Source organism: Coregonus clupeaformis, chromosome 1 (genome assembly GCF_020615455.1).
Source record: "Coregonus clupeaformis isolate EN_2021a chromosome 1, ASM2061545v1, whole genome shotgun sequence".
NCBI lineage: Eukaryota > Metazoa > Chordata > Actinopteri > Salmoniformes > Salmonidae > Coregonus > Coregonus clupeaformis.
The window spans coordinates 40,277,964-40,400,908 of NC_059192.1; the positions used below are offsets into that span (position 1 = coordinate 40,277,964).

The window sequence follows — 122,945 nt, forward strand, 5'->3', positions numbered from 1 at the left end:
GGCTATGTGAGACACAAAGGCTAACTTAAACACTAAAGACTTTATGCATCCCTGCCCATTTTAAGTGGAACTGAAGTATTTGTACTATACATGGATACATTGCATATACCTGTGCATCACATAGACAACAATACTGTACAAAGCCAACAAACACATTGGTCTGTTTGCCTTCAGGGACTCCTCTCAACAGCAGCTGCAAGAAGCAACAGGAGCCAAAAGACCCAGAACAGCTTTGAGAGAAGAGGAGAAGCAGAGGCTGTCTGAAGAGGTCTGCAACACCATCCTGGATCACACCAAAGAAAGGTTCTCTTTCTCTGGCCACCTTGTGAGTGCTACCTTACTGCAAGCAGACATGTTTGAAAGGTACTGCCATTCATTTCCTGATGAGGCTCTGAATGCCACTGTGAATGCATACCCCATGCTGAGCAAGGCAAAGCTCAAGACAGAACTATCTCTGATCTATGAGAATCCTGAATTCAAGGGCTGCTGTGGTGCACTGGCACTGTACCAGGTTCTCATGAGCTACAACCTCCAGGAGACGTTCTCTGAGACTGTGACTCTGTTGAACATCCTCATAACTACTCCCATGACAACAGCTGAAGCTGAGAGATGTTTCTCAACTTTGACACGAGTTAAGACATTCCTGCGAAATTCAATGGGCCAGGAACGTCTGAATGCACTGGCCATGCTTTCCATGGAGAGGGAACTAGTCCTCAGCATGCCTGATTTCAATGAGAAAGTCATTGACCGCTTTGCTGCATTGAAAGAGAGAAGAGAACAGTTTCAGTACAAGTAATGTAGCCTCTCTCTCTCTTTGTCCCTCCCTGTCTGTCTCTTTAACACACACACGCCCAAATCAGTTCACAGTTGATGTTGTTTAAAATAGTTATTTTCATTTTAAAAAGAAAAAAAAAAATAAAAAAAAAAAAAAATCGGTTCATGTTCATTTTTACAAATCTATACAATTGGCCAGAATATGGTTGTTCATATTTACAAATCTATACAATTGGCCAGAATATGGTTGTTCATTTTTACAAAGCCATACAGATAGCTGTGTTTACCTTTTCTAGAAATTATTTTCAAATTCTGTTTTCAGGCAAAATGTCTATCACTGTTCATTTTCACAAATCTATACAAGAGGGCAGAATATGGAAGTCTATAAAAATTTCTTATTACCAATAACTTGCATCAATGTTTTCAGTAGCCTCTATCAAAAGCTCCTGCTTGCTTGTTGTGAATTATGCTCAGGTGCACATATTTCCAATTCAACCATGAGGCCTTTTTGAAGCAAGTAATGTGTATATCAGTATTGACTTATATGCTGCCCCTGTCTTCATGTTGTTGCTGGACATATCTTTTTTAAAATGTGTGTAGGTCACCTAAATCATCAGAAAAATTGCCCCCCCTGAGAATTTTTTCAGGAGCCGCCACTGGTCACTACTTCTACTACTAGCCCCAATTTTTCTATGCAAGCAATTTACATTTATACACTTGACTACCATAAAAACAGTTTCTGACACAATTTGTCATGAAAAATTACAATTTTGACATTACTCAGGGGACGATTCAGACTTAGGAAATGTATGATCTTTTACGCGTTTTGATTTAAGCACTCGTATTTGGTATTCAGACTTACCTTATGAAGACGTTTAGTAGATTTGAAAATACCTAATCTTGTAGATTATTTAGAGATAGGAAGGTATTTATGAATCTACCTACTTTATTAAAAAAACAGGTTTGGAGAGCCTTTATGCACAAAAATCTTAATCAAATATACAGAGGTTTGATTCATTTAGAATGTTTATTCATAAATTCATTCACAAATATTCACCTTTTAGTGCACTTTGGAGCATACAAAACTACAGCATGTTATCCATACTTGGTTGGAAAAATCGATGAAAATCAAACCAGCTATTTTCACCTTATAAACCAGGATATTCACTTGCTCCTCAAATTGTTGACTTTTCATGAACATTTTCACTTAAAAAGACATTTCTGCTTATTAAATATATAAATATTCACAATCAAACAAGCATTGAAACAGTATGTAAACTTTCTTTCATAAATCTGTCATTATTATTTTTTACCATTATGTAAAGATCAGACAATAGAAATAGTACAAATAGAATGGCTTTCAGTATAAATAGAGATCCAATAGAATATTTGTATCGTCAGGCAGGATACTTTCCACTGTCCAACCCTATTCACAGTTCAAAGTTCCACATGAACACACTCACAAGGAAAATAATGAATATACTGTAGGGGACAGAGGTGTAATGGTAGTGGATAAACTGTAGACAGACAGACACACTGTAGTAAGTGTTCTTCTCCTTATGCCATGATTCTCTTCCAGTTCAGTCTACAGTTTGTCAGTGCTTTGCCAGGCTACACATCATTTGTGTATTTTCACTCAGTAACAATGTGGGATCATTAGGAAAATACAAAAAGAGGATAAGAAATACAAAAGCAAAGAAATTATGAAATATTAGAGCCACAATTCCTTTGCAGTAACCAACAGTCCAGGGTCGTGTCCACTAGGCATGAAATGTAAGAAAGTGGTCCGGAATTTGGAGGAACTATCTGAACATGTCCAATAAAAATAAGTTATCTCTCTCTCTCTCTCTCTCTCTCTCTCGCTCTCTCTCTCAAATAAGTTATCTCTCTCTCTCTCTCTCTCAGTTTGGTATGAGTTTGGTTACGGGTGAGTAGTTGTTCACGATGACCTGGACCACAAAGTCTTTTTGTATCTTGGTGTCCTGGAGCCGTGTCTTGTCTGTTAGCAGTTTCCCTGCAAAGAACCAGCGTTGGTGGGCGGCTTCAATGTCCTCCTGCCCCTCCAGGGCTCTCTTCAGCTGGGAAATGGAGTCTGACATGGAGGCGCTTATACGTAGGTCCTTGCCTGTGGAGAAGAGAGACATTGGTCAAGTTACTTCTACAATCAGGGGTCTGTTCAGGAATGTAGAATGGGGAATGGTGTCTTTCAATTAAGGACTCTAGCTTCAAGCTTTAAAACTGCAACAATTCCTCTCATATGCCAAGAGGAGAGCCTTTAAAATGTTCCTTCCCAGGGCCCGAGACTTGGTTCACCTGGCCATGCACTGCCGAAGTCATAGTAAAACTCTTTGTATGCTATTTTTATCTCACTCAAGTTATGAGGGGGTCCCTGATGAATTTGCTATCACAAAAGGGGTCCCCGGACCCAAAAGGTTTCAGAACCCCTGGCCTAGGCAACTTCAAGACCCAAGACCTGGTTAGACGGTTTCAAGTTATCTAAAAGGGTGAGTGACTGTAACTGTGTACTGTTTTGGCAGAGTCAATGTACAAAGACTTGCCACGTGCGAACACATCCTCAGGCCCCCTTTAAACACGCTGTCAAACAAGGTGATAAAAACTAGGCCTGAGGGGCTGACATTCACACTCCAGATGATTAGTATTGGAATGAACCTGGGGATTGGGGCATGGACTTATCCTGAGTGGTGTACTATGAATCTAGATAGAGAAGTAAGCGAGCTAACTTTGGTAAACTGAGTTCAACTCTGGATAACCGGTAACACAAAAGTGTTTGAGCCATGTTTAGGCGTTTAAGCTGTGAGTTGAGGACCAATCAAAATAGATTCCCTACCTCTCGCAAAGAGTGCGTCATCATCCCTTCATTCTCGGGACCATATTTGAGGAATATGTTTTTTTCCAAATACATATCACACAACACATTTAGTAATGACAGGATGTATTTGAAACTTCACGCTCAGTAAAACTTTCGTATTACTTTATACAATTATTTTATCGATAGGAGTGGGGAAAAAGGGACTCAAGCATTGATATTGATAAGCACACCAAAGAAACGATATGCATAAGAAAAGAGGGCATTTCTAATAGCACATTTCACACCACAGTCTGCTGAATTTGCTGGTTCAATTTTCTTTCATTTTGATTTGGGCAAAAATGAACATGTGGCATTGACTCACCCATGGATTGACTTGCGACTAGCCATGTGCGACATGAACGCGCAGTTACAAGCCCGGCTCGAGCAGGCTTGAGTAAGCGGTAGGTGTTTGATCAATATCTACCTTTGTAACATGAATGAAGCCTGAGCTGGAATGTGAAGCTAACTGAAACTAGCTAATTTCAGAAAAGCCTAAGTACATCTATCTAGATTCATAGTATACCCCTCTGATCTCAATGAAGAACCGCAGAGAGAAATTGAGCAGATGAAAAAAGAGAAAAGGAATAGGGTGTTTCTCTTACCGCACGAGAGGCGTACTCGTAGCTGGAACTCCTCTTTGGGAGGAGGGGGAGGCTTTTTCTGCTCCTTTTGATCGGGAGCTTGGCTCTCATTGGTGCATTCAGTGATGAGGTTGGCAGGAGGGGCTAGAGTGTAGGCAGGAAGCTGGTAGCGGTTCCCCAGCTCGTCATAACTCTCTGTCAGCGTACCTGGACGGGACAGATAGACACAAAACAAACCTCAGTAACACTCAGTGACAAGTTCTATCTGAAATCAACCCCTAGCCCCTAGGGACCCCTAGCTCCTCCCGAAGCTACAGTGCAGGCTTTTGCTCCAGCCCTGCTGAAACACAGCCGATTCTGCAATGTTCTGTTTAGCAAATAATTATAGAATGATGCAATTCCACATGTCAAACATGCACACACATTAGAGGAGCTTTCCCCCCCTGCTGTGTCCATAATGTCTATGTAGCTAAATCCCTGAGGTCCTGTCATGCTGCCCAGGACTATTATATAACCACACAGCAGTAATCTGATAACCACAGAGACACACAGATCACGAATCAGCTAACTGGTCATGAATTATGTCACCCATAGCCTGGTGGAACCAGCCTGATCGCAGTGTTAAGTGAAACATAATGGTAAGCCATCTGTCATGTGATCAGGCTGGTTCCGTCAGGATACATCACCCAGGCTATAAAAATACATGGTGGAGCTATTACTATATTGATACCAGTCCAATCCATTCAGATCTCCACAAGTGCATTTAGGAAGTTACACTCTTAGAAAAAAAGGTGCTATCTAGAACCTAATAGGGTTCTTCGGATGTTGCCATAGGAGAACCCTTTGAAGAACCCTTGTTGGTTCCAAGCAGAACCGTTTTGGGTTCCATGTAGAACACTTTCCACAGAGGGGTTCTACATGAAACCAAAAACGGTTCTACCTGGAACCAAAAAGGATTTTACCTGGAAACGAAAAGGGTTCTCCTATGGGGACAGCCGAAGAACCCTTTTGGAACCCTTTTTTCTAAGAGTGTAGGAGTCGATTTGGGCTTAGGCATAGGTTTGATATAGCATTATAATGGCCTTCAGGTTGGTGCCAAATGTTATAAATACTAATGTTAGATTAGTTAGTTATTGAGATGGAACATGCGTGTGAGTCTGTGTGTGTGCGTGTATGCATGTGCGTGTGTCTCACCGTGTGGTAGTGTGATGCAGGCTCCGTCCACTATGGCCTGAGCCAGTTCCAGGTCGTTAACCTCTGCGGCCACTGCTGCCGCTCGGAGCGCATCCCAAATCTCCTTCCTGCCGTCGAAGGCTGGAGCCGTGTCCCAAAACTCATCCCTCTTACTCCTCAGCTGGCCCTCCGTCATAGGGTACTCACTCTTCCATTTAGTGCACTCCTTCTTCAGGGGCTCATTGCGTCCTGAAGGGACATAAAGTAAAAATAAATACATCAGGTTGTTTCCCGAAGGTGAGGATATTTAATTCAGCATTTCGATCTGAATGTACACTACCATTCCTCTGAATGTCATGTAATAGAACACTCATTACAGAGTGTAGCTTGCTAGCTCTCATTCAGTCTATGACATTGCTAATCGCAAAGATGAAGTATTCAATTTTCAAATGCAAATCATAATGTGTGGCCAGAACTAGCCATTGTATAAAGGATTATTAGGTGGCTTGTCTATATGCAGAAGTAGGGACATCCACAGACTATTCTCAAGTCTGTCTTTGACTCATGGCATCAATTGATGAACAGAGAGTGAGAAAACATGTAGGGAGAACAGAAGCAACCAAAGCAGAATCATACAATTTGACAAAATAGTACAGAAGTGAATAGTCCTGGACCTCAACATGCAAGCACACCACATTCTAGAAAAACAAAACTTTGCATGAAACATGAAGATCAGATGCATTCATCTTCCAGGTGGATAACAATCAGCTTACAGGATGGACAGAACTACAGAATAACAATACACACCAATCATTATATAAAAAGGGGACAGGTAAATGTGAGGAGGCAGGACAGTAACCCTCACCAGGAATACTTCTCTAGGCACTCTGTCAATGTCTGCCTCTGAGAAAACCAGAAACCTCTGAGTGAATCTCCACTGTGGTTTCCAGGTTGGCCTAGGTCCTGTCTCACAAGGTTTCCATATCTAAGGTTTAGGGATATCTGGGGCTTAACTTTATACTGCTGAAGCACATCTCAAGGAGAGGTGTGTGTACCCCTCTGTAAGCATCTTCAGCAGAGATACTCTCAGTATAATAGTGGTAATCATAGTGGAGTATACAGTACTGGAAACTAAGGTCACTTTGATTCAGAGAGAGAGGGGGGAAAATCTAAGTGATTATTTATAGTGCAGTGGATTACCCAGAGTCACACACATACACACACACACACACACACTTACTTTAGTGGACAACAGTCCAGTGGATTACCGCAGTAATCGGGCACCACATAACGGGATTTAGCGCCTGCTATCCCACAATGCATTGCTCTGAGAGATGAGTGTTGAGTGGAGACTGACAGGTGACTGCTATAGACTCAATGGACTTCAAAATTATGATAACAACTGCATTCTGAAACAACTCCCTAATTTTGGAAACAAATCCATATTTCTTAGATCATGAACAAACATAAACCTGAAATGACAACCAGGGGCGCAACTCACTGGGAACGGGGGGAAATGACCCCTCCACATTCTAAAATTGCATTTTTGTCCCCCAGTTTTATCATTGCACTGTGACACTAAAACTGGCATCGGTGTGCTTAGGGACCAGGTGGATGCTTTTTAGAGCAGTCGGGTAGACTGTTTGGCAGTTTCAGATGGCTGGATTTAGGGCTGCGCGGACACCACAGAGCGTGCGGACAGGCAGTGTGAAGGCAAAGCTTCTGAAAGGCATGGTGCTGCTGTCTGCAGCTGCTGTCTCTATGTGTGTTGTGCTTTTTCTCCGAGTTGTAAAAGCAAGCAGAGCAGAAACTGGCTGCTCTTTATTTGACTGATGTAGCTTGCAAGGTACAGTTGAAGTCGGAAGTTTACATACACATTAGCCAAATACATTTAAACTCAGTTTTTCACAATTCCTGACATTTAATCCTAGTAAAAATTCCCTGTCTTAGGTCAGTTAGGATCACCACTTTATTTTAAGAATTTTAAATGTCAGAATAATAGTAGAGAGAATTATTTATTTCAGCTTTTATTTCTTTCATCACATTCCCAGTGGGTCAGAAGTTTACATACACTCAATTAGTATTTGGTAGCATTGCCTTTAAATTGTTTAACTTGGGTCAAACGTTTCGGGTAGCCTTCCACAAGCTTCCCACAATAAGTTGGGTGAATTTTGGCCCATTCCTCCTGACAGAGCTGGTGTAACTGAGTCAGGTTTGTAGGCCTCCTTGCTCGCACACGCCTTTTCAGTTCTGCCCACAAATTCTCTATAGGATTGAGGTCAGGGCTTTGTGATGGCCACTCCAATACCTTGACTTTGTTATCCTTAAGCCATTTTGCCACAACTTTGGAAGTATGCTTGGGGCCATTGTCCATTTGGAAGACCCATTTGCGACCAAGCTTTAACTTCCTGACTGATGTCTTGAGATGTTGCTTCAATATATCCACATCATTTTCCTTCCTCATGATGCCATCTATTTTGTGAATTGCACCAGTCCCTCCTGCAGCAAAGCACCCCCACAGCATGATGCTGCCACCCCCGTGCTTCACGGTTGGGATGCTGTTCTTCGGCTTGCCAGCGACCCCCTTTTTCCTCCAAACATAACGATTGTCATTATGGCCAAACAGCTCTATTTTTGTTTCATCAGACCAGAGGACATTTCTCCAAAAGTACGATCTTTGTCCCCATATGCAGTTGCAAACCGTAGTCTGGCTTTTTTATGGCGGTTTTGGAGCAGTGGCTTCTTCCTTGCTGAGCGGCCTTTCAGGTTATGTCAATATAGTACTCGTTTTATTGTGGATATAGATACTTTTGTACCCGTTTCCTCCAGCATCTTCACAAGGTCCTTTGCTGTTGTTCTGGAATTGATTTGCACTTTTCGCACCAAAGTACGTTCATCTCTAGGAGACAGAACGCGTCTCCTTCCTGAGTGGTATGACGGCTGCGTGGTCCCATGGTGTTTATACTTGCGTACTATTGTTTGTACAGATTAACGTGGTACCTTCAGGCGTTTGGAAATTGCTCCCAAGGATGAACCAGACTTGTGGAGGTCTACAAAAAAAAATTCTGAGGTCTTGGCTGATTTCTTTTGATTTTCCCATGATGTCAAGCAAAGAGGCACTGAGTTTGAAGGTAGGCCTTGAAATACATCCACAGGTACACCTCCAATTGACTCAAATGATGTCAATTAGCCTATCAGAAGCTTCTAAAGCCATGATATCATTTTCTGGAATTTTCCAAGCTGTTTAAAGGCACAGTCAACTTAGTGTATGTAAACTTCTGACCCACTGGAATTGTGATACAGTGAATTATAAGTGAAATAATCTGTCTGTAAACAGCTGTTGGAAAAAGTACTTGTGTCATGCACAAAGTAGATGTCCTAACCGACTTGCCAAAACTATAGTTTGTTAGCAAGACATTTGTGGAGTGGTTGAAAAACGAGTTTTAATGACTCCAACCTAAGTGTATGTAAAACTTCCAACTTCAACTGTAACTGCTGTTTGACTTAATTATTCCCAGTGCTTAACTAGTAGTGTAACTGAAATGTAACGTTACCTACAGTAATGTTACATCCACTCTTGACTGAAGTTGTGTCTATAGAGAATGAACTAGCTAGCTAGTAGATACCACAGCCAGTTCAGCTCTAGTCTCTGTCAGGTAGCTGTATCTAACAGCTGTTGTGTGTATGGAAATGTTTTCTACCCTTTTTGTCCCATTTCAACAGAAGTAAATTCCTTTGGCTTGTTTTCAACAGTTGGTGTACCATTAGAGCTAGCCAAAAGTTGGCAAACGTTAGCTAGCTAACCTACTGACTTTAGCTATTATTTTTGCTTCAATGAACTAGACGTTATTGAATGTAACGTTATTGAGCTGTCAGTTTCCCGAGCTAATTCCCTACATTTCATACTGACATGGTATCAACAGCTCTACAGGCTACACTGTCATGGTGCACAGTCAGTACACAATACTATGCTCATCATGTCTTAGCAGGATCAGATGGTGGCCGGTGTCCCAGCAGGGTCAGACAGCCAGGGAAGACCAGTCTACGGAGCTCAGGTGAATTTTGCAGTATATTATAACAATCAGTGAATGGATACAAAGTTCCATCATGAGTTGATGGGTAGGCTACAGTCTGGGATCTGGGGATAATGGTAATTTCAATGATTGAACCATTGATTCTATTCTAATGTATAAATGTACATCAAGATAATTCTTTGTCATGCCTCATCTGAGCAGGATCAGATGGTGACAGGGTCTCAGCAGGGTCAGGTAGCCAGGGAAGTCCAATCTGTGACGGCGCTGAGGTGAACTTTTGCAGAGGTGAACTTTTGCAGATACAACACTTTATTCTCTAAGTGCAGCAAACACATTTTTTTTATTTTAAGGCAGTCTGACAAACCTCTAAAGTTGATTTTGAAACTGTATCAAGGGTTGATATTGTTTTTTCCCGATGACACAAAACATGTAAAACAAAAAATGTGAGGAAGACCTGGGATGATGATGAATGGATACAGATATGTTTGAATGCCCAGTCATGTTCATATAATCTCAGAAATAAATTACTGCAGTTTAAGACCATCCATATAATATACTATATACCAGTGAAACTGAATATCATGCACTCAGAAATGTAATTCCTCTGCTGAAGGTCTAAAACACAAAAGGGGACATATTTGCATGTTATGATCTTGTGAAGGCTGGCTGAATTCTGTCAAAGAGTATGTTCTTTTCTCTCAGCATGTCTACAGATACTCCCTTCTCCCTGTTTTTGTTTGCTTGGAACTGTTGATACTGGAGAATGTTATCAGAAGAAACTATGTAACCTAGCATTTCTAGTGGATAAGAAATGCATTGCCAATAATTGGAAGGTTGGTTATCCTCCCACAATGTTACAATGGATGGAAGAAATGTCAGGTTATGTATCACTAGATTTGATTTATTACAAGATTAAGGGTATACTGTGCAACTTTCATCAGGTCTGGTTGCCTTATATGGAATACTGTATGACAAAAGGGGTCTGTATTGAAAACATGACATTTGATTAGTCCAGCAGTCGCAAATATATATTTTTTTGTTATGGCACACGAGACACCGGTCTAATTTGCACCTCTCAGTGGACTAATCCATTGAGGAGGCTACAGGGATGACATGGTCCAAGATTATGGGGATTGTGGCTCAGATGCACAAGGCACGTCTTGCTCCAGAATGCGTTCTCTCCTGCCATTTCGTGGGTATTCATTGTTTCATAACTTTGTGTGCATTGTTTGCTGTGTCTATTAATTCCCCATTACATACAGTGCATTCAGAAAGTATTCAGACCCCTTGTCTTTTTCCACATTTTGTTAAATTACAGCCTTATTCTAAAATTGATTAAATTATTTATTTATTCTCATCAACCTACACACAATACCCCATAATGACAAAGAGAAAACTGGTTTTTAGAGATTTTTACAAATGTATAAAAAAGAAATATACCTTATTTACATAAGTATTCAGACCCTTTGCTATGAGACTCGAAATTGAGCTCAGGTGCATCCTGTTTCCATTGATCATCCTTGAAATGTTTCTACAACTTGATTGGAGTCCACCTGTGGTAAATTCCATTGATTGGACATGATTTGGAAAGGCACACACCTGTCTATATAAGGTCCCACAGTTGACAGTGCATGTCAGAGCAAGAACCAAGCCATGAGATCGAAGGAATTGTCCGTAGAGCTCCGAGACAGGATTGTGTTGAGGCACAGATCTGGGGAAGGGTACCAAAAAATGACTGCAGCATTGAAGATCCTTTTCTGAAATATTATATTTAAGTATGCAAAAGAGGCAATATACTGTAGATGTACATATACCACCAATCCACTTTTCTGGACACTGAATGAAGTCAGCATATTTTGGGGGGTTTCATTTGAATAAGACACTCCAGGACGGTCCACAGATTACGGATAAACACTATTTTCATCTTTCCATCAAAAAAAAACACTACTGCCATGTACGAGAAATGCATTTCTGCATATACTGTATTCTCTAAGATATCACATAATTTTCAAGATATCAACAATTGCTTAAAAGTCTAAAGAAGCTGACACAATGTGGTGAATGCACATGCTTCTGAAGCCAAGATTTGATACATCCATATCCATCACATCCACCACTGTTATGGATGTAATGGATACAGTGGGGAGAACAAGTATTTGATACACTGCCGATTTTGCAGGTTTTCCTACTTACAAAGCATGTAGAGGTCTGTAATTTTTTATCATAGGTACACTTCAACCGTGAGAGACTGAATCTAAAACAAAAATCCAGAAAATCACATTGTATGATTTTTAAGTAATTAATTTGCATTTTATTGCATGACATAAGTATTTGATCACCTACCAACCAGTAAGAATTCCGTCTCTCACAGACCTGTTAGTTTTTCTTTAAGAAGCCCTCCTGTTCTCCACTCATTACCTGTATTAACTGCACCTGTTTGAACTCGTTACCTGTATAAAAGACACCTGTCCACACACTCAATCAAACAGACTCCAACCTCTCCACAATGGCCAAGACCAGAGAGCTGTGTAAGGACATCAGGGATAAAATTATAGACCTGCACAAGGCTGGGATGGGCTACAGCACAATAGGCAAGCAGCTTGGTGAGAAGGCAACAACTGTTGGCGCAATTATTAGAAAATGGAAGAAGTGCAAGATGACGGTCAATCACCCTCGGTCTGGGGCTCCATGCAAGATCTCACCTTGTGGGGCATCAATGATCATGAGGAAGGTGAGGGATCAGCCCAGAACTACACGGCAGGACCTGGTCAATGACCTGAAGGGGGCTGGGACCACAGTCTCAAAGAAAACCATTAGTAACACACTACGCCGTCATGGATTAAAATCCTGCAGCGCACGCAAGGTCCCCCTGCTCAAGCCAGCGCATGTCCAGGCCCGTCTGAAGTTTGCCAATGACCATCTGGATGATCCAGAGGAGGAATGGGAGAAGGTCAATAGAGCTTTTTGGTCTAAACTCCACTCGCCGTGTTTGGAGGAAGAAGAAGGATGAGTACAACCCCAAGAACACCATCCCAACTGTGAAGCATGGAGGTGGAAACATCATTCTTTGGGGATGCTTTTCTGCAAAGGGGACAGGACGACTGCACCGTATTGAGGGGAGGATGGATGGGGCCATGTATCGCGAGATCTTGGCCAACAACCTCCTTCCCTCAGTAAGAGCATTGAAGATGGTTCGTGGCTGGGTCTTCCAGCATGACAACGACCCGAAACACACAGCTAGGCCACTCAAGGTCCTGGAGTGGCCTAGCCAGTCTCCAGACCTGAACCCAATAGAAAATCTTTGGAGGGAGCTGAAAGTCCGTATTGCCCAGCGACAGCCCCGAAACCTGAAGGATCTGGAGAAGGTCTGTATGGAGGAGTGGGCCAAAATCCCTGCTGCAGTGTGTGCAAACCTGGTCAAGACCTACAGGAAACGTATGATCTCTGTAATTGCAAACAAAGGTTTCTGTACCAAATATTAAGTTCTGCTTTTCTGATGTATCAAATACTTATGTCATGCAATAAAATGCAAATGAATTACTTAAAAATCATACAATGTGATTTTCTGGATTTTTGTTTTAGATTCCGTCTCTCACAGTTGAAGTGTACCTATGATAAAAATTACAGACCTCTACATGCTTTGTAAGTAGGAAAAACTGCAAAATCGGCAGTGTATCAAATACTTGTTCTCCCCACTGTATCATAACGCTGAAAAAGGATACCAACAATATTTTTTTTATAAAGAGACCAATTATAGACCATATAAAACCTTGATGAAAGATAGCTTTGCAGAGACATTTGCAAGATGATCTGATGTAAGAGGCATATTTTACAAAAACATGGATGTAACATTTCCTGTCCCAATCACCCCCCTATCTTCACAAGACTGAAGAACTAGCAAATAAAAATCAAGACACTGTATTACTTCATCAAAATCTCAACTTCATAACAAACACTGGCGGACAACTGTGAGTGGGAAACAAGCTCTGTGAGAACTTTCTAAAAGCCGTGAAATATGATTGTCTGAAAAGCCATATTTGAGACATGGCCTTCTATTCTGTAATGGCCATATTGAAACGTAACGATTTCATAAAGAGACGTAGTGAATGCTATGGAGTGTCCATCAGGGTCCGCAAAACATTGAACAAAGTGCTGATTTGCCCCTAGAATCACATAATAGGCATTACAATGCCTATGGTTCTGATGAATGGGATAGTACTTACTGTACAGCCAAAAGCACAATGACCCATAACGTGCAATACTGTGGCTCCCTTGAATACCAGTCAACAAAAATCCTTGCATCAATGCATTCATATTTCATGCAAATCTAAAGAATTGATGTTTCCTTCATACAGGCAGTGACTATAATGTAGGTTTGAAGCTGGTCTCCAGCCCTGACAGATAGTGCACAACACATCAACAGTCAAACATCACTGGGAAACATACAAATCCTTTGTGTGCTGCAGGTTAGGCTATATTAGAGTTTAACGGCGAATCCGCCACTTTTCAACCTCATATTCATTATCTCCAGCACCAAACCAGTGCCTACATATGTGAAAACAGAGCATTTCTATGATCTGTGTTTAAAGAAAAGGTCCTAAAAAATGCTTCTCTGTGACACCACAGGGTAGAATTTGCGAGAGGGATGGTATTTTGTTGCTCCCCACGTCATCGTGAATCTCATAGTGTTTTAAAATCACAGTTTTTAAAATGTTTTAACTTTTGATGATGTCATTGGGTAGAACTTTTTTACTTTATATTTATTTCTACAAAACGTAGAAATGTGCCGTTTTCACAAATTTTGACACTAGTACTGTGTTTGAGATAATGAAAATTAGGTTGAATAGTGGTGGAATTGCCCTTTAAGAGTCACTATTATATAATTATTACACAAGTTTGACTCCTGATACTACTACAGCATATTCCCATAATAATTAGTCTAAGTCCCCTTATTCACATTACACACTTCCTTCTCCTCATATCCCTTCATAAACGTCCCCTGTCCCCTTACCTATTCCCTGTTAACTGAATTCATGAAAAGAGGTAGGTTATATTAACAGGTCACAATATAGCTTAAGACAGATGTATTACAACCTAATAACAAGTTGTTTCTAATATCTAATGACCACATCTTACACTACTTCAACATGTTGGAAAACAAACTAGACACAGACTTAACACTGTTATGTTATTGGCAATTGCAGCTCTAGAAAGATGACGCTCACTAACACAGTCATCCAGCAATCAAACGATCCATAGTTCATCTGCACCCATACTCACTTTTCAGCACCACCTTGATGGGAGACTGTGAGGGGTGGTACGGATGGTAGTCCCTAGAGTTAGCGACTCCCATGTTCTTCTCTTTCTGTCTCCCAGAGATTTGATGTATGTGTTCCAGAGACTGATGTTTAAATCAAACACGACACTGACTCAACATCAGAAAAAACAGCCTTTCAGAGACTCCAACCAGCAACTGGAGCTTACGTCTCTCTGTCTAAGAAGGTTGCAGTGGTCAAGGGTATGATCCCACCACCACGCTTTGGCTATCCGTGACGACTACAGTTATCCGTGTGGTGTCAGAGCTAGGTTAGCTAGCTGTTGTGACACTTCCCCAGTTCTTTACTAATGAATGCCTTAATAACACACACCCAGCCAACCAAAATACCACCACAGGATCTATATATGACGATCGAATATCTGGCTGCATATGCCATAAACAACATCTATCAATAGTGTCCTATCCAGATTGGTAGGTAGGCAGCTAATGCTTTACACAACAGCACTAATCCAATCAGCTATTTAGGGGAAGAGGTCTTGAATAACCCAAGTCAACACCACAACCCCATTATAGACTTTAAACTCGGGGGGGGGGGGGGCTACTTCTTGGTATAGTCCGTTGTATAGGTTACCTGTTTGTTAAGAGACAAACTTGGCCTTGGAAAGTTCCAGGTATTGTAGACCTGCCTAGACCAGAGACTATAGCTTCAGTAGAACAATGCTTAGAACAAGCGTCTTACATTATGTTAACCATCATATACTGTATACTTACAGTCATGCGTGCATCCATTTTACGTACGGGTGGTCCCCGGAATCGAACCCACTATCCTGGCATTGCAAGCTCCATGCTCTACCAATTGAGCTACAGAGGACCACATATGATCATATGACAATCATAACAAAAAAGGACCATATGTTTTTGTTGTCATAGGCGACATCGTAAACAAATAATGTAGTCTATGGGTAAATCCATTTGAATTCAATCACTTTTTGACCGCACCCGTTTTCATTTAAACAAAACTTTCAATACATGTTTGCCCATAGAAGAAGGTCAGAAAGTGACTTTTTGGACCTGAATGCCAAAACATTTAGGAGATAAAGGTGCTCAAAGTTTAAACCCTGTTTGAAAGCTGATGGGATCCTCCTCTTTTTAATAGAGGCCATCAAAACTCTATTTTGTCACACAATTGCATAGCATAGCCTATAGAAATGTTGCGCAACAGGAACACATTTCATTCTATGCATCAACCAGCTATGAGGAACTGGCTCTCGCTGCACAACAGGTGATTATATTCTGCTCAAACTCTGAATAACAGGGCTCTAATGAAGTGTTTGATTTGATTTTTGATTGCATTTGCATTGGAGTCAGAGTGATTAGAGGGACATTAGCGACTGGCCGTTAGCAAGTTTGGTAGGATACTACTAATGATCATCGGAGGCATCAGAGAACAGTTTTGGAGAAGCCTAGTTACAGTGACTCAATGGTCACGTGGAATTTCACTGCGGTTATGACTCCTGACTGCCGGTGTGGCGGTAATATGGTCACCATAACAGCCCTAGTTACCGGTGTTTCTGTAGCGCACATGAGATGGAGTTTGCAATACAAATGGCCACTGGATTGATGCAAATAATTCTGATATCATTCTGCCAGGTAGGCATAGGCTACTTTGAGAAGGTTTTGGTGGATTAAGAAGTGAGTATACACAATGCCCACTGAAAAAAAGTGGGTATATGGCGTATACCATACACTACACCACTGTCTGCAGAGCATTATGCAATCAAATCTTCTTACCTCCTCGTTTTTTGCCCCATGTAGAGTTCCTGGCAGGTCCGTCCAGCCGATCCCTCCCTACACACCCGCCCATGACTGTCTCTGCAGAGCCATACAATGACATAACATCAGTAGCTACATAACACCAGGAAAACACGCACACACACACACACACACACACACACATGCTACTCAAATATAGAAACAAAACAAATCATAGACATTAGAGTTTTTTTAATTTATCCAAAGACAATACTTGTCAGTATGATATATGCCTGCAAAACACATCCCATATTTGGATGGTCAATGACATTGGCTCATTGTTTATTTGGCCTGCTGTAATGGCAATGTTTACATGTCACGTGTACCAAGAGCTGTCAACGTGTCTGACAGCTCGAGCTCACAAACTGCAATTAAGATAGCTAGTTAGCTAGGCTAGGAAGATGGATGTTTCCACTAGCCTGAAGACCCGACGTTGAATTGCATTGGATTGGATTCAACGTTGCGCATAAATGTGCGTTTGGATCAGGAAAGTTTCCTCTCACAACCTCTGCAAACCCAGAATGTTTAATACAATTATTTTTACTGGTTGTCCATGCGGTTGGTCCTTTTGCAGTTAAGAATGTGAGACAATATATCCACAGGAAAGTATGATTACATGAACTTTTCAAAAGCACCGGTAGTGCCTTCAGATTTCTATCACCTGAAGCATGCACAGAACCATGTAAACACATGCACAAGCTCCTGCTGATGCTTCAGGTGATAGAAACCTGAACGCATAGTGCTTTGAAAAGTTCATGTAATTATACTGTCCTATGGATATATTGTCTCACATTCCTACCTGCAAAAGGACCAACCACACAGACAACCAGTAATGTAAGTTACAATATCATTTTATTCTAGCCTGGGCAGCCACTAATGCCTAGGAATGCTAGTCCCAGATGTTGCGTTTTGCATTCAGCCAATCAGGTTGCATCAGTCTGGCTGAAGGGGAAGAAAATAAGCATATTTCCCGCTTTCTTTCTCACCATTAAATCTAGTTAAGGAGGAAATTGAAGCCTTTGCATGAATGGAGAATGTTTTATGTATGAACCGGTCGCTGGGTGTCACAAGTGTATTACCAGCTGTACACATCAAGCCAAGATGATAGTGGCGCTCCATAAAGACCACTAGTGGCTGCCCAGGCAAATTGTATTCAACATTCTGGATTGTGGTGGTGAGAGGAAACTTTCCTGATCCAAATGCTAATTTATGCCCAACGTAGAATTGAATGCAATTCAACGTCGGGTCTTCAGGCTGTTTCCACATGTCTTGATTTTGTATCTATCAAATCAATGCAACAGTGGATTAAAAACTACACACATCAACAAATTCTGTCAGCGCTGCTAGTTGCAATTATTGCATTGGTAAACAATCAATTCAACAAAACAGGACTTTATTTACCAGATATCCAGTTCGTTAAATTGAGCATTCGTCTGCAGTTGGCTTGCCACATCCGAAGACTTAAGCTCCAAAGTTATTTCTGGATTCAGCTGCAGCGATACGTGAGAGGAGACACGGTGGAGTCAACAGCCTTCCAGTGTCTGTCCTGTCACCTTTGCAACAACAGGTGCCTATTCTCACAGCCGCTGTGTCAAGCCTGATCTGTGTGAAGCTAGCCATAATAAGGATTAGCCACAAAAGTGGAATTTGCGGTTCGCCTTAAAAATAAAAGTCCCCCATTGAACGTGATTCAAACGGATACAGATAGTGGAATCATGCCATATTTGAACTAGATCATGTTAAACAAGGTTGGAATGCTGTATACAAATTCAACAAAATACAAGAATTAGTTAATTTGACACAAAAAAATTAAAAAATCATTTGAATTCACACTCTGGATGTATTAGACTTTAGAATTGCATTGGTGACTTACAGTGCATTCGGAAAGTATTCAGACCCCTTTTATTTATTTCACCTTTATTTAACCAGGTAAGCCAGCTGAGAACAAGTTCTCATTTACAACTGCGACCTGGCCAAGATAAAGCAAAGCAGTGCGATAAAAACAACAACACAGAGTTACATATGGGGTAAAACAAGACATAAAGTCAAAAATACAACAGAAAATATATATACTGTGTGTGCAAATATAGCAAGTTATGGAGGTAAGGCAATAAACAGGCCACAGTGCAAAACAATTACAATTATTATTAACACTGGAATGATAGATGTGCAAGAGATGATGTGCAAATAGAGATACTGGGGTGCAAATGAGCAAAATAAATAACAAATTGGGATGAGGTTGTTGGGTGGGCTAATTTCAGATGGGCAGGTGAGGTGATCGGTAAGGTGCTCTGACAACTGATGCTTAAAGTTAGTGAGGGAGATAAGAGTCTCCAGCTTCAGAGATTTTTGCAGTTCGTTCCAGTCATTGGCAGAAGAGAACTGGAAGGAATGGCGGCCAAAGGAGGTGTTGACTTTGGGGATGACCAGTGAGATATACCTGCTGGAGCGCATACTACGGGTGGGTGTTGCTATGGTGACCAATGAGCTAAGATAAGAAGGGAATTTGCCTAGCAGTGATTTATAGATGGCCTGGAGCCAGTGGGTTTGGCGACGAATATGTAGTGAGGACCAGCCAACAAGAGTGTGCAGGTCACAGTGGTGGGTAGTATATGGGGCTTTGGTGACAAAACAGATAGCACTGTGATAGACTACATCCTATTTGCTGAGTAGAGTGTTGGATGCTATTTTGTAAATGACATTGCCGAAGTCAAGGATCGGTAGGATAGTCAGTTTTACGAGGGCATGTTTGGCAGCATGAGTGAAGGAGGCTTGACTTTTTCCACATTTTGTTAGTTACAGCCTTATTCTAAAATGGATTGAATTGTTTTTTTCGCTCATCAATATACACAAATTAAGTAATTATTGTCTTTTGTTTAATTTATATATCAACATTCTGACCTTGTTAAGCATTATCTAGTCAAAATATGGAACAATTCCAATATTTGTTGTTTCCGTTTGAATCACTTTCAATGGGGGGACTTTTATTTTGAAGGCAAACAGCAAATTCCACTAGTGTGGCTAATCCTTATTGTGGCTAGCTTTACACAGGTCCAAACCTGTGCCTGCTCTGCCCGCTGCGTTCAAAACTAGATTCTCTTTTCGTTCGAATAAAAAAGACTGCTGTAGAAAAGCTAGAGTTGATGTACTTGCAATAGATTGAAAACGTCTTCCTCTCAAACTGATAAAGTAAACATATGGATTCATCCATGCAATCAGTCTGAAGCTTATTTATAAATGTAATCGCCTTTCACTCCGCGTTCACTGTCCCGACGACAAATTATTCGGAAACGCATGCGCAGTAGAAACAACAACGGTCAACAAATAGAATTTCCAGCTAAATCAACAATTTCTCATAAAAGAGCCAGCCATAAAATGGGATACATTCATGTCTGTAAATGTAGTTAATTAAGTACCCTACATCTAATAGAAAATTGTCAAGACAATATCATATTTCCCGATTTTTATTTTGATTAAGAATATTTTAGATAAAGAATGTATTTTTATTTATTTTTACTAATTGACCCAGTGTAGCATGGGGGTTGGTATTTTTTCAATGTCTGTGGGATGTAGACGTTTCTGACAACACTAGTCCGACACTGTCCTCTGGTGGTGTGTGGTTCCTTGTAGCTCAGTTGGTAGAGCATGGCGCTTGCAACGCCAGGATTGTGGGTTCGTTTCCCACGGAGAGCCAGTATGAAAATGTATGCACTCACTAACTGTAAGTCGCTCTGGATAAGCTAAATGACTAAAATGTAAGAACTGCGTGTGTGAAAGAGGGAGATTCTCAATTTTACGGAATATACAGGTAGGCCTAACTGCCAAAATCATTTTAACACTTCAGTAAATTAGGGATACAAAGTATATTGAAAGCAGGTGCTTCCACACAGGTGTGGTTCCTGAGTTAATTAAGCAATTAACATCCCATCATGCTAAGGGTCATGTATAAAAATGCTAGGCAGGCCATTATTTTGGCTACCATGGCTATGCCCCATAGGATGACAATGCCCCCATCCACAGGGCACGAGTGGTCACTGAATGGTTTGATGAGCATGAAAACGATGTAAACCATATGCCATGGTCATCTCAGTCACCAGATCTCAACCCAATTGAACATTTATGGGAGATTCTGGAGCAGTGCCTGAGACAGCGTTTTCCACCACCATCAACAAAACACAAAATTATGGAATTTCTCGTGAAAGAATGGTGTCACGTCCCTCCGAAAGAGTTACAGACACTTGTAAAATCTATGCCAAGGTGCATTGAAGTTGTTCTGGCTCGTGGTGGCCCAACGTCCTATTAAGACACTTTATGTTAGTGTTTCCTTTATTTTGGCAGTTACCTGTATATTAGGAACATTGTCATTCCTCCTACTCAGATCTCACCCCTCACTTAGTAAAGTCTCAACAACCCTGCACTAGTTAAGCATCACCCCACCTCTTCAACCTTTAAAACTCCTAGTAACGGGACCCCCTCAGGGGGTGTACTTAGTCCCCTCCTGTACTCCCTGTTCACCCACGACTGCATGGCCACACACGACTCCAACACCATCATCAAGTTTTCTGACGACACGATGGTGGTAGGCCTGATCACCGACGGCGATGGAACAGCCTACAGGGAGGTCAGAGGCTCTTAGCAGTGTGGTGCCAGGACAACAACCTCTCCCTCAATGTCAGCAAGACCAAGGAGCTGATTGTGGACTATAGGAGAAAGAGGGGAGAGCACGCTCCCATCCACATCAACAGGGCTGTTGTAGAGCGGGTCGAGAGCTTCAAGTTCCTTGGCATCCATATCACTAAAGATTTAACATGGTCCACACACACACCCGCACAGTCGTGAAGAGGGCACGGCAGCGTCTCTGCCGCCTCAGGAGGCTGAAAAGATTTGGCATGGGTTCTCGGATTCTCAAAATGTTCTACAGCTGCACCATCGAGAGCATCTTGAATGGCTGCATCACCGCTTGGTATGGCAAATGCACTTTCCTTGACCGCAAAACGCTACAGAGGGTGGTGCAGCCATACATCACTGGGGCCGAGCTCCCTGCCATCCAGGACCTCTATATCAGGTGGTGTCAGCAGAAGTCCCGAAAAATGGCCAAAGACTCTAGCCACCCAAGCCATGGACTGTTCACTATGCTACTATATACAGTACCAGTCAAACGTTTGGACACACCTACTCATTCAACTTACCTCAACTACCTCAACTAGCCGGTGCCCCCGCACATTGACTCTGCAACGGTACCCCCCTGTATATATAGCCTCCCTACTGTCACTTTATTTTACTCCTGCTCTTTTTTCTCTCAACACTTTTTTTGTTGTTGTTTTATTTGTACTTTTTTTGTAAAAAATAAATGCACTGTTGGTTAAGGGCTGTAAGTAAGCATTTCACTGTAATGTCTGCACCTGTTGTATTCGGCGCATGTGACCAATACAATTTGATTTGATTTGATTTGATTCAAGGGTTTTTCTTTATTTTAACTATTTTCTACATTGTAGAATAATAGTGAAGACATCAAAACTATAAAATAACACATATGGAATCATATACTAACCAAAAAAGTGTTAAACTAATCAAAATATATTTTAGATTTTAGATTCTGCAAAGTAGCCACCCTTTGCTTTGATGACAGCTTTGCACACTCTTGGCATAGGGTGTTCGTAATAGATTGTGGGACGTAAAAGTCTCCATCTTCTCCTAAAGTGTACCTGGGTCATACCACAGACATTATGTGTACATTTTGATAAAACACTCAATTTAACAGTTAAATCACATCTATTTTCTCCCTCTCTCACCTGTCCATCTCCTCATTTGAATTCAGTGCTGTCACTATCACTTGTCCACTCAAGCTTAACATTGTTGTCATCTATCGCCCACCAGGTGCCCTTGGAGAGTTCATCAATGAGCTTGACACCTTTGATAAGCTCATTTCCTGACGATGGCGCACCGCTCTTCGTACTTGGTGTCTTCAACCTCCCAACGTCTGCCTTCGATTCATTTCTTTCCAACTCTCTCTTGCCCAGTCCCCTCCCACTCATAAGGCAGGCAATATGCTTGACCTCATCTTTACTAGAGGCTGTTCGCCTACTAATCTCACTGCAACCCCGCTCCAGGTCTCTGATCACTACTTTGTTTCCTTTTCTGTCTCCCTTTCCTCCAACCCCAGCCACTCAGCCCCTACCCAGATGGCCATGCGCTCTCTCTCTCTCCCACTAATCTCTTCCTTCTGCTAAATCCTTCTCCCTCCTGATTCTGCCCCTCAACCCTACTCTTCTCCCTATCCTCATCCTATGACTCGCACTGTCCCCTTTCCTCCTGGCCGGGCCCTCCCCTCCTGCTGAGTGACTCATTGCGAGCTTACAGAACAGGTCTGCGGGCAGCTGAGCAAAAATGGAGGAAAACTAAACTTCTGGAGGACCTATTAGCCTTCCACTCCCTCCTCTCTACCTTCTCTTCCTCTGTATCCGCTGCTAAAGCCACTTTCTATCACTCTACATTTCAAGCTACTGCCTCTAACCCAATAAACTATTTTCCACCTGCCCCTCCCTCCTCCCTCTCTGCAGACGACTTTGTCAACCACTTTGAAAAAAAGGTTGTGAACATCCGCTCCTCATTCACTCAGCCTATTGAGTCCACTGGTCCCACTCACACAGAACTACCCTACACCTTGACCTCTTTCTCCCCAGATGAAATCCTGACTAGTGAGGTCCGGACGCCCAACAACCTGCCCGCTTGACCCCATCCCCTCCGCCCTTCTCCAGACCATCTCTGGAGACCTTCTCCCATTCCTCACTTCCTCACCACTGGCTGCGTCCCCTCTGATTTAAAAATGGCCCGAGTTGCTCCCCTTCTCAAGAAACCAACACTAGACTCCTCTGACTTCAAAAACTACAGACCGGTATCCCTTCTTTATTTTGACCCGAACCAGTCAGGTTTCAAGACGGTTCACTCAACCGAGACTGCTCTTCTCTGTGTCACAGAAGATCTCTGAACTGCCAAAGCAAAATCTCTATCTATCCGCTGCCTTTGACACTGTGAACCATCAGATCCTCCCCTCCACCCTCTCAGGGCTGGGAGTCTCAGGCTCCGCACCCTCTTGGATTGCATCCTACCTGGCAGGCCGCTCCTACCAGGTGACGTGGAGAGGATCTGAGTCTGCACCACATTCTCTCATGACTGGTGTCCCCCAGGGCTCGGTTCTAGGCCTTCTCCTCTTCTCTCTATACACCAAGTCACTCGGTTCCATCATATCCTCACATGGTCTATCATTGCTATGCGGATGACACAACTACTTTTCTCCTTCCCCCCCTTCTGACACCCAGGTGGCAACACGCATCTCTGCGTGCCTGGCAGATATCTCAGCTTGGCCCACCACCTCAACCTCGAGAAGATGGAACTGCTCTTCCTCCCAGGGAAGGCCTGCCCGCTCAAAGACCTCTTCCGCTCAAAGACCCCCCCCCCAGAACGCCGAAGCCCGCCTGGTGTTCAACCTTCCCAAGTTCCCCCAAGTCACCCTGCTCCTCCGCACACTCCACTGGCTTCCAGTCTAAGCTCGCATCCACTACAAGACCACAGAGCAGCAAGAGGAACTGCCCCTCCCTACCTTCAGCCTATGCTCAAACCCTACACCCCAACTCGAGCACTCCGTTCTGCCACCTCTGGTCTTTTGGCCCTCCCACCCCTACTGGAGGGCAGCTCCCGCTCAGCCCAGTCCAAGCTCTTCTCTGCTCTGGCACCCCAATGTTGGAACCAGCTTCCCCCTGAAGCTAGGTCAGCAGAGTCCCTGCCCATCTTCCCAAAAAATGTAGAACCCTACCTTTTTAAAGAGTATCTTTAATAATCGCACAGCACCCCCCTTCCATCCCCTTCTCACCTGACCCTCCCCACATAGAAAAACAACAAAAACAAGTACCGGAGTGTGGTAGGCCTTTATTACGCAAGCCCAAAACCAAGTGCCAGGACCAGGGTTGAAACATTTTGTAGGGGGGCAATTCCACGGTAACAGAATTGCGCTGAGACTCAGATTTTACACTGGATTCCAAAGTTTAACAAACCATACACATCTATGCACAAGGACTACTTTTAACAATTTACACTGAACATTTTACAAAAACACACTTACTGGAAGAACTGTGCAGGTGCAAAGTTTGGTAACAGAATTTCATTAAAATCGCCCTCAGTTCTTTATATGACCACAATTAAGATTCAAAGATGTCTGCAGAAAGAATAGGGTGTCAGCTATGACATAACAGCTTGAGTTTGAAAAAAATCTATTTATAAGTTAAATGGATTTACACCTGTTAACGGAATTTCATCATGGGTCCCTGATCTGTACTACACAGAAATGCATAATTATGGATATGAATGTCATTCTGTTGATGGTGATGTATCCTAAATAGGTAGACCAAAGGTAGAAATATGCAATATCCTTCTTTGCATACTTGGGTATTATTCTACACACTGGCTATTATTTTAATGAGCTACACCACCAAATCTGGTTGGTCCGGACCAAATCTGAACCAATCATAGAATACAGTAGAGTACAGTACAGAACGGTACAGTACAGTATGAAAATGTATGCACTCACTAACTGTAAGTCGCTCTGGATAAGAGCGTCTGCTAAATGACTAAAATGTAAAAAAATTTAGAACAGTAGAGTTCAGTACAGTACAGTCAAGTAGAGTATAGTATAGTTCAGTACATTATAGTTCAGTACATTAGTGTAATCAACTCGTGTGCTCTACTGTGTACTGTACTGAACTCTACTTTTCTTCACTGTACTGAACTATACTGTACTCTATCTACTGTGCAGTAATGTACTGAACTATACTTTTCTTTAATGGATTCTACTGTACTGTCCAAACTTGTGAAAAACTATGTTTGGGTCAAATGAAGGCCTGTCCAGACGTCTGTGGACGTTGAAATCAAGGCTGGTCTGGACCGGACCAAAAAACATCTGTGGGCAATGAAATCAAGGCCAGGGCGCAATGAACCAAATTTTAACTACTTTTTACGTCCATGGACGTCCGATGCTCAGTGGGTGAGGAGGCTGGTTACAGTAAATGGAAAGAGAGGGTACTCATGGGTAGGTGTCAGTAAAAGCAGGAAGAGGTTACGAGAGAGAGGAAAGAGGAGCGAGCGAGAGAGAGATGTCCAGACTTTTCACTCTTGCTTTGGCCACTAGACAGAAAGAAACCAGTTATCAGCTGAACATAACAGTATGCCAGTGGAAGGGAGGACTGTAGCAGGTAACCCAACTGTGGTTTGTGACTACTATGATTTCCAATTGTAGCCAATTCAATTGCAGAAATTCTGTTACCGATTTGGTAACAGAATTTCGAGTTTTAATCCCTTAATAATTCATAACAAAATTGATATAAGTAAAAACTATCACTAATTGATAGTTCTACCTTTACTTGTTACTTCTGGAAGGAGTAACAAGTAAAGGAGAGAAATTTGAAAATATCTTAAAGATATGTAGGTTTTTGGTAACGGAATTTCAAGGCAAAAGGCAATGTTTCTTAAACTTACAGAAGGCAGACATTTTTTTCCTAAACTCAATTGTTGCTATTACTTGGCAGGGGTCTTTACTTCAACATCATTATCTTTTGATGCATTTCTAATACATTTTAAGACTTTTTCTGGTAGATGTTTTCTAAGACCCCTTTTCCATCTGACAAGAAATCAAAGCGTTTGTTATTCCTAATTTTTAGGATGGGAAATGGTTTAAACATTTCTATATGCATTCATTTCTCAAAAATATAGACTCTTAGCTTTTATTTGACACCCAATTTGACATGCTCCTATGAACATCACATGTTGGTGCTCATGGGTCCTTTTACATGGAAATGACCAGGTTTGTTTAACTTGGGAGCAGCAAACATTCCCCATCTCTTCCCTGTTGGCCATCCCTGTAGTCCTCTGAGTATTCACTCTCCAGCTCAGACCTCAACTTCTCGTCTATAGAACCTGGTCAATGGACTTCAGCACCTGTAGGGAGCAGGGGCCGCTGGGAGATGTAGTTTTCTCTGTGGACAGAGTCTGTGGGGTCAGGGGTCAGATAGCCATCAGGTGTTTCTTCATTGGGTAGATGTCTCAAGTCAGTTCTTTTCTATTTGTCTCAGACGGGAATCATGTCTTTTCTGATTGGATAGATGTCCCAGGTCAGGCCGTTCCCATAGGGGGCATGTCCAGAGGGCAGGAGGACTCGCGTCAGCCAATGACTGGAGAGAGAAGAGAGGCAGAGGTTACCACAACTAAATACAATATAATATTTATTAATAGTGTTTTATTTCTGACCACAACAGTCACAAAAATATCTGCGCGTTAAATATCTGCACAGATCAACAGATCTTCACACTGCTTGGTGACAAGCATCTAACTAACCTTCTCTTCTCCACACCAAAGAAGACTTTCCAGTTGTTCAGTCTGCCATAGTTAAAGGGGTTCTTGTACACCTGGGAGAAAGAGGAGAATACAGTTTGAATAGCTTGTGTCCACCAACTGTAAGAGTAGTTGTGTGTGTGTGTCCTCACCTTGCCACGTTTGGCCATGCGTTCAGTCTCCTTGTTGTTGATGTGTCTCTCTATGCTGGTCTCTCCTCGGGATATCAGCACTGCGTGCCAGATAGTCAGCCCCCCCAGAGCTACAGCCACAGTGCTAAAATGACCAATCACTGTTTTTTAGGACAAACAGCCAATGACAACACACACGGTACTGTGAGGCTGAGGTTCTATCATCACGGGGAAATAATGTGCTTTTAAATTGGAACTTTAAAAAAACATATATATATATATATATATTTTTTTTAAGGTGCACTATGCAGAAATCACTCCGCCATTTCCTTTTTTTTTTCTCCACCTAATTTCAGTTAATGTGACAAAACAAGCAGGTATAGTGTAGATAATCATTGTAGCATCTAAACCACTGTGAAAAATATTTTCCATAACCAAAAAGATTATTTTTTCAGCTGTTTGAAACTGGTGTACAAAACCGAAAGTAGAAGACACAAAAACTAAACGGGAAGAACAGGAAGCATAGAAATAGCTCACATAGAACGCATCTACTGCTTCTTAGACTTGCTTTCAATGAGAATGACAGATCTATATCTACCATTTCTATGTGAATATGGTCAGGTCACCCAAAAAGTTACATATTGCAGCTTTAAAGATCACTGTGGTAAACTAATTAAAATACAGTAATAATAACAGTAATATTGTGAAGTAGATCTCACCTGGTTAACACCCACATGTAGATGATACTCTTGTGGAACATCTTGTCTCTGAACGTGTAGGGAGGAGGAGGGGTCTGGTAGGTGCTCTGATTGACAACAACATACAGAGGTCATACAAACACCTAAACAGGAAAACATATCCTAGTCGGGACCCAGAGGTTGTGCTTAAGTCACCGGTTTTATGAGTATGCAATAATAAGCATAATACAAGATCAAAGATCGTATTAACAATATCACTCTTTAAATCTAAGTCATCCATTGAACTGCCATCACTAAGAACAAGAAAGTAACTACGAGAAGCAGAATGACGTGGAAGGGGCAGGGTGTGTGTGTACTACCTGCCCAGGAGGTAAGATTCCTATGAGTTGCCCCATCCCTGTCACCGGGACACCTGATTTATCCAAGTCCATGTGTTTGAAGCGCTATGTGGACAATACAAAAACACACACCCAGACAACCAAGCGTTAAGAGACAAACAGAAGAAACACTTCAAGAGTTAAAACTGAACACAGAGATGGTTAAAGTAGACCATGACCCTCTCAACAATAGAAGCCCCACAATGGAGGAGATAGCAGATCAGCAGACTCAGGTCTCTCTCAAAGAGTTTGTAAGCGTGTGTGTGTACCTCTATAGCACTATAAGCATCTAGGAAGAGGTTCCGGCCACTGATGCTGCAGTAGACACAGCCCAGGGTCATGGAGAGACAGAAGCAGAAGAAATAGCGCTGGTTAAAATGGCCGACACAGTTATTCAGCCACGCTGGGGGGAACAGTAGTTAAGGAGAAAACCAAAAACACTAACACCCATCCTCAAAATACTACACATTGTCAAGTGTTGTAATTTTTTATATCCTGTGATTTTGTCTTCATTCTTGTGCCTAACAGACATTCTTGTAAAAGATGTAGCTACTCTCCAACTCCATTTAAAGGATACGACAATGATGATCCATTTTCAGAATGCACCTGTGAAGTAGAAGATGTCATGTTAACGTTGGCCATCTACAACGCTACCATACTGTAGCAGGGTTATGAGTTCTAATCGAGTAAGTAAAAGTATAAGTTATTCCCGTACCACTGGCCCAGGGTCAGATATTTCCTCACACTATTGGTTATGGTTAGGATAGGGTCATCTGATCATAGATCTGTGGTTAGGGGCAACTTGAGTTTGTCTTACGTGTTGCAGATGCCACAGTGGTGAGTCCTGGCTGGTTTGGGGATGATACACTTCTTACACACAGACACAAACGGAATGTCATTCTTTACCTGGAATAAACACAACACATAGATCTCTATTACACCTGTGTGTGTGTGTGTGTGTGTGTGTGTGTATGTGTGTGTATAAAGTACCAGTCAAAAGTTTGGACACATCTACTCATTCCAGGGTTTTTCTTTATTTTTACTATTTTCTACATTGTAAAATAATAGTGAAGACATCAAAACTATGAAATAACACATATGGAAGTCACCCAAAAAGTGTTAAGTCATGTAGTAACCCAAAAAGTGTTAAACAAATCAAAATATATTTTATATTTGAGATTCTTCAAAGTAGCCACCCTTTGCCTTGATGACAGCTTTGCACAATCTTGGCATTCTCTCAACCAGCTTCATGAGGTAGTCACCTGGAATGCATTTCAATTAACAGGTGTACTTTGTTAAAAGTTAATTTGTGAATTTCTTTCCTTCTTAATGCATTTGAGGCAATCAGTTGTGTTGTGACAAGGTAGGGTTGGTATACAGAAGATAGCCCTATTTGGTAAAAGACCAAGTCCATATTATGGAAAGAACAGCTCAAATAAGCAAAGAGAAACGACAGTCCATCGTTACTTTAAGACATGAAGGTCAGTCAATCCGGAAAATGTCAAGAACTTTGAAAGTTTCTTCAAGTGCAGTCGCAAAAACCATCAAGTGCTATGATGAAACTGGCTCTCATGAGGACCGCCACAGGAAAGGAAGACCCAGAGTTACCTCTGCTGCAGAGGATAAGTTCATTAGAGTTACCAGCCTCAGAAATTGCAGCCCAAATAAATGCTTCACAGAGTTCAAGTAACAGACATATCTCAACATCAACTGTTCAGAGGAGACTGCCTGAATCAGGCCTTCATGGTCGAATTGCTGCAAAGAAACCACTACCAAAGGACACCAATAAGAAGAAGATACTTTCTTGGGCCAAGAAACACGAGCAATGGACATTAGACCGGTGGAAATTTGTCCTTTGGTTTGATGAGTCCAAATTTGAGATGTTTGGTTCCAACCGCAATGTCTTTGTGAGACGCAGAGTAGGTGAACGGATGATCTCCGCATGTGTGATTCCCACCGTGAAGCACGGTGGAGGAGGTGTGATGGTGCTTTGCTGGTGACACTGTCTGTGATTTATTTAGAATTCAAGGCACACTTAACCAGCATGGCTACCACAGCATTCTGCAACGATACGCCATCCCATCTGGTTTGCGCTTAGTGGGACTATCATTTGTTTTTCAACAGGACAATGACCCAACACACCTCCAGGCTGTGTAAGGGCTATTTGACCAAGAAGGAGAGTGATGGAGTGCTGCATCAGATGACCTGGCCTCCACAATCCCCCGACCTCAACCCAATTGAGATGGTTTGGGATGAGTTGGACCGCAGAGTGAAGGAAAAGCAGCCAACAAGTGCTCAGCATATGTGGGAACTCCTTCAAGATTGTTGGAAAAGCATTCCAGGTGAAGCTGGTTGAGAGAATGCAAAGAGTGTGCAAAGCTGTCATCAAGGCAAAGGGTGGCTACTTTGAAGAATCTAAAATCTAAAATATATTTTGATTTGTTTAACACTTTTTGGGTTACCACATGACTTAACACTTTTTGGGTTACTTCCATATGTGTTATTTCAAAGTTTTGATGTCTTCACTATTATTTTACAATGTAGAAAATAGTAAAAATAAAGAAAAACCCTGGAATGAGTAGGTGTCCAAACTTTTGACTGGTACTGTGTGTGTGTGTGTGTGTGTGTGTGTGTGTGTGTGTGTGTGTGTGTGTGTCTGTCTGCACCGTAGGGGGGTATCCTGGGGCGGTCTTGGTGGCTTTATAGTAGTGGAAGACGATCATGACGAGGTTCCAGTGTCCATAACCGATGTGCCAGACTATCCAGGGTGGAGAGTAGGTGTTGAGGATCAGGGGCAGCAGACCCACATAGGCTATCAGCAGGATAGAACTGGTCAATATCACTACCAGACACACAAACACCTGGAGAGATGGAGAAAGAGAGAGAAGGGAGAGAGAGAGAGAGAAGAGAGAGCGAGAGAGCGAGAGAGGGAGGGTAATTAAAGACATGATCCGGAACTTTGGCGACTACTTAGTATTTTTTAAACCGCCCGCTTTGGGCTGGATGTGTCAATGTGTAGTTCATACATGCATAATATATGAGCAGAATTAGTCTTACCTCAATTAATCACGAAATCCCTAGTTTGAAAACAACTGTTTTTCTGAAAGATGTGCTGTACCATTTTCCCTACATTTGCCCCCAGATGGGCCCACCCCCTAGCAATTTGATTTCAACCAATGAGCTTCAGCCCATCGCCATATAAGTGACAGCTAGCAAGAGGTATATCATGCACCCACAGCAGAGCAAGAGAGAGCGTAATGACGTGGTGCACATATCTGCACATAATTTGACGGAGTATGCAATTTTCAGGGACCACTTTTGGCTCGTGAGCGCTACTTTCAGAACTACTGGCTAAAAAGTATACAAAAGAACCAGAGAATCTCTTTAAGTGAAGGAGAAATTGTTTCATGAGCAGGAACATCTGTACAACTATCTATCTCTCTTTCTCTGACACACACACTTACCGCCCCGAACCAGCGGGTGAGTAGGTCCACCATCCAGAAGATGGGTTCCATCAGTGAGTCCATGACGACATCAGAGTTGGTGAGGGAGTTGTAACAGAGGGAGTTAACCATCAGTCTGAGGTAGACCCATCTCTGCCTCACACACAGCGGTAGTCTGCTGTTGTTGCCATTGCTGTAGCGCCACCATCTGGCACACACGCGCAACCGCATCCAGCGCAGCAGCACCAGCAGGAAGGTGGGGCACGGCCGCATTCTACTCCTGAAACACACACACAGGGATGAATGTATACACACACACACACACACACACACACACAAACAGGCCTGAACAATACTATATGTACTACACAGAGCTACAAAGACCACTTGGGTGTAAGGAATGGTATTGGTTCCGGGTTCAGGCCTACTCCTTCTCTGGGCTTCGGCTGGACGTAGCAATTATGACGTTGGGATCTATGTTCCGACATTCCCCTGGCTCCCTGGGAATAACGGCATATGTTGGACCTGCCGGCTGGCCCTTCTGCCTACCCATAATTCCAATTTAGGATTAGATTAAACAGTCCAAATGAAAGGGGACTCAGTAAAGGGATCATGTGGAAACAGGCCAAATTGACATTTATAAATCACCGGCCCAATCCCAAATCGATCCCTAGACCCTACGTCCAATGCACTTGAGGACATCTGAGATAATTTGATAGGTCAAAGCAATATGGTGAAACTTCCACCTAGCCTATCAGAGAGCAAGTTGGTCCTATTACCAAATTGCAAACACCTGTCAAATCATCTCAGACAAGTGCATAGGGTAGATTTGGGATTGAACCACCAACTGCTAGGCCTACTGCTGTAAAAAAATTAAAAAATCCTGACACTTAATTTACGGCAACTCTACTCTTGCTATTCTGCATTCCAACCGCGCTAACAATGTAAATACATGTCCTTAAAGATGGACATCAGGTGAAGCCATTCAAGCCAATGAGAACTCCGATATAAAGTTTGTTTTTCAAAGTTGCCGAAATGCCACGTGCGTCCACTTATATCAGTGCATTCATAACAACCTAACCATCAGGAAACTTTTATATTCGATCAAATAAGCCTTGCGTAGAAAATTAGCAATTACATTTGTTGTTGCAAAGATTCCTCACATTGTGGTCTTATTTTCGTGGCAACATTTTGGGCGGAGTAAACCCTCTCGCCTCTTCCTCTGATTTCAATCAAGGGATATGAGCAGGGCGGAGCACAAGAGTGAGTGTGACACAGCCAATAATGACAGATTCCTAAAGAATGGAGCTAGCTACATTGTTGCAATACTATCCAGATGTTCTTAAAGGCCCAATGAAGCCATTTTTAAAAAATCTCAATATCAAATAATTTCTGGGTAACAAGTACCTTACTGTGATTGTTCTCAATCAAAATGGTCAAAAAGTAACAAAAATAGCTTCTTTGCAAGAGCCATTTCTCAAGAAATAATTTTACTAGGACTGACTGGGAGTGGTCTGAGTGGGGTGGGGAAAACTGAAAACTAGTGGTTATTGGCAGAGAGGTTTAGAATGGAGGTTTAAAAATGACAAGCTGTAAATGCATATTAACCAATACATATGGCATAGCCTACACATATAGCATACCTTGCAACACAATATTCTCTAAAAACAGTTGTACAATGTGCTCTGCAATAAGATATCCAGAGTTTGATTTCTAAACCAGATGAGTTCTCAAATAGCAGCTGCCCAATACCATGGTGGGCATGCATAATGTTGGATGCATTAGAATATAAGGTATGGAGAATGATAAAAGAGCCTGTAGGATTATAGAGAAATCATTTGGGAAATGAATGTTTTAGTTTCAAATACTAAATGTTCAGTGAATATGGGTATATTAGGTGGTTTAAAATCAACGGTTCTCCACTGGTGGGCCGCGACCCAAGGTTTTGAATGGGTCACAGGTGTCTGAGTTAAAAAAAAATGCACTGAACAAAAATATAAATGCAACATGTAAAGTGCTGGTCCCATCTTTCATGAGCTGAAATAAAAGATCCCAGAAATATTCCATACGCACAAAAAGCTTATTTATCTCAAATTTGTTTACATCCCTGTTAGTGAGCATTTTATCCTTTGTCAAGATAATCCATCCCCCTGACAGGTGTGGAATATCAAGAAGCTGATTAAACAGCATGATCATTACACAGGTGCACCTAGTGCTGGGGACAATAAAAGGCCACTAATATGTACAGTTTTGTCACACAACTCAATGCCACAGATGCATGCTTCATCCAAGATGGCGTAGTAGTGCAGTTCTGTTTTTGTCGTGTGTCTGTAAATAGCCTGTAAATACCCTGTTTTTTTTGTATTTTTCGTACATATTTCCCTATCAGACTTTTCATCCTTCTACAAAATATACTTTCCTGCAACCCGCCTCACTCAATGTGGAACGGATTCTATTATTGACTTACCTTTTATCTAGAATCTCCAGTTGAAACTAGCTAGCCAGCTAACTAGCTACTTGCTATTAGCCACAGTTAGTGGTATTTCACCCAGAACATTGGATTTTTTTTTCTGCGGGATTAATTTTAATCACTGGACATTAATCACCGGATCGCAACTAGCTAGCCGCAACCGAATGGATGTTGCTGTCTGGCTAATCACCACTGCCCCCGATGCAAGCACCAGTTAGCCTCGAGCTAGCCTAGATCCAGGCTCATATCTACCTCTAGGTGTACCGGACGGGAGTAGCCAGCTAACTAGCTACTTGCTATCAGCTACCGTTAGCGGTTTTTCACCATTGTCCGTGGCCTGCACCACTCACCAGCCAGCTCAAGTCTGGACTATTATTCGGCCAGTCTGCACAGCGCGTTATCGACCCAGAACATATCAGTTTTTCTGCCGGAATCACTGAATCACTGGACCTTTAACTCCGGATTCATCGCTAACAGCTAGCTGCAACAAAATGGACGCTGTGGTCTGGCTAATCATCCTGAGCTAGGCCCATCTCCCGGCTATCTACCTCTCTGTCAACCGGACGGGACCACCTAGTGTTGACACGGAGCCCCGCCGATCCTACACGACTGGTCTGCCGACGAAATCGTCTGATGTGGTTACGACGTCGACCACGAAGATCCCATCTGCTAGCCCCGGCCCGCTAGCACACGCTAGCCGTGGCCTCTTACTCGCTAGTGCTTTAGCAGCCTCCGAACTATCCTATTGCTGTTCACCGGACCTTATGATAACTCAGCTATACAGCTGATGTCTGCTGGACTGTTCCTTTTTACGGTACTACATCCTGTTTATGTTTAGCCTCAGCCCAAACATGGTTAGCTTATTGTTGTTTCGGTTATTTCTAATTGTACTATTTCACTGTAGATCCCCCAGCCCAGCTAAACCTGCCTTAGATAGCTCCTTTGTCCCACCCCCCATACACGCCGAGACCGACTCAATTGGTGCCTCCAGTGATGCTATCTCTTTCATTGTTACCCAACGCTTAGGTTTACCTCCACTTTACTCATATCCTTCCATATCCTTGTCTGTACATAATGCCCTGAATCTTTTCTACAACACCCGGAAATCTGCCCCCTTTATTCTATGTACCCAACGCACTAGAAGACCAGTTCTTAAAGCCTTTAGCCGTATCCTTATTCTAGTCCTCCTCTGTTCCTCTGGTGATGTAGAGGCTAACCCAGGCCCTGCAAACCTCAGTATCACTCCTACTCCCCAGGCGCTATCATTTGCTGACTTCTGTAATCGCAAAAGTATTGGTTTCTTGCACGTAAATATCAGAAGTCTACTTCCTAAGTTTGAGTTATTCACTGCGTTAGCACACTCCGCCAACCCTGATGTTCTAGCAGTGTCTGAATCCTGGCTCAGGAAGGCCACCAAAAATTCTGAAATTTCCATCTCCAACTATAACATTTTCCGTCTAGATAGAACTGCCAAAGGGGGTGGAGTTGCAATCTACTGTAGAGATAGAGCTAGCTGTAGAGCTCTATCATACTATCCAGGTCTGTGCCCAAACAGTTTGAGCTTCTACTTCTAAAAATCCACCTTTCCAGAAATAAGTCTCTCACTGTTGCCGCTTGCTACAGACCCCCCTCAGCCCCCAGCTGTGCCCTGTGAATATGTGAATTGATTGCCCCCCATTTATCCTCAGAGTTCGTACTGCTTGGTGACCTAAATTGGGATATGCGTAATACCCCGGCCATCCTACAATCCAAACTAGATGCCCTCAATCTCACGCAAATTATCAACGAACCTACCAGGTACAACCCTAAATCCGTAAACATGGGTACCCTCATAGATATCATCCTGACTAACATACCCTCTAAATACACCTCAGCTGTCTTCAACCAGGATCTCAGCGATCACTGCCTTATTGCCTGCGTCCGTAACGGGTCCGCGGTCAAACGACCACCCCTCATCACTGTCAAACGCTCCCTAAAACACTTTAGCGAGTAGGCCTTCCTAATTGACCTGGCCCAGGTATCCTGGATGGATATAGATCTCATTCCATCAGTAGAGGATGCCTGGTTGTTCCTTAAAAGTAATTTCCTCTCAATCTTAAATAAACATGCCCCATTCAAAAAATACAGAACTAAGAACCGATTTAGCCCCTGGTTCTCCTCAGACTTGACTGCCCTTGACCAGCACAAAAACATCCTGTGGCGTACTGCATTAGCATCAAATAGGGAAGTTAGGAACCAATATACACAAGCAGTCAGGAAAGCAAAGGCTAACTTTTTCAGACAGAAATTTGCATCCTGTAGCACTAACTCCAAAAAGTTTTGGGACACTGTAAAGTCCATGGAGAATAAGAGCACTTCCTCCCAGTTGCCCACTGCACTGAGGCTAGGAAACACTATCACCACCGATAAATCTACAATAATCGAGAATTTCAACAAGCATTTTGCTACAGCTGGCCATGCTTTCCATCTGGCTACCACTACCCCGGCCACCAACTCTGCACCCTCCGCTGCAACTTGCCCATGCCCCCCCGCTTCTCCTTCACACAAATTCAGACAGCTGATGTTCTGAAAGAGCTGCAAAATCTGGACCCCTACAAATCAGCTGGGCTAGACAATCTGGACCCTTTCTTTCTAAAACTAGCCGCCGAAATTGTCGCAACCCCTATTACTAGTCTGTTCAACCTCTCTTTCATAACGTCTGAGATCCCCAGAGATTGGAAAGCTGCCGCGGTCATCCCCCTCTTCAAAGGGGGTGACACTCTAGATCCAAACTGCTACAGACCTATATCCATCCTGCCCTGCCTTTCGAAAGTATTTGAAAGCCAAGTTAACAAACAGATCACCGACCATTTCGAATACCACCGTACCTTCTCCGCTATGCAATCCGGTTTCCGAGCTGGTCATGGGTACACTTCAGCCACACTCAAGGTCCTAAACGATATTATAACCGCGATTGATAATAGACAGTACTGTGCAGCCGTCTTCATCGACCTGGCCAAGGCTTTCGACTCTGTCAACCACCGCATTCTTATTGGCAGACTAAATAGCCTTGGTTTCTCAAATGACTGCCTCGCCTGGTTCACCAACTACTTCTCAGATAGAGTTCAGTGTGTCAAATCGGAGGGCCTGTTGTCTGGACCTATGGCAGTCTCTATGGGGGTGCCACAGGGTTCAATTCTTGGGCCGACACTTTTCTCTGTGTATATCAATGATGTCGCTCTTGCTGCTGGTGACTCTCAGATCCACCTCTACGCAGACGACACCATTTTGTATACATCTGGCCCTTCATTGGACACTGTGTTAACAAACCTCCAAACAAGCTTCAATGCCATACAACACTCCTTCAGTAGCCTCCAACTGCTCTTAAACACTAGTAAAACTAAATGCATGCTTTTCAATCGAACGCTGCTGGCACCCGCCCACCCGACTAGAATCACCACTCTCGACGGGTCTGACCTAGAGTATGTGGACAACTACACATACCTAGGTGTCTGGTTAGACTGTAAACTCTCCTTCCAGACTCACATTAAGAATCTCCAATCCAAAGTTAAATCTAGAATCGGCTTCCTATTTCGCAACAAAGCCTCCTTCACTCATGCTGCCAAACATGCCCTCGTAAAACTGACTATCCTACCGATCCTTGACTTCGGCGATGTCATTTACAAAATAGCCTCCAACACTCTACTCAGCAAACTGGATGTAGTCTATCACAGTGCCATCCGTTTTGTCTCCAAAGCCCCATACACTACCCACCACTGTGACCTGTACGCTCTTGTTGGCTGGTCCTCACTACATGTTCGTCGTCAAACCCACTGGCTCCAGGCCATCTATAAATCACTGCTAGGCAAATCCCCGCCTTATCTTAGCTCATTGGTCACCATAGCAGCACCCACCCGTAGTCTGCGCTCCAGCAGGTATATCTCACTGGTCATTCCCAAAGCCAACACCTCCTTTGGCCGCCATTCCTTCCAGTTCTCTGCTGCCAATGACTGGAACGAATTGCAAAAATCTCTGAAGCTGGAGACTCTTATCTCCCTCACTAACTTTAACCATCAGTTGTCAGAGCACCTTACCGATCACTGCACCTGTACACAGCCCATCTGAAATTAGCCCACCCAACTACCTCATCCCTATATTGTTATTTATTTTGCTCTTTTGCACCCCAGTATCTATATTTGCACATAATCTCTTGCACATCTAGCATTCCAGTGTTAATACTATTGTAATTATTTTGCACTATAGCCTATTTATTGCTTTACCTCCATAACTTGCTACATTTGCACCACTGTATATATATTTTCTGTTGTATTTTTGACTTTATGTTTTTTTTACCCCATATGTAACTCTGTGTTGTTTTTATCGCACTGCTTTGCTTTATCTTGGCCAGGTCGCAGTTGTAAATGAGAACTTGTTCTCAACTGGCTTACCTGGTTAAATAAAGGTGAAATAATTTTTTTTTAAAAATGCTGACTGCAGGAATATCCACCAGAGCTGTTGCCAGTGAATTTAATTTTAATTTCTCTACCATAAGCTGCCTCCAACGTCATTTTAGAGAATTTGGCAGTACGTCCAACCTGCCTCACAACCGCAGCCTTAATTGATTAAATAGTTTTTTTGCCCCCTTATCAATCTACACACAATACCAAATAATGACAAAGCAAAAACAGTATTCATTTTTTTGCACATTTATAAAAAATCTGAAATATCACATTTACATAAGTATTCAGACCCTTTACTCAGTACTTTGTTAAGCACCTTTGGCAGCGATTACAGCCTTGAGTCTTCCTGGGTATGACACTACAAGCTTGGCCCACCTGTATTTGGGGAGTTTCTCCCTTTCTTCTCTGTAGATCCTCTCAAGCTCTGTCAGGTTATTACATTACATTTAAGTAATTCAGCAGATGCTCTTATCCAGAGCGACTTACAGTTAGTGAGTGCATACATTTGTCATACTGGCCCCCCGTGGGGAGCGTCACTGCACAGCTATTTTCAGGTCTCTCCAGAGATGTTAGATCGGGTTCAAGTCTGGGCTCTGGCTGGGCCACTCAAGGACATTCAGAGAATTGTCCCGAAGCCACTCCAGCGTTGTCCTGTTGGAAGGTGAACCGCTCTGGAGCAGGTTTCATCAAGGATCTCTCTATACCTTGCTCCGCTCATCTTTCCCTCGATCCTGACTAGTCTCCCAGTCCCTGCCGTTGAAAATATCCCCACAGCATGATACTGCCACCACCATGCTTCACCGTAGGGATGGTGCCAGGTTTCCTCCAGACGTGACGCTTTGCATTCAGGCCAAAGAGTTCAATATTGGTTTCATCAGACCAGATAATCTTGTTTCTCATGGTCTGAGAGTCCTTTAGGTGCCTTTTGGAAAACTCCAAGTGGGCTGTCATGTGCCTTTTACTGAGGAGGTGCTTCCGTCTGGCCCCTCTACCATAAAGGCCTGATTGGTGGAGTGCTGCAGAGATGGTTGTCCTTCTGGAAGGTTCTCCCATCTCCACAGAGGAACTCTGGAGCTCTGTCAGAGTGACCATCAGGTTCTTGGTCACCTCCCTGACCAAGGCCCTTCTCCCCTGATTGCTCAGTTTGGCCGGGCGGCCAGCTCTAGGAAGAGTCTTGGTGGTTCCAAACTTCTTCCATTTAAGAATGATGGAGGCCACTGTGTTCTTGCGGATCTTCAATGCTGCAGACATGTTTTAGTACCCTTCCCAAGATCTGTGCCTCGACACAATCCTGTCTCGGAGCTCTAAGGACAATTCCTTCAACCTCTAGCTTGGTTTTTGCTCTGACATGTAATGTCAACAGTGGGACCTTATATTGACAGGTCTTTCCAAATCATGTCCAATCAATTGAATTGACTACAGGTGACCTCCAATCAAGTTGTAGAAACATCTCAAGGATGATCAATGGAAACCGGATGCACCTGAGCTCAATTTCGAGTCTCATAGCAAAGGGTCTGAATACTTATGTAAATGAGGTATTTGTTTTTTACTTTCAATTAATTTGCAAAAATCTCTAAAAACCGGTTTTCGCTTTGTCATTATGGGGTATTGTGTGTACATTGATAAGGAACACAATTAATTTAATCAATTTTACAATAAGGCTGTAACGTAACAAAATGTGGAAAAAGTAAAGGGGTTAGAATACGTTCCGAATGCACTGTATAATTAAAACATTATATTGCGCATAAATCAACTCAGTAGGTTCGGCGCTACCCAAGCCTATAGCTTGGATCTCCAGATGTCATCCCCGCAAATGTATAACAATAATATCTTTAGCTAGGCTGAACCCTAGGCACTCAAAAAAAATGGGTTGGAGAGCCTTTACGCATGAAAGAAAGAAAACGGTGGTTTGATTCATTCTGAAAATTGCCACATACAGTTCTTCAACCCATGGTAATGTTGGAAGATTAGTGTACGTAGAATTATAATAGGAAAAATAGTGTACAATAGTAGGCTATACCCTCGTCTATTGCCTGCACTAACCATGGAACTGTGTGATGACACGGCCAAGTATTGCGCCATGCGTCGGGTTCAAATTCTTATGGCTTGGTCTGCACTCCGCTCCATAACGATTTAATTAGCCTAAATGTCTTTTTTTATATTATCAACCGTTACTAATGATCCTCAGCAACAACCACACATCAGTGACAGCGTTTACAGAGGAAGCAAATTAAGGTCAACGAAACAAAGTAATTAAATGGAATGATAATGTAGGCTATACCAACTGAAGGGAACTAACAGTAAATTGGCAGTTGAATATGTGTGGTTATTAGGCCTACTGACGGTCGATACTGATAGTGGCTAATATTTAACATGATAGAAGTAGGAAACATAGAAAGTCGGGGTAGCCTATAATTAAGACATTTGAGAGTGCCCATCCCTGCAAGTTAAAAGGCTGTACAATTTCAATTCTGCATAATGGCACAGAATTTCATAAACTTTACATGTTATGCTTTAGTTTGCTGCCATATGAATGGTTTCATATTTGTCTCTGGCGATTATAAGGTAAAATAGATCTAAAACAACTGTAATTGTATTTACAATTCCCTTATCCAAACAGATTACTCATTTACCTAGCTGTTGTAATTTACAGTGCATGAAGAATGGTGTTATTTCTATTAGATAAAACAAAGTAGATGATTTTTTCACTTGGAACCGGTAGGATCGCTAGGCCTTATTCATGGTTTCCTCGTGCGTAAAGGTGGTGGCATTAAGTCAAGGTCAGAATACAGTGTATCTGTAGACACACCTCCGCCATACCTTCATTTAGTCCACCCCAAAACGAATAGCGGGTGAATAGCACGCTGTACTTTTTTTTTAAGGATGCCATTCTCATGCTTAAGTTCAATGTCAGAATACGCAAAGAGAGAAAAGGAGCGCCCTCTCTTTCTCCTCTTCGATGGGCACAAGAGCCACATGGACCCAGAGGTGCTCGCGGCGGCACTTTATTTTTTTATATATTTTTTCACCTTTATTTTACCAGGTAAGCCAGTTGAGAACAAGTTCTCATTTACAACTGCGACCTGGCCAAGATAAAGCAAAGCAGTGCGATAAAAACAACAACACAGAGTTACATATGGGGTAAAACAAAACATAAAGTCAAAAATACAACAAAATATATATACAGTGTGTGCAAATGTAGCAAGTTATGGAGGTAAGGCAATAAATAGGCTATAGTGCAAAATAATTACAATTAGTATTAACACTGGAATGATAGAGGTGCAAGAGATTATGTGCAAATAGAGATACTGGGGTACAAATGAGCAAAATAAATAACAATATAGGGATGAGGTAGTTGGGCGGGCTAATTTCAGATGGGCTGTGTACAGGTGCAGTGATCGGTAAGGTGCTCTGACAACTGATGCTTAAAGTTAGTGAGGGAGATAAGAGTCTCCAGCTTCAGAGATTTTTGCAGTTCGTTCCAGTCATTGGCAGCAGAGAACTGGAAGGAATGGCGGCCAATGGAGGTGTTGGCTTTGGGGATGACCAGTGAGATATACCTGCTGGAGCGCATACTACGGGTGGGTGTTGCTATGGTGACCAATGAGCTAAGATAAGGCAGGGATTTGCCTAGCAGTGATTTATAGATGGCCTGGAGCCAGTGGGTTTGGCGATGAATATGTAGTGAAGACCAGCCAACAAGAGCGTACAGGTCACAGTGGTGGGTAGTATATGGGGCTTTGGAGACAAAAGGGATGGCACTGTGATAGACTACATCCAATTTGCTGAGTAGAGTGTTGGAGGCTATTTTGTAAATGACATCGCCGAAGTCAAGGATCGGTAGGATAGTCAGTTTTACGAGGGCATGTTTGGCAGCATGAGTGAAGGAGGCTTTGCCTGCTCACTGAAGTGTTTTAGGGAGCGTTTGACAGTGATGAGGGGTGGTCGTTTGACCGCGGACCCGTTACGGACGCAGGCAATAAGGCAGTGATCGCTGAGATCCTGGTTGAAGACAGCAGAGGTGTATTTAGAGGGTAAGTTAGTCAGGATGATATCTATGAGGGTACCCATGTTTACAGATTTAGGGTTGTAACTGGTAGGTTCGTTGATAATTTGTGTGAGATTGAGGGCATCTAGTTTAGATTGTAGGATGGCCGGGGTGTTAAGCATATCCCAATTTAAGTCACCAAGCAGTACGAACTCTGAGGATAGATGGGGGGCAATCAATTCACATATGTCCAGGGCACAGCTGGGGGCTGAGGGGGGTCTGTAGCAAGCGGCAACAGTGAGAGATTTATTTCTGGAAAGGTGGATTTTTAGAAGTAGGAGCTCAAACTGTTTGGGCACAGACCTGGATAGTATGATAGAGGTCTGCAGGCTAACTCCACCCCCTTTGGCAGTTCTATCTAGACGGAAAATGTTATAGTTGGGGATGGAAATTTCAGAATTGTTGGTGGCCTTCCTAAGCCAGGATTCAGACACTGCTAGAACATCAGGGTTGGCGGAGTGTGCTAACGCAGTGAATAACTCAAACTTAGGAAGGAGGCTTCTGATATTTACGTGCAGAAACCCAAGGCTTTTACGGTTACAGAAGTCAACAAATGATAGCTCCTGGGGAGTAGGAGTGATACTGGGGGCTGCAGGGCCTGGGTTAGCCTCTACATCACCAGAGGAACAGAGGAGGAGTAGAATAAGGATACGACTAAAGGCTTTTTTGAACTGGTCTTCTAGTGCGTTGGGTACAGAGAATAAAGGGGGCAGATTTCCGGGCGTTGTAGAAAAGATTCAGGGCATTATGTACAGAAAAGGATATGGAAGGATATGAGTACAGTTGAGGTAAACCTAAGCGTTGGGTAACAATGAAAGAGATAGCATCACTGGAGGCACCAATTGAGCCGGTCTCGGCGTGTATGGGGGGAGGGCAATAAATAGGCCATCGTGCAAAATAATTACAATTAGTATTAACACTGGAACGATACATGTGCAAGAGATTATGTGCAAATAGAGATACTGGGGTGCAAATGAGCAAAATAAATAACAATATGGGGATAAGGTAGTTGGGTGGGCTAATTTCAGATGGGCTGTGTACAGGTGCAGTGATCGGTAAGGTGCTCTGACAACTGATGCTTAAAGTTAGTGAGGGAGATAAGAGTCTCCAGCTTCAGAGATTTTTGCAGTTCGTTCCAGTCATTGGCAGCAGAGAACTGGAAGGAATGGCGGCCAATGGAGGTGTTGGCTTTGGGGATGACCAGTGAGATATACCTGCTGGAGCGCATACTACGGGTGGGAGCTGCTATGGTGACCAATGAGCTAAGATAAGGCGGGGATTTGCCTAGCAGTGATTTATAGATGGCCTGGAGCAAGTGGGTTTGGCGACGAATATGTAGTGAGGACCAGCCGACAAGAGCGTACAGGTCACAATGGTGGGTAGTATATGGGGCTTTGGTGACAAAACGGATGGCACTGTGATAGACTACATCCAATTCGCTGAGTAGAGTGTTGGAGGCTATTTTGTAAATGACATCGCCGAAGTCAAGGATCGGTAGGATAGTTCGTTTTACGAGGGCATGTTTGGCAGCATGAGTGAAGGAGGCTTTGTTGCGAAATAGGAAGCCGATTCTAGATTTAACTTTGGATTGGAGATGCTTAATGTGTGTCTGGAAGGAGAGTTTACAGTTTAACCAGACACCTAGGTATTTATAGTGGTCCACATTCTCTAGGTCAGACCCGTCGAGAGTAGTGATTCTGGTCGGGTGGGCGGGTGCCAGCAGCGTTCGATTGAAGAGCATGCATTTAGTTTTACTAGTGTTTAAGAGCAGTTGGAGGCTACGGAAGGAGTGTTGTATAGCATTGAAGCTCGTTTGGAGGTTTGTTAACACAGTGTCCAATGAAGGGCCAGATATATACAAAATGGTGTCATCTGCGTAGAGGTGGATCTGAGAGTCACCCGCAGCAAGAGCGACATCATTGATATACACAGAGAAAAGAGTCGGCCCAAGAATTGAACCCTGTGGCACCCCCATAGAGACTGCCATAGGTCCAGACAACAGGCCCTCCGATTTGACACAATGAACTCTATCTGAGATGTAGTTGGTGAACCAGGCGAGGTAGTCATTTGAGAAACCAAGGCTATTTAGTCGGCCAATAAGAATGCGGTGGTTGACAGAGTCGAAAGCCTTGGCCAGGTCGATGAAGACGGCTGCACAGTACTGTCTATTATTGATTGCGGTTATAATATCGTTTAGGACCTTGAGCGTGGCTGAGGTGCACCCATGACCAGCTCGGAAACCGGATTGCATAGCGGAGAAGGTACAGTGTGATTCGAAATGGTTGGTGATCTGTTTGTTAACTTGGCTATCAAAAACTTTACGAAAGGCAGGGCAGGATGGATATTGCAGCGAAGGGTGCAAAGCTGGTGGCCGGGGTAGTGGTAGCCAGGTGGAAAGCATGGCCAGCCATAGCAAAATGCTTGTTGAAATTCTCGATTATTGTAGATTTATCGGTGGTGATAGTGTTTCCTAGCCTCAGTGCAATGGGCAGCTGGGAGGAGGTGCTCTTATTCTCCATGGACTTTACAGTGTCCCAAAACTTTTTGGAGTTAGTGCTACAGGATGCAAATTTCTGTTTGAAAAAGCTAGCCTTTGCTTTCCTAACTGCTTGTGTATATTGGTTCCTAACTTCCCTGAAAAGTTGCATATCGCGGGGGCTATTCGATGCTAATGCAGTACGCCACAGGATGTTTTTATGCTGGTCAAGGGCAGTCATGTCTGAGGAGAACCAGGGAACATATCTGTTCTTAGTTCTGAATTTTTTTGAATGGGGCATGCTTATTTAAGATTGAGAGGAAAGCACTTTTAAAGAACAACCAGCCATCTTCTACTGACGGAATGAGATCGATATCCATCCAGGATACCTGGACAGGTCAATTAGGAAGGCCTACTCGCTAAAGTGCTTTAGGGAGCGTTTGACAGTGATGAGGGGTGGTTGTTTGACCGCGGACCCGTTATGGACGCAGGCAATAAGGCAGTGATCGCTGAGATCCTGGTTGAAGACAGCGGAGGTGTATTTAGAGGGTAAGTTAGTCAGGATGATATCTATGAGGGTGCCCATGTTTACGGATTTAGGGTTGTACCTGGTAGGTTCCTTGATAATTTGTGTGAGATTGAGGGCATCTAGTTTGGATTGTAGGATGGCCGGGGTGTTAAGCATATCCCAGTTTAGGTCACCAAGCAGTACGAACTCTGAGGATAGATGGGGGCAACCAATTCACATATGGTGTCCAGGGCACAGCTGGGGGCTGAGGGGGGTCTGTAGCAAGCAGCAACAGTGAGAGACTTATTTCTGGAAAGGTGGATTTTTAGAAGTAGGAGCTCAAACTGTTTGGGCACAGACCTGGATAGTATGATAGAGCTCTGCAGGCTCTCTCTACAGTAGATTGCAACTCCACCCCATTTGGCAGTTCTATCTAGACGGAAAATGTTGTAGTTGGGGATGGACATTTCTGAATTTTTGGTGGCCTTCCTAAGCCAGGATTCAGACACTGCTAGAACATCAGGGTTGGCGGAGTCTGCTAACGCAGTGAATAACTCAAACTTAGGAAGGAGGCTTCTGATGTTAATGTGCAGAAAACCAAGGCTTTTATGGTTACAGAAGTCAACAAATGATAGCTCCTGGGGAGTAGGAGTGATACTGGGGGCTGCAGGGCCTGGGTTATCCTCTACATCACCAGAGGAAGACTAGAATAAGGATATGGCTAAATGCTTTAAGAACTGGTCTTCTAGTGCGTTGGGTACAGAGAATAAAGGGGGCAGATTTCCAGGCGTTGTAGAATAGATTCAGGGCATTATGTACAGACAAGGATATAATAATAATAATAATAATAATAATAATAATAATATGCCATTTGGAAGGATATGAGTACAGTGGAGGTAAACCTAAGCGTTGGGTAACAATGAAAGAGATAGCATCACTGGAGGCACCGATTGAGCCGGTCTCGGCGTGTATGGGGGGTGGAACAAAGGAGCTATTTGAGGCAGTTTGAGAGGGACTTGGGGTTCTACAGTGAAATTGTATAACAAAAACTAACTGGAACAGCAATAGTCAAGGCATATTGACATGGGAGAGAGGCATAAAGCAATCACAGGTGTTATTAGAGAGAGCTAAGAAAACAGCTGGTAATGGCAATGAAAGTTTGGGCTGAGGCTAAACAGATAAACAGGACAGGGTACCGTGTATAGGAACAGTCCAGCAGGCATCAGCTGTGCAGCTGAGTGATCATAAGGTCCAGTGAACAGCAATATGTGAGTCAGAGAGCAGTTCGAATTGGTGCTACAGCACAGCGAGCAGGAAGCACGGCTGTTGTTTGCATGTGCTAGCGGGCCAGGGCTAGCAGATGGATCTTCGTGGTCGTCGCAACGGGAAGCCTGTTGAAACCACAGACGATTACGTCGGCAGACCAGTCATGATGGATCGGCGGGGCTCCGTGTCTACTCTAGGAGGTCCCGTCCGGTTGACAGAGAGGTAGATAGCCGGGAGATGTGCCTGACTCGAGGCTAGCTCAAGGCTGATTAGCCAACAACAACATCCATTTGGTTGCAGCTAGCTAGTTGCGATGATCCGGTGTTAAAGGTCCAGTGATTCAGTGATTCCGGCAGAAAATCCAATATGTTCTGGGTCGATAACGCGCTGTGCAGACAGTGCAAACTGGCCGATAATAGTCCAGGCTAGAGCTGGCTGGTAGGTAGTGCAGGCCACGGACAATGGTGAAAAAACGCTAACGGTGGCTAATAGCAAGTAGCTAGGTAGCTGGCTACTCCCGTCCGGTAGACAAAGAGGTAGATAGCCGGGATATGGGCCTGGCTCGAGGCTAGCTCAAGGCTAACTGGTGCTTGCTTCGGGGGCAGAGGTGATTAGCCTACAGCAACATCCATTCGGTTGCGGCTAGCTAGTTGCGATCCAGTGTTAAGGTCCAGTGATTCAGTTATTCCAGCAGAAAATCAGATGTTCTGTGTGAAAACCGCTAACGGTGGCTAATAGCAAGTAGCTAGTTAGCTGGCTAGCTAGTTTCAGCTGGAGATTCTAGATAAAAGGTGAGTAAATAATAGAATCCGTTCCATATTGAGTGAGTGAGGCGGGTTGCAGGAAAGTATATTTAGTAGAAGGATGAAAAGTGTGATAGGGAAATATATACGTAAAATACAACAACAAAAATACAAAAAACAGGCAATTTACACGGACACCAACAGAGAACACGAGCGCACTGCTACGCCATCTTGGAACTAGATGGGAAGGGGTTATACTTCTTTGTCTTCCACCACACTGCACCCATGTCCTGCAGCCACTGGACGTGGCATACTTTGGCCCTTTAAAGAATTTGCCAGAGTATTCCGCTACCCGTACCAGAGCTGCAAGGACATGCCTATGTGGTGGAAGGGTTTAAGAAGTGTGGCCTCTTCCCTTTTGACCACGCCTCTTCTTCTGTGGGGTTTATCGGCAATGGTATGGTGCATTACCGCCACCTACTGTACTAAAGCGCCCCCCGCCTGTGTACCGGAGTCCTAGCTTAAAAATGGACCAATATAAGTATAAAGAGGGGTTCCTGCAGATGCAGGAATGCCCAAATGCAGGAACCGCAGTTGCACCCTTTTCCTCCAGCTAGTGAACATAAAAGTAAGTATTTTGGGGGGGAAATGCAATAATTGACATTGCCAACAAACGGAAATGTGTTCGGCCGAAATAAATATACACAATATGTAATAACCAGCTCCTCCCTCGACAGTGATCGATCATCTCGAAAACTAAAGCAGATAGTTTATGGCCCACCACCTAATCCCCCTCTTTATTAAACCATCTGCCAGTGCCATAGAAAGAATCAAGCTTTTTTGTGATACAATGTTATATGTTTATGACGACGGACTGAAGGCTGTTTATAAAGATAACTAAACAATAATATGCATACATTCATATCAATTTAAACGCTGACATCTTCCTCAACCTTCTCTCTTCCTCACCGCCCTGTCTGCAAAAGATCATCAGTTGAAATGAAAGGACCACTGGCACTGACCAGCAGTGTCATGAGCTACCAGTAACATAGCGTTTTATGCTGCTTTCTAGCTACCATTGCACAAATACACTGAATGTATTTACTCACTTTTTTAGGATCGCACGGCACCCGCGATAAATGTGTTATCTCTGTCCATTATACCGATTTGAAGAAGGTTTTAATAATCCGGAGGCGAATAATTGAAAGAGAGATACACTGGCGCGAGCTTCGTTTAGCACAAACGCTTCTCCTTTACTGCGCAGACTCAGTGCTGCAAGGTATTCTGGGTATTTAGCTAAGTCCTTTTCTTTCCACTCCGCGTGTAGTTCATGCTGAACCGATTCCCTGCCTTTGCTAGCTACGGTAGTTAGATACACTGCTTCGTCAGAACTATGTCGTTCAGTTTCAACTTCGATGTGCAGTTAACGACAAAGGGGCAACAAGGTGAAGAAAGACAACCACAAACTGGAAAGCAGGACTATGCAGTCAAACCTGTGAGTAACAGAGCTAGCTAGCTCGAGCCACTAACGTCAGTTCTGAGCGGTCCCAAATAATTCCCCAGGCTTTTTGGGCTTTTACCCAAGAGCAGAATTCCTGCTAAATAAATGGAACTTTTTTTATGAAATAGAAGTAACCTTGGCTTTATATTCTTTTTTAAAGGGATGGTGTGCAGCTGACCCAGTATCTGCGTTAAGGGCCATCCACACCAAGGACGATAACTATAACGATAAATTATAGCAACATAACTATAAACTTTGGCGAGTATCCTCACCAGCGGATCGTTTATCGTTCTGCAGTATACCTGTAAATCAACTGATCAACGCATCCTACTGTATGCTGTAGGCCTATTAATAAGTAGCCCTTGATCACATACCTGCAGGAAGTAGGGGTGCTGAGTATCCTGCATCACCCCCTGATAAATCAAAACAATTATACCAACTCCAAAAAATTACATTTTTGTGGTGTGAACGCTCCTGTTCACTTGAATTAGAAAACATTTTTATCTTAATAGTTATTGTCCTTGGTGTGGACAGCCCTTTAGAGATGTCAATGATAAATATAATATGCCATTTAGCAGACGCTTTTATCCAAAGCGACATTTGCTACCAAGCCATAAATGTGAATAATATCTAACAAGGAGAGCGAGGGTAGGAAAAAATATGAAGCTATGATGCACTGTCTGTCTGACTCAAATCTGCCCATAGTTTGAGAAGTGAGAACGCACACATGTGCTGATCTACAGCTTTCTTGGTCCATAAACATGCAGGAAGATTATTAGGTACAGTGCCTTCAGAAAGTTTTCACATCCCTTGACATTTTCCACGTTTTGTTGTGTTACAGACTGAATTTAAAAATGAAATGAATTTCGAATTTGTTAGTCACTGGCCTACACACAATACCTCATAATGTCAAACTGGAATTATGTTTTTCTAAATGTTTGCAAATGAATTAAAATGAAAAGCTGAAATGTCTTGTCATTAAGTATTCAACCCCTTTGTTATGGCAAGCCTAAATAAGTTCAGGAGTAAATATTTGCTCAACAAGTCACATAAGTTGCATGGAATCGCTCTGTGTGCAATAATGGTGTTGAACATGATTTTTTAATGACTACCTCATCCCTGTACCCCACACATACAATGATCTGTAAGGTCCCTCAAATCTAGCAGTGAATTTCAAACCGATTAAACCACAAAGACCAGGGAGGTTTTCCAATGCATCACAAAGAAGGGCACCTATTGGTAAAAAAGCAGACACTGAATATCCCTTTGCGCATGGTGAAGTTATTAATTACACTTTGGATGGTGTATGCATACACCCAGTCAATGCAAAGATAAGTCCTTCCTAATTCAGTTGTCGGAGAGGAAGGAATCCGCTCAGGGATTTCACCGAGGCCAATGGTGACTTTAAAACAGTTACAGATTTTAATGGCTGTGATCGAAAACTGAGGATGGATCAACAACATTGTAGTTACTCCACAATACTAACCTAATTGACAGAGTGAAAAGAAGGAAGCCTGTACAGAATAAAAATATTCCAAAACGTGCATCCTGTTTGCAACAAGCCACTAAAGTAATATTGCAAAATAATGTGGCAAAGCAATTCACTTTTTGTCCTGAATACAAAGCATTTGTTTGGGGCAAAACAAAACATTACGGAGTACCGCTCTCCATATTTTCAAGCATAGTGGTGGCTGCATCATGTTATGGGTATGGTTGTTATCGTTAAGGACTAGGGAGTTTTTCAGGATAAAAAAGAAACTGAATTCAGCTAAGCAAAATCCTAGAGGAAAACCTGCTTCAGTCTGCTTTCCAACAGACAGTAGGAGATTAATTGACCTTTCAGCAGGACAATAACCTAAAACACAAGGCCAAATCTACACTGGAGTTGCTTACCAAGAAGACCGTGAATGTTCTTGGGTGGCCGAGTTATATTAGTGTTTTATTTTTCAAATTTTGTACACATTTTTCTTCCACGTTGACATTAGAGTATTTTGTGTAGATCATTGACAAAAAAAGGACAAATCCATTTTAATCCAACTTTGTAACAGAACAATGTGGAAAACGTTAAAGGGTGTGAATACAGTGAAGGCACTGTAGCTAAACCTATTGCCAACCTTTTTTTATTTTGGCATTTTAAAACGCTTCCTCCTTTCCCTATTAAGACAATCATCTTCTCCGACTGTCAACTGTCAATTTACGGATACGATAAATATATACAGTGGATATAAAAAGTCTACACACCCCTGTTAAAATGCCAGGTTAAATCATGTCAGAACTTTTCCCACTGTTAATGGGACCTATAACGTGGACAATTCAATTGAAAAACAAACTGAAATCTTTGAGGGGGAAAATAAAAAACTCACAATAACCTGGTTGCATAAGTGTGCACACCCTTAAACTAATACTTTGTTGAAGCACCTTTTGATTTTATTACAGCACTCAGTCTTTTTGGTTAGGAGTCTATTAGCATGGCACATCTTCACATGGCAATATTTGCCCACTCTTCTTTGCAAAAGTGCTCAAAATCTGTCAGATTGCGAGGACATCTCCTGTGCACAGCCCTCTTCAGATCACCCCAGAGATGTTCAATTGGATTCAGGTCTGGGCTCTGGCTGGGCCATTCCAAAATGTTAATCTTCTTCTGGTGAAGCCATGCTTTTGTAGATTTGGATGTGTGCTTTGTGTCATTGTCGTGCTGAAAGATGAACTTCCTCTTCATCTTCAGTTTTCTAACGGACACCTGAAGGTTTTGTGCCAAAATTACCTGGTATTTGGAACTGTTCATAATTCCCTCCACCCTGACTAAGACCCAGGTTCCAGCTGAAGAAAAACAGCCCCAAAGCATGATGCTGCCACCACCATGCTTCACTGTGGGTATGGTGTTTGGGTGATGTGCAGTGTTGTTTATGCGCCAAACATACCTTTTGGAATTATGGCCAAAAATGTCAACCTTGGTTTCATCAGACCATAACACATTTCCCCACGTGCTTTTGGGGGACTTGATGTTTGTTTTTGCAAACTTCAGCCGGGCTTAGATGTTTTTCTTTGTAAGAAAAGGCTTCCATCTTGCCACCCTACCCCATAGCCCATTCATATGAAGAATACGGGAGATTGTTGTCACATGTAGCACACAGCCAGTACTTGCCAGAAATTCATGCAGCTCCTTTAATGTTGCTGTAGGCCTCTTGGAAGCCTCCCTGACCAGTTTTCTTCTCGTCTTTTCATAAATTTTGGAGGGACGTCCAGTTCTTGGTAATGTCTCTTTTGTGCCATATTTTCTCCACTTGATGATGTCTTCACTGTGTTCCATGGTATATGTAATGCTTTGGAAATTATTTTGTACCCTTCTCCTGACTGATATCTTTCAACAATGAAATCCCTCTGATGCTTTGGAAGCTCTCTGCGGACCATGGCTTTTGCGCTGAGATGCAACTAAGAACATTTTAGGAAAGTCCTACTAGAACAGCTGAACTTTATTTGTGAGTAATCAGAGTCATTGTAAATGATGGCAGGTGTGTAATGACTTCTATGTAACATGAGTTTGAATGTGATTGGATAATTCTGAACACAGCCACATCCCCATTTATAAGAGGGTGTGCACACTTATGCAACCAGGTTATTGTAAGGTTTTTATTTTTCATTTTTCCCCCTCAAAGATTTCAGTTTGTTTTTCAATTGAATTGTTCACATTATAGGTCACATTAACCGTGGAAAAAAGTTCTGACAAGATTTATTTTCGTCTCGTTCTTTTACATCACATAAACCTGGCATATTAACGGGGGTGTGTAGACTTTTTATATCCACTGTAGCTAGCTATCACCACAGATGAAAGGATTAGTTATCATAATCTTTGTTAACAATTCACAGAGCTATCTGCTTAGCTAGCTTGCTTATTGTATGCATGTCCGGGCACGTCGACGTGAGCCTTATTATTAGTGAATTAACTCAACTAATATTTGCAACAGGAGTTACGTTTTGTTTACTGTCAATTCATCCATTTCGCAATACTGCACATTTCTGTTGGAAAATGAGCTAGCTTGCTGCTGATTTTCCCAGCTAGACATTCCTCTGCGTTGTGCAGTGCTCGTGGCTCAGGCGTGAGTGGCGGCTAGCATAGCGGCAGCTTTGCTATTTAGCGGGAATATCAGCAAAGCCGATAGAGAAGGGCCGATAGACTAGAAAAGGCCAACATCAGCCCGATATATCGTCTCTGCCGATTTATCGGTCGTTCTCTAATTCAAACTCCCATTAGACAGCGCTGCAAGCGTTATGTCAAAATACCTTCGATGCTCACCAAATATGGAGTTTAGCTATGGAGTTGCGCTAATAACGACTTTCGCTATGTACTTCCCAAAAAGCTCTAAATAAAAATGTACAAACAACTGAAAACAATTCCTGTTCGGCACCTCCATTACTGCCACGCACAGGTCGAAAGTCTGCAACAGCTCAATACATTGGAGGTGCCAAAGAGGCAGTTTTTCGGTTGCTTGTACATGTTTATTTAGACTTTTTTTGGAAATACATATCTGCCGTAACGGTAGTAAATGAAGATAGTTGCTCAGCGAAACGCCATATTTGGTGAGTAACGAACATATTTTGACAACGTTTGCAGAGCTGTGTAATGGAAGTTTGAATTGGAGCTTCCTGGGCGTTAGAGACGAGACACGTCATACTCCTCGTCGACATCTCTAACACACAGACACTGGAACAGTGTGCAGCCAGCCACAGGAGGGAGTCCGTGTTATTCTGTATCCTTCATGACATTCGGCATCTTTGATTGTGCATAAGCATTAGGATGCTTTTATGTCTGTTCTATTCATGTTTTCGCTGTGTATGTATTTGACTGCCAGGAGACAGGACAGTTACAACACTTGTGAATGCATGCAGATTGTACTTTGCATTGTACATGACAATGGGCATCTTTTACCTGTGTGTATTCAACAGGTGCCCGGCAACAACACCACCACTCCAGCAGAAAATGTCAAAGCAGCTGTTGAACACCATCCCCCTGCAGAGCCCCACTCTCTCCTCAATGATGCTGTCTCTGAGACTGTTACCATAGGAACGCTTCCACCCCTCCACTTCCTGAATGAGTCTGTGTTCGAGCAGACGGCCAGTGAGCGAGATGACGACGAGAGGATCCTGTCTCGGACCGCCGCCCAGAGCTCGGACCTCATCTCTGGGGTGTACGAGGGAGGGTTAAAGGTGTGGGAGTGTACCTATGACCTCCTGGAGCTGCTAGAGAGAGAGGGGGAGACGTTCGGGGGGAAGAGGGTTCTGGATTTGGGCTGTGGTGCCGGATTGCTGGGCCTTCTGGCGCTAAAGAGAGGAGCAAGTCAGGTCCATTTCCAGGACTATAATAGAACTGTTATAGAACAGCTCACACTGCCTAACGCACTGCTCAACTGTCAGTTGGAAGGGGAGGAGGAAGAAGAGGAGAAGGGGAGGAAGGGAAAGAAACGGGGGCAGCAGGAGGAGGATGATGAGACAATTATAGAAGAGGACAAGACGAAAAAGAAGGAAGAGGCAAAGTCAGAGGAGGAGAAGAAGAATGAACAGAAAATAGAGGGAGAGGATGGCAGCCCGTCGCCCAAGAGGCAAGCCCTGGACCCATCCCAGCACTCAAAGCTGGCCTGCTGTCGTTTCTTCTCGGGTGACTGGACAACGTTCCTTGCGCTGGTCCTCAAGGAAGACCTGTCCCCTAAATATGACATCATCTTCACCTCAGAGACCATCTACAACACGGCATACTACTCAGCTCTTCACGACACCCTCCACAGACTGTTGGCCCCGGGTGGAGTGGTCTACCTGGCCACCAAGGCCCACTACTTTGGGGTGGGGGGTGGGTTACACCTGTTTGAACAGTTTATGGAGGACAAGGGAGTGTTTGATATGGAGAAACTGTGGGACGTGGACCAGGGGCTACAGAGACATGTTGTGGCCATGCACTTCAAAACAACAAACAAGTCTTGACTTTTTACTTTGTGTACAGTTTCAATGAACTGAAAAAGAAAATATTTTTCAAATTAGTTTTTACTCAATGCAGCTGGAACTTCTATGCTACATAAGGTGTGCTAACGACCCTCTTTTCAATCTATTTCAAATAAACCTTTTCCTATAAAGAAGACCACCTGTGTGTCAATTGGGACATGCTGCAAAGAAACATGACTTCCACATAATTAAAATGACAGTATGTTTGATTGTTTGACAGATAATGAAAAGACACAGAATATTTAAATATATATATATATATATATATATATATATATATATATATATAAAAAAGACTTGCTGTAGTCTAGTAAGTAGGTATGACAGTCTGGCTTTTTGTAACCTTGGTGGTATAACCTTGTATGTCAAATACTGGAGGTGTGCTTGATTTACGAAAAGGCAGATTAAGGAGGAGTTTGTGAAGCTTCACCAGTTGAAGAGGACAGCAGGATAGCTGCACTGATGGAGGGAAAGAAGCAGAAGTCTGATGATAAAGAAGATAGAGGCGATGAGCAGATATTCTATATCCCATTACCATGGCACTATTCCATTGGTTCCATTGTAGTGTGCAAACTAGGCCAATCAAGTATTTCGGCAAATGTATTTGGCGCAGGTCTGTTTTTAACAGGACATTGCTTCTTATGTTTGCAAGTACATACTGTACAAGTTTCTGTACAGTACTCAATGTTAACATGTGAAAATGTATTCAGCTCAGTTACCATTTGTTATGTGTATGTTTGTGAAATACACTATAAAGAAAAGCTGAGTTTGTAATCATTTTTGATTATGGGGTCATAAGTGGTAGTTGAAGTAGGCGCAATATACTACCCAAAAGAAGATACCGTTTCATGTCGACTTTACCCTTTGTTCACATACCTCTCTCACGTTCTATATAGACTATTAGAATAGGGCTAGTGCCACTAACTGAAGTGCAGGAGAAAAGTGGAGAGGAAATAAAGCAATAAAGGTCTTTTTACAGGGGGTAGGGAGGGGGGAAGGAAAGGAAATGGGCTCACTGACCTTTGCATGTGATTCCCAAGTGTTTAAACAGCACGATGAAAGCCAGGCTTGTTTCTAATGTCCGCCACAAAATGTCAATTGCAACTTATCCCACCTGCCCAAGGACACGGTCTGAAAGTGGAGTCTGGCATCACTGTAGTGTAGCACATCTATTTTACAGTGGGGCTTTATGTGGTCTCTGTGTCTCCTAATTCACCTTTTCACATTTCGTTGCCCATTATCCATATTCTTTTGTATAAACTTTAAAGACTTGGCAATGTCATCATGTTACAATCTAATCTATCAAAGATAAAGACTCATCAAAATTTCTGTTTTTATGTGGCAATCTTCTAGAAGGGTGACCATATTGGATGTGTCATCGAATAAATATTGTAAAGTGTCGCATCATGATTGACACTTTTACTCAAAAAGATTCACTTAACTTATTACGGTAAACCTATGAATTGGAACCAACCAGGGTAGATTCTATTGACGAGAAGTCAAGCATGGTGACATACTGGTATAGCTAGAGGAATCCCCTTTTAGCTTTATCATGGAAATCTAAAGCTTGTGGAAATACTGTAACACAGACTGAGACGGGAGGGAAATGCACAGTAAGTCCCCTGTAGCTCAGTTGGTAGAGCATGGCGCTTGCAGCGCCAGGGTTGTGGGTTCGTTTTGGATAAGAGCGTCTGCTAAATGACTAAAAATGTAAAACCAGTGGGAGAGAAAGGGGGATTTCCTAGGAAGAATAATAAACAGGGCAGCACCACCTAAGCGGGTAACACATGTGTGGCTGTCAATATAACATGACGAGGAAGAAGGATTAACGTGGGTTTTATGGTTATCATATGTCATCTTCCGCTTACTGATAGTTTGAGTACACTTTCATCTAAATGATGTTGTGTGTCGCATTCATCTCTATGTATGACTGATTGGTTCCAGTCGTTGACACTTGCACACTACCTCGAGTGCCCTGTTTCATCCATTAAGATTAAGATCACTTTATTGGTCAATTCCAACTGAAATTTGACTTCCCCCAAAGCCATCAGAAAGATACATGTACAGTGCCTTCAGGAAGTATTCATACCCCTTGACATATTTCCAATTTTTGTTGTGTTACAGCCTGAATTCAAAATTGATTAAATATTTTTAAAAATACACACTATCCCATAATGACAAATTGAAAACATGTTTTTTTAGAAATGTTAACAAATGTATTGCAAGTAAAATCCAGAAACTTTGTAGAAGCACCTATGGCAGTCGTTACAGTTGTGAGTATTTTCCAGGTAAGTCTCTTAAGAGCTTTCCACACCTGGATTGTGCAACATTTGCCCATTTATTATTTTCAAAAGACTTCAAGCGCTGTCAAATGAGTTGTTGGTCATTGCTAGACAACCATTTTCAGGTCTTGCTATAGATTTGCATGTAGATTTAAGTCAACTGTAACTCGGCCACTCAAGAACATTCACTGTCTTCTTGGTAAGCAACTCCAGTGTAGATTTGGCCTTGTGTTTTAGGTTATTGTCCTGCTGAAAGGTGAATGTTCCCAGTACATCACTGGGGCCAAGCTTCCTGCCATCTAGGACCTCTATACCAGGCGGTGTCAGAGGAAGGCCCTCGAAATTGTCAAAGACTACAGCCACCCTAGTCATAGACTGTTCTCTCTGCAACCGCACGGCAAGCGGTACCGGAGTGCCAAGTCTAGGTCCAAAAGACTTCTCAACAGCTTCTACCCCCAAGCCATAAGACTCCTGAATAGCTAATCATGGCTACCCAGACTATTTGCACTGCCCCCCCCCACCCAATCTTTTTACGCTGCTGCTACTCTGTTAATTATTTATGCATTAATTATTTATCACTGTTAATTATTTATCACTTTAACTCTACCCACATGTACATATTACTTCAACTACCTCAACTAGCCGGTGCCCCCGCACATTGACTCTGCACCGGTACCCCCCTGTATATATAGCCTCCCTACTGTTATTTTATTTTACTTCTGCTCTTTTTTTCTCAACGCTTTTTTGTTATTTTATTCTACTTTTTTATTAAAAATAAATGCACTGTTGGTTAAGGGCTGTAAGTAAGCATTTCACTGTAATGTATGCACCTGTTGTATTCGGCGCATGTGGCCAATAAAATTTGATTTGATTTGAATTAATCTCCCAGTGTCTGGTGGAAAGCAGACTGAACCAGGTTTTCCTCTAGGATTTTGCCTGTGCTTAGCTCCATTCCGTTTCTTTTTTATCTTGAAAACTCCCCAGTCCTTAACGATTACAAGCATACCCATAACATCACTAAGCTTGACAATATGGACAGTGGTACTCAGTAATGTGTTGTATTGGATATGCCCTAAACAACACTATTCAGGACAAAAAGTGAATTGCTTTGCCACATTCTTTACAGTATTACTTTAGTACCTTGTTGCAAGTACGATGCATGTTTTGCGATATTATTCTGTACAGGCTTCCTTCTTTTCACTCTGTCAATTAGGTTACTATTGTGGAGTACCTACAATGTTGTTGATCCATCACAGTCATTAAGCTCTGTAACTGTTTTAAAGTCACAATTGGCCTCATGGTGAAATCCCTGAGCGGTTTCCTTCCTCTCCGGCAACTGAGTTAGGAAGGACGCCTGAATCTTTGTAGTGACTGGGTGTATTGATAGACCATCCAAAGTGTAATTAATAACTTCACCATGCTCAAAGGGATATTTTATTTTTTTATCTACCAATATGTGCTCTTCTTTGCGAGGCATTGGGAAACCTCCCTGGTCTTTGTTGTTGAATCTGTGTTTGAAATTCACTGCTTGACTGAGGGACCTTATAGATTATGTGTGGGGTGCAGAGATGAGGTAATCATTCAAAAATCATGTTAAACACTATTCTTGCACACAAAGTGAGTCCATGCAACTTATTATGACTTGTTAAGCAAATGTTTACTCCTGAACTTATTTAGGCTTGACATAACAAAGGGGTTGAATACTTATTGACTCAAGACATTTCAGCTTTTCCTTTGTAATTAATTTGTACACATTTCTAAAAACATAATTCAACTTTTAAATTCTGGGGTATTGTGTGTAGGCCAGTGACAAAAAATCTCAAAATAATCGATTTGAAATTCAGGCTGTAACACAACAAAATGTGGAAGAAGACAAGGGGTGTGAATACTTTCTGAAGGCACTGTACATATACAGGTTTTGGAAAGGTGCAGGGGGTTGCCACTCTGGGAGCTGCTGCACAGGAAAACATGCATTGGTTGGTATCTGTGTGTTTGAGGGCACAACAGCAGGCAATGTCATCTAGGATTTGATACCGGCAACGTCTGGTTGCTAGCTCACTTCCCTCCAGATTTTTCCCATCAGACCCGGGACTCGAACTGGCAACCCTCCAGTTGTTGGCTCGCCTCTCTAACCGCTAGGCTAATCATCGGTTCAATCATGCACATAGTGTAGACCTAACAGTGGAGACATTGTTATTTTTCTAGATTGGTCTAGATGACCCCCCTCTCCACACACACTAATCAGAATCAATGATGCAATAACCACAATTGACATGTGAGAAAAAAACTTTTATTTGTGGTTTTGTGGAAACCTAATTGTATTCCACCAACTCTTGAAGCATGCCTCTTTGTTAAAAAAGGGCAAAATGTGACTACATAAAATATCCACTTCCTTTTCACTCAAACACACAGACACCAAACAATGCATGCCTCTTCACCTACACTCAGCAGCTGTTCTGAGGCTGAGGGGGAATTCCTGTTTCCTCCACCAGACTAGGGCGGCATATCAATACTCTAACACGGGTTCCTCCTCTCTTACCCTTGTCTCCTCTTCATCTGACTAGAGAGGACGTGACAACACAATTCCTCATAGGAATTCAGCTTATTTGTTTGCCAATGTTTTTAGATCAGTGAAGAGAGAGATGAAGGTGAGAGAAAAGAGAAGACAAGCAGAGGAAGCCACTGTAGACTATTAAGCAACCCCTAGCCTCTTCCCAGGCTTTCTGATGGGAAGTGAGGGAGAGAGGGAGGGCAGGGCTGGTCTGATGGAGTTCCTCAGAAGCAGCTCTGTTGAATCATTGTGTGTGTGGGGGCGTGAGCCTCACTCCCACTGTTTCCTTACTGGGAAGTGACTGCCTGGCTTATCGTACAGAGAGAAGGCTAGAAAAACAAGGAGGGGGAGGCTAGTGTGGAGGGGAGTGGTATTTAAGTGAGTCTCAACTCAATGTCAGACAGTGAGTGGTGTGACTGGGACAGGGAACAGTGGGGACCTGGCTGGACAGTCCAGGTGGATATCAGTGGAGGTTGGTGGACGGAGAAATGTGGAGGATGGGCTCAACTTCAGTAGGATTTCGGACTGAAACAGAATATCCTCAATGGTGTTTTAATTGGACATACAGATGCCAAAATGGGAGATACCTCTATTTGTTGGTTGAGGGCCAGGTCACTATTGTGAGTTTAGTTTTTTAATTAGCCAGAACATTGTTTCTGGGAAATACACAATGAATAATTTCTGAGTGGTACTTAAGCAATGGGACAATGTCTGTAGTCTGATGTAAGTATTTGAGTAACAAATGTCTTAATCTGTGTGAGTATAATTTCAGTATTGGAATAAGAGATTATGTGGAGCTGTTACTATTCAACATTATGTATCACACAAAGTAGTGTGAATCGCCTAGTCTGAAATTAACCATTAAACTCTTGGACACTTGTTGTCCTTTCAACATTCTGTGAGAATTGGATGGATGTAAGCAACATGGCAGAAACCCAAAGGCTACAAGGGCTGTGTGGAGTTAGAGTATCTGATATATGAGGGGCCATTGAACCGTATCTGTCTGGGTTACATATGCTAGAGGTTGATTAGAGATTACTGTGCTCAGACTTTGCCTGGTAGCCAGATCTGTCCCTGCTTTAGTCTACTCTATATGTTTGTGATTCATATCTTTCCATTGATACTTTTGAATAACAATAGTTCCTAGTCAATGACTGAATGGGTTTGACTGTGTTTAACCCCACTGGGTTAAAGGCATTAGCTCTGGGAGCTAACATAAGACTCCAGGTCTCAGGCAAGGTTATTCCAGTTAAATTCCAGGCAGTTCAACAGGTTGTTGCTCAGTTCAACTAATTGATGGCAAGACTGCAATTTTGCGTGTGGTGTTTGTGTGTGCGTATGTCCACTCAGGAATGCACTGTAAACCACCCGGGGATAACACTGAAGATTCCTCGAACTGTACTCACACTGTCAATATTGACTCTAGTCATTTGAATGGGTTATATTCCTGCAATATAATTTGTTCAGATGACGATGAGTGGCAAACCATATATATTATTGTGGATTTAAAGATATACTGAGCAATATAAATGAGTATTGTGTGTTTGTATCACACGTCTGGGGCTTGTACATGGAAGGGTTCTACGTTACAGAACATTAAGATAGATATGTATTGTGTACAGATACAGTATGATTGTCTTTCATATAGTGAATCGACTATTTATTTTTATCTGAACGTTTCACCTTCCTGAATACTCCCCCTTGTTTCTGTGGAACTGTTTTATGTGATGAGTCATCTCTCGGCTTGACCAGTGCTGTATCTGTTAGTGTGTGTGTGTGCTTCTTTGTGGCTGACCACTGCTGTACAGTATCTGTCCGTGCAATCTGAATCAGGCCCTGCATCCGCCCACCACAGACGATTCCCTTTCCTCCCCGCCAACTGCCATCACAGAAGTTGTGAAACGCTCTCAGGAATCTTGGCTGCTGCAGATGGATCCTTCAAACATCCTTTGACAAGGTTAAGAGTAGGAATAACCCTTAGGCACAGATCTAGGATCAGGAACTGTGTACCCCTCTAACAAACTGGCTCATCGTTCAGTCTTAGATGAAGATGGAACATGCTCAACCATATAGCGTTGTACTCTTAGGAGGAAGAGGTGCTGGTATCTTCTATCACCATCTTCTCACATCCATTTTAGCTTTTTATAGAAATAGGGAAGGTCACCGCAGAGTGAAGCTGGGGGTGATAAGAGGTTGAACAATCTCTCCACTGATATACTGCTCGTCGTTTCACTGCCTTTTATCACTCAGCTGTACAGAGGTTTCATTCTGAATAGGAGTCAGACCAGTTCCGTTTACTGAGGTTTTAAAAGATGTTTCAACGTGGTAAAGAAGTTGACACAGAAGTTAGAGACTATGCTATTGATACAATATTTACTATGCTATTGTTCAATACCTTGGTCAAAATAGTTTTGGATAGTATTAGTTGTCATTGAAATACTTGAGGTACACTTGATTGAATTTACCTGATGGGACTAGTTGAATAGTCCCAAAAGTGCAAACCTCGCACAACCAGCCTGGCCACAGAGCCATACAAAACATACTTTACATATTTCTGAGCACCTCCAAGACGTATGATGCCTACAAATGGTCTAGTTACTTTAGACAGAAACAAAAATAGGGAGGGGTGTACGGGTGGGCATAATCCGTGACCATCTAGCAATCCAGGTGGGCATAATCCACGACCGTCTAGCAATCCGGGTGGGCATAATCCGTGACCGTCTAGCAATCCGGGTGGACATAATCCGCGACCATCTAGCAATCCGGGTGGGCATAATCCGCGACCGTCGAGAAATCCAAAGGTACCGTGTTCTAGTTGCCTCTGGGACAATTATAGCATTTTAGCTAACCCTTCCCCTAACCCTTATTCTAAATTTAACCCAATTCATATAACCTGCAACGTAAATGATCCTAACCTTTGTCGTTAGTTCCCCTAACAGCCAACATAAATTATTCTCGTAATTTGTAATTCTCCTTCGTTGTTATGAGTACGCAACAAGCAACCTGGTCTTAGAGAAAGACGTATAATACTATACGTCCTCCAAAATGAATGATATATTAATCATCCATTTCATATGCTATTGTAGGACCGGGTAAGAAGTATGGAACTATGTGTCTTATAATTCGTACAATATTGTACGACTGTTATTCCATTCATAATGTAACCTAATGTAACGTAATATATCATACTAAAGTGTCACAGATTTACTTTGAACAAAAACAAATACCATTTTGAGCCAAGTGTTACAGCAGCCATTTGAATGGATTTTAAAAAATGCTAAAGCGTAGAGAGTGAGAGAGAAGCTCAGGAAGACACAGTATGGGAGGAGAATGAGAGGTGTTGTGCCCTGAGAACTGAATTCCATAGATGGTGGCTACTGGAGATATCATCTATGGGCTCAGTTCTTCTGGCAAGGCACTGCTTATCAGCATAACAAGACAGCACCTATGCTTTTATATGAGGAATATGGATTCTCTGGCTTTCCATGGCAAACTTGTGGTTTCAAATAAAATAATTATTGTGTCCTTCTGTAGATTACATGTAGTCAGCACATTACAATTCAGCTTTGTTATGTAATAAACTGCTAAAGTCTGTAATTGGGGTATGTATTTTGTATGTATACATATCATTATACATATCATGTAAATTAATAAATGTGTCTTCAGAGAATACACTATGTCTCATTAATCTTTACAATCTCATCCTAATTCATGTTTATTTACACTGTGAACTGGATTAATATTGACAGTCAAACGTTCATGTATAGTAAAATCATCAGTGATATAGAGAAACAGGGTGTGTGCTCAAGCACATAGATTTGACTGTAAATGGTGCAGTTCAGGGAACATTCTAAACTAGAGTAATAGGATGGACCATTCACTGGGAAAGGTGACTCAGACCCAGAGCCTGTTCCATGGGACCTGGAGTATTGGAGATGACACAGAGGAGATCAGGGTCCATATGACAGACACAGAATGACTAGTCGTACTAGTCAGAGTTACCAGTTAGTGACTTGAATGGGAATGTGTGTTCTAGTACTTATATTTCTATGCTGATGGACAGAGTCTAATGTGAGGAGTGAGGAGATACGAGAGATTGGACTGGCTTTAATACAGTATATGACAGAGGGTTATACAGTAAAAGAGATCAATCATAGGTGACATATATGAAAGACAAGGGTTAGAACGACAGCGGGTTATGTATGAGAGGGTTTAAATGCATGACGTGGGTTATACAGTAAGAAATAAGAGGCAAATGACGGGTTTATAAAAGGAGTGGCAAAGCAAACAATAAAACAAGTAATCCCCTCTCCTTATGCAAACTTGCTAATGTTAATGCTAATATTACAGAACATTGTAGTACTACATGGTAGCACACCACCTAATTATACTTTTGGTCTCCTAAAATGGGGGGACTATGTACAAAAAGTGCTGTAATTTCTAAACGGTTCACCCGATATGGATGAAAGTACCCTCAAAGAGTCTGCACTTTAACCTCACAGTCATTGTATCATTTGAAATCCAAAGTGCTGGAGTACAGAGCCAAAAATAATACTTTTGGAGCTCACTGTAAGTCTACAGTTACACCAGGGCAGGTGGTAAAGTTGATGATAGTGGTGGAACGCCCTAGGATCAGGTCCCTGGGGTTTCCTCATGCTCCTGGAGACCAGGTTTAAACGGAATTGATGCTCGGTAGGGAAAGATTGAAGGTAGGGACTGTAGTTGTTGTGCCACTGCACCTGTGGGGTGATGGCAGTGGGATACATAGCTCGGTTGAAGTGATGTGTATGGGTAGAAGTAGTTAGGGTTCATGTTGGGGTTGTCTTTGTCTTTCTCTTCGTTCATACAGGGATCTCACATCGCTGAAATAAACAACAAACAAAAACAAAGTACTCATAATAAAAATGTACACTGAACAAAAATATAAATACAACATGCAACAATTTCCAAAATGTTACTGAGTTACAGTTCATATAAGGAAATCAGTCAATTGAAATACATGTATTAGGCCCTAATATATGGATTTCAATTGACTGGGAATACAGATACCTTAAAAACAAAGGTAAGGGCGTGGATCAGAAAACCAGTAAGTATCTGGTGTGACCACCATTTGCCTCATGCAGCGCAACACATATCCTTTGCATAGAGTTGATTGTGGCCAGTGGAATGTTGTCCCACTCCTCTTCACATGTCTGGGGAGTATGTAGGCCATGGAAGAACTGGGACCATACCTGCGGGAAGATGTTTGGGGGTGGGGGTGCTTTTTTTTTGAGAGAGAGAGAGTTTGTTTTGACTTAGCTACAGACGGCTACAGTGCATTCGGAAAGTATTCAGACATTTTGTTATGTTACAGCCTTATTCTATAATGGATTAAATATTTTTTCCCCTAATCAATCTACACACAATACCCCATAATGACAAAGCAAAAACAGGTTTTTAGACATTTTTGCAAATGTATTAAAAATAAAAAAATAAAAAAACTTATTTACATAAGTATTCATACCCTTTGCTATGAGACTCGAAATTGAGCTCAGGTGCATCCTGTTTCCATTGATCATCCTTGAGATGTTTCTACAACTTGATTGGAGTCTACCTTTGGTAAATTCAATTGATTGGACATGATTTGGAAAGGCACACACCTGTCTATATAAGGTCCCACAATTGACAGTGCATGTCAGAGCAAAAACCAAGCCATGAGGTCGAAAGAATGTCCGTAGAGCTCTGAGACAGGATTGTGTCGAAGCACAGATCTGGGCAAGTGTACCAAAAAATGTCTGCAGCATTGAAGTTCCCCAAGAACACAGTGGCCTCCATCATTCTTAAATGGAAGAAGTTTGGAACCACCAAGATTCTTCCTAGAGCTGGCCGCCCGGCCAAACTGAGCAATCGGGAGAGAAGGGCCTTGGTCAGGGAGGTGACCAAGAATCCGATGGTCACTCTGACAGAGCTCCTCTGTGGAGATCAGGAGAACCTTCCAGAAGGACAACCATCTCTGCAGCACTCCACCAATTAGGCCTTTATGGTAGAGTGGCCAGACGGAAGCCACTCCTCAGTTAAAGGCACATGACAGCCCGCTTTGAGTTTGCCAAAAGGCACCTAAAGACTCTCAGACCAAGAGAAACAAGATTCTCTGGGCCTGAATGCCAAGTGTCACGTCTGGAGGAAACCTGGCACCATCCCTACGGTGAAGCATGGTGGTGGCAGCATCATGCTGTGGGGATGTTTTTCAGTGGTAGGGACTGGGAGACTAGGCAAGATCGAGGGAAAGATGAACAGAGCAAAGTACAGAGAGATCCTTGATGAAAACCTGCCTCAGAGCGCTCAGGACCTCAGACTGGGGCGAAGGTTCACCTTCCAACAGGATGCTCCCCATCCAACCTTACAGAGCTTGAGAGGATCTGCAAGAAGAATGGGAGAAACTCCCCAAATACAGGTGTGCTAAGCTTGTAGCATCATACCCAAGAAGACTTGAGGCTGTAATTGCTGCCAAAGGTGCTTCAACAAAGTACTGATTAAAGGGTCTGAATACTTATTTCAGTTTGTAATTTTTTATAAATGTATAAACCAGTTTTTGCTCATTATGGGGTATTGTGTGTAGATTGATAAGGGGAAAAAACAATTTAATCTATTTTAGAATAAGACTGTAACTGTACAAAATGTGGAAAAAGTCAAGGGGTCTGAATACTTTCCGAATGCACTGTATATCGGTCCGCTAATACAGGACTAGTACTTTTTTGAAAACATTTTTTTTCTAGTATGAGTAAGTATGAAATTATTAAGCTTCCAGGAATTTTGTACAGATCCTAGTAACATGGGGCTGTGCATTTACATGCTGTAGCATGAGGTGATGGCGGCAGATGAATGGCACGACAATAGGCCTCAGGATCTCGTCACGGTATCTCTGTGCATTCAAACTGCCATCGATAAAAATGCAATTGTGTTCGTTGTCCGTAGCTTATGCCTGCCCATACCATAACCCCACCGCCACCATGGGGCACTCTGTTCACAATGTTGACATCAGCAAACCGCTCAACTACACAACGCTACAATCAGTCCGCTACAATTGAAACCGGGATTAATCTGTGAAGAGCACACTTCCCACTGAAGTCTGTTACGACGCCGAACTGCAGTAAGGTCAAGACCCTGGTTAGGACAATGAGCATGCAGATGAGCTTCCCTGAAACAATTTCTGACAGTTTGTGCAGAACTTCTTTGGTTGTGCAAACTCACAGTTTCATCAGCTGTCCAGGTGGCTGGTCGCAGACGATCCCGCAGATGAAGAAGCCGGATGTGGAGGTCCTGGGCTGGCGTAGTTACACGTGGTCTGCAGTTTTGAAGCCGGTTGGACGTACTGCCAAATTTCTCTAAAATGAAATTGGACATTCCTGCAGACAGCATGCCAAATGCACGCTCCCTCAAAACTCGAGACATCTGTGGCATTGTGTTGTGTGACAAATCTGCACATTTTAGAGTGGCCTTTTATTGTCCCCAGCACAAGGTGCACCTGTGTAATGATCATGCTTTTTAATCAGCTTCTTGATATGCCACACCTGTCAAGTGGATGGATTATCTTGGTAAAGGAGAAATGCTCACTAACAAGGATGTAAACAAATTTGTGCACAACATTTGAGAGAAATAAGCTTTTTGTGCGTATGGAAAATTTCTGGGATGTTTTATTTCAGCTCATGAAACATGGGACACACTTTACATGCGTTTATATTTTTGTTCAGTATACGTTACGCTCAATGGGTAAATAGTACGCCAGTATTGTTGGCAAGTCATAAAATCAAAACACCAAATCGTTTTTTAGGACAGTCTACCATTGGCAGTTGCACCTTTGAGTTACCTGGCTGTTCCTCCTATACTACTGGACATACAGTTGAAGTCAGAAGTTTACATACACTTAGGTTGGAGTCATTAAAACTTGTTTTTCAACCACTCCACAAATTTCTTGTTAACAAACTATAGTTTTGGCAAGTCAGTGAGGACATCTACTTCATGCATGACACAATTAATTTTTCCAACAATTGTTTACAAACAGATTATTTCACTTATAATTCACTGTATCACAATTCCAGTCGGTCAGAAGTTTACATACACTAAGTTGACTGTGCCTTTAAACAGCTTGGAAAATTCCAGAAAATGATGTCATGGCTTTAGAAGCTTCTGACAGGCTAATTGACATCATTTGAGTCAATTGGAGGTGTACCTGTGGATGTATTTCAAGGCCTACCTTCAAACTCAGTGCCTCTTTGCTTGACATCATGGGAAAATCAAAAGAAATCAGCCAAGACCTCAGAAAAAAATGGTAAACCTCCACAAGTCTGGTTCATCCTTGGGAGCAATTTCCAAACGCCTGAAGGTACGTTCATCTGTACAAACAATAGTACGCAAGTATAAACACCATGGGACCACGCAGCCGTCATGCCGCTCAGGAAGGAGACGCGTTCTGTCTCCTAGAGATAAACGTACTTTGGTGAGAAAAGTGCAAATCAATCCCAGAACAACAGCAAAGGACCTTGTGAAGATGCTGGAGGAAACAGGTACAAAAGTATCTATATCCACAGTAAAACGAGTCCTATATCGACATAATCTGAAAGGCCGCTCAGCAAGGAAGAAGCCACTGCTCCAAAACCGCCATAAAAAAGCCAGACTACGGTTTGCAACTGCACATGGGGACAAAGATTGTACCTTTTGGAGAAATGTCCTCTGGTCTGATGAAACAAAAATATTACTGTTTGGCCATAATGACCATCGTTATGTTTGAAAGAAAAAGGGGGTATATTGGAGCAACATCTCAAGACTTCAGTCAGGAAGTTAAATCTTGGTCGCAAATGGGTCTTCCAAATGGACAATGGCCCCAAGCATACTTCCAAAGTTGTGGCAAAATGGCTTAAGGACAACAAAGTCATGGTATTGGAGTGGCCATCACAAAACCCTGACCTCAATCCTATAGAAAATGTGTGGGCAGAACTGAAAAGCGTGTGTGAGCAATGAGGCCTAAAAACCTGACTCAGTTACACCAGCTCTGTCAGGAGGAATGGCCCAAAATTCACCCAACTTATTGTGGGAAGCTTGTGGAAGGCTACCCGAAACGTTTGACCCAAGTTAAACAATTTAAAGGCAACGCTACCAAATACTAATTGAGTGTATGTAAACTTCTGACCCACTGGGAATGTGATGAAAGGAATAAAAGCTTAAATAAATCATTCTCTCCACTATTAATCTGACATTTCACATTCTTAAAATAAAGTGGTGATCCTAACTGACCTAAGACAGGGAATTTTTACTAGGATTAAATGTCAGGAAATGTATTTGGCTAAGGTGTATGTAAACTTCCGACTTCAACTGTATGTCATATCTACATTTAATACATTTTAAATACATTCCAACATATATTACGAAATGTATTTAATATGTATATATAAAATGTATGTAAAATGTACATCACAATATATACAGTGGGGGAAAAAAGTATTTAGTCAGCCACCAATTGTGCATGTTCTCCCACTTAAAAAGATGAGAGAGGCCTGTAATTTTCATCATAGGTACACGTCAACTATGACAGACAAAATGAGAAAAAAAATCCAGAAAATCACATTGTAGGATTTTTAATGAATTTATTTGCAAATTATGGTGGAAAATAAGTATTTGGTCAATAACAAAAGTTTCTCAATACTTTGTTATATACCCTTTGTTGGCAATGACACAGGTCAAACGTTTTCTGTAAGTCTTCACAAGGTTTTCACACACTGTTGCTGGTATTTTGGCCCATTCCTCCATGCAGATCTCCTCTAGAGCAGTGATGTTTTGTGGCTGTCGCTGGGCAACACGGACTTTCAACTCCCTCCAAAGATTTTCTATGGGGTTGAGATCTGGAGACTGGCTAGGCCACTCCAGGACCTTGAAATGCTTCTTACGAAGCCACTCCTTCGTTGCCCGGGCGGTGTGTTTGGGATCATTGTCATGCTGAAAGAGCCAGCCACGTTTCATCTTCAATGCCCTTGCTGATGGAAGGAGGTTTTCACTCAAAATCTCACGATACATGGCCCCATTCATTCTTTCCTTTACACGGATCAGTCGTCCTGGTCCCTTTGCAGAAAAACAGCCCCAAAGCATGATGTTTCCACCCCCATGCTTCACAGTAGGTATGGTGTTCTTTGGATGCAACTCAGCATTCTTTGTCCTCCAAACACGACGAGTTGAGTTTTTACCAAAAAGTTATATTTTGGTTTCATCTGACCATATGACATTCTCCCAATCCTCTTCTGGATCATCCAAATGCACTCTAGCAAACTTCAGACGGGCCTGGACATGTACTGGCTTAAGCAGGGGGACACGTCTGGCACTGCAGGATTTGAGTCCCTGGCGGCGTAGTGTGTTACTGATGGTAGGCTTTTTTACTTTGGTCCCAGCTCTCTGCAGGTCATTTACTAGGTCCCCCTGTGTGGTTCTGGGATTTTTGCTCACCATTCTTGTGATCATTTTGACCCCAAGGAGTGAGATCTTGCGTGGAGCCCCAGATCGAGGGAGATTATCAGTGGTCTTGTATGTCTTCCATTTCCTAATAATTGCTCCCACAGTTGATTTCTTCAAACCAAGCTGCTTACCTATTGCAGATTCAGTCTTCCCAGCCTGGTGCAGGTCTACAATTTTGTTTCTGGTGTCCATTTTTTCAGCTCTTTGGTCTTGGCCATAGTGGAGTTTGGAGTGTGACTGTTTGAGGTTGTGGACAGGTGTCTTTTATACTGATAACAAGTTCAAACAGGTGCCATTAATACAGGTAACGAGTGGAGGACAGAGGAGCCTCTTAAAGAAGAAGTTACAGGTCTATGAGAGCCAGAAATCTTGCTTGTTTGTAGGTGACCAAATACTTATTTTCCACCATAATTTGCAAATAAATTCATTAAAAATCCTACAATGTGATTTTCTGGATTAGTTTTTCTCAATTTGTCTGTCATAGTTGACGTGTACCTATGATGAAAATTACAGGCCTCTCTCATCTTTTTAAGTGGGAGAACTTGCATAATTGGTGGCTGACTAAATACTTTTTCCCCCACTGTATGTTAAATGCATCGGAAAATGCATCGGAAAATGTATTGGACACATCTACTCATTCCAGGGTTTTTCTTTATTTTTAATATTTTCTACATTGTAGAATAATAGTGAAGACATCAAAACTATGAAATAACACATATGGAATCATGTAGTAACCAAAAAAGTGTTAAACAAATCCAAATATATTTTATATTTGAGATTCTTCAAAGTAGCCACCCTTTGCCTTGATGACAGCTTTGCACACGCTTGGCATTCTCTCAACCAGCTTCATGAGGTAGTCACCTTGAATGCATTTCAATTAACAGTTCATTAGAGTTACCAGCCTCAGAAATTGCAGCCCAAATAAATGCTTCACAGAGTTCAGGTAACAGTCACATCAACTGTTCAGAGGAGACTGCGTGAATCAGGCCTTCATGGTTGAATTGCTGCAAAGAAACCAATACTAAAGGACACCAATAAGAAGAAGAGACTTGCTTGGGCCAAGAAACATGAGCAATGGACATTAGACCGGTGGAAATCTGTCCTTTGGTCTGATGAGTCCAAATTTGAGATTTTTGGCTCTGTGACGCAGAGCAGGTGAACGAATGATCTCCACATGTGTGGTTCCCACTGTGAAGCATGGAGGAGGATGTGTGATGGTGTGGGGGTGCTTTGCTGCTTTGCTGGTGACTGTGTCATTTATTTAGAATTCAAGGGACACTTAACCTTCATGGCTACCACAGCATTCTGCAGTGATACGCCATCCCATCTGGTTTGCGCTTAGTGGGACTATCATTTGTTTTTCAACAAGACAATGACCCAAAACACACCTCCAGGCTGTGTAAGGGCTACTTGACCAAGAAGGACACTGCCCCCCCCTCCCCCCCCGCTTCTCCTTCACACAAATTCAGACAGATGATGTACTGAAAGAGCTGCAAAATCTGGACCCCTACAAATCATCTGGGCTAGACAATCTGCACCCTTTCTTTCTAAAAATAGCCGCCGAAATTGTCGCAACCCCTATTTCTAGCCTGTTCAACCTCTCTTTCGTAACGTCTGAGATCCCCAGAGATTGGTAAGCTGCCGCGGTCATCCCCCTCTTCAAAGGGGGTGACACTCTAGATCCAAACTGTTACAGACCTATATCCATCCTGCCCTGCCTTTCGAACGCCAAGTTAACAAACAGATCACCGACCATTTCGAATCACACTGTACCTTCTCCGCTATGCAATCCGGTTTCCGAGCTGGTCATGGGTGCACCTCAGCCACGCTCAAGGTCCTAAACGATATTATAACCGTGATCGATAATAGACAGTACTGTGCAGCCGTCTTCATCGACCTGGCCAAGGCTTTCGACTCTGTCAACCACTTCTTATTGGCAGACTAAATAGCCTTGGTTTCTCAAATGACTGCCTCGCCTGGTTCACCAACTACTTCTCAGATAGAGTTCAATGTGTCAAATCGGAGGGCCTGTTGTCTGGACCTATGGCAGTCTTTATGGGGGTGCCACAGGGTTCAATTCTTGGGCCGACTCTTTTCTCTGTGTATATCAATTATGTCGCTCTTGCTGCTGGTGACTCTCAGATCCACCTCTACGCAGACAACACCATTTTGTATACATCTGGCCCTTCATTGGACACTGTGTTAACAAACCTCCAAACAAGCTTCAATGCCATACAACACTCCTTCCGTAGTGTTGGGATTTGTTTTCTCATAATTGGATCTGTATGTGATGAATAGCTTAGAAGGAATGCATTAATGATAAGCATAGAAGGTTTGTACTATACTGATATAAATTGTTTCACATAACAGGCTGTGATTCATGTAAGGAACGTTAGGGGGTAGGACAGATAAGAACTTGTGTCTCACAATACCCGAACACTCTCTCTTTGTGATCTGTGAACCGTCCAAGGACGTGTACTGCAAAAGTGCTGACTTTCTGTATAAGTTTCAAAACAACTAGACACCTGGCAACAGGGATGCGCCAAGGGGATGGGACCAGCCCGTGCGCCAACGGATTGGCTGAGTAAGTCTAAACCACGCTCAGTCTCTACTCTGATTGGCCAGCAGAGAGGTGGGAACTCTCTCTCTCTGTCAGAGTATTTGAGGAAGAACCTGTAACAATGGATCAGTTCTCTGTCTGCCCTGCGTGGTATTTCAGTGAGCCCGTATACGAACCAACATACTTATCATACATACATTTTGCATATAATAAATTTAGCTTGGATTGAATATCTCTTGATTATGTTTTCTCTCATTCCAATACCAGATTTGAATTACGCAATTTCTAACAATTGGTGACCTCCGACTGTGATCTGGTAGCGGAACTTCGCTGGAATTCATCCAGCCTATTGGACATCGCTGTCGCCGAACGGTGTGTTTCACAAAGTGCCCGGGCTTCTAAAACAGGTAAGCAGACACCTATTGTTATGTAACTAAAGTTCTGCACATTGGCTTTATCCAAATTAATTTTGTGAAGCACCTGTTTGATGTAAGTGAACTCTATTACGCTATAAATAACGATTATAGAATACTAATTCAATTTTATAAGATACCATGCAAATGTTTGATAATTCTGATGGTTAAACCCATGGGAAATAGAAGCGGCTGTGTGCCCATAGAAGAGGCTGTGTGCCCAATAGAAGCGGCTGTGTGCCCATAGACGCGGCTGTGTGCCCATAGAAGAGGCTGTGTGCCCAATAGAAGCGGCTTTGTGCCCATAGAGGAGGCTGTGTGCCCAATAGAAGCGGCTGTGTGCCCATAGAAGAGGCTGTGTGCCCAATAGAAGCGGCTGTGTGCCCATAGAAGAGGCTGTGTGCCAAATAGAGGAGGCTGTGTGCCCAAATAGAGGAGGCTGTGTGCCCAAATAGAGGAGTCTGTGTGCCCAAATAGAGGAGGCTGTGTGCCCAAATAGAGGAGGCTGTGTGTCCAAACAGAGGAGGCTGTGTGCCCAAATAGATTGTGTGTCGAGTGTAAGTGTGTCATTTATGACTGTGTGACATATTTGACTGTGTGACATATTTGACTGTGTGATAGGATTATGACTGTGTATTGTGAGTGAGTGCGATAACTGTGTACTATTTTTGCTGTGTGATAACTGTATACTACATTTAACTGTGTAATAACTGTGTACCATTTTTGGCTGTGAATACAAATAATATTTTAAAACAGTAAATAATGAGAATTACAATTAGGAAATAAAGTTTAAATTGTGCAAACGTTAACAAAAGACACCCATAGGAGGTACTTTAAATAGTTAGGCAGTGCGACGCTATTGACACGTATCAGCAAAGGCTAGGTACGGCTAAGATCAGAGTGTTGTCGTATGCATGAGAGTGTGAATGATAAACCTGTATACCTTGATAGAAAACTAATTGGGAATTAAAAGACGTCTGTGGCTGTCCAAACTGTATAATTTGTGAATAACTGTTGGGTTTGTGGTTACTCAAACCGTATAACCCGTCAGTGACAATCGAAAACATAAAATGTAAAGTGATGAATGGCTAGTGTGACTGAACTGAAACGTTTGAGCTGATATGATTGAACTGTGATGTTTGATGTTTGACATAGCATAACACTGGTTTTGAATAGTTGTGTTGAAGCAATTCGGTTTATTATTTGATTCAATGTTTGATGTTTGACATAGCATAATACTGGTTTTAGGTGCTTGGGTTGAGGCTTTTTGGTTGATTATTTGATGTAACGTTTGATGTTTGACCCTGCAAAATACTGGTTAAACAATTAGACTGAAATAATTCGGTTTATCGTTGAAATATAAATATGCACCAACTTTAACTAATTAGGTGGGAATGATTTGATTTAAATAAATAGACTAAAGTACTTTAAATAACGGCAGAATATTGGGAACACTAAAACGAAAAACAGCTCTTCAAAAGAGCCTACTCCCACTGAACACTGAAGAGAGAGTTGCGAGGGGAGGGGCTGGAGAGAGCAAAAGTGTGGCTTTTGGAGCCAGGAAAGACTGGGAGTTGGCTGGGAACATCACGGGGTGATTGTTTGAGAGGTACCTATAAATTTATAACGATAAATATGTATGGGCTTGCTCACCCGAACGTAGACGTGCATCATGGGTGAGAAAGTAGAGAATATTTACATTTGCATTTTTGGTAATTTGGCAGACGCTCTTGTCCAGAGCGACTTGCAGGAGCGATTGGGGTTGAGTGACTTGCTCGAGGGCACATCGGCAGATTTTTCGCCTGGTCGGCTCGGGGATTGGAACCGGCGACCTCTCGGTTGTTGGCGCGGCGCTATTGGTCACTAAGCTGCCTGCCGCACCATATGAGTTTAAGGTTGTGCCGTTGTTTGATCATGTGATAAGGTTTAATGGGTAATCGGACCATAACTAATGTGGTTATGGAAGTAATGTATCAATAGTGGAGAGCCAATAGGGGGCTCCATTGAACTATTATGGTTTATTTGGCATTTCGGTGGCATGAGGCGAAGTCTGTGTGTATGAGTGAATTCAACAGCTGGTGTGGGTGGTGACCGGATGCTACTGAGTATTTAGTTTGGTAACGTTGAATGGACTATTTGTAGCGTGTTTTGGGGTTAAATAGAAAAACTCACTTATTCAATAGGGAATGGGTGAAGGGAGAGAGAGTTTTTTGCTGAGGTGAAAGCTAGTGCGATTTTCATTTGGTGACGTCACTTGCTCTATGAACTGGAAGTAGTTACTTTGAGAGCATTGCAGATGGTGTGGAGTGCCTGGCGATGTATGTAGATGGTTCCTGGTTCGAAAACAGGTAGGGACAGTGAGTAAAGCTTTCGCAGTGGGGCTATATACCTAGATTACTATGTGGATTGAGAAATGTGAACGTTTGAATTAGATAGCTTAAGTAGAAGTATTCTAGAAAGGTCTATGAAAATATGTTACAAGGTCCCCATGCGCTTTCCCCGAAGGAGCTAGAGGAGGGGTGAGAGAGAGTTCAAATGTTAGGAACATCATTAAATGTATGCTTATCAACGATAGCAAGTATTAGTCTCCTGAGTGGCACAGTGGTCTAAGGCACTGCATCGCAGTGCTAACTGTGCCACTAGAGATCCTGGTTCGAATCCAGGCTCTGTCGCAGCCGGCCGCGACCGGGAGACTCATGGGCGGCGCACAATTGGCCCAGCGTCGTCTAGGGTAGGGGAGGGAATGGCCGGCAGGGATGTAGCTCAGTTGATAGAGCATGGCGTTTGCAACGCCAGGGTTGTGGGTTCGATTCCCACGGGGGGCCAATATATATTCACTAACTGTAAGTCGCTCTGGATAAGAGCGTCTGCTAAATGACTTAAATGTAAATGTAATTTGTTTTATTAATTAGGGCCTAATCAGAGAGAACAGTTAAAGAAATTGAATAGCGAACTGAAATGGGTTAGCCGGGAAAATATAAATTGTTGGTACATTTTAGAACGATAATTTATTTTGGTTACGGGGATGCAAGTGGCATTGGCTGTTGTGCTGGGGGAATAGCGCCAGCCTGTGGTGGGTTATGGATTTGTTACATAAACTTATATTTTAAACTAAAGTGATGGAATAGGCTACAATTATAACATTATCAGAAAAAAGGCACAATTTAATGTGAAATAGTTATTACAATTATTATTGATAGTTATTACAGTTATTATCATTGATCCAGTAATGATAGAAGGACAGTAAAGGCAGGGGATTAAATCTCATTTAGGGAAGTTATATTAGGGAGAAAATACCATTAACTGAGGGAACATTTGATGTAACCGTGATTGTATTGGCTAAAAACTCAAATATGACATTTACAGGGGTGACAGGAACAATAGAAGGGGAGACAGATTTTCCTAGGGGGTTGAACAAATAATTGATAATGGATAATTTCAGATGAGATCACATGTAGCAGAGTTAGGGTAATCAATTAAATAATCATTGTATACTCAGGGAATTTTGAGTGGTTTTATGGATTAGTTATGAGGAATTAGATTGATACAAACAGTTATTGATGGGTTAAGACTGGGGATATCTGTATCATGTTTTGTGTGTACTACCATCTTTAGATTATAACCAGGAGAAAGAGATTAGCTCATCTCAGTTAGGCAGTATTTAGGTCATAAAAGTGAGCTACCAAATTAAGTGAGGCCTGGCTATTTGTGGTTGTTGTTTTTCAAATTGGGTTTTTCAAACAAAAAACAACACACCTAGTATGATGTTTATAAAGCCTTGTCGTTTCAATTTTTTGGGGTTTTCAGCAGGTCAAGGGTGATAGGTCTTAGAGGAGCACACACAGTGAATATTATGGAGTTTTTTAGGTTTTGGCTGAGTTTGGGGTATATATGATTTCTTATGAGAATGAATGTCATGAGGACTTAATGAACACTTGAGATAACTAACATTTATGAAAAAGTGTGAAGAAGATTATAATTTGGTAATAATATATATGATTTGAACCATTAAATAACAGAAGAGAGAGTGGAGGGATGGCAATTGGATAATGAATTACCAATATTACCTAAGTGATTGTTTAGGTAGGTGGTAATATTGACACATGGGCAAATCATGTGTCAAAAGGGGAGTGGTAGGATTAAATAATAAATATATACGAAGGAGAGGACAAAATACTTAACTAAAAAAATAAAAAAAAAAACAAGAACAGAAATTGAGAGCTGAACATGTATATGTGAAGATAGTTTATTAACCACACCCGTATGTCAGAGGTTTTGTGCCCCACAGGTGAACTAAAGGAGAAGGTGACCCACTCTATCTAACCAGGAGACTGGGTGTGGATCCAGTCCCTAAAATAAGAAAAACTGGAAGCAGGCCTGTTGGGAAGGGCCCTATCAAGTCCTATTAGATCCACCTGGGTGCATGTCACACACTGCAAAACACTGCAAAAAGGTAAACCCAGTTACACCTGACGAACAAACACAGAGTTAGGAGAAAGAACCGATCACCACTAGGGCTCGGGGGTTGGCTCCTTAATGAAGATTCCCTTACCCTGTCTGATCATCCCTGTGTGAGTTCGATAGAAGGTAAAGCAATGGGTTGGCCTCTGGCGTCTGACATGTTCTCAGGGCGAGGGTGGGGATTCACAGGTCTCCCGACGGTAGGTAGCTGTCTGATTGTGGGGGCCATATTCCTAACACACTCAAACCCTCCTGATCAGCCAGAAGTAGTAGTTAACCTAACACAAGTTGATAAAATAATACCTGAGCACAGTCTACGAAGGCATAGGAGACAGCTAGACGTAGGGAAAGGGGAAGTACTAGGGACTTTAGGGAAGGACATCACCATATGTATGTCACCATGTACATCCTGGGACTATGTAGTTGCTCATACCAAGCGGGGGGATATGTCAATCTCCATACACAGTTTAGGGACAGGTGTAGTATTGTGAAAGTAGGGAATTACCAGAAATGGCAGTGCGACCCATATAAGGGTAGGTACTGTCTGAAAGTCTGAATTACGCTAAAACAGGTTACAGACCTGACAAGTGAGATATCCTCTTCAACTGGGGCACCCTATAGAGTAAACCTCTCTGAGGGAGGTAGTAAGACCGGGGCTGTGGTGAAGATAGTGCAAACTATAGACCTGAAGATAGTAGGACAGGTGGAGACGGGGTGTAGAAATCTTAACCTGGGGTTGGAATGGGTTCAGTATACGGCAATAACTATGTCTAAAGAGGACTGTTATGCCTGTGGGACAGCCAAACCAAGGTTAACAACTACTCTGTTCCCCTTGACAGGCTTTGACTCTCTGTCAGGTTTATCCTCCATGCAAGCCACCTGGGAATGTGGTGAAAGAGTCTTGTAGTAACTTGCACTATCTGTATCCCCCGATAACAAAGTCACCCCGACCTAGGTTGCCTCCGTTTGAAGTCTCAGGGGATTCTAATTGTTTTTCTAGGACTAGTAAGAAAGGATACAGGGTAGGGCATCTTAGCTCATGCTCCCACACAGAGAATATCACAAATAAAGAGACCATGACTAATCTCTCCTCTTTGTTGCAGCCAGAGGATTTTAGGAACCAAAACCAGGCCCGTGCTGACATCTGATGGTTGTGTGGTGATAACAGATTGTGAACTCACCTACATACGCAAACAATCAAATGTGTCAGAGACTGGTGAGTTGTCACGTAGAAAGTGGGACCTCCTCCCGGGATCCTTTGATGAAAGGATATATATTGATGGGATAGGAGTACCTCGAGGGGTTCCAGAAGAATTCAAAGCTAGGAATCAGATCGCAGCTGGGTTTGAATCAAGTCTTTTCTGGTGGTCAACAATTAATAAAAACGTAGATTGGATGAAATATATTTACTATAACCAGCAAAGATTTATAAACCACACTCGTGATGCAATAAAGGGATTAGCTGAGCAGACAGCGGCAACTAGCTTAATGACATGACAGAATAAAATAGCTTTAGATATGCTTTTGGCTGAGCGGGGCGGAGTTTATGTTCTGTTTGGATATATGTGCTGTACTTTCATCCTCAAACAATACAGCACCGGACGGGTCCGTGACCAAAGCGCTCCAGGGACTCACCACGCTGACGAACGAACTGGCTGAGAACTCTGGTATTGATAGCTCCCTAAACGGTTGGTTTGATAACATATTTGATAAATGGAAAACTATTGTTGTAACTATTCTGGGTGAAGTTATAGCTTCTATGGGTATACTTGTTCTTTGTGGATGTTGTCTTATTTCCTGTGTCTGAGGGTTGGTGAGAAAAGGAGATGGAGAAGTCGGTTTCCCAACAGATGGTGAGATACGGCCCAATCCCGGACTCCGACCTAAGGAATGAAGGATATGACCTACCAGGCTTGGTGGAGTGACACCCTAGAGGGTGTCTAAAGGGGGCCAAAATTTACTTAATAATATAATAATATGCCATTTATCATACTTCCCTGTTTGTGTTTTATGTTTTAATAATCTTATGTTTTGTGTTCTATTAATCCTGTGTTTTATGCTTTATTAATCAAGTTAACCATTGTGAATGTTTGTCTTTCCTTATGTGAAGGTTTGAAGTGCCTGGGTGACTTGTAGCCAACCGTTTACAAGTTGGGTGTAGATGGAAGGCCTGAGGGTTTTTATTTTTCAGTATCATTATTGCCTATTAATAAAAGTGTGATTCTCTGTGTTTTCTTATTTTGGGTTCACACCCAGTGGGGGTGAAAAGGGGGATTGTTGGGATTTGTTTTCTCATAATTGGATCTGTATGTGATGAATAGCTTAGAAGGAATGCTTTAATGATAAGCATAGAAGGTTTGTACTATACTGATATAAATTGTTTCACATAACAGGCTGTGATTCATGTAAGGAACGTTAGGGGGTAGGACAGATAAGAACTTGTGTCTCACAATACCCGAACACTCTCTCTTTGTGATCTGTGAACCGTCCAAGGACGTGTACTGCAAAAGTGCTGACTTTCTGGATAAGTTGCAAAACAACTAGACACCTGGCAACAGGGATGCGCCAAGGGGCTGGGACCAGCCCATGCGCCAACGGATTGGCTGAGTAAGTCTAAACCACGCTCAGTCTCTACTCTGATTGGCCAGCAGAGAGGTGGGAACTCTCTCTCTCTGTCAGAGTATTTGAGGAAGAACCTGTAACAATGGATCAGTTCTCTGTCTGCCCTGCGTGGTATTTCAGTGAGCCCGTATACGAACCAACATACTTATCATACATACATTTTGCATATACAGTAATCCCTCGTTTATCGCGGGGGTTACGTTCCGAAAATGACCCGCGATAAGTGAAATCCGCGAAATAGAAAACTTTTTTTTTTTTACAATTAGCAACTATTACATGTATACAAATACAGTGACTCACGTGTAGGCCGTTTCACTGCTCTTCAGACTGGGCCGCTGCATCCTGACTGCGCTCTGCAGTGTTCTCTTCTTCTGAAGCCCGCGGTGCAGGTGTGTTTGTTCGGGAGAAGAACATAGTGATAGGCAGCTGTTGTCGCTCTTTTTTCTTCTTTGCAAAAAGATCCTTGTACACCGACATGCCACCATCGATTACGTTGGAGAACTGTAACGAACGGCTCATCAAAGGGTCCCATTCCTCAGCTACTCGCTTAAGTTCAGTGGCCATTCGCACCATGGTTGCTAAGCGACCAAGCGTTAGTCCTTCCTCCTCATCTCTCGTGTCCTCTTCTCCCTCTTCTCTTTCATCGTCGCCCATCCGGAGGTGCTTGTCGGTCCAGGCCGTTTCGCTCGACATTATGGGTTTAGGAGATGTTCGAAATTACAAGATAATTTGGCCAACTTAATGTAAATTTGCCAAGCTGTTTTATGTACGTACACATAACTGCACGAGACGACAAAATGATAGCACAATTCGTAGCATGTTTTGATACAAGAAGCGGGAGTGAGTTTTTAGCGAATCAGAATGCAGAGCACAATGCACCAAAAAAAAAAAAATGCATTATGAAAATCCGCGAAATAGCGAATCCGCGATAAGTGAACCGCGAAGTGGCGAGGGATCACTGTAATAAATTTAGCTTGGATTGAATATCTCTTGATTATGTTTTCTCTTATTCCAATACCAGATTTGAATTACGCAATTTCTAACAGTAGCCTCCAACTGCTCTTAAACACTAGTAAAACTAAATGCATGATCTTCAATCGAACGCTGCTGGCACCCGCCCACCCTACTAGAATCACTACTCTCGACGGGTCTGACGGGTATGTGGACAACTACAAATACCTATGTGTATTGTTAGACTGTAAACTCTCCTTTCAGACTCACATTAAGCATCTCCAATCCAAAGTTAAATCTAGAATCGGCTTCCTATTTCGCAACAAAGCCTCCTTCACTCATGCTGCCAAACATGCCCTCGTAAAACTGACTATCCTACCGATCCTTGACTTCGGCGATGTCATTTACAAAATAGCCTCCAACACTCTACTCAGCAAATTGGATGTAGTCTATCACAGTGCCATCCGTTTTGTCACCAAAGCCCCATATACTACCCACCACTGTGACCTGTACGCTCTTGTTGGCTGGTCCTCACTATATATTCGTCGCCAAACCCACTGGCTCCAGGCCATCCATAAATCACTGCTAGGCAAATCTCTGCCTTATCTTAGCTCATTGGTCACCATAGCAACACCCACCCGTAGTATGGGCACCAGCAGGTATATCTCACTGGTCATCCCCAAAGCCAACACCTCCTTTGGCCGCCATTCCTTCCAGTTCTCTGCTGCCAATGACTGGAACGAACTTCAAAAATCTCTGAAGCTGGAGACTCTTATCTCCCTCACTAATTTTAAGCATCAGTTGTCAGAGCACCTTACCGATCACTGCACCTGTACACAGCCCTTCTGAAATTAGCCCACTCAACTACCTCATCCCCATATTGTTATTTATTTTGCTCATTTTCACCCCAGTATCTCTATTTGCACATCATTCCAGTGTTAATACTAATTGTAATTATTTTGCACTATGGCCTATTTATTGCCTTACCTCCATAACTTGCTACATTTGCACACACTGTATATATATTTTCTGTGGTATTTTTGACTTTGTTTTGTTTTACCCCATATGTAACTCTGTGTTGTTGTTTTTATCGCACTGCTTTGCTTTATCTTGGCCAGGTCGCAGTTGTAAATGAGAACTTGTTCTCAACTGGCTTACCTGGTTAAATAAAGGTGAAATAAAAATAAATAAAAATAAAAGGAGAGTGATGGAGTGCTGCATCAGATGACCTGGCTTCCACAATCACCCGACCTCAACCCAATTGAGATGGTTTGGGATGAGTTGGACCGCAGAGAGAAGGAAAAGCAGCCAACAAGTGCTCAGCATATGTGGGAACTCCTTCAAGACTGTTGGAAAAGCATTCCTCATGAAGGTGGTTTAGAGAATGCCAAGAGTGTGCAAAGCTGTCATCAAGGCAAAGGGTGGATACTTTGAAGAATCTCAAATATAAAATATATTTTGATTTGTTTAACACTTTTTTGGTTACTACATCATTCCATATGTGTTATTTCATAGTTTATATGTCTTCACTATTATTCTACAATGTAGAAAATAGTAAAAATAAAGAAAAACCCTGGAATGAGTAGGTGTCCAAACTTTTGACTGGTACAAAATAATTTCTAAAATAAGTTTTAAAAAAGACAGGAACCTTCTCGCTAACCATGATTGGCTGAGATAATGGATTGGCTGGACATGCAGAGATATGAGTTCGGATTGGTCTGCCATGCAGCTTGCTTCTGTCTATAACATGAGCTGCTCAGTATGTGTAGGCAATCCTTTCTAACCAGTGGCATCTATTCATGGATGCCAAGGGAAGCCAGGCTTCCCCCAAAAATGTACCAATAAAAAAATAACAATTATAAAAAAGAATGTGTGTCTGTGTTTCATAATTTTCCTTCAATTCGCAAGAGGCTGAATGTATCTCACAGGAGAAAGCATCCAAGCGAGCGAAACAGCGCCCCTCTGTCTCTCTACGTGTAGGCCATCTATCTGATGCTGTCTGGTCCAAACGAGTATGACATTGTTGCCGCCCGTAGCATTGAAGGCAAGTAAAGGCAGCGAGCATCTGGCCTACCTTGACAAAAAAAGTTTTAAACATTAGCCAATCAGCGTTGAGCTAAACTGAGCAAGCTCAACTGGGAATGGTCCTGGCGCTCCAAAAAAAGTGTAAAGGGAAGCCAGCTTTGATTTGGCGTCACTCCTGTCAAATCCCACTGAGAGCATACGTCAATGACAGAAAAACTTGAATTGTTGCATCTCGATGTGTTGCTGTCCACCTGTGGCTAGCTAGCTAGCTAAAATTGGCCCTTTCCGAAATTAGCCATGGATGGAGATAGGGATTTGGACTTGTGGTTTTCCTTAATTCTCCGTACTGGCCAATGATTATAACGGCGATTCTGATCCAACCATTAACTCATACATTGCTTTGCCCCTGGCCTGAGAGGATGGAAGTTCAGTATGTAGCTAGATGTAGAAGGCTAATGTTAACTAGCTAACATTGCCCATGAATGGAAGTTAGGCTAGCGAACAAGCATTTTAGCCAGGTAGCCTAGGACAACAAAAAATAAAAGTGTGTACTGTATGACAGACCGTTTCGTCAACATGAAAGAGAGATGGATGGCATTGTCGTTTCTCTACAAGTAGGGTGAGTCAACATGTTTTTCTACGAATTCGCACGCACACACAGAAATCAGAACCATCGACAGCCACATCATATTTTGCTGACGTTGATTGGACTAAATTGGTTTTGGTATCTTGTCACTGTATTAGACTAAGCAGAGGTGATTTGATGATGTTGAAGCTGAAATGGTGCTGGAAAAATAGAGGCAGTGATTTTACCCACTACTGTTTCTAAAGTGGCTTTTTTGAAAGATATCACAAAGAACTGCAAAATTGTTGCTAATGCTCTCCACTTTCTGGAGGACCGTGTTGAAGTCAGTGGAATGCCCGGTGGAAGCAGAGTATGATAGCTAAGGAGATGGAGAAAATTCTAGTGTTTGACTGCAAATACAGTGAGGGAAAAAAGTATTTGATCCCCTGCTGATTTTGTACGTTTGCCCACTGACAAAGAAATGATCAGTCTATCATTTTAATGGTAGGTTTATTTGAACAGTGAGAGACAGAATAACAACAACAAAAAACAGAAAAACGCATGTCAAAAATGTTATAAATTGATTTGCATTTTAATGAGGGAAATAAGTATTTGACCCCCTCTCAATCAGAAAGATTTCTGGCTCCCAGGTGTCTTTTATACAGGTAACTAGCTGAAATTAGGAGCACACTCTTAAAGGGAGTGCTCCTAATCTCAGCTTGTTACCTGTATAAAAGACACCTGTCCACAGAAGCAATCAATCAATCAGATTCCAAACTCTCCACCATGGCCAAGACCAAAGAGCTCTCCAAGGATGTCAGGGACAAGATTGTAGGCCTACACAAGGCTGGAATGGGCTACAAGACCATCACCATGCAGCTTGGTGAGAAGGTGACAACAGTTGGTGCGATTATTCGCAAATGGAAGAAACACAAAAGAACTGTCAATCTCCCTCGGCCTGAGGCTCCATGCAAGATCTCACCTCGTGGAGTTGCAATGATCATGAGAACGGTGAGGAATCAGCCCAGAACTACACGGGAGGATCTTGTCAATGATCTCAAGGCAGCTAGGACCATAGTCACCAAGAAAACAATTGGTAACACACTACGCCGTGAAGGACTGAAATCCTGCAGCGCCCGCAAGGTCCCCCTGCTCAAGAAAGCACATATACATGCCCGTCTGAAGTTTTCCAATGAACATCTGAATGATTCAGAGGAGAACTGGGTGAAAGTTTTGTGGTCAGATGAGACTAAAATGGAGCTCTTTGGCATCAACTCAACTCGCCGTGTTTGGAGGAGGAGGAATGCTTCCTATGACCCCAAGAACACCATCCCCACCGTCAAACATGGAGATGGAAACATTATGCTTTGGGGGTGTTTTTCTGCTAAGGGCACAGGACAACTTCACCGCATCAAAGGGACGATGGACGGGGCCATGTACTGTCAAATCTTGGGTGAGAACCTCCTTCCCTCAGCCAGGGCATTGAAAATGGGTCGTGGATGGGTATTCCAGCATGACAATGACCCAAAACACACGGCCAAGGCAACAAAGGAGTGGCTCAAGAAGAAGCACATTAAGGTCCTGGAGTGGCCTAGCCAGTCTCCAGACCTTAATCCCATAGAAAATATGTGGAGGGAGCTGAAGGTTCGAGTAGCCAAACGTCAGCCTCGAAACCTTAATGACTTGGAGAAGATCTGCAAAGAGGAGTGGGACAAAATCCCTCCTGAGATGTGTGCAAACCTGGTGGCCAACTACAAGAAACGTCTGACCTCTGTGATTGCCAACAAGGGTTTTGCCACCAAGTACTAAGTCATGTTTTGCAGAGGGGTCAAATACTTATTTCCCTCATTAAAATGCAAATCAATTTATAACATTTTTGACATGCGTTTTTCTGGCTTTTTATGTTGTTATTCTGTCTCTCACTTTTCAAATAAACCTACCATTAAAATTATAGACTGATCATGTCTTTGTCAGTGGGCAAACGTACAAAATCAGCAGGGGATCAAATACTTTTTCCCCTCACTGTATGCGGAGGGAGTCGAAAAGAGAACATACAGAATACTGTTGTATAAAAAGCCTGTCTCCGGATTACATCTTCAAACTATGGGCAACCATGGCATCCGTGACAGAGAGGGAGAAGCATTCATCCATTTATACGGGAAGAGAGTCTAGTTAGCTACATTTTCAGATATTATTCATTTCTAATTTAGTCAGAAAGTCATTGCAAGTTAAAGCGTACTGTTAGCTAGCTAGTTAACGTTAGCTGGCTGGCTCGCTAACATTACGTGGATGATGTGTAGTAATATTATTTGTATCTCAAAAATTGAACCTAGTTGGTTAGTTTTAGCTACCTGCAGATTCATGCATGATGGTAATGTTATGAGTTGGGATTATGGTTAATTGTTTAGCTAGCTAGATACGTGTCTAAACGAAAGACTCCACTATGCATGTAACCATTTCATTGTACCGTTACACCTTCTGTATCCAGTGCATGACATATAAGCTTAGATTTTATTTGATATAGTGTGTGTTTACCAGAGACGGTAATGTGAAGAACAACATGACGTGCACCAAAGTCAAATTAGGATATACTGTAACATAAGAGACAGTGTCCAAGTTCTAAAATTATCCGGTAGCATGCCCTGCTTTTATTTAGTCACACTCACAACCTGTCACGTCTCCTCCCGTTGCTCCTTCCGGCATTCTGATTCACCGATCTACTGAGCCACCGGTTTGAGCACACCACCTCGGCAACACCGGAATGGAAACCCAACGCACCCTAATCACCTCCAGCGCACCTGCACCTCATCATCTCATCACCACCCCTATATAGCCCTGGACTGTTCAGTGTTGTGTGTGATTGTTAGTGTCTTGTCGTGTACTCGCTCTTTGTTGTTCTCTTGCTCAGTGTTAAGTAAACGTTTACATTGTTGATTCCTGCGTCTCCGTCCTGCCTCTTCGTATCCTCAGTACTCGTCACACAACCTTAAGCTATTTTCTGTAATTAGCTTGACATTAACTTGTAAATAATGATCTTGTTGTGAGTTTATTTTACTGTAATAATGAATACAAATTAGCTAAAGTTAAGACGTCATCAGCTATGATATGGTCATTATTTGAACTGGCTAGCCAGCTAACTTTAATGTTATCTAGCTAACGTTAACTAACAAGCTAGAAACTAACCAGAACATTGTTTAGAAAGTTGCTTTTAGTTACCTGGTTTGCTAAATTGACATATACTAAATTCATTTTTAAACAGATATGTTTATTGGTGTTAAAATACACCAGTTATGCTATTGTGGACAACCAGGCTGCTGATGTCATGCAGCATGTCGTTTTTGTGTTTATACTTTTTCATAACGACAAGTTTGTCAGGACGTCAATAGACTATTCATGATGTCACTGCGACAACTGTCTACAGACATGTTGATAGACGTAGTATAAACCAGCCTTTAGTCTTGAAATCTTTGGTTGTTTAGTACACTACCATACTCACTCTGTTTAGCACATGGCCTCGCATGTGAATCCTTAAAGAGATGGGTGGGGCTAAGGCTTAAGGATAGATGGGTTGGTTGTTTAGCAACACAACAGATAGGTGATCAACTATGGGGCAAAACAGACGGGGTTGGCTTAGACCGTTGACAACATGTAAACAATATTTTGTCTCCAAATGTTTATTGAAAACAAATACATTTGCACAATGAGCACTTGTCTTTCAAATACATAGTTACAGTTGTTGGTTGGCTAGCTAGTGAATTCTTGCCATATTAGCATAGACATGACATCAGTCAAAACACCACAAAACAAGATGGTATTGTAATAAAGCTCGCTAGACACCCTGAGAGCTGGGGCAAGTACTGGATTGAGCAGAGTAGTGCGATGCTGCCACCACCTTTGTTTGACCGGTATGGTCCGGCGTCATAGGATACAACAACAAAACTCACAAATATAGCAAACTATTATCTTTATTAACTACACAATTTCATAAGACAGCGTGCATGAAATGCTAGGCAACCTACTAAATTCCTGTAGTCTCTGTAACCCAATCAGAAGTGCTGCAATGACCCGAAGAAGGTGTAAAGGCACACAGGCTATTAAGTACGATAACGCGCAAAAAAAGTGACACTACACGCACTACTGCAGTATATGGTTAAGGAGAACTGAATATCCAAGGTTCTACTACTACTTCACTGCAAACTGGGCCTAGCCCAATGAAACAGTTGTACAAACATGCAAATTCACTGCACACAGGGGCATAATAGCCTACATATGCTAACTGTAAGTTGCTCTGGATAAGAGCGTCTGCTAAATGACTAAAATGTAAATGTAAGTATGGTCCAGAGACCCACAAGTAATAATAGTCATAGAACCCCCCACTTTGAGCTACAAAGTCTGCAATCCCCATTCTGTTCGCCCCACATAACCCACGCTGTAGTTTAGAAACTATACATTCTAAAAACAGTTAACAAGACTAGGTCAACAAAAGAGGACATTTTAAACGTAACATTTAAAAACACATAGCTCACTCAGCTGGCGGGACCACCCATGGGGTCTGGGAGTGTGCACCACCATTGGACCTGTCGCAGTGGCTAGTGGGCAGTGGATACGTACCCACGGTGCACTGAATAGGCTCCAAACTGGAAAGGAACAACTAGGCTATAATCAAATTCAGGTTAATAATCGTAGGTTTTAGCCTGGTTAATTACGTAGAATAGAGGAGCGCACTATACTCGCAGCGCGCTCTGTTTACAAACACTGATAAAGCTTAGCCAATTAATTTGCATGTCCAAGAAAAGCCGGGGAGATGGCTTGCAGAGTCTTGCAAGCAGGCCAGGTGCTAGCAATACGTTTGTGATTTAGTGATGTCCTCCCTTACAAGCTGTCCCACAGTTTCACCACAGTATCCCCTCTTCTGGGTGAAAAAGACTTGTCCCGAGTCAATCCGAAGCCATGTGGTAATCTTTGGACCATGCTGGTGGCCTCCGGTCTCACACTGGTCATGCCCCCGAGAACGTTGGGCTCCCGTTGACCTCCCTCCCACTGAAGGAGATGCTGCTGGTGCCTCCCGTTGCTGAAGGAGCCCGGAAGACCCCTCTCGTGGATGATGGAGGTCAGATGACACCTCTCATGTGCTAGATGCAGCTGGCAACACCAGCCCTAGATGCAGATCTCTTGAAGTGGTCCTAGGATTCAACACAGCCCCTCTCCCGGGAGAAGCCACAGCAGACTGGACCCTGGACGGTGATACCCCCGACTGGGTCCTGGGTTGACCTCCGGACGGTGTGGAGGCCTGGGGGGGTTTGGCAGGAGTTCCTAAATCCCTCTCTCCCCCCCACCCGGGGCGTACCGGAGTCTCTGTAAATGAACAAGGAACAAAGTGTTTGAGTCGATTGAAATGCACCACAGTTTTGGGACCTCCCTCCGCCAGTGCTATCTAATACAGGACATCTGAAAACAGCTCTAGCACCTTGAAAAGGCCTTTATAGCACCTCTGTAACTTAGGACATACCCCCCACTTCCTAGCCTTATTTCGAACCCAAAGCAATTCACCCACAGAATAATATTGAAAATTGGCCCAGAAATCTAAGTTAGCTTTCTGCCGACCAAAACTCAAGCTTGGCGTCTTTGCACTGCCCCAACTACTGTAGACAAAGTGTCAGCCAGCCTTGATACGTATTCACTGACAGATGTAAACTTTCCCCTGTGATCTATGTCAAGCATCACATCGACTGAAGAACAATTTCCTGACCGAACCGCACTTTGTATGGGGTAAACCCGGTACTTGCATGAACGCTACTGTGATAGGCCATCATGACATACGGTAGAAGAACGTCCCAGTTCAACTGATTCTCATCTACATAAAGGGACAGCATAGACAAAAGGGTGCGATTTAAAGCGCTCGACCAACCCATCTGACTGGGATAATACGCAGAGGTTCAGGATTTGTGGATGTTCAACATTCTGCAAATGTCTTTGAAAAGACTGGATTAAAAACGTCTTCCCTGATCTGAGTGAATACTGCGGGGGGCGCCAAAGCGGCAAATCCACTCCTCTGCCTAAACCTTGACGATGGAGGAGGCTTCTTGGTTGGGAAGAGGAAATGCCTCTGTCCATTTCGAGAAACAATCTCTGACTACCAGGATGTACTTATTACCGTTGGTGGTTTGAGGGAGGGGACCCAAGATATCCACTGCTATATGTTCATATGGCCGAGAGGTGATAGACTGGTTTAGGGGTGCACAGGGAGGCCGCCCTTGGGCTTTACGGGACGCGCAGTCCACACACTGCTTACACCATTGTTTTACATTACCAAACCACCCCGGCCAGTAGAAACAATCCTTGACTTTCCCCTGTAGCTTTTGCACTCCTGAATGAACCCTGTCGTTGTGCTATGTAGCATGGCCAAAACTGTAGACACCATAGCTTTTGGGAGGACCACTTGTATCTTAGCAGCGGCATCAGAATTAGGCAAGGGGACACACACTAGCCTCAGCCCCTGCACCTGAAGCTGATCCCATACTGGCGATACTTTTGCAAGGCTGGATTACTCTGTACCTCCCTGTGCTTGACCAATATACTTATTTTAAGCTGGAGGAGAAGGTGTATTTCCGCATCTTCTTGTTGGGCCTGTGCCAAGTCATCCCCCAACCCTGCTTCATGTTCTAGTCTGTCAGCTGGTTGACATGCCTCAATGCACGAACCACAGGGCACTGATCAGAGAGGGGGCTTGATGCAACACAGGGCACGACAGGGCGTCTGCATTCCCATGCTGCTTTCCGGGGCAGTGCACAATCTTATACTGAAAATTGGTCAACTGTTCCACCCACTAAGCTAGCTGCCCTTCTAAACCTTGAAAGTTGTGCAACCATCATAGGGAGTTGTGGTCGGTACGCAAACTTAACTCTTTGCCTAAGAGGTAATAATTGAAGTATTTTGTGGAAGTAACCATGCCCACCAACTCTTTTTTGGTTGTAGAATACTTGCGTTCTTGCTTTGACAGAGCTCGACTAGCATACGCTACCACACGCTCCAATCCTCCTCCCTCTTGTGAGGGTCTGGGTAGGACAAGACCGGTGCAGTAGTCAGGCTAAATTTCAACTGTGTGAATGCCTGCTGGCAGTTTTCCCCCATTTGAAACATTCTTCCTTTCTCAGTAAGCTGGTGCAGAGGGCGGGCTATTTCAGTGAACCCTTTTACAACGCCTTACTTCAGTCTGGTTCTTAGGAACGGGCCACCCCCTCACAGCTTCTACATTATCAGGATCTGCCATCACCCCTTCAGCTGAGATGATGTGGCCCAGATACTGTACCATTAGTTGGTAGCATCTTTCCCCCAGATCAATGACAGCACCAAATTTAGCTAGAAAGTCAGTGCCTAGAAAAATGTCTTGGGGCAGGTTATCCACCACTAAGAATTCAGCAACTATGGCAAGGGACCCAAATTGACAAACGGTCTGCCAACGAACCAGGACCTCCATTCCCCCATTAGCTACAGCAACTTTGCCCTGGTAACCCATCAACTCAGTGTCTCCATTAGTTATTTTTTGCCATATATGCTTGGGGACAATAGAAACTTGAGCCCCGGTAACAACTAGTAGAGGAGTATAGCACCCACCTAGTTTAGCATTGAGGTACACCACGAAATGTTCTTGTCACATAGAGAGGCCAGTCTAGAAGAAGGAGGAAGGGGGGGGGCGAGCATTTGGCCTGCCGTGCACGTCCCCTCTAGTTTCCCGGCAGATAGGGGCAGTTATGCCTTGCATGACAGTTACATCCACATTCCCAGCAGACTTCACCCCGGCCTCTGTTCCCTCGGTGATAAGCAAACCCACTTTGTCCCGAGCGGCGGGGACACTAGTCACATACACCAGGGTCGACCAGTCTATTGGGAGGAGGGGCTTGGCCCTTTTTTACCTCTGCGTGCAAGGATTTCACCTCTTGTCAAAACCCTTTTACGACACCAAGCAAAACCTTCATTTGAGCATCACTAGTTGACTTGTGATCCGACACGCTCCGAACTTTGACATCGGGGGATATGTGACTTTGTTCCAAACTCCTGATGACTTCCATATCGGGCCTAGCAGACCAGAGACTGACTCTCGAGTCCCCACTACATATATATTCAATACAACGATCACACGTAAACAGATCCAGAGTAGTTGCATCTGCAGTTGGGTACGCTTTCTCCATTAACCGACGTAGATCATTGACAAATTCACGGGCTGTTTCGTTATGAAGCCTCCTCCTAGCCAGGAAGTTAGCGTGGTTCCCATTGTGACTGTCACAAGGGTCTAAATATTTCCCCATAGGTATTTGGTATTTTATTAGGATCCCCATTAGCTATTGCAAAAGCAGCAGCTACTCTTCCTGGGGTCCACACAAAACATGACATAATACAGAACATTAATAGACAAGAACAGCTCAAGGACAGAACTACATGCATTTTTTTAAAAGACAAACGTAGCCTACATATCAATACATACACACAAACTATCTAGGTCAAATAGGGGAGAGGCGTTGTGCCGTGAGGTGTTGCTTTATCTGTTTTTTTAAAAAACAGGTTTGCCGTTTATTTGAGCAATATGAGATGGAATGGAGTTCCATGCAATAATGGCTCTATATAATACTGTATGCTTTCTTTAATTTGTTCTGGATTTGGGGACTGTGAAAAGACCCCTGGTGGCATGTCTGGTGGGGTAAGTGTATGTGTCAGAGCAGTGTGTAAGTTGACTATGCAAACAATTTTGGATTTTCAACACATTAATGTTTCTTATAAAAAGAAGAAGTGATGCAGTCAGTCTCTCCTCAACTCTTAGCCAAGAGAGACTGGCATGCATAGTATTTATATCAGCCCTCTGATTACAATGAAGAGCAAGACGTGCCGCTCTGTTTTGTGCCAGCTGCAGCTTAACTAGGTCTTTCCTTGCAGCACTGGACCACACGACTGGACAATAATCAAGATTAGACAGAATTAGAGCCTGTAGAACTTGGTTTTTGGAGTGTGGTGTCAAAGAAGCAGAGCATCTCTTTATTACGGACAGACCTCTCCCCATCTTTACAACCATTGAATCTATATGTTTTGACCATGATAGTTTACAATCTAAGGTAACGCCAGGTCATTTAAGTCTCCTCAACTTGTTCAACAACCACACCATTCATTACCAGATTCAGCTGAGGTCTAGAACTTAGGGAATGATTTGTACCAAATACAATGCTCTTAGTTTTAGAGATGGTGGGGGGGGGGGGGGGCTGACTATTATGTAGGGTGTGGGCTGCCATAAGTTTGGTGTGTCCTCATCGTCTGACATTTTTGTCTAAGAGATCCTGCCTCTGCCACCAGTGTAATAAAGCTCTCTAGACCACCCGAGAGGTGGTGCAAGTACTGGATTGAGCAGAGATAGATGGGATGGGTTGAGTGGAGCTGAAGGATGGAACTAAAAACAAGGAAAGATAACTATTATAAAATAACTGTGTCCGTAAAATGTATATAGTATGTATAAGCTGGAAGTAGAAGCCTAAGTGTTGTTGTCCATTAGTTTACTTCAATTAGGAGAGGCGTGGTAGGGTTAGGGGAAAATAATAAAGGAAAAAATATTAATATTAATGACCAAAACCATTCCAGTCAAAATAGAAGATTGTAAGAAATACTATAGCCTACCATTACAATATCCAACCCAACTCCAGTTGATGCCACTATCATATATACCAGTAGTTTTCAAAAGGGTTGACCTGCAACCCCCATAAAGGAGGGGGACAAAACTTGCGACCCCCCACACACTAGTGATGCCGGAGTTGACTCATAACCACCAGTCCCAACAGTTGTATCTTGGGGGCAGGCGGGCGGGTTGAATAAAGAGAAAACAATACCTTAAAAGATCAATAAATGTATAATTATTGTGCATTTTATATCTATAGGCTACATTTAGCCTAAAATAATGAAAGAAAAAAACCTATCTGGCATTAGTGCGTAAGCCTAAGCTTTAGGGCCTAATTGAAGACACGCCAAATAGCCTAAACGCTAATCGCCAAATGCTTTTGCGAACGGACAGAAAAAGTACATTTCATCCACAAAGGAAAAAGAAGCTTAGTTAAATAACAGAAAAGCTGCGAAATGGAGAGTTGAAAAGAGAAGGGAGGGCCAGAAAAGTAATGTTTGGGAAAGATTTGGTGACGTGGTAAAAGATGAGAGCAGTGCCGGCTATGTGTTGAAAGTCCATGTTGATTCATGGCGATATCTTATGGCGCTAGGAAGACGTTAGGTGACTTGGTTAGAGGTATCAGTAGCTTCACTAGGCTTAATTTTGACATTAATCACTCCCCATACATCTGCATACTAGGTTCAGTTTGTTCCTAGCAGAACTCAGCTAGGCAAATTCGGTTTGCTCCTAGCAGAACTCAGCTAGGCGACGTAAACGTCTGTGCCTCGCGTACTCCCGGCTTAAAAGACATTCACTTGAAAAATTTGAAAAAAGCGACAAAGTACTGTTTGTCTCTCTTGAAACGCCATAGCCAGTATACACTTCCTCAAAATAGTCTATATCTAACTAGCTAAGATGTTTGGTGCAGTATTTCTCAAGTGAAAATATGTTCATGAAAATGAGTAATCTCTCGTTGAACAAACATTGAAGAATCCCTACTGTTGACCAATCACCGAAGAAGGGGCGTAGACTTTGACTACCGAACTTCGGCTTGCCTCAGGAAAAAATGTGGTGTGCACAAACAGCCAAAAAAAACCTTGCCGAACAACAACAAACAAAAACTTCACAAAATATCATCATAATATATGCACAAACTCTTCCGAATTGTTTCAGCTGGGAATCATGCAGACACCTTTAAGGCATCAGCATGCTTCAGCTCAGCTGGGGCCTAGCCGAACGCGGCTAACCGAATGAGTGTGATCTGCGTACTCCCTTAAAAGACCTTCGCTTGAAATACTAGAAGAAAGCGGCAATAGTACTCTTTGTCCATTTTGAGACGCGGTAGCCAGTATGCACTTCCTCAAAATAGTTGGAATTAATCTAAGATAACTCAAGAAATCTGTCATTCATTTTGAAGTTTTTGACGTTTAGTTGCGCAATTTTGAATCTAACTATGTCACACCCTGATCTGTTTCACCTGTCTTGTGCTTGTCTCCACCCCACACCAGGTGTCTCCCATTTGTTCCCATTATCCCCTGTGTATTTATACCAGTGTTTTCTGTTTGTCTGTTGCCAGTTCGTCTTGTCTCGTCAAGCCTACCAGCGTGTTGTTCTGTACTCCTGTTTTTTCCTAGTCCCTGTTTTCTAGACCTTTTCAGCCTGCCCTGACACTGAGCCCGCCTGCCATACCATTCAGCCTACCCTGACCTCGAGCCTGCCTGCCGCCCTGTACCTTTCGGACTCAGACCTGGTTTATGAGCTTCTGCCTGTCCTCGACCTACCTCTTGCCTGCCCCTTGTATTTTAATAAATATCAGAGACTCGAACCATCTGCCTCCTGTGTCTGCATCTGGGTCTCATCCTATGTCATTATAGTACGAACTGGCCATGACTGACCCAGCAGACTCGGACCAGCTCCACCACACTGCCTCCATGCATGGAGCCACCATTGGAATCCATGAGGAGTTACTCCAGAACCTTATGGAAGGACTCTACATGCTGGCGGGACGCTATGACCAGGGTTTCAAAACATTACTGGAGCAATTCCGTGGACTATCTATCAGGCAGCATGCCACAATGGAGACCTCCTGGACGCTCAGTAATCCCCCTACCAGTGGTGATTTTGTACAGCCTACCCCGGCTTTCCGAGAACCCCGCTTACCTCCTCCAGAGCGCTATGCTGGGGACCCTGGAACCTGTCGGGCGTTTCTTTCGCAGTGTTCCCTCATCTTTGAGCTGCAGCCCTCTTCGTTCCCTTCGGACCGTTCGAAAATAGCGTATCTGATAACGCTAATATCTGGAAGGGCGCTCACCTGGGCTACGGTGGTTTGGGAGCAACAGTCCGCCATTTGCCTTCGTTTTGAGGATTTCATGGCGGAGCTGAGGAAGGTGTTCGATTCTCCGGTGTCCAGGAGAGAGGCGGCCCGAAAGCTACTTCGATTATGTCAAGACCCCTGTAGTGTGGCAGACTAAGCAGTAGACTTCCGCACGTTGGCCCGCCGAGAGTGCCTGGAACCCGGAGTCTCTGTTCGATACCTTTCTTCATGGATTATCAGAGGAGATTAAAGACGAGCTCGCAGCTCGGGAGTCACCCCTGGACCTCGACTCCCTCATAGCCTTAACCATAAGGATCGATGGGCGCCTACGGGAACTCAGGACATCCACGGCTGCTTGCTCGCCACCGAAGAACCCCGGAAGTCCCCAACGCCTGCATTTCCGAGAGGATCCGAAGTCACCCGAGTCTACTCGGGAATCATCGGGAACGGGCGACTCGCTTTCTCCTGAGCCTATGCAACTGGGCAGAGCTAGATTGTCGCCTCAGGAACGATTACACAGGCTTAACTCCATGCTGGGAGGGTTTCGACACCTATTACTCGTATCCCTTTCTATGTTATCCTGCTGTGGGGTGACCGGTCTAAATCTCTCCGGGTGCTCATTAACTCTGGGGCTGATGAGAGCTTCATGGACGCTACTCTGGTATCTGAGCTGGGTATCTCTACACAACTCCTCTCCTTTCCCATGAATGCCAGAGCACTGGACAGACAGCCTGCCCTGACCTCGAGCCTGCCTGCCGCCCTGTACCTTTCGGAGCCAGACCTGGTTTACGAACTTCTGCCTGTCCTAGACCTGCCTCTTGCCTGCTCCTTGTATTTTAATAAATATCAGAGACTCTAACCATCTGCCTCCTGTGTCTGCATCTGGGTCTCATCCTGTGTCGTTATACTAACTAAGATGTTTGGTGCAGTATTTTTCAACAAAAGAATGTGCATGAAAACGAGTCGTCTCTCGTTGAATAACAACAAAGACTTTATTGAAGAATTCCTACTGTTGACCAATCACCCTGGCGTAGACTTCGGCTCTGAACTCCGGCTTGCCTCCAGAAAAAAAATTAAGTGCCGAACAGATTCTCAATTGGATTGTGGTCTGGGCTTTGACTAGGCCATTCTAATACATGTAAATATTTCCCCTTAAACCACTCGAGTGTTGCTTTAGTAGTATGCTTAGGGTCATTGTCCTGCTGGAAGGTGAACCTCTGTCCCAGTCTCAAATCTCTGGAAGACTGAAACAGGTTTCCCTCAATAATTTCCCTGTATTTAGTACCATCCATCATTCCTTCAATTCTGACCAGTTTCCCAGTCCCTGCTGATGGAAAAACATCCCCACAGCATGATGCTGCCACCACCATGCTTCAGTGTGGGGATGGTGTTCTCGGGGTGATGATAGGTGTTGGGTTTGCGCCAGACATAGCGTTTTCCTTGATAGCCAAAAAGCTCAATTTTAGTGTCATCTGTCCAGAGTACCTTCTTCCATATGTTTGGGGAGTCTCCAACGTGGCTTTTGGCGAACACCAAACGTGTTTGCTTATTATTTTCTTTAAGCAATGGCGTTTTTGAGGCCACTCTTCTGTAAAGCCCAGCTCTGTGGAGTGTACAGCTTAAAGTGGTCCTATGGATAGATTCTCCAATCTCCGCTGTGGACCTTTGCAGCTCCTTCAGGGTTATCTTTGGTCTCTTTGTTGCCTCTCTGATTAATGCCCTCCTTGCCTGGTCCGTGAGTTTTGGTGGGCGGCCCTCCCTTGGCAGGTTTGTTGTGGTGCCATATTCTTTCCATTTTTTAATAATGGATTTAATGGTGCTCCGTGGGATGTTCAAAGTTTTTGATATTTTTCTATAACCCAACCCTGATCTGTACTTCTCCACAACTTTGTCCCTGACCTGTTTGGAGAGCTCCTTGGTCTTCATGGTGCCACTTGCCTGGTGGTGCCCCTTGCTTCGTGGTGTTGCAGACTCTGGGGCCTTTCAGAACAGGTGTATATATACTAAGATCATGTGACAGATCATGTGACACTTAGATTGCTCACAGGTGGACTTTATTTAACTAATTATGTGACTTCTGAAGGTAATTGGTTGCACCAGATCTTATTTAGTGGCTTCAGAGCAAAGGGGGTGAATACATATGCACGCACCACTTTTCCGTTATTTATTTGTTAGAATTTTTTGAAACAAGTTCTTTTTTTCATTTCACTTCACCAATTTGGACTATTTTGTGTATGTCCATTACATGAAAATCCAAATAAAAATCAATTTAAATTATAGGTTGTAATGCAACAAAATAGGAAAAACACCAAGGGGGATGAATACTTTTGCAAGGCACTGTATAATGACAGAAGAGAAGCTGCAATAAATAAAACAGATCCGATTATATAAAGTGATCTATAACAGCGCTTTGGTCTGCAATGCTTTATGCTAGAAACAAGCTGTAAAATACCTGGGAAAGAGGTGACTCAAGTGCATATGGGGGGATATCATTGTTTCGTTTCTTTGACACAAGGGCTTCTTTGTTGGAGCCCTATTCAGAAATAAGAGGTAGCCTAGGTCTCTAGTGCCACGTTCAAAACAACTGAAAACTCGGAACTCGCCAATCTCTGACTTCTGACTTCAGTGCAGGCAAAGACAACTGGGAACTCTAAAAAAAATTAGCTCCGACTAGGAAACATATTTTTGAATGGTCATCCAACTCGGAATTCCAATTCTGAAATGCAGACATCTTTCTCCGACTTTCTGACCTGAAGGTTCCCAGTTTACCTGTTTAACAGACACAATTACTGCCACCATGCATTCCTTAAGGCGTCAGCATTCCGAAGTCGGCTAGGCGAACCGAACCAGAGTGCTGGCATACTCCCTTAAAAGACCGTCGCTTGAAAAATGAGAAAAAAGCGGCAATAGTACTGTTTGTCCATGTTGAGACGCCGTAGCCAGTATACACTCCCTCCAAAATAGACCGAATTAATCTAAGATTCATTTAGACATTTTTGCCAAGGATATCTTAGTCGTTACATTTTGGTCCAGTCTTTCTCAATGAAAAAATTTGCATGAAAATGAGTCGTCTCTCGTTGAATGACAGACTTTCCTGAAGAATCCCTACTGTTGACCAATCACTGATGAAGGAACGTAGACTTCAGCCACCAACTTTCAAGAAAAAATGTTGTGTGCCCAAACAAAAACAAAAAAACTTACCGAACTCCAAAACGTCGGCGGTCCTTCGTGGGCAAATTCTGTCATCAAACTTTGTCATCAAAGTCTGGCATTCTCTGGATTTATGGTGCTTTCAAGACAACTGGGAACTCGGAAAAAAACAAGGTCGAATCATGATGACATCAGTGATCTTCAAGTAGTAGCTCTAGAAAGAGGCCCGAGTTCCGGATTTACAATTCTGAGTCGGAGGACTGTTCAAAATGTATTTTCCCAGTCGGAGCTCATTTTTCACGAGCTCCCAGTTGTCTTGAACTCACTGAAGTCAGATTTCGCAGTTCCGAGTTAACCCTTAATCACAGACTTGGGACCACACAGCCACTCCACTGAATAGCAGGCTAGTGACTGCTTTGCAATGCTTGCAGTTAGCCACTGATTCCTTCCAAACCACTCGTTGTTGAATTTGAGATTTCCAACTTGTTGTATAATGTTTATGTCCAATGGCAGATGAGCACCGATATGTTTTATCTATAATTTCTCTTCATTATTAAAAAGGATTTGCCAGTAGATTGTCGACTTGATTCATGATGATGACTGCTAGCTAAGATTTTGAAAGTATGATGTTGACATGATCAGTCCAATCAAAGCTACTGTAGATATAACGTGATTTGACGTCATTTTATGACCTTGAGCCTTCTTGGATGGGCACTTCTAATGTAACTCTATGGCAGCACCCAAGGGGCTTGAATTTTCGAGCTCTACGCTTAGACTTGGCGGTGACGTGGTGTCCCCATGAGTGACAGAATACTGAGCCAATCACGGCACAACTAGAGAACATTACCAACGCCTATGCTCTGCCCCACCTGCCCTGAATGATGGGTCGCCACTGGTAAAGGTTCACTTTTAAATGTAAAGCAAGTGTCATTATCCCACGGAAAATATGGTTGTTTTAAATGCTCCTTAATTTAGGATATTAGTGGTAGGCTATGCCTATAGCAAAATAGCAAAAATATAAAATCTGTATAGAAACGGTATGGGTCTATTCATAGACCAAACAGCTTAACAGAAAAACACTTTTTTATAGGAGAATCGCATTGAATCAGGCTATTCATTTCAGTGCTGTTTCATTCTTACGTATAACCCAGCCTTTCTTAATGTATGGGTTGCGACGTGTCAGAGTAAATGTATAATGATTTCATTAATTACTGGAATTGATTTGGCCATGTGTAACTGCGCTCAGTTCAGTGCGCTCTCTGCTTAGCAGCCGTGCCTCTGCTGAGTTTGGAAGCTGCGCAAGTGGGAGGGAGATGTGTGTGTGCTTCGTGAGAGAGTTTCTCTCTCTTGATTTCATACAAACTGAGAAATAACGAGGAGCGCCCACAATGTGTTTTGTGCGGGGAAGTGCTTGATAGAATTTTATAGAAAAGAAAGATCTGGTGTGCCTGAATGATGGCCGAGGGACCAGGATTGATGTAGCCACAGGGAAAGAGTCTGCCTTGGACCTCACTCTGGTATCTAGTACGATGGCAGGAATCTGTGAGTGGGAGGTATGGGAGGAGTCAACAGTAGGGAGTGATCATTACCCCATAGTATGCACAGTAGGCCGGAGGGAGGAGGAGGTGTCAGTGGATGGAGTAGGCAGGTGGTTGTTTGGAAGGGCAAAGTGGGATCAGTTTCAGGAGCTGAGTGAGCAGGTGATGGCTCGGGTGGATATGAGAGGGATGTGGATAGTATGAATAACTGGGTGAGAACAGCGTTAGTGGGGGCAGCTACTGAGGCTATACCTAAGAGTTCAGGGAGGAAGAGGGGGAATGTGGGGCAATGGTGAGGAGTAGAAACAGGGCATTTAGAGTACTGAAATGTACGCATAACTTCCAATATCTGATTCAGTATAAGCAGGCCCAGGCCATGGTGAGGAGAACTATGCGTCAGGCAAAGAGGTCATGCATCGGTTCTGTGACACCATTGGAAGGGAGACACCTGTGGGAGAAGTGTGGGGGATGATTAAGCGGATGAGTGGGGTCAGAAGGGAGTGGGATTATCCAGTGTTGACAAGTGGGGAGGATGTGGCAGTAACAGATGAGGAGAAAGCAGAGATGATGGCCAAAGCATTTGTCCAAGTGCATAGCTCCGCCAATCTGTCAGAGGGGCAGAGGGGGAGAGAGAACACGAGAGAGGAGCATCCTGGAGTGCTGGATAGGAGGGAGGATGTAAATGATGCGTTGAATGCACCATTTACCAGGGCAGAGGTGAAAAGAGCAATAGGTAAGGCTGGGTTAACTTCACCTGGGAAAGATGAGGTGTGCTATGTTATGTTGGGCCATCTTAGTGATGAGGCAATGGATAAGGTATTGGTGTTGTACAACAGAGTGTGGGAGGAGGGGAAACTACCAGGCAGTTGGAAGGAGGCAGTAGTGGTACCAATCCGGAAGCCCGGGAAGGATTCAACGAAGCCAACAAGCTATCGGCCAATAGCTTTAACATCACATGTATGTAAGATTATGGAACGTATGATTACGGAGAGGCTAACTTACTTCCTGGAGAGCAGAGGGCTAGTATCGCCACATCAGAGTGGGTTCAGGAAGGGTAGGGGAACTATGGATCCAGTGCTCTGCTTAGAAGCAGAGGTCAGGAAGGCTCAGGTGAACAAGGAGACTGTTGTAGCTGTCTTTTTTGACGTGGAGAAGGCGACTGATATGATGTGGAAGGAGGGGTTGTTAATCAAGCTTGATACTATGGGGGTAGGAAGAACGTACAACTGGATAAAGGATTTCCTGTTTGGAAGGTCTATCCAGGTGAGGGTGGGGAAATCTTTATCAGGCAGCTACTTGGTGGATAACGGTACACCACAGGGGTGCATAGTCAGTAAGGTACGGGAAGCAATTAATGAGGTAGAGCGGTGGGCATTAATGTGAGGATTCAGGTTCTCCGTAGAGAAAACTCAAACAGTGTTCTTTACCAGGAGGAAGGTGGGAGATGAGGTATGCTTGAGGTTATATGGGAGAAACTTGGAGAGGGTGGGGGCCTTCAGGTTCCTTGGGGTATACTGTGACACTAGACTGACCTGGGCAGAACACATTGAGAGAGTGGTGGGAAAGTGTACAAGGTGCTAAATGTGATGCGCTGTCTGACGAGGAAGGAGTGGGGGGCTGGGCGTTCCTCATTGAAGACCATGTATGTTGCATTGATCCGATCTGTAATAGACTATGACAGTATAGCATATGGTTTGGCAGCCCGGACCTCACTGGAAAGGCTAGATATCATACAGGGGCAAGGACTCAGAATATGTAGTGGGGCGTTTCGGACGTCCCCAGTGGCTGCATTACAGGTGGAGATGGGGGATATGCCATTGCAGATTAGGAGACAGCAACTGACAATTAATTATTAGGTCAACCTACAAGGACATGGGGTGTCTCATCCTGCGAAAGGGATTTTACAGGCATGCTGGGAGCGAAGACAGAACACGAGCTTTGGGTGATGTGGGTAATACCCAGGCAAAGGAGATGGGACTGTATGGAAGGGAGTTTAGTCCAACGGTAGTTATTCCTGGAAATCCACCATGGCTACTCCCGCCTCCAGCAGTTGATCTAGAAGTGTTGGAGAGACTACAGAAAGATAGGGACAGGGGCGATGTGTTCATTAGGGCGATATGGGCGACGCACTGCCAAACGGGAAAAGGAAGGGATTTTTTTTCTAATCAATTATATCACGGCAACAGTAGTTATCAGTGTTCTAATCTAGACGTCTGATCTGCCACTAAATGTCCAATCAGGCTAAAGTCGTGCTTCAAATGGCCCCGCCCCTTTTGGGGCGATTTCAGTCAGGTTGAAAATCGCCCCAGAAGTCTCTCATAGACTCTCATGTAAAATCTATTTTTTTCAAATATCAGAGCTTTCAATACAATCTCTATGGGTTCCGGGAGGGCTTGCACTTACGCGCTTTCGTCATACGTAACATAACCATGAACGTAACTAAGAAAAGAGCGGGTAGCAGCGTCAATCAATTCACGTACTACTGTCAAGATGGCTAGCGTTCAGTGCAACTCGATTGTCTCTTTGAAATAAGTTCCTTTTTGTCGGCGAACAAATCAAGATAAATTGGCAACGAAACAATTAGGACCTCCCAGACCAAATTTAATAATTCAACAGGTTTCTACTAAAGGGGGAAAGTCCTACACCCGAGGATTTTCCAAAAATTGGTACGAACGAAAAACCTGGCTAGCAGGCTGCGATGTAGCTAATGCAGTCTTCTGCTACCCCTGCTTACTCTTTCACCCTGAAGGCGGCACGGCAGACAGCACCGCTTGGACAGCGACTGGTGTAACGGACATGCACCATCTTTCAGAAAAGATTAAGAAACATGAGCTGTCAAAGACCCACATGGATAGCTGTTTGAGATTGTCTGCTTTGGGGAGAGTGAACATTGCCACTCAACTGGATGAGGGATACAGGCTGTCCGCCGCCACAACGATGAGGTTAGCAAGAACCGCCACATCCTCAGCCGGCTAATCCAGTGTGTGAAGTTTTGCGGAGTGTTTGAGTTAGCTTTGCGAGGCAAAGATGAAACTGAGGGCTCCACCAACCCTGGTATTTTTCTTGGACTTGTCAACTTTGTGGCACAATTAGATGAGGTGTTTTATGGAAATGCATGTTGTTTATGCAGTGTTGAGGAATGTGAAAGAACACCCTTGATTATTTTTACTGTGATAACTTATTTTGCTTTTGTAAGCCAACACTTTTGAGATCAGTCAATAAATGCTTCTGGGATTGACTTATATGCTGCCCCTGTCTTCATGTTGTTGCTGGACATATCTTTTTTCAAATGTGTGTAGGTCACCTAAATCATCAGAAAAATTGCCCCCCCTGAGAATTTTTTCAGGAGCCGCCACTGGATAGGGAGGGTGTTCATTCATCTGATTTCTTTAAGAGACGTCTGGAAACGTTGTATCAGGAGTTTGTGACCATTTACACAGATGGTTCAAAAGATCCAAGGACAGGACGTACTGGGTCAGCATTTGTAGTGCAGGAAACGTATTACAGATCATCTGGCTGTATATACGGCGGAGCTGATGGCCATACTGTTGGCCTTGCAGTGGGTGGAGGAAGTCAAACAAGACAGAGTAGTTATTTGCTCTGATTCATGTGCAGTGTTAATGAGTCTCCAGCCTTTTAGCTCACGTAGCAGACAAGACCTGCTTTATGAGGTGCTACAAACCCATGGCAGGATTAAACAGATGGGTATTCCGATAAGATTTACTTGGGTCCCAGCCCATGTGGGGGTGGAGGGGAACGAGGCAGTAGATGAACAGGCTAAACAAGCACTTAGTAGTGGGGATGTTGATGTTGAAGTGTCAATGAGCAAGGCAGAGGCAAAAAGACTGATATATACAGTGATGGTGCAGAGATGGCAGGAGCAGTGGAATATAAATAATAAGGGAAGGCATTTATTTCAGGTACAGAGGAAAGTCGGGGAGGGGAGGACAGCAGGAAGGGACAGAAGAGGAGGCTATTTTTACAAAATTAAGGGTGGGACACAGCCAGTTGAATAAGACATTAAATGTGATAGGAAAGCATCCAACAGGAAAATGTGATTATTGTCAGGAAACAGAGACCGTGGAGCATGTATTGCTACAGTGTGGGCAGTATCAGAGGGAGATGACCCAACACACCTCCAGGCTGTGTAAGGGCTATTTTACCAAGAAGGAGAGTGATAGAGTGCTGCATCAGATGACCTGGCCTCCACAATCCCCCGACCTCAACCCAATTGAGATGGTTTGGGATAAGTCGGATGGCAGAGTGAAGGAAAAGCAGCCAACAAGTGCCCAACATACAGTGAGGGAAAAAAGTATTTGATCCCCTGCTGATTTTGTACGTTTGCCCACTGACAAAGACATGATCAGTCTATAATTTTAATGGTAGGTTTATTTGAACAGTGAGAGACAGAGTAACAACAAAAAAAACAGAAAAACGCATGTCAAAAATGTTATAAATTGATTTGCATTTTAATGAGGGAAATAAGTATTTGATCCCCTCTCAATCAAAGATTTCTGGCTCCCAGTTTTCTTTTATACAGGTAACGAGCTGAGATTAGGAGCACACTCTTAAAGGGAGTGCTCCTAATCTCAGCTTGTTACCTGTATAAAAGACACCTGTCCACAGAAGCAATCAATCAATCAGATTCCAAACTCTCCACCATGGCCAAGACCAAAGAGCTCTCCAAGGATGTCAGGGACAAGATTGTAGACCTACACAAGGCTGGAATGGGCTACAAGACCATCGCCAAGCAGCTTGGTGAGAAGGTGACAACAGTTGGTGTGGTTATTCGCAAATGGAAGAAACACAAAATAACTGTCAATCTCCCTGGGGCTCCATGCAAGATCTCACCTCGTGGAGTTGCAATGATCATGAGAACGGTGAGGAATCAGCCCAGAACTACACAGGAGGATCTTGTCAATGATCTCAAGGCAGCTGGGACCATAGTCACCAAGAAAACAATTGGTAACACACTACGCCATGAAGGACTGAAATCCTGCAGCGCCCGCAAGGTCCCCCTGCTCAAGAAAGCACATATACAGGCCCGTCTGAAGTTTGCCAATGAACATCTGAATGATTCAGAGGAGAACTGGGTGAAAGTGTTGTGGTCAGATGAGACCAAAGTCGAGCTCTTTGCCATCAACTCAACTCGCCGTGTTTGGAGGAGGAGGAATGCTGCCTATGACCCCAAGAACACCATCCCCACCGTCAAACATGGAGGTGGAAACATTATGCTTTGGGGGTGTTTTTCTGCTAAGGGGACAGGACAACTTCACCGCATCAAAGGGACGATGGACGGGGCCATGTACCGTCAAATCTTGGGTGAGAACCTCCCAATGCCAGGGCATTGAAAATGGGTCGTGGATGGGTATTCCAGCATGACAATGACCCAAAACACACGGCCAAGGCAACAAAGGAGTGGCTCAAGAAGAAGCACATTAAGATCCTGGAGTGGTCTCGCCAGTGTCCAGACCATAATCCCATAGAAAATCTGTGGAGGGAGCTGAAAGTTTGAGTTGCCAAACGTCAGCCTCGAAACCTTAATGACTTGGTAAAGATCTGCAAAGTGGAGTGGGACAAAATCCCTCCTGAGATGTGTGCAAACCTGGTGGCCAACTACAAGAAACGTCTGACCTGTGTGATTGCCAACAAGGGTTTTGCCACCAAGTACTAAGTCATGTTTTGCAGAGGGGTCAAATACTTATTTCCCTCATTAAAATGCAAATTAATTCACAACATTTTTGACATGCGTTTTTCTGGATTTTTTTGTTGTTCTTCTGTCTCTCACTGTTCAAATAAACCTACCCTTAAAATTATAGACTGATCATGTCTTTGTCAGTGGGCAAACATACAAAATCAGCAGGGGATCAAATACCTTTTTCCCTCACTGTATGTGGGAACTCCGTCAAGACTGTTGGAAAAGCATTCCAGGTGAAGCTGGTTGAGAGAATGCCAAGAGTGTGCAAAGCTGTCATCAAGGCAAAGGGTGGCTACTTTGAAGATGTATTTAACACTTTTTGGGTTACTACATGATTCCATATGTGTTATTTCATAGTTTTGATGTCTTCACTATTATTCTACAATGTAGAAAATAGTAAAAATAAAGAAAAACCTTGAATGAGTAGGTGTGTCCAAACTCTTGACTGGTAGTGTATTATTTAGTGTATGTAAAGATGAGATAAAATCAAGAATAGTGTGATGGGTGACAATATTAGACTATCACTTGTGAATGATATATTATCACTTGTGAATGATAACCAGCTTGTAAGGCAAGAAACAGCGCATGGAATTTTTTTGCTACTTTTTCTAGCCTAGCCCATAGGTCTATACATTTTGATAAGGTTTGTATCACAACTAAAGTGGCCAAATAACATCTTAAGATTAATCTGCTTAACTGGCATACATAGGCGGCGCGTGAGTTTTCATGTTTCGGGAAGATAATTTTCACCATAAAAATTCACCTTTATAATAAAGCATTACATGCATTATCGCATTTGCAGTTACTTTTGAGAATGCTGCTTTCCCGCTAATTGATTGCATTTTGGAACATTCGCGCTTATAGCCTACTGTTGTGTGCACATTGCTGTGCTTATAATGTGAAGAAATAGCCTAATAGTTTATCAACATTTTAAGCTAAATGTTCTAATCTGTTGCATCAGCCTCATTGCTTTTAAAATGTTTTTTGATGCTAGTGGTTGTATTAATTTGGGGTCTATAGGATCCCACAACTGTCCCAGACTATGTTTGGAATATTTATTTCTCGCACAGAAGGACAAGTTGACAAGTAGAATAGGTCAACTGTTGTACTATGGGGGATAGTAGATTGACATAGGCTAGTTATTTTGCTGTTCGTTAGGCTTACTCATCTTTTTGTTAGCTGACGGAATGTAAATGTGGACAGTTTTTCCAACATCTTCAATATGCGCCTCGGAATTCGATAAGAAGGACGGGCGCAGTTGCTTCCCCGATGTGTCTGTCTTCACTTGTAGCCTACTTCGGAGCTGGAATGTGAGCACACAGCCGGGAGAAGGGAATTATAATTATTATATTCAGCCCAAGGGCACAATGGCCGCAAAAGGCATGGATTTTTTTAGGGGCGTTACGGCCACACAAGGGGGATGCTGCCGGGAAATTCAAGGCATTATCAGGTGCTTATAAAATTGTGAATGAGAGACTGATGAAGTGTGTGCAGCCTGCGCAAAAAACAATGCAGAGCTCATGCGTTTCATGCAACTTTTTTCAAATCATCATTAGAGTTGCATCATGCAGCCTTAGAATGTATTAAAAATCAAAACATATAGCCCAATGTTTGTATCACAACTAAAGTTGCATAAATAACTCTAAATTAAGCATATACTGTAGGAGTACCTGTTTCTTTGTTAACAGCTCAACACAGAATAACACAGAATTTTTTTTTCCCTCAGAAATTGTTTGGAGAAAATATCCTTTCTATTTTATTAAACTATGTTAAATTGTATTCTTCATACTATAAAATTATATAAAATAATGCCACGTAATTCTAAGCAAATCTTGTCTGCTAAATGAACTAGTGTAGCCCACAGCCATATGGCATAGCCAGATCAGGGCCTAACACAAGGACAACTCAAAGTATGCTATTCTGTTCTTCTGAAATAGTTCTTCTTTTCATATCATGTTTCTTTAGACCTGTCTAAAATAAAGAATAGATTTATTGTGATGGTGTAGGCTATATTAAATGGATTTATTAGACTTTTTCAAATCTACTGTATATGTTCCAAAGATCTGCTTCAGTAGCTTGTAGGCTCTGCATGGAAGCCAGGAGATGCTAAATGTGTTTATCTTAATTAACGGTCATTTACCGTGAGACCGGCAGTTATTTGCTTGACAATCACCGGCTGACAAAATTTAATGACCGCCATAGCCCTAGGTCACGCCAAGGTTCTTTGCACTTTGGGAGGGTGAACCTGTGGAGTTGTCACCCGTGATGGAGAGGTCTTTGAGCGGGCAGGCCTTCTCCGGGAGGAAGATCAGAACCGTCTTGTCGAGGTTTAGCTTGAGGTGGTGGGCCGACATCCAAGCTGAGATATCTGCCAGGCACGCAGAGATGCGTGTTGCCACCTGGGTGTCAGAAGGGGGGAAGGAGAAAAGTAGTTTGGGTGTCATCCGCATAGCAATGATAGGAGAGCCCAATGTTCCCTCTAAGCTGCTCGCGTGCATGGGCGCACAGCTACCCCGGGACTGCCACGCAGAAGAAATATCAGCGTGCGCAGAGAAGCACGAGATTGAACTTCACTCAACTTTCTAGAATTTTCCCCGATAGTTAACACTATCAACGTTTCCCTTTACTGTGGGAATTGTGATCGAATCAATGCAATATTAGCCACTTTCAATGCAAACTACCGAAATAAAACGAACTATGCAAGACTTAGTATGCAATACTAACTATTCAATATATTTTGTTGTAGGCAGAACACATCGGAGTTGGATTCTATTGCATTGACAGGCACGACTCAGGCATGTATTCTACACAGACCGGTGTGCCGTAACCAATCAGAGCTGCAGGAGGCCTAAATGCAAATAGACCATTGGCATATATGGATCTGTGCCATTCACTTTGAACTGGACTGTTTTTACAGCATCAGCGGCCGTGGGTAGATGTGCTTGTTTTGAGATCAAAGCGAGAGCTAAAATGTAGCGACATTTGTACGTTTGTTCATATCCTTTGCTAGTTAATGAGTTATTAGCCCTGTTATAGATCATTTGTAGTCAACAATGGGGGAGTGCTTGCTTCCTACAAGAGCACAAAACATGTGCATTTCTAGAGATCTTTGAAAGCGAGTCAGGTAAAGAGCTTTTTTTTGTCTTAAAGGGGCAGTGTTGTATTTTGCGACAGACTTGAATAAGCTAAGTAGCCAATAGGCAGAGGGTAGCATAATTTGTCAGATTTTCTGTAATAATGGTATGGGAATAATGATGCATTTTATTTTGTAAAGTGGTTTCTTGCATCAAACAATACAACAACATTTTCAGTCACCTCCTTGTCTGAAGAACAAGTGTATAAATAGGTTAATGTCAAAGCCCTGCATGTTTTTTTTTCAAAAGTCTCATGGAATGTAGGCCTACATTGAACACCACACATTGGCTGCTACTGTAGGCGGATATAACAGCTATTTCTATGTTAAAATGTTATGGGATGCATTTTCTCCATTGTTTTTGATGGTAGGCCACTCTGGTAGGCCTACATTATGATCACATTGTCACGATTCAGACAGACGACCAGAGGACCACAATTGCGTCACACCAGAAAGTTTATTAAACTTAAGGGAAAAGGGAAGTAGGGAGTGAATGAAGGCTCCAGGGGTAACAGGGATCCCGTCCAATGCGCTGGGTCTGTGCCCCCCCCAGTGGCAGCGATGCGTCCTATGAAGCCGGTGGTGGGTGGTCCAGAAGTCCTGGGGGGAGACACAGACACAACAGGGCGGAATGAAACCAGGCAGCAGTACAGTACAAGGGAATCCAAAATACGTAGTAGCAAGGCAGAAGGCTGGTCAGAGTTACCGGGATTGAAGAGTAGACAGAGTTTCGAATGGCAGAAGCAGGTCTGGATCTCCTAAGGCAGAAGAGTATCCAATAAACAGGCAGGTCCGGGGTCACAAAACCAGGGTGAGCCAGAAGCGCGAGCAAACAGGTTCCGGGTGTGAGCTTTGCAGACGATCTGACACCGGAGAGCTGAAAGACAGGGCCTTAAATACTGGGAGAGGTTAGTGGGTAATGCAGCGCAGCTGGCAGAGTAATTAGAGCCGAGCAGAGCAGGGACAGGTGGAGCTAGTTAGGCTGAGTAGAGAGAGGGAGGTGAGCAGAGTGGAAGATAGTGGAAACCAATTAAGGTGGTAACCCGGTGGAGTGAGAGGGCTCATGACAGAACCCCCCAAGGGACGGCCCCAGAAGTCCCAAGAGCAACACCACGCCGGGCGGGAGGAGGGGAGCCGGAGGAGGAGGCTAGAACTCCTCCGAGCGGTCCAGTGAACGTCCTCATCCTCGGAGGAAGCCGGAGGGCCGTGGTCGGGAGATGGGACAGGTCCCGAGACAGGATCAGGCACAGGACAGGAAGCCGAGCGGGCCGGACGGTTAGGGACCCTCTGGGGCGGCCCCTACGGATTGCAGGTTGATCAGGATGCCGTTGGTGGAAGCGGTGATGAGAGTCCTATCCACAATCCGACTAGCTGGCACCCAGGTCCTTTCCTCAGGTCCATAGCCCTCCCAGTCAATGAGGTACTGGAGACCCCTACCCCTCCGTCTGGACCGAAGCAGGCGGCGGACGGTGTAAACCAGACCACCATCGACGAGCCGTGGAGGAGGAGGACCAGGCGCAGCAGGGACCAGCGGACTCTCATGGATGGGCTTAATCTTAGACACATGGAAAGTGGGGTGCACCCTCAGGGAATTAGGCAGTTGGAGCCGGACAGCAGTTGGGCTAATCACTCTTATGATAGGGAATGGGCCAATGAACCGAGGTGCCAGCTTCTGCGACTCCACCCTGAGTGGCAGGTTCTTCGATGACAACCACACCCTTTGACCAACATGGTAGGTGGGAGCAGGAATTCTCCGGCGGTTGGCCCCGGTAGTGTAGCTGGCAACGGACCTGAGGAGTGTGGCTCGGGCTTGTGACCAGTGCGGCGACATCGACGGGCAAAAGCAAGTGCAGATGGGCAAGTAACCTCCTCCTCCTGGCTGGCAAATAGAGGAGGCTGGTATCCATAAACACATTGGAAAGGGGACATACCGATGGCAGAGCAGGTCAGAGAATTGTGTGCGTACTCCACCCATGTCAATTGCTGCGACCAGGAGTGGGGGTTGCGTGAAGTCATGCATCGCAGTGCCTTCTCGAGCTCCTGATTAGCCCGCTCTGACTGCCCATTGGATTGGGGATGGAATCCGGAAGGCAGACTGACTGTGGCTCCCAGCAGGTGACAGAACTCCTTCCAAAAAGCGGAGGAGAATTGTGGACCACGGTCAGAAACAACATCCCTTGGCAGTCCGTGGATCCGGAAGACGTGTTCCAGGACCACCTGGGCGGTCTCCTTGGCGGTTGGGAGCTTGGGGAGGGAATGAAGTGTGCCATCTTGCTGAAACGGTCAACGATGGTGAGAATGACGGTCATGCCACTTGAAGGGGGCAGCCCCGTGACAAAGTCAAGGGCGATGTGAGACCAGGGACGTCTGGGCACAGGCAGGGGCTGCAGCAATCCGGCTGGGGGCTGGCAGGACGACTTGTGTTGGTTGCAGATGGGGCAGGCTTGGACGAATTCCCAGTACATCCTTCCTCAGAGAGGGCCACCAGAACCTCTGGGCGAGCAGGTTGTAAGTGCGGGTGGAGCCAGGGTGACAAGCTAGGCGGGAGTCATGTCCCCACTGAATGACCTGGGACCTCAGGTCTTCGGGGACAAAAAGGCGGTCAGCTGGGCAAGTGCTGGGACCTGGCTGGTTACGGAGAGCCTCCAGCACCTGTTCCTCAACAGCCCAGGTCAGGAGCTGCAACGATGCAGGGGACTTGGCAGAATCGAGCACAGGCTCCTTGGAGGGGTGTCATCCTTCTGGAATTGACGGGAGAGGGCGTCTGGCTTGGTGTTGCGTGATCCAGGCCGGTATGACAGAGTGAAATTAAACCTGGTGAAGAACAGGGCCCAGCGGGACTGCCTGGAGTTCAACCGTTTGGCCGTGCGGATGTACTCCAAGTTCTTATGATCGGTCCAAACGAAATGGAATGGTGGACCCCTCCAGCCAGTGACGCCACTCCTCCAAGGCAAGCTTCACAGCCAGCAGCTCACGGTTCCCTATGTCGTAATTGCACTCAGAGGAGGACAACCGACGTGAGAAAAAGGCACAGGGATGGAGCTTCCTATCCTCCGCAGCCCACTGAGAAATCACAGCACCAACTCCCACATCCGAGGCGTCCACCTCCACAATGATTGCCGGTCCACATCAGGCATCTGGAGGATGGGAGCGGAGGTGAACCTCACCTTGAGGGTACTGAAGGCTTTGTCGGCTGCTGGGGTCCAGGTGAAGGGTTGCTTGGTGCTGGTTAGAGCAGTGAGAGGGGCAGCAACGTACTGTAGTTCGGATAAACTTCCTATAGAAGTTAGCAAACCCCAGAAACTGTTGCAGCTTCTTTCTGTTCTCCGAACTGGCCACGAAGTGACTGCTGATACTTTGGCAGGATCCATTTGGATACTTCCTTCTGCCACTATGTACCCCAGGAAGGCCACTGTCTTGACGTGAAACTCACATTTCTCTGCCTTGGCGTAGAGGGAATTCTCCAGAAGACGATGAAGGACTTGCTGGACATGGCGGGTGTGTTCAGACAGGTTTCTGGAGTAAATTAAGATGTCATCCAGGTAAACGAAGACAAACTTGTTTAACATGTCCCGCAGTACATCATTCACTAGAGCCTGGAACACAGCAGGAGCATTGGTGAGGCCAAAAGGCATAACCAGATACTCGTAGTGGCCTGTTGGTGTATTGAATGCGGTTTTCCATTCATCTCCCTCCCGGATCCGCACTAGGTGGTAAGCGTTTCTGAGATCCAACTTGGTAAAAACAGTGGCTCCCTGGAGCAACTCAAAAGCAGAGGTGAGCAGAGGCAGAGGGTAACGGTTTTTCACTGTGATGTCGTTGAGTCCCCTGTAGTCGATGCAGGGGCGAAGAGATCCGTCCTTCTTCCCCACAAAGAAGAAGCCAGCACCAGCAGGAGATGAAGATGAACGGATTAATCCTGCGGACAGAGAGCCATTGATGTAGTCCTCCATGGACTTTCTTTCAGGAGCAGACAACGAATAAAGACGACCCCTTGGAGGAGCTGTTCCAGGGAGGAGGTCGATGGCACAGTCGTACGGTCGGTGAGGGGGCAGAGATGTGGCTCTTGCTTTGTTAAACACCTCTCTGAGACCATGGTAGCATTCTGGGACATTGGAGAGGTCCGGAGCGGAGTTAGTAGGTACTGGCCGAGGGGGTAGTGCGGCAGCAAGCAGGCAGGTTCGGTGGCAGTCCTCTCCCCACTCCCTGATCACCCCGGTCACCCAGTCGAGCTGAGGTTGTGCCCGGGCGGAGCCATGGGTAACCCAGGATGAGGGGTTGGCCTGGAGAGGGGAGCAGGTGAAACTGGATAGTTTCTTGATGGTTTCCGGACAGACCCATCGAGACCGGGGCCGTGACATGAGTGACCGATCCGAGTAAGTGTCCGTCCAGTGCCCGGGCAGGAATAGGAGGTGTCAAACGGAGGTTCTCCAGTCCCAGTTGGCGTGCCAGCTTGACGTCCATTATGTTGGCTTCGGCGCCAGAATCCACCAGAGCAGCCAGGGTGTGAGTTGAGTCAGAGAGGCGGAGGTGAACTTGCAGCAGGGGTTTGCGGTCGGAGGACTGGATGGTCATTGAACTCGACCGGACTCCCCCTACGCCCGGTGAGCTTCGGCCCTTTAAAGGGCAGGTTACCACACGATGTCCATCACCTCCACAATAGAGGCAGAGGTTTGAGGTGAAGCGGCGCTGGCGCTCTGCAGGAGTGAGGGAGGCTCGCCCAATCTCCATAGGCTCAGACTGATCAAGCTGACCTGGGTGAGTGGCAGTAGATGACAGGAGCCCAGTCGGATCTCTCCGAATGCCGGTAGTAGGTGGACCTTGGCGCCCCCTCTCACGGCAGACGGGTCTGTATCCTTCTGTCGATCCTGACAGTCAGTGCGATGGCTTCATCAAGAGTGGAAGGCAGTTCATGGGAGACCAACTCGTCCTTGATATAGTCAGCCAAACTATGGAAGAACGCGTCCACCAACGGTGGTGTGTTCCAAGAACTTCGTCTAGCCAGGGTTCGGAAGTCGATGGAATGGTCTGCGACTGTACGTCTGCCTTGTCGAATACTGAACAGTTCACGAGACGCCTCTGCGGTGGGTGAATCCAGGTCAAACACCTTCAGCATCTCCTCAGCAAACAGGTCGAAGGTTGCACATGCGGGGGTTTGACGTTCGAACTCTGCTGTTCCCCAGAGTCGAGCTCGGCCCGTCAGGTGAGTGATGGCATACCCAACTTTAGGCCCCTCCGTGGCGAAGGTCCTTGGCTGCAAGGAGAACTGAAGTCGGCAGCTAGTCAGGAATGGCCGGACCTGGGTTGAATCGCCGTTGAACCGCTCGGGGTTTCCAATCTTGGGTTCGAGCAGCGGCTGCAATGACCGGGGCAGGTAACTCGGGGCTGGGCTGGTGGGCAGACTGGCTGGGGTAAGGTTGGTGAGGAGTTGAATGAGCATGGCGAGTTGTTGTTGCTGCTGCTGGAACTGCTGCTCATGCTCATCGGTTTCCATGTCGGGGAAAGTGTGCGCTGAGTCCATAATGGTCAGATCGTACTGTCACGATTCAGACAGACGACCAGAGGACCACAATTGCGTCACACCAGAAAGTTTATTAAACTTAAGGGAAAAGGGAAGTAGGGAGTGAATGAAGGCTCCAGGGGTAACAGGGATCCCGTCCAATGCGCTGGGTCTGTGCCCCCCAGTGGCAGCGATGCGTCCTATGAAGCCGGTGGTGGGTGGTCCAGAAGTCCTGGGGGGGGGGAGACACAGACACAACAGGGCGGAATGAAACCAGGCAGCAGTACAGTACAAGGGAATCCAAAATACGTAGTAGCAAGGCAGAAGGCTGGTCAGAGTTACCGGGATTGAAGAGTAGACAGGAGTCGTAATGGCAGAAGCAGGTCTGGATCTCCTAAGGCAGAAGAGTATCCAATAAACAGGCAGGTCCGGGGTCACAAAACCAGGGTGAGCCAGAAGCGCGAGCAAACAGGTTCCGGGTGTGAGCTTTGCAGACGATCTGACACCGGAGAGCTGAAAGACAGGGCCTTAAATACTGGGAGAGGTTAGTGGGTAATGCAGCGCAGCTGGCAGAGTAATTAGAGCCGAGCAGAGCAGGGACAGGTGGAGCTAGTTAGGCTGAGTAGAGAGAGGGAGGTGAGCAGAGTGGAAGATAGTGGAAACCAATTAAGGTGGTAACCCGGTGGAGTGAGAGGGCTCATGACACACATAGCCACAGTAGCCTACTTGACCACTGTTAAAACTAACTTAAAGCGGGTACAGCCTCAGTGTTCACAGTAAATGTGCGCCAGAAGTTGCACAGAATTTTCAAAACATTCAAGTTTGTGCTCAGCAGACCTGAAATTTGCTCAGTGATGAAATTGGGAGAGACCATGTGAGGATATGACGGAGCCGAGTGACTTGGTGTATAGAGAGAAGAGGAGAGGGCCTAGAACCGAGCCCTTGGGGGCACCAGTAGTGCGAGTACGTGGTGCAGACACAGATCCTCTCCACGTCACCTGGTAGGAGCCGCCTGCCAGGTAGGACGGAATCCAAGAGTGTGCAGAGCCTGAGATGCCCAGCCCTGAGAGGGTGGAAAGGAGGATCTGATGGTTCGCGGTGTTGAAGGCAGCGGATAGATCTAGGAGGATGAGAACAGAGGAGAGAGAGTCAGCTTTAGCTGTGCGGAGAGCCTCCGTGACACAGAGAAGAGCAGTCTCGGTTGAGTGACCTGTCTTGAAGCCTGACTGGTTAGGGTCAAGAAGATCGTTCTGAGAGAGATAGCGAGAGAGTTTATCAGAGACAGCATGCTCAAGTGTTTTGGAAAGTAAAGAAAGAAGGGAAACAGGTCTATAGTTTTTGACATCAGATGAGTTGAGTGTTGGTTTCTTGAGGAGGGGAGCGACTCGGGCCATTATGAAGTCAGAGGGGACGCAGCCAGTGGTCAGGGATGAGTTGATGAGGGAAGTGAGGAATGGGAGAAGGTCTCCAGAGATGGTCGGGAGAAGGTCGGAGGGGATGGGGTCGAGTGGGCAGGTTGTCGGTCGGCCAGACCTCACTAGTTGCAGGAGAAAGAGGTCAAGGCATAGGGTAGTTATGTGTGAGTCGGACCAGTGGACTCAATAGGCTGAGTGAATGAGGAGCGGATGTCGTCAACCTTCTTTTCAAAGTGGTTGACAAAGTCGTCCGCAGAGAGGCAGAAGCTTGAAATGTATATTAATAGAAAGTGGCTTTAGCAGCGGATACAGAGGAAGAGAAGGTAGAGAGGAGGGAGTGCAAGGATGATAGGTCCTCTGGAAGTTTAGTTTTCCTCCATTTTTGCTCAGCTGCTCGCAGCCCTGTTCTGTACGCTCGCAATGAGTCGCTCAGTCATGGAGCAGGAGGGGAGGGCCGAGCCGGCCGGGAGGAAAGGGGACAGTACGAGTCATAGGATGCAGAAAGGGAGGAGAGTAGGATCGAAGAGGCAGAATCAGGAGACAGGAGGGAGAAGGATTTAGCAGAATGGAGAGACGATAGGATAGAAGAGGAGAGAGTAGGCCTCCCGAGTGGCGCAGTGATCTAAGGCACTGCATCGAAATGCTGAGGCGTCACTACAGACTGTGTCACAGCCTGCCATGACCGGGAGACCCATGAGGCTAGGGGAGGGTTTGGCCGGCGATGTCCTTGTCTCATCGTGCTCTAGCGACTCCTTGTGGCAGGCCGGGCGCCTGCAAGCTGACTTCGGTTGTCAGTTGGATGGTGTTTCTTCCGACACATTGGTGCGGCTGGCTTCCGGATTAAGCAAGCAGTGTGTCAAGAAGCAGTGCGGCTCAGCAGGATTGTGTTTCGTAGGATGCATGGCTCTCGACCTTCGCCTCTCCCGAGTCCGTAGGGGAGTTGCAGCAATGAGACAAGACTGTAACTACCAATTGGATACCACAAAATAAATAAATAAAATATACAGTACCAGTCAAAAGTTTGGGCACAAGCTGGTTATCATTCACAAGTGACAATCTATAATTCACAAGTGATAGGCTAATATCACTAATATCATATAAAGAGAGTTGGAAAGAAATGAATCGAAGGCAGAATTCGGGAGGTTGAAGTCGCCAAGTACAAAGAGAGGTGAGCCATCATCAGGAAATGAGCTTATCAAGGTGTCAAGTTCATTGATGAACTCTCCAAGGGCACCTGGTGGGCTATAGCTGACAACAATGTTAAGTTTGAGTGGACAAGTGACAGTGACAGCATGGAATTCAAATGAGTGGACTGACAGATGAGAGAGGGAAAAAATACAACATCTCCAGTTAGGAGAAATGAGTAGCCCTGTGCCACCACCGCGATGACCAGATGGTCTTGGACTATGAGAGAAAACGTAATCAGATGAAGAGAGAGCAGCTGGAGTAGCTGTGTTCTCTGGGGTGATCCATGTCTCTGTCAGGGCCAAAAGGTCAATGGACTGAAGGGCAGCATAGGCTGAAATGAACTTGGCGTTCTTGACCGCGGATTGGCAGTTCCAAACTCTGCCAGAGACCTGGGCCCGTATCTCTAAAGAATTTTTGTGCAAAAAGTGGCTCCTAGCGGCCAAATTCTAAGAAAATTCTCAGAGGCATGACGTTTTCTTATAATTTCCCCTAAAAGTGACACGAAAATCCCAGTTAATATAAAAGCTATTCCTCAAGAGTCCTAGCGCTTAAAAGGGCTCCTAAGGCGAGATCTGCTAAGAGCAGGGAAGAGGACTTTTAGTGGCTTAGGAGTTACCCTAAGCAGCTGCACAAAATGGCCAACAGAGGAGGCAGGAGAGATGTCCTGCAAACACTGGATGACAGGGAATTATTGAGACGCTACAGATTGGATCGTGCAGGAATCATGTTTGTGGTGGATCTCCTTAGAGATGCAATTACTTCACCAACTCGACGCCACAACGCTATTACACCGGAGAAGAAAGTAATCACAACCCTGAGGTATTTGGCAACAGGGAAAATGCAACAATGCAGCAGTGATGACTTGGGTCTGTCCCAATCCTCCGTCAGCAGAGTCATCACCCAAACACTGACAGCTTTGTCACAACCTAATATTGTGACACAATTTGTTTCATTCCCGCTGGATGCCCGCACTTTACACACACATAAAAGGGCATTTATGGACATTGCAGGATTCCCTGGCGTTGTGGGTGTAATTGATGGAACACATGTGAGAATAATTGCGCCATCAGAGGACGAAGCTGTCTTTGTTAACAGGAAGAATTTCCACAGCATCAATGTGCAAATAGTGTTCAATGCGGCCTGGAAGATTTTGGACATTGTGGCTAAATGGCCAGGCTCCACACATGATGCGAGAATGCTCTCCCGAGAGTGGCATCAGACAGCTTTTTTGAGAGACGCTATGTGCCAGCTAATTGCCACTTGTTAGGGGACAGTGGCTACCCATGCAAACCATGGCTCCTTACACCTTACCTCCAGCCACGCCAAGGGCCCCAACTAAACTATAACAGGTAAGCCAAACAATACAAAAATCATGGAAATGAAATGCAAGCAATATGTTAGAGCATCCAAGTAGTGCAATATTTCCATCAAATAATTAAAGGTCTGTATTCTATTGTAGGGCCCACAAGACAACAAGAGCGGTGGTGGAGCGTGGCATAGGCCAGCTTAAGAGGCGCTTTCATGTTCTCCACGGAGAGGTGCGGCTGAGGCCTGAAAAAGTCAGCAAACTCATCATAGCCTGTGCAATATTACACAATATTTGCAAGGTTAGACAGATTGCAGAACCTCTGGAGGATGGCGATGAGGATGAGGATGGAGACAACGATGAGGATGGTGGTGAAGAAGATATTCACATTCCACAGGGGAACCTAGCCCAGAGTGGACTGCCTTACAGGGCAAACTTCACAAATTTACATTTCAGGCAAGCTGTAGCCCCATGTCATTTGAGAACTTGTGATGGTATTAAGAACTACCACAGTTTTACTGCACATCACCTGCAACTGTTAAATGCAAGACACAGAACACAATCTCTAAATGGTTTATTTTTTAGGTGTTCAATTTTAAGGCGGTAGTACTCCTCCTGAAGGGAAAGGACTTTTTTGTTGTTGTTCAAACACATCAATTGTGAGTTGCAATCTTCTCTCCTGCAGGGATGCTGACGGAGCAGGTGCTGCGGATGGGAATGGTGTTTGATCCGCCGGGCTATCCTGAGTAGCAGCTGCAGATGGTTCAGGCGGCAAACTTGATGGGCCCGGTTCTTGTGATGGCTCCATGCTACAGAAATACATAGGCCTAGTTTAATTATTGTTTTGATTAAATTAATTTAATACAATGAGCATGGATAACACATGAAATGGCTTCTGCAATGAATAAACACTGTTGATATGAATAACCCTGTGTCCTACCTTTGCTGCATTTCAAGGGCCTGCATCATTGACGTGTCAATGCCTGTTGGCAGCCCGGTGACACTGACCTCAGAGTGTCCCAGGACTTGAAAGACAGTGTCGGCCACCTGGGACAGCCGCTTTGCAGGTGGTCCACCCCCTAGAAAGAAACAGTCAATGAACACAGTACTTAGGCATGTAAATTAACTTTGCCAGCAGGAGCAAATTGCCAGATTATGTGGTAGGCCATAGTATTTTGCTCACCTGTGAGTGAGGATTCCCGCTTGTGTGCTGCAATCTCATCTTTTGCCTTGGACTGCAGCACATACCACCTTTTCTCACAATCGTCGCCTGTCCGCACCACCAGTGGAAAAGAGGCATTGATTGTTTGGGATATTGTGTCCCAGGCGCGCCTCTTGCCTTGGCTAGTGACAGTTGGGCCAAATTTTCCTCGTAACATACCTTTATGTTCGTTCACCAACTGGGCCAGCAACAAACCTTGCTCCTCAGTCCAGTTCGGCTTGCGATTCCTTTTTTCTCCATTTTCTGTGTTTGTAGGATATTTGTTAACAAGCCTTCATAAATAGACCAGCCAGCAATCACAGACATTGTTAAAAGCTGAGCTGTGTTACCCTCGTTAAGTTCACACTGAGTTGTAACGTTGCAATTTCTACTTCATTAAGGACAGCCCCTTGAGATAGGCCATCTTGTTTTCAATGGGGTCCATATGGAAGTGAAAGTACAAAATATGCCAGCTAGGATATTAATATGAGCAAATGAGACACAAATCATTATTTGAACAGGGTGTAATGAGCTTACGTTTTCACATATTTTAGATTCTAATGTTAGGCTATAACCCCTACAGCTTACTATTCATTTTCCAGATATTTTCTTGAATGTGAAATATTATTTACAATTATAGTCTGCATAAGATTAGAGTGTATAATTATGTTTATTGATTTGAGGGTACATCCTTTGCTCATTATCACCAAAAGTTCATTTTCATCAAACTTGTAGGATCAACCAATCACGGCTTTTGAAATGATGACTCATACCTAGCAACGGGGTCAACCACACCTCCTCACTAAGATAGGATTTTTCATCCATTCCTGGCTCAGAGTTCACTGAAAATGTTCTGGAATCACTTCTAAGCTAAAACTCCTGGCAAGGAATTTTTAGGTTAAGTTAGGAGCTCTCTGAGAGGATTCTCAGAATCTTTAAGGATACCGGCCCTGGAATTCCACATGGGTTGTGCGCGCAGGGTACACTAAATTAGAAGGGTTGCAGCCAAGGGGTGGGGACCGTCTGTAAAGCCTACAGGGAAAGGAGCGAACAGGTATAGAAAACACACACATAGTTGCCAAAGCTACAAAAGAGCAAAATGAGATAATCTGAAAATAACTAGGTAAGATACCAAGAAAATGTGTCTCCTTGCCTATGTAACAGACATATTTGTGAAACTGAACGAACTGAACGCAAGGATGCAGGGGAAACATTATGCAGATGAGTGATCGTATCAGTGGATTCAGAGGTAAGAATTATCTTTGTAGAGTGAGTCTTTCAAAAGCGAACCCTGCCCACTTCCCTCGGCTGTGCATGTTTCTAACAGAAAACAGCATCAGTAAGTGTCCCACACGAGTGAAGACTGCTCACCCCCAACGCTTGGAAGAGCACATTGGGACCTACTTCCCAATACGTTTGACTGTGATCCTGGCTCAGTTGACATGCCAGTAAGTGAAATTGAACAGCTGATCGAGCTGTCATGTCACCAAATCCATTCATGGGTCACTATGGCAGAGTTTTGGTTCCTGACTCAAAGGGAATACCCTAGCGTCTCCCTCTGAGCATTAATGCCGCATTCAAAACAACTGAGAACTGGGAACTTGGAAATCTCAGACATCCGACTTCATTGAGTTCAAGACAACTGGGAACTCAGAAAGAAATAATGAAAAATCATTTTGAATGGTCATCCAACTCGGAATTCCAGCTCGGGAACTCAGGCCTTTTTCTAGAGCTCCGACTTTCCGACCTGAAAATCACTGTCATCATGATTTGACCTCGTATTTTTCAGAGTTCCCAGTTGTCTTGAAAGCACCATAAGTGCTCTCGTTTGCATTTAAACCAAATATCGATCCAGGTTCGATGTGACAGCAGAGATGAGGTGCGCACTGTCGACCACACCCCCTGACTTTGAGAAGTTTTGACATGACATGCATCAAGCACACCCATCTCATTAGTGGTGGTGAGATAAGATACATTATGTCAGACTAATTTGCAATTGACTGTCATCATAGCCCCACATTAAAAGTATGAGATGGTGAGTTGAGTCCTGGGGTCACTGACGCCATGAGAGGTGTGAAGACAGATGAAAACGTGAATCAACTAAATTAATGTTACTGTGTGAATTAAATTGTAATGTTTGGATCGTTTCAAGAGTTCATAAAGAGCTATTAATTTTGATATATTTTATTGTGCTGTAAGTGCCATGGATTTATTGTTACAGGGAATCTGTTATTTTTGTTCGTCGGACAGCAGATAGTTGAAAGAGGGAGCGACACAAGGGTGCACTCCTATCATTTAAATTGAGTTGATTAGAATTTGGGTGTGTTTTCCTGTATTTTGTTTTAACTAGCAAAGTGCAAAGAAATGTTAATTCGGGTTGGGCGTGAGTTTCTGCTTGAATTTGGTTAAAAGGACAGTGAATTTGTTCATACTTTGAGAACTTGCTACCAAGCTCCTGTGTGTATCAGACACACAGTTTTTTCTCTTAAAGATTATTCTGAACTGAACACGTGTAACCTCGTTAAGTCTTAGCCAATTGGTGATAGTCATTTAATCTGTGTTATTCTGTATACACTGTTAGACATATGTCCAGTAGCCACCCAAGCTAGGCCTATCTGAAATATAAAAATGATCAATCAAATCACCAGGTAGCCTATTGTTCTAGGCAAAGATGAGTCAGTAGTAGATTGCTAAACTATATTTTATATGGATGAGGCATACTCTGTTTTTGCCAGGCCAAACTGTAGGAAATTAGTAAGGAATAAGTTATTTCTGGTTACTAATCTGGATATGTGCCTTTGCACGCCAATGCTGATGACTGGTCATTGGTCAACAATCAAGACGCGCAACTTTTTGGTTCTGAAGCATAGATGACAATTTAATGACGACTTGCGTGCAGTGGGTTCAGAACAACAACGACAAAAAAATTATACCACCACCGAAAAGGCCACCTTGGAGGCTGGA

The 122,945-nt window shown here is 43.7% G+C and overlaps 3 protein-coding genes and 1 long non-coding RNA gene across 5 annotated transcripts; 2 read left to right on the forward strand and 2 right to left on the reverse strand.

Annotated features, from left to right (window-relative positions):
* Positions 1–1,831: 1,831 nt before the first annotated feature.
* LOC121582588 (ubiquitin domain-containing protein 1) lies at positions 1,832–18,088 on the reverse strand. Of its 2 annotated transcripts, XM_041898496.2 has the most exons (5): positions 17,923–18,088; positions 16,501–16,581; positions 5,419–5,646; positions 4,246–4,431; positions 1,832–2,899 (listed from the first exon to the last, which is right to left on the reverse strand). In XM_041898496.2, exons 1-5 carry the CDS (start codon positions 17,972–17,974, stop codon positions 2,676–2,678), a joined length of 771 nt encoding a protein of 256 aa, XP_041754430.1. In that variant the 5' UTR covers positions 17,975–18,088; the 3' UTR covers positions 1,832–2,675. The 2 variants fall into 2 exon arrangements, with proteins under 2 accessions (XP_041754430.1, XP_041754440.1); XM_041898506.2 differs by lacking the exons at positions 16,501–16,581; positions 17,923–18,088 and adding an exon at positions 14,712–15,090.
* A 7,059-nt stretch (positions 18,089–25,147) lies between these two features.
* LOC121568459 (palmitoyltransferase ZDHHC16A) lies at positions 25,148–48,764 on the reverse strand. Its single transcript, XM_041878996.2, has 11 exons — positions 48,610–48,764; positions 31,572–31,830; positions 30,774–30,968; positions 28,925–29,013; positions 28,685–28,713; positions 28,377–28,510; positions 28,090–28,173; positions 27,752–27,837; positions 27,054–27,177; positions 26,905–26,975; positions 25,148–26,741 (listed from the first exon to the last, which is right to left on the reverse strand). Exons 2-11 carry the CDS (start codon positions 31,821–31,823, stop codon positions 26,639–26,641), a joined length of 1,167 nt encoding a protein of 388 aa, XP_041734930.1. The 5' UTR covers positions 31,824–31,830; positions 48,610–48,764; the 3' UTR covers positions 25,148–26,638.
* Positions 48,765–48,790: 26 nt separating this feature from the next.
* On the forward strand, positions 48,791–55,126 carry mettl18 (methyltransferase like 18). The gene is made up of 2 exons (XM_041879003.1): positions 48,791–48,995; positions 53,946–55,126. The coding sequence occupies exons 1-2, from the start codon at positions 48,894–48,896 to the stop codon at positions 54,972–54,974; spliced, it is 1,131 nt and encodes a 376-aa protein (XP_041734937.1). The 5' UTR covers positions 48,791–48,893; the 3' UTR covers positions 54,975–55,126.
* A 63,580-nt stretch (positions 55,127–118,706) lies between these two features.
* LOC121561129 lies at positions 118,707–119,704 on the forward strand. Its single transcript, XR_005999144.2, has 2 exons — positions 118,707–118,823; positions 118,934–119,704. It is a non-coding gene; the product is annotated as an uncharacterized LOC121561129 (long non-coding RNA).
* Positions 119,705–122,945: the final 3,241 nt, after the last annotated feature.

Coding starts and splice junctions, on each gene's coding strand:
- LOC121568459 (XM_041878996.2), bottom strand. CDS start 31,823: ATGCGGCCGTGCCCCACCTTCCTGCTGGTGCTGCTGCGCTGGATGCGG. Junction 30,969..31,571: donor TCACCCGCTGGTTCGGGGCG/GTAAGTGTGTGT, acceptor CCATCTCTCCAG/GTGTTTGTGTGTCTGGTAGT. Junction 28,511..28,684: donor GAAAATGGATCATCATTGTC/GTATCCTTTAAA, acceptor TGTTCCCCCCAG/CGTGGCTGAATAACTGTGTC.
- LOC121582588 (XM_041898496.2), bottom strand. CDS start 17,974: ATGTGGCAAGCCAACTGCAGACGAATGCTCAATTTAACGAACTGGATA. Junction 16,582..17,922: donor TTTAACGAACTGGATATCTG/GTAAATAAAGTC, acceptor ATGGCTCTGCAG/AGACAGTCATGGGCGGGTGT. Junction 2,900..4,245: donor ACGAGTACGCCTCTCGTGCG/GTAAGAGAAACA, acceptor TCTTCTCCACAG/GCAAGGACCTACGTATAAGC.
- mettl18 (XM_041879003.1), top strand. CDS start 48,894: ATGTCGTTCAGTTTCAACTTCGATGTGCAGTTAACGACAAAGGGGCAA. Junction 48,996..53,945: donor AGGACTATGCAGTCAAACCT/GTGAGTAACAGA, acceptor TGTATTCAACAG/GTGCCCGGCAACAACACCAC.